At 44.8% G+C, this 129682-nt stretch overlaps 3 protein-coding genes and 2 long non-coding RNA genes across 9 annotated transcripts; 3 read left to right on the top strand and 2 right to left on the bottom strand.

Annotated features, from left to right (window-relative positions):
• Positions 1 to 17700: 17700 nt before the first annotated feature.
• USF2 (upstream transcription factor 2, c-fos interacting) lies at positions 17701 to 40788 on the bottom strand. Of its 2 annotated transcripts, none has more exons than XM_028742545.2 (10): positions 40404 to 40788; positions 31236 to 31282; positions 29379 to 29551; positions 27944 to 28063; positions 25272 to 25425; positions 23068 to 23155; positions 22391 to 22449; positions 20884 to 20978; positions 20502 to 20630; positions 17701 to 19462 (listed from the first exon to the last, which is right to left on the bottom strand). In XM_028742545.2, exons 1-10 carry the CDS (start codon positions 40454 to 40456, stop codon positions 19373 to 19375), a joined length of 1008 nt encoding a protein of 335 aa, XP_028598378.1. In that variant the 5' UTR covers positions 40457 to 40788; the 3' UTR covers positions 17701 to 19372. The 2 variants fall into 2 exon arrangements, with proteins under 2 accessions (XP_028598378.1, XP_028598380.1); XM_028742547.2 differs by having other exon boundaries at positions 29436 to 29551.
• Positions 40779 to 61519, top strand: LOC144328477 (uncharacterized). Its single transcript, XR_013393752.1, has 4 exons — positions 40779 to 40864; positions 58718 to 58823; positions 60619 to 60645; positions 61462 to 61519. It is a non-coding gene; the product is annotated as an uncharacterized LOC144328477 (long non-coding RNA).
• On the bottom strand, positions 48018 to 51546 carry C7H8orf90 (chromosome 7 C8orf90 homolog). The gene is made up of 2 exons (XM_077930919.1): positions 51534 to 51546; positions 48018 to 49099 (listed from the first exon to the last, which is right to left on the bottom strand). Exons 1-2 carry the CDS (start codon positions 51544 to 51546, stop codon positions 48264 to 48266), a joined length of 849 nt encoding a protein of 282 aa, XP_077787045.1. The 3' UTR covers positions 48018 to 48263.
• A 511-nt stretch (positions 61520 to 62030) lies between the features above and the next one.
• Positions 62031 to 96756, top strand: LOC114603506 (uncharacterized). Of its 4 annotated transcripts, none has more exons than XM_077932134.1 (40): positions 62031 to 62097; positions 62662 to 62709; positions 64526 to 64573; positions 65596 to 65628; positions 67281 to 67358; positions 68141 to 68170; positions 68478 to 68504; positions 69674 to 69697; positions 70145 to 70174; positions 71270 to 71302; positions 72266 to 72292; positions 73886 to 73903; positions 76692 to 76718; positions 78073 to 78093; positions 79941 to 79964; positions 81331 to 81354; positions 82362 to 82391; positions 84281 to 84307; positions 84849 to 84875; positions 85592 to 85642; positions 85728 to 85766; positions 85845 to 85877; positions 86141 to 86173; positions 86259 to 86288; positions 86943 to 86975; positions 88419 to 88451; positions 88714 to 88746; positions 88832 to 88864; positions 89974 to 90006; positions 90304 to 90336; positions 90592 to 90621; positions 90713 to 90748; positions 90834 to 90866; positions 91771 to 91803; positions 91889 to 91918; positions 92003 to 92032; positions 92118 to 92147; positions 92232 to 92264; positions 94241 to 94281; positions 96511 to 96756. In XM_077932134.1, exons 15-39 carry the CDS (start codon positions 79941 to 79943, stop codon positions 94247 to 94249), a joined length of 780 nt encoding a protein of 259 aa, XP_077788260.1. In that variant the 5' UTR covers positions 62031 to 62097; positions 62662 to 62709; positions 64526 to 64573; positions 65596 to 65628; positions 67281 to 67358; positions 68141 to 68170; positions 68478 to 68504; positions 69674 to 69697; positions 70145 to 70174; positions 71270 to 71302; positions 72266 to 72292; positions 73886 to 73903; positions 76692 to 76718; positions 78073 to 78093; the 3' UTR covers positions 94250 to 94281; positions 96511 to 96756. The 4 variants fall into 4 exon arrangements, with proteins under 4 accessions (XP_077788260.1, XP_077788259.1, XP_077788261.1 ...); XM_077932133.1 differs by having other exon boundaries at positions 67278 to 67358; XM_077932135.1 differs by lacking the exon at positions 73886 to 73903 and having other exon boundaries at positions 67278 to 67358.
• Positions 96757 to 97792: 1036 nt separating this feature from the next.
• LOC144328476 (uncharacterized) lies at positions 97793 to 113928 on the top strand. Its single transcript, XR_013393751.1, has 5 exons — positions 97793 to 98327; positions 100216 to 100271; positions 111216 to 111227; positions 112773 to 112790; positions 113910 to 113928. It is a non-coding gene; the product is annotated as an uncharacterized LOC144328476 (long non-coding RNA).
• Positions 113929 to 129682: the final 15754 nt, after the last annotated feature.

The following is a 129682-nucleotide window of genomic DNA, read 5'->3' as shown; positions in this document are numbered from 1 at the left end:
AGGGATGGGGTGATATTCACGCATCAAAGCTATAACACGAGGTCCCATCATGCGGGACACCATTTTCTGCATCATATTTTGCAAGCATTGCACCAAGCAAGGAATACAGAAGCAAAGGAGAAGCAAGATGAGCAAAGGTCCCATAAACATAGCAAAAAGTCCCCGGAGCCAACCTGTTGGGAGAAAGTTGTTTAACCAAGACATATCCCAACCTTCCCAAGTCTGTACAGGAATGTGGGCTACTTTTTCAATGCTGGCTGCCAGGTTGCGGATAGCTTCACCATGATCTGAAATATTGAAGCAGCATGCTCCACCAGTTAGGTTGAGGGCAGCACAAAATCCTCCTTGTTTGGCCAGAATAAAGTCTAGCCCCAATCGCAACTGGAGGACAGCAATGCGAGTTTCATCTAGCTGGGTGGCTATGAGACGGAGAGTGGTGGCCGTGGCATTAGCCACAATTCCCACCACTGCCTGGAGTCGAATGATTCGATTAAGGTTGTAAATTGGCTCCCTGGCCCCTGCTACAAGCTCATCAGGGTTCCAAGAGGCCGGGTCATAATAGGCTATTATCCGCTCAGGTGGCCATTCGTTTTCTCCCCACTTCTGGCTGCTCCCCCCTGCCACAGAAGAAATGACCCCAGTGCTCCTTCGCCTACGCGTAAGGCATCCAAACGTAGAAGGTCTGGGTAGAATCCACATTGGTGGAAGCAAATAGGCCGGGAAACATACCCCGAACCCCCCCCCCCCCGGGAGCTCATGATAGGCTCGAGTCCCACAGACCCAGTACATGTCCCGTTTTGATAGGGTGACCATGTGGCCAACACTGGAGGTCTTCCGGATGGTTCTGCGGCGAAGGAGATGGAGATCACGACAGACACCATTACACCCTGAGTTGTCATGCGGGGCACAAATACAATCACAAGAGGATCGTCCAACATAATGAGTGGCGTTGACGTATGTGTTTTGCATTTGGGCTAGGGATGCAGCCCTGGTCTGGTTGATGCAAAGCCAACCCTTAATTCTGTACACACGAAGGGGAATGGAGGTGTTCCACCATGGGGGCCACAATTGTGCATCCGTGGCATTGGCTGTTTGCTGAATTGTGGTTGCGTTAAGGGGGAGGGGTAATAGGGGAATTCCCCCTGCAGCATCCGTTGGTCCCAAAGTGCAAACGGAGCAATTAGTTTCGTTTGCGGCATGGGCTACCATTTCTGCCAGTTGTAACCACCTATTGTAGGGGTTATGAGCTCCCCATGTAGAATCATAGAACCATAGAGTTGGAAGAGACCACAAGGGCCATCGAGTCCAACCCCCTGCCAAGCAGGAAACACCATCAGAGCACTCCTGACATATGGTTGTCAAGCCTCTGCTTAAAGACCTCCAAAGAAGGAGACTCCACCACACTCCTTGGCAGCAAATTCCACTGTCAAACAGCTCTTACTGTCAGGAAGTTCTTCCTAATGTTTAGGTGGAATCTTCTTTCTTGTAGTTTGGATCCATTGCTCCGTGTCCGCTTCTCTGGAGCAGCAGAAAACAACTTTTCTCACTCCTCTATGTGACATCCTTTTATATATTTGAACATGGCTATCATATCACCCCTCAACCTCCTCTTCTCCAGGCTAAACATGCCCAGCTCCCTTAGCCGTTCCTCATAAGGCATCGTTTCCAGGCCTTTGACCATTTTGGTTGTCCTTCTCTGGACACGTTCCAGTTTGTCAGTGTCCTTCTTGAACTGTGGTGCCCAGAACTGGACACAGTACTCCAGGTGAGGTCTGACCAGAGCAGAATACAGTGGCACTATTACTTCCCTTGATCTAGATGCTATACTCCTATTGATGCAGCCCAGAATTGCATTGGCTTTTTTAGCTGCCGCGTCACACTGTTGGCTCATGTCAAGTTTGTGGTCAACCAAGACTCCTAGATCCTTTTCACATGTACTGCTCTCAAGCCAGGTGTCCCCCATCTTGTATTTGTGCCTCTCATTTTTTTTGCCCAAGTGCAATACTTTACATTTCTCCCTGTTAAAATTCATCTTGTTTGTTTTTGCCCAGTTCTCTAATCTGTCAAGGTCGTTTTGAAGTGTGATCCTGTCCTCTGGGGTGTTAGCCACCCCTCCCAGTTTGGTGTCATCTGCAAATTTGATCAGGATGCCCTTGAGTCCATCATCCAAGTCGTTGATAAAGATGTTGAATAAGACCGGGCCCAAGACAGAACCCTGTGGCACCCCACTAGTCTCTCTTCTCCAGGATGAAGAGGAACCATTGATGAGCACCCTTTGGGTTCGGTCAGCCAGCCAGTTACAAATCCACTGAGTGGTAGCATAGTCAAGACCGCATTTTACCAGCTTCTTTACAAGAATATCATGGGGCACCTTGTCAAATGCCTTGCTGAAATCAAGGTAGGCTACATCCCCTGCATTCCCTTCATCTACCAGGCTTGTAATTCTGTCAAAAAACGAGATCAGGTTAGTCTGACATGACTTATTTTTCAGAAATCCATGCTGACTATTGGTGATCACAGCATTCCTTTCTAGGTGCTCACAGACTGTTTGCTTAATGATCTGCTCCAGAATCTTCCCTGGTATTGATGTCAGACTGACTGGGCGGTAATTATTTGGGTCCTCTCTTTTCCCCTTTTTGAAAATAGGGACAACATTTGCCCTCCTCCAGTCTGCCGGGACTTCGCCTGTTCTCCAGGAATTCTCAAAGAAGACTGCCAGTGGTTCTGAGATCACATCTGCCAGTTCTTTTAATACTCTTGGATGCAGTTCATCTGGCCCTGGAGACTTGAATACATCTAAACTAGCCAAGTATTCATGTACTATCTCCTTAGTTATTCTGGGCTGTGTTTCCTTTGCTGAATCATTTGCTCCAAATTCTTCAGGTCGGGCATTGTTTTCTTTATCGGAGAAGACTGAGGCAAAGAAGGCATTGAGGAGTTCAGCCCTTTCTGTGTCCCCTGTTTGCATTTCACCATCTTCTCCTCTGAGTGACCCCACTGTTTCTTTGTTCTTCCTTTTGCTACGAACATACCCATAAAAGCCTTTTTTGTTGCTTTTAACCTCTCTAGCAAGCCTGAGTTCATTCTGTGCTTTAGCTTTTCTGACTTTGTGTCTACACGTGCTGGCTATTTGTTTGAATTCCTCTTTGGTGGTTTCCCCCCTTTTCCATTTTTTGTACACATCCTTTTTTAATCTTAACTCAGTTAAAAGTTCTTTAGATAGCCACCCTGGCTTCTTTAGGCACCTTCCATGTTTCCGTCTCATTGGTATTGCCTGACGTTGTGCTTTTACTATCTCCCTCTTAACAAACTCCCAGCCATCATGAACTCCCTTTCCTTTTAGTATTACTGTCCATGGGATCTCACCCAGCACTTCCCTAAGTTTTATGAAGTCGGCTTTCTTAAAGTCAAGAAATTGAGTCCTAGTATGCTTGGCTGCTCCTTTCCGCTGTATAGTAAACTTCAGAAGAGCATGATCACTCGCGCCTAATGATCCTTCCACTTCTACCCCACTAACCAGGTCATCAACATTGGTTAGGACCAGATCTAAAATGGCTGTTCCTCTTGTTGCTTCTCCCACTTTCTGGACAATGAAGTTGTCTGCAAGGCCAGTGAGGAATCTGTTTGACCTTATGCTCTTGGCTGAGTTTGACATCCAACAAATATCTGGGTAATTGAAGTCCCCCATTACTACTATCTCCCTTCCTTTTGCATGCTTGGCCATCTGTTCCAGGAAGGCATCATCTATGTCCTCCGTTTGGCTTGGGGATCTATAGTAAACTCCCACAATGAGGTCACTGTTATTCTTCTCTCCCTTAATTTTGACCCAAATGCTCTCACTTTGGCTTTGAGGTTCTAAATATTGGATCTCTTCACAGGTATACACATCCCTGACATATAACGCCACTCCTCCTCCTTTCTTGTCTGGTCTGTTTCTCTGAAATAGATTGTATCCCTCCATTATTACATTCCAATCGTGGGACTTATCCCACCAGGTTTCAGTGATGCCTATTATGTCATATTTAGTTTGCTGTACCAAGAGCTCAAGCTCATCTTGTTTATTTCCCATGCTTTGCGCATTAGTGTACAGAAATGTGACCATGAGGCGGGTAGCATTATTCAGGGAGTTTAGATTCATGGGCAACTGCAGGGTGTAGGGGATCAAAAACAACAATGAGATCAAGTTGGGGTCGAGCATATACATTATGACCCCAAAAGAGTGCTCTGTGGTGGTAACAAGAGATTACCAAACCCAGGACAATACCCAAAATAGCCAATAGAAGGACCCACCAAGAGAAAAACATCGAATCCCCAAACCTTAAAAGGGTGGCCTAGCCTGGGGCACTGAGCGGGGTATCTGAGGGGTGCGGGACAACCCTGCAGAGGGGTACAAAACACAAAATCGAGAAGGGGGATCTCGGGAACGAATGAGGGATCCTGAGAGGGTGCGCTGATCTATAGAAAACGTGCCACACAAATATCCTCTCGGGGCAATGTGAGGTTCCAAAGGGACCCAGCGTATAGAAATGTTAGGCACTGGTGTAAGACTCCCTCCCATTGACCTATATTGTCTCTCCCTGTTACAGATGTTAGGATGATCCTGATGGCTTCTTCAGCCGTGCGTAGAGGTGTCAGCTTCTGGAGTGACACCAGCGGGGCGGTCGTCTACTGGACGCCTGGAGATGGTCAGCCGGAGAGGGTCTTGAGGGTTAGGAGACACAGTCCAGTCAGATGCTGCCCTTTTCACGCGAGTGTGGTGGACCCAAGGGGTGATGCCAGCAACCTTCACAGCGGTGGGTGTGGAGAGAAGCACAGTATAGGGTCCCTTCCAGCAGGGCTTTAGCGGAGTCTGGGCCCAGTCTTTCACCCACACCTCATCACCTGGTTTGAAACGGTGCAGGGGCTTGACCAAGATGCAAGGGGTTCGAGCCTGGGTCCACCTGTTAAGAGAAAGGAGAACTCGGGAGAGTGACTGTACATAATTATCCATCTCAACATCCTGGACAGGGGTAGGGGAAATCATGCGTACATATGGGACAGGTCTCCCAAACATTAATTCAAAAGGAGAAAAGTGAGTTCGTTTGGATGGAAGACTGCGGACCCGGAGCAGGGCAAGGGGTAACATAGCTACCCAATTGGATCCAGTCTCTTGAGTTAGTTTAGCCAATTGATTCTTCAAGGTCCTATTCATGCGCTCCACCTTTCCAGAGCTCTGGGGCCGATAGGCCGTGTGTAGTTTCCAATTTATTTGCAACACCTTTGCCAGTTCTTGTAGAATTTTGTGCACAAATTTTGAGCGGGGCAAGCCATAGCGGGGAATGATTTCCCGCAGCAGGCATCTAGTAACTTCAGATGACCGCTCAGTCCTGGTGGGCCATGCCTCAACCCATCCCGTGTAGGTACATACAGCCACGAGGAGGTAGCGGTACAGTCCACAACGGGACAATTCGGTGAAGTCCACAACGAGGTCTTCCATGGGCGCCATTCCGCAATGTTGGACACCGGGAGGGGGCAGCGGGCCAGTTCTGGGGTTATTTTTCTGGCAGAGGATGCACCTCCTGGAGGCTTGCGCAGCCAGTTGATAAAGGTTGGCGATGTAAAAGCACCTTTCAAGTTGCTTGGCAGTAGCATCTGGTCCCACATGTGAAGAATCGTGATATCGCTGAATAACCTGCCGGGACAAAGATTCTGGTATCCAGACTCGATCATCAGGGGTGAGGTACCATCCTTTCTTGGAGATGTCCAGCCCTTCGGCTTCCGCTGTCGATGTTTCCTGAGCAGTATACTGTGGTTTTAGGCCAGGGTCCAGGATTTGCTCAGGCACCAAGGATCTAATGAGAGGCACCGAGGCCGGTTTCCGGGCTGCTTCTCTCGCTATTCTATCAGCTAGGCGGTTTCCCCGGGCCTCCTCGCTGGGTCCCGTCCGATGTCCATAGCAATGTACCACAGCCACTTGGTTCGGTGCCCATACTGCATCCAGAAGATCCATAAGTGCCTGAGGGTGTGCTACTTGGCCTCCCTTTGAGGTAAGCAATCCACGTTTTTTCCAAAGGGCCCCATGGGCATGCAAATTGAGAAAGGCATACTTAGAGTCAGTATAGATGTTAATATTCCCCCCCTCAGCTAAGCACAAGGCACGGGTCAGTGCAGTTATTTCTGCCAGCTGGGCTGAGGTCCCAGGTGGGAGTGGGCGGGCCTCGATTACTTCCTCTTCAAGAGCCACAATTGCATATCCTGCTCTCCGCTGCTTTCAGCAAATGGAGAGTGACATCTAACTGCTTTTCATAGGGCTTCACATACTCCTTCACTCTCCTCCTCTGTTTTTCTGTCCACAATTTACCCTTGGTAGTCAGGGCAGCCAGTCCCCTTCGGAAGCCCTCATCATCTTCCTCCCCTGACGCATCATCTTTAGAGGGTCCCGGGATACTAGAGTCTAGAGCAGGATCAAGATTAGCTGGTGGCAGGGTGGGTTGTCCCGGGACTGGATCAGCCGGATCCGGTGGTGGCGGGGCTGGTGCCATTGGTGGGGCATATGGTGGAGGCGGTCTTATAATGCCCCCTCCTCTTCTTCTGGGTCTGGTACTACTGGTTGAGCGGCCTGACACCAGACACTACACAATTTTACTTGGGGTGGAACTGTCCGGCATGCTCTCAGCCAAGGGGGATTTTTATCCACATTCGTTTTCCAAGTAGAAATATATGGCACTTGGTCAGGATGATTCTTGACTATATTCTGCCACAAAGGATTTATTAACTGTTCGTCAAAAGTCCCTTCGGAGGGCCCTGGGTTGGCCAATCCACTTCACAAAGGATCCTTAATCTTTCTTTCTTCAATTTGAAGCCCCAATCGTCATCCTTTGTGACGGCTTTCCAGTTGTTTAAGAATCATTGCAACGGGGTGCATTTGCTGCTACCCGTTCCCATATCGCCAAGATACTCCGCTCCTAGTCCAATAAACACACACTCTCCAACCTTCGCACCCTGTCAGTGGCCCGGACGAGCTCGCGCTGCCGAGAACCGCACTTCAAGGGTCGCACGTGGCTTGGCCGGAAAATTAGAAAATACAATTTAATAAATAAGACTTACTGTTTATAATGAAAAGTAAAGGGCAACTTTGCCGTTCTCTTTTGCACTAAACAAAAAAAATCAAGATATAGAGAAGCATGCACTTAATTTGCAACTCCAAATAATCAACTACAGCTTCAGTTGGCTAATAATATTGTTAATTATTTTCACCATATACAGCACAATTCATTCTGAAATCTTGTCTAGCATTCATAAATTCTGACTGTTCGTTTTAGTGTCACAACTCTGCTGAGTTCTTTTGCAAGACTGATGGCAAAGATTGTCCTTAGAACTGATTTGACTTCAGTCACTGAATATTTCTTGTGTTGTTTTTTTAATCCATACCAAAATCAGTGCAGGTAGTTGTAGTTATTTTTATTCTCTATTTTAAGTTTCTAAATAATAGTAGAAGCAGAAATGAATCAAGTTGTGCTGAGCTCAGGCAAGATTTTATGGATTTAGTAAATTATATAAATGAAGTTTTCAATTTGTTTGGGTCCCAGAACAAAATGCTGAAGCAATAATTATTTAGATAACACACAACTAAATTTATTAGTACTCATTTATTTTGGTGTTGTAAATATGCTGATCATAAGTTTAAGTTGTTCCATGTTCATTCCCAGAATCTTTTTATACAAAATTTTCCATTACTTCTGGGGTTTTTTTTTTCTGAATGAGATTTGTTACTTTTAAAAATCATTATCCCCGAATCTGTCTGGATAGCTGAGATGCAGATAATTCAATTCCTAATGGCCATAGATTTGGAATACTTTTTGCTCTCCTTGCCAGTCTCACTTACATCCAGAGAAGAATAATTTTTTTTATTATTTCTCTGTGCCTTAGGCCGTCATCCTATAATACGTCTACCTGCAAGCAAGCCTTATTTAACAGAACGGAACTGACTTCTGGTGAGCATGTATAGGATTGTGTGGTTACAGCAAAACGTTGGAACTCAGCCAGTATCCTTAGAAATTATTTAGTTTGCACTTTAGGAATATTTAAATTTATCTCAGTCCGGATTTGGGCGTATGTCACGAGGAACCTAAGTTAACAGAACTTACAACTAATAGCAGTCTGAGGTTGTTGTCATTTGTGTAGGTGGGCTTGTTAAAAAAAAAAAGAGAGGCTATAAATCCATAAGTATATATATTTTAATTGTCTATCATTCATTCGTATATAAATCTAGAACACAGTAGTATAATACTGTAGAGTGGTATCTTGGTTCTCAAACGCCTTGGTACTCAAACAACTTAGAACCCAAACACTGCAAACCCAGAAGTAAGTGTTCTGGTTTGCAAACTTTTTTCAGAAGCTGAACGTGCTCCGTTTTGAGTGTTACACTGAGGTCTGTCTGTTTTTGCTATTTATTTTGAGTTTTTGCAGCTCTTTTTTTATGACTGTGCGGAACCCAGTTCAGCTACTGATTGATTGATTGATTGTGTGACTGCAGTACATTGTTTATTGCTTTCATTTTATGGATCAATGGTCTCGTTAGATAGTAAAATTCATGTTTAATTGCTGTTTTAGGTGTTGTTTTTAAAAGTCTGGAACGGATTAATCCATTTTGCATGACTTTCTATGGGAGAGCGCGCCTTGGTTTTGGAATGCTTTGGTTTTGGAACGGACTTCCGGAACAGATAAAGTTTGAGAACCAAGGTACCGCTGTATATGAAATTTTTGATTTCTGTTTGCCTCTTGACCTGTTACTATTTTTGTAAGATGTCTGAATAGCATTATGATGATACGCTTCACTGGTTGCTAATAATAATAATAATAATTTATTATTTGTACCCCGCCCATCTGGCTGGGTTTCCCCAGCCACTCTGGGCGGCTTCCATAAAAACCAAAGATACAGTAAAATATCACAGATTAAAAACTTCCCTGAACAGGGCTGCCTTAAGATGCCTTCTGATGCCTTGCTAGGTTCATAGTTGACAGATATTAAAAATCATGGATTTCTTTCTTTCTTTTTCTTTCTTTCTTTCTTTCTTTCTTTCTTTCTTTCTTTCTTTCTTTCTTTCGAAAATGAAGCCAAATTAAACAGATACAAAAGGTGAGTTATTAATATAGCAGGCTTAGAGCAGCTCAATAACACACACACACACACAGAGAGAGAGAGAGAGAGAGAGAGAGAGAGAGAGATGAATTGCAGAGCTGGAATATGTATTTAATAGGGTTTCCGTATTATGTTTATCTTTATAAGATTTTCAATCAATATAAAGGGGGGGGGGAAATCCTGATAAAAATAATGTAATGAAATAACTTTTTTTAAAATAGTAAAGGCGGAGCAACACAAACTATGGGGACCTGTCATAAGTTGTGCCTGCCAGATATATGCTAGTTTAAAATACACTCTATCCAAATCCTCTCCAGCCTGTTGTTTCTGGGATTTGGATTTTAAAAAGTATAGGTTCTCAGGAGGTTAGTGAAAGCAACTGAACTGCATTCCTTTCTTATGTATTGATTTAAATAGAAAAGAAAGGGATATTAGATACTTTTATTTAAGGAATACAAAGGCTGAATTAGTATTTAAATTATAATAAAATATTTGTGTCCCTTCCAATATTCATCCTAGACCCATTGAAAATAATGGACGTGTCTAACCTGGGTCAATTCACTTCACTGTTTCTGCTCTGGGTGTAGCTTGGTTGGATACAACCCTTAGCTATTACAAGATTTTCATGTAAATGATAAAATGTGGATCAAGTTTAGCTACCATTAATTTATTATATGAACTCAAATACGAATCTGATTATATTTTTGCAAAGGACACAACTTATATCCGTGCCATTTCTGAATGTGCTGGTTGTTGCAAATTGTTTATTAACTATGTCCTTTATTGACTGAGGCTGTACTGACTTACACACAGAATTCAGAAGGAGCTATTTCTGCAAAGACATGCATTGGATTGTACTATTAGAACTGTTGCTGCTGTTGTTTAATTAGTGCTTTAAAAAAAAACAACTCTTAGGAGATGGAATCGGTGCATTTAGAATTTATTTGCTGCATTAATCAATATGGCAAAACCTCCCAAATTCCATCAATTTCAGAAGGATATAAAAATAATAATAGAGAAGCATTCTTTATTAAATTATTTTTCAAGAAGCTATCATAGAAATTGAATTAATCGATTTATTCAGTTAGGCTTTGTAAATGATTAAAACAATAATTAGATAAGGCATAACTATATGTTTAATTGGCATCTCCTGATTTACCCATTTATTTTTGGTGTTATCAATATGCTGATCATGTTTAAGTTTTCTCAAATTCATTCTCAGTTTTTTATATGTAATATTTTCATAAACACCCCACCCCCATTTTAATTGCCCTGGAAGCTACATTTTAACATTCTTCAAAAATAAATCAGCCAATTTGCATCTTAGAGCAATTAGTTAAATTGTGCACAAAGATAAACAGATAAACTGATTTGAGCCTGTGATGGGATTATTGTCAAATGCACTTCATTTATGTGTTTAAAAACACAAATCTGAAAAGCTCCATATGAGTAACATCAATATATTAGAAAAGCAGAATCGTAACTAAAAATACTTCCATCTAGCAATTCAGCAACTTCCATTTAGGATTTGAGAATGTAAATCCAGGGCACTTTGATGAGCTTTCAATGGAATTTAATTCAGGCTAGTTTGTAACAATGCTAATGCTGTTGTTGTTGTTGTTGTTATGCTTTAATATTTGATCTGGATTTTCTGCTAAATGCAAATTGCCTTGAATATCATTTGAATGAAAGACAGGATGCAAAACTTTGAAATGAAGAGAAAATCCAGCCAAAATTAAACATTTATAAATCCATTTGATTTCAATGGGGAAACTAAGCATTTATTTAAGACTGCAGTCCAAAACCCAGTGAATGAGGAGTAATGCCATTCCCAGGCCAAGTCATGTATATAAAAATGCAGATATTAGGCAAAAAATTGTCCAAACAGGCACATGTATATTGCTAAAAATGATATACAAAAAGGCCATATATTAGGTAAGTTTGCTATGCAAAAATGTGCATATTAGGCAAAACGGCATACTAAAATACTTATGTTTAGGATAAATTCGATGAACTGTCACGCGAACTTTGAAAAATTGCAAACAGATGTGAAAATACGGGGAGCTGAACTTAAGACTGGAAATTTGAAATTGACAGATTCACCTGTTGACGTTTTTCAGCTACAGAAAAATCCATACACGGATGAGTTTGCTGTTAGTGTGCAGAATGACAAGCTCCGATGTACTATCTGCATGTGTGTTAACAGGGGAAAAATCTCCCCCTGGCCCCGGTGCTCTGAGTTCAGTGACAGACGTTCCCCTTCCAGGCAGAGAGAGGGGTCTGCCTTGAGCCGAGATGCCACCCTCTTGGCTGAACGTGTTTGCTCAGAGCCCAGAGGAGACAAGTTTGTTTGCCATTTCTCCACTTTGCTTGCATCCCTAGCGGGATTTGGCCGGGCTCCAGCCGACCTGGCTCCTCTGCGTCGGCCAAGTGCAGACCCAAAGGCGCCAGGCAGCACACCTTCCTTTCCACGCAGTCTGCCCAGGACCAGCGGCCTTGGGGAAATCGCTTCCCAGCAGCCCTCTCTGAGCTGAGGACAAGGGAAAGGGCCACAGTCAGAGCGCAGGAGATGCACAATGAGAGAGAATATGGTGCCATTATTGGCATAAGCCCTGTTTATGCCCTTGAGCTCCTGGGAGCAAGGGGGGGGGAGGATAAAAATGAAATGTGCATCCCATCTACTAATATATACCCTCCAACATTTCTCTGATGAAAATAGGGACGTCCCATTCAATATATATATAAAATATAGATTACTATTTATACCCCACCCATCTGTATAAATCTGTATTTATACCCCACCTATTTATACCCCACCCATTATATAAATATATATATAAATTACTATTTATACCCCACCCATCTGACTGGGTTGCCACTCGGGGCAGCTTCCAACATACATACCTTGGTTCTCAAACGCCTTGGTACTCAAACAACTTGGAACCCAAACACTGCAAACCCGGAAGTGTTCCAGTTTGGGAACTTTTTTGGGAAGCTGAACTTGCTCCGTTTTGAGTGTTACGCTTCCGATTTAGTGTTACACTGAGGTCTGTCTGTTTTTGCTATTTATTTTGCATTTTTGTTTTTGCGGCTCTTTTTGTTTTGTTTTTGTGACTGTGCAGAACCCAGTTCAGCTACTGATCGACTGATTGTGTGACTGAAGTACATTGTTCATTGCTTTCATTTTAAGGAGCAATGGTCTCATTAGAGAGTAAAATTCTTGTTAAATTGCTGTTTTAGCGGTTGTTTTTAAAAGTCTGGAACAGGCTAATCCATTTTGCATTACTTTCTATGGGAAAGCGCACCTTGGTTTTGGAATGCTTTGGTTTTGGAGCGGACTTCCGGAACAGATTAAGTTTGAGAACCAAGGTAACACTGTATATAAAAACATGATAAAACATTAAACATTAAAAACTTCCCTATAGAGGGCTGCCTTCAGATAACTCAGGGTCGGATAATTCCATACCCTCCAGCGTTTCACTGATGAAAATAGGGATGTCCTAAGGAAAAGCAGGACATTCTAGTATCAAACCAGAAACTGGGACGGCTTCTGTAAATCTGGGGCATCTCTGGAAAATAGGGACCTTTGGAGGGTCTGCTAATATCCAACATATTATCAGAGCGTGCATCCTGTAGCCAAAAATGACACACCCTGTGCATAAGAGTAGAGTTTAGGGATCTGCATAAAGTTTTGAAGAGGTGCCATTGTTTTGGAGAAAAGAACCCACTAAGTTGGTGGCAGGACTCTAAAACAGCCCAGTGAGGACTGAGCATGCTCAGTGACCACAGATGATGAATGTGATGTCCACTACTATGTGCAAATGTTGTCAACAAGGGACCTGCCATCAGGCTTCCACCCTAACTCCATCCTAACAAAAACAAGCCTGTGATGGGTGTCCTGTTCATAACCTAATTTATTAATTGTGGCAATCTATGCATTCCTACTCAGAACTGAGTCCCAGTTGAGCCCAATGGTACTTACTTCCAGGGGGTGGCTGAATATGCTGATGTCAGTTTTTCTCAGTTTCTAATTTTCCTAATCTTAAATTGGTTCTCTGGATTTCTACAAGGCTTTGCAATTTTCTTTTTTAAGTCCTGAAATTTCATCAGCGTTTAGTGTGAATTTATCACAAAAGGAAAGCAGTGCCTAACTTGGCGGTAACAGAATAAACGATACAAGGAGGGAACTGAAGCTAAAGATAGGAAGAGAGGTGGTAAGGAAATGCCTGGATACTTAAAAGGAATTGAAATCTACAGGACCTGATGCGCTGCACCCAAGAGCACTAAAGGAGCTTGCAAATGTGATCTCAGAGCCTCTGTCTATATATTCTTTGAGACTTTGTGGAGAACAGGCACAATACTAAGTTGGATGGATCAACGGTAAGACTCCTTGAAGTCAGGGGGGCAGCCCCTTGTGTCCAAATTTCCCTCCCCCAATCTAGAGCCAGAAAGCAAAATTGCCTTGCCTTCAGATCACACGGCTGTGAAGGATGTGGGAGGAAACTGGCTATTCTTATTTGGTGCACTTGCTCTTCTTTCACTGTCATTTCCCCCAATTTCTGCAAACCCCAAGTCTCAACATAAGCAATGCTTTCCTTTCCTTCCCTTCTTAGGGGTCATCAGTTATGTGCACCATTCCCTCCAGACTGTCAGCATGTTTTGCAGGTGCGATTCAAAGCACATACATGGAAATTCTGTCTGCAAACACACCATGCGTTTATAAAGTGTGCCCTCTCCCAAATAATCCCGGGAGCTGTAGTTTATTGTTGGAAGCTTCCTAGAATGCCTGGGGCAACTCAGTCAGCTGGGCGGGGTACAAATATTATTACCATTATTGAAATGATAGCTCTGCAAGGGGTAAGCTACAGCTCCCAGGATTCTGGAGGCATGTATGTGTGTGCTTTAACTGTGTGATGTGAACACAACCTTGAGCCTGTGCAATCAAAGCAGATTAAAGAGTGCTGCCACTCAAGCACAATAAATCCACTTTTTTTAAAAAAAAGGGTTTTTGACAGCTAGGAAAGAGATGGAAAAATGCACTGAATAACGTGGAATGAATGAATGATTGACAAGAAGATATATAATTACCCTGCAAGGAAATCAGGATGGATTCTCAATGTCATATGACCTCCCTGCAAACCAATGTGTAGGGAGTTGTAGTTGTTAGCATGTTGGCCTAAGTTGAAATCTCCACTAGGCCAGGGAGCTCACTGGTGACCTAGTCCCTTCCTCTTAAGCCTAACCAACTTCACAGGGGATGGAATGCCATATATCCCACCCTTGAGGTCCCTGGAGGAAAAGGTGAGTTATAAATGCAAAGGACAGATAAAGCAAATAAAATCAGAACAAATGCCCAAGACAGACCAGATATAACCTGATCTCTACGAAAGCTTTGTGTCAGCAAATGAGGATGATGCTCAGTAAATAAATGGGTCATGTGGAGGAGCCTTTAGATTTTGTTTTTTGGGGTGTGTGTGTTGTGGGTAGGGGTGAGGCTGTACCGTATTTACTCGAGCCTGATGCGCCATCGAATCTAATGCACGCCTCAATTTTCAGAACTTCGAAACCCAAAGAAGCATTTGCTGGCGAGTGTGCCATCGAATCTAATGCACACCTTAATTTTTGCAATGTAATTTGGTCAAAAAAAGGTAAGCATTAGGTTCGAGGAGATACGGCAATTCCTGGATTCAGCAATGGTTCGGTTGTTGGAATAGCCAGGCCAGTGTCTTGGTAATGGCCTAAGTTGTTAGGGTAACAAAGGAAGTGGCTATGTGCCAGATGGCAAACAATTGGTGCAGTCTCCCTCAACTGGCTGGTAGTCTGGAGGAGAAATGCAAGAGTTGAGAGCTGTGCGTGAGCTGAGCTTGGAGCAGGCTGCAGGCAGAAGCCTGAGACATGCTTGAATCCAAGGCTGTGGCTATGGGAGAGGCAAGACCTTTCTGGGGTGCTCGAGCTGTGAGCCCCTTTGTGGGCTCAGGTTGTACATATGTATAAACAAGCTATATATCTTAAAGTCTCCGCTGTCCCTCACCCTGAGGAAACTGAACCCTGGGGAAGTACTCTCGCAGACTGTTTATTCCAAACCCTGCGGGCTGACAGGACTCTTTTCGCCTCTCACTCTTTAGCCATCTCGGGGAGACTTGCCCTAGGTACCCCATGTTCCCTGCACTGTGGGATCCTTTGGAGAATCTTCTCTCTAGGGACCCAGATCTAAAACCATTTGCCAAACTGCAGGTCAGAGGACACCACTGCATGATGCTCAATCTGCAAACAAGCCAGAGAGCGTTGCAACATAACCCTGTTTGCCCTCCTGGCATCGCCCTCTCCCCCCTCCCGCTCCTAAATTCTGGGACACGGACAGCAACAGCAAGATCACAGGTTACGAGTGGCGACAGGCACAGAAACGGACAGGCGACAGGCAGGCTGGCCAAGCGGCTTGCAAGCTCCACCATTCCCCTGGGCAAGCTGTCCTGCTGCGCCCTACGCAGGGCAGGGATGTCAACAAACTTGTTGTCAGAGCAGCTCAAGGCTGCTGCTACTACAGGCCGGGGCTGGCGTCCAGGAAGGAGGGGGGTCTACGAGGGAGGGCAAATGCAAAGGGATTTGAGGAAAACAGAAGTCCACCTCCACCCAATTTCACGGGAACTCTTTGAGGGTGAAGGTTTTTAAATAAATAAAACAATACTAAAGTGTCTCAAGGAAGCGCTAATGTGGTTCTGAGCCAAAACACTCCTTTGCAGAAGACCTCAATGGTCCACTCTATGACCAACCATCCCTGTTGAGGGTTGGTCTTCAGCACACACTGGGCTGGTGGCTTTTCAGTAGCCTGAAGTGCTTTTAACATCCAGATAAGCCACTGGACCCATGGATTGTTGGGGGACTTAACCAGGTTGGAATGCCACCATCTTCAGTACGAATGCACCAATGCAAGATTCTACATTTCCACTGCATAGCTAGGTAATTTAGACTAGAGACATGGAAACTGTGGTCCTCCTGATGTTGTGGCACTCCATCTACCATATTGGCTTAACATTGGCTGCGTTGGGTGGGGTCGAGGGGTGATGTTCTCCAAGGAATGCTAGACTGGAAGAGCCTGAGGTCCTTTCCAAGTTAAGAGGATTCTAGTTCTGTATTAAGAGGGAGACATGCTATGTTTATCCAGCTGTTCTAGGGAAGATTGAGCAGCCTGATGCCCTCTAGACATTGTCGGACTCCCACAGTACCATCCGCTCAAACCAGAGGATGCCCAGAAACCAGGGATTCTACGACTTGTGATCCAACAGCAATTGGAGGGACACAGGTTCCCCAACCTTATCTAGGAGCAAAGAGGCTTGTGGTAGTGAGTACAGATCTACACAGACTGGATTGGGTCCCAAGCTAGATCACACGGGCCATGCACAGCCCTAATCTATGTTCCAGCCTATGGGAACCTGTGGTCCTTTAGCTATTTTTGGACTCAAAGGACTCCCATCAAGCCCAGCCAGAATGGTCAGGGGTCCTGTGCGCCCCAGGAACGGGATGTGTGGAGGATGCCAGCTCTCCCCCCTTGCTGGGGCTTCTTGCAGAAGTGCCATGCAACAAGCACTCCCCTACTCAAGAGCGGCACCATTTAGCAGGATACAACTTTGCATCTTCTACCCAATGCACAGGGTCGATGCCATGTTTGCCTTCGTAACAGAGGCGCAAATCTCTCAAACTTCTGAACTTACACAGCGGCAGTGCTTCTGAATGCCAGTTCCTGGAAACCACAGAAGAGGAGACCATGCTTGTGCTCTTAAATTCTGCTTGTTGGGTTTCTCGCAGGAACCTTGGCTGGTCAACTAGGAGAGAAGGATGCTGACCCATATGGGCCACTGGCCTGACCCAGCAGGCTGTTCGTAAGGTAATTTCCTGCTGGAGATACAGGGCAGAACTCTGGACAGGAAGCTGTGGGGATTTGTCTCAATGAACCTGCAGCTGGAAAAGGCCTAATGGACCAAAGCTATAACCGTTAGGCAGGTCTAGGGGGCACTAGTAGACCGAGTGTATCTTTCGCCAACTGCTCACAATGATTATGTGGCATAGAGGCACTAGGACTGTGGGAAGCCATCTCATTTAGTAGGTGACCCTGGGCCAGCTGCCATCTCTCGGCTTAACCTATCGCACAGAGTTCTTGTGGCAGAAGGCGATGCCATCCCCACAGAGATTCTTGGGAGGAAGCCTTGGGATTAGGAGAAAGTGTGGTGTAGTGGTTAGTGTTTTAGGCCGAGACCTGGGAGATCGGAGTTCCAGTCCCAACTCGGCCACGAAGTCCACAGGGTGACACTGGGCCGGTCCCTCTCTCACGGGGTTGTTGTGAGGATGGAAGAGGGAGAGACAGAACTATGTAAAGCACCTTGCACTTCCCCTGGAAGAAAGGAGGGATATAAATGCAACAAATAAACAACATATTAAGATCTGGGGAGCCCCCCACTCCACCCCACGGTTGCTACTGCAACTGAGCAGAAAACCCCTGGTTGTCAAACTGGGGTCTTTGGGTGCAAGACAAACAATTTCGTTCTGTCCCCGCACGTAGCCACAAACACCGTCAAACCACAAAATGATTTGATACAATATTATTTCTGTGCAGGTTTTTTCTTTTTTCCTTTTATATATAAACAGAATTTCTTCCTACTTTCCAACGATCAAACTCTGCAAGCCAACATTTTTTTCCTTTTTTGATATACCATTTGTTTCTCCCAACCCCCTCGATTTAACCTCTCTTCATCTCTTCCTCCTCACATTCATAGAGGGTTGGAGCAAGACTGATATTTGGGTACAAACATTACCACAAATCCAGTTACAATCCTGGATATATGTATTTTTTTTCTCCAGGAGGGCTGGTATATAGAGATTATAAAATGAAACAAAACAAAAAAAAAATCAAACCTAAGGAACTTGCTATTACAATAATAATATTTTATAATTTTTAGGAACCATTTATCTTCTTTTCTTAAAAAAAATTCTGTGTGAAAGCAGGGTAGGGCGGGGTAGGAAACCCAAAATATAGGAGATTGCTTCTTTTCTTAAAAAAAAAAAATCCATCTCCTGATTATTATTATTTTCTTAACCTGAAATCTAAAACACTGCTGAAGTTTAATTAAAAAATTATATAATATCAAAAAACACACACAAAAGCAACCCTGTTGTCAAGTCAATCCACCACTAAAAAAACCTCTTTCTAATGGCCTGGGTTTCAGCTATCATACAAACACCGTACCTCTATACAAACGCGCTTGGGAACTAATAAAATAAGAGATTACTTACAAGAAAGAAAGAAAGAAGGAAGGAAAGAAAGAGAAGGAAGGAAGGAAATAAAGGGAGGGAAGGAAGGAAGGAGACAGTAGTAAGATTTAGGACTGAACTCCGCTGTGCCTTAATCATAATTATTTTACAAGTTTTGGAGTGGTGGGAAAACAGAGGGGTAGAGTTAGTGGACACGGCCGGAGAGGCAAAACCGAACTGCAACCTCCCCCTGATTCATGGCACAAAGCTCCCTCCATAAAATAACCCATTGGCCTGATCGTAAGTCCAATTCCAACTAACCTGCTACTGAGTTTCACCTGAAGAGCTTTCATTTCAGGGCGCCTCAAAGGCAGGGGTGGGGTGTCTACTTAACCTGCGGATCGTGTCCAAACCGCGTGGTGGGGGGGGGGGGGTCAACCTCACCCACTCTTGGGCTAGCAGCCAAACCTGAGAAACCCAAACCCCTACTCCTTTTCTCCCCCCATGGCCAAATCAACACGGTGGGTTTGCCCTTGGAGAGGCTTTGAACTGGCAAGACGGTGAGAAGAAAGAATCCAATAGCTTTTGAAACAGCCCATCTCAGAGGAGGGGGAAATGTCCCCACCCCACAGATCCAGCGGGGAAAAGGGGAGGCAAGTGGAAACTGGCTAACCTGTGTTAAAAACCTACTATAAAAAAATGCATCTTTTGTCTGTTTAATCTTAACGTATCCTAAGGAGAGGAAGGAAGTCAGGAGGGGAAGACAACAGGAAGTGAGGTTGGGGGGAGAAGGCTGGCCTGGCTGGGCTGACGAGCCCCTTGATCAGGCTCTTCCACCCCCACTCCCCGGGTTTTTTGCCGCTCCCCTCGGTTTACCCCCAACGCGACGGGAAGGGAGGCAACGTTCGTTCAGAGCAGAGGGGGTTCTCTGTACAAAAGGATGAGTAGAACTGGAGGCTGAGATCCTGTGTAAAGAGGCAGTGGCAAAGTGGGCAGCTGGGGAGGGGGCTACTGCCCAGGGGCATCTCCCACAATCTCGATCCCATGTTGCTGCAGCTGTGCTCTGAGAAGGGCGTTTTCATTCTTCAGCTCCTCGATCTGTGGGGCGGGGGGAAGAGATAAGAGAGGTAATTGTTGTTGTTTTTTTAAAAAATTGTTTATACAGTGGTACCTTGGTTCTCAGGGATGCAGGTGGCGCTGTGGGTTAAACCACTTGCCGATCAGAAGGTTGGTGGTTCAAATCCCCACAACGGGGTGAGCTCCCGTTGCTCGGTCCCTGCTCCTGCCAACCTAGCAGTTCGAAAGCAGGTCAAAGTGCAAGTAGATAAATAGGTACCGTTCCGGCAGGAAGGTAAATGGCATTTCTGTGCCCTGCTCTGGTTCACCAGAAGCGGCTTAGTCATGCTGGCCACATGACCCGGAAGCTGTACGCCGGCTCCCTCGGCCAATAAAGCAAGAGTCAGTCACGACTGGACCTAAGGGTCAGGGGTCCCTTTACCTCTACCTTTACCTTGGTTCTCAAATGCCTTGGTACTCAAACAACTTGGAACCCAAGCACTGCAAACCAGGAAGTAAGTGTTCTGGTTTGCAAACTTTCTTCGGAAGCCGAACATGCTCCGTTTTGAGTGTTGCGCTTCTGATCTGAGTGCCACACTTCCGTTTTGAGTGTTACGCTGAGGTTGGTCTGTTTCTGCTATTTATTTAGTGTTTTTGCTGCTCTTTTTGTTTTGTTTTTGTGTGGAACCCAGTTCAGCTGATTGACGGATTGTGTGACTGCAGTACATTGTTTATTGCTTTCATTTTATGGATCGATGGTCTCAATAGATAGTAAAATTCCTGTTAAGTTGCTGTTTTAGGGGTTGTCTTTAAAAGTCTGGAAGGGATTAATCCATTTTGCATGACTTTCTATGGGAGAGCGCACCTTGGTTTTGGAACGCTTTGGTTTTCGAACCGACTTTCAGAAGAGATTAAGTTTGAGAACCACTGTATATCACTTTCCCCCTCCAAGGAGGTCATGTCAAGGTGGTGCGCATCGCGCTCCCCATTTTATCATCACAACAACCCTGTGAGCTAGGCTAGGCCATCTCAGCAATGAGTCCTTGTTACTGGGGAGGGCAGGTTTGGAGGGCTCAGGTACCTGTTGCCGTAACAAGTCGTTGTCCATCTGCAGCCGCTCAGCTTCTTTGAAAGTCTCTTGCATGTGCTGGTTCGTCTGGCGCAGTTCACGGATGTAGTCGCAGGCTTTAGACAGAATGCCTCCTTTGCTCTGTGGGGCACACAGAACACATTTCCTAAATGCCCTGCCATGCTCAGAACAGGTAAAATTGCCCACAGCAATAGAATCTGACAGCCGGGGGGTGGGGTGGGGGACAGAGGGCATTACACCCCCTTGAACAGCCTGTCCCAATATAAACTGTCCCAAGAAGAATAAGCCTGTCACCCGCAGCAGTAGCCAGTGACTCCTCCCAAACCAACAACACCCCCCCGTCATGCATGTCCTGCCCAGAGGTTGCCCTCACCGCCCCCGTCTTGCTGTTGTCTGTATTGCAGTCTGGAATGATTTTCGACAGCTGGACAATCCAGTTGTTGATTTTGTCCCGCCTCCTTCGTTCAACTAGACAGGGGGAGGCAAAGAGAAAACAGAGAACTGATTAGACAAGGGAATTTTTCTAAAAAAAAGCAAACAGTGGTACCTTGGCTCTCAAATGCCTTGGTTCTCAAACAACCTGGCACCCAAACACTGCAAACCCGGAAGTGTCCCGGTTTGCAAACTTTCTTCGGAAGCCGAACGTGCTCCGTTTTGAGTGTTACGCTTCCATTTTGAGTGTTACGCTGAGATCTGTTTGCTTTTGCTATTTATTTTGCTTTTTTTGGTGACTGTGTGGAACCCATTTCAGCTACTGATTGATCGATTGTGTGACTGCAGTACATTGTTTATTGCTTTCATTTTATGGATCAATGGTCTCGTTAGATAGTAAACTTCATGTTCAATTGCTGCTTTAGGGGTTGTTTTTTAAAAAGTCTGGAACGGATTAACCCATTTTGCACTACTTTCTATGGGAAAGCGCGCCTTGGTTTTGGAACGCTTTGGTTTTGGAACAGACTACCGGAATGGATTGAGTTTGAGAACCAAGGTACTACTGTACCTTTCTGGAATCATTGCCACCCCCTTCCCCCCCCCAAAAAAAACAGGGGCCACAGCAAATCACCCAACCCAATCTGCTCGTTCAAAGGAGAAGAGAGCTTTGGAAGGGCACCTCTGGGCAGCTGAAATCCAACCTTACAACACATCCAAAATTATTATAATTATTAAGCCACAAGCCACAGCTGGGCTGCAGGCTACAAGGTTCCCCACCGCCAGGTGAAATCCCGTGAGTTGGGGATGATGCTGGTCTACTGTGTCCATCATTCCTGACCCTTGGGCCATATTGATAGGGGCTGGTGAAAGTTGTAGACCGAAGCCTATGGAGGGTACCAGCTTGGTTGGGGTGTTTGGGTGGAAATGGCACCTCCATGAAGAACTGAGCTAACTGAAATCCGCCACAGTTATTAGCGGGTGCTTGTGAAGAGCATCAGGCCCTGGTAATTAAGGAAGCGTGGGTGAGGAGAGGCACAGCTTTGATGGGAAGTAAGAAAAACAGGGAACCGCCCCCCTTAAAAGCACCCTGCTACAAAAAATTAAGCTTTAAACGTTCCGGGGGAGGCTGCTGGCAGGGTGGCTGTCCCTGCAAGAACAAAACAGAGGCTTATTTGACTTGGAGGGTGCAAGAGCAGCTGACTTCATGCTGGCAGGGCGCCATTTTATTCATCTTGAGAGACCACCTTCACACCCCCACCCCCACCCAATAAACAGGTACGGAGCAGCAGTAGCATTGCAGTTAGAAAAGTGGAGGGAGAGGAGAGTGAAAACCCTCTCCTCAGGTTCTATGGCCCAAGAGGGCAAGAAATCCCAGAACGATCTGAATGTGGTGTTTGATTTTGATTTTTTTAAAGGGATGGTTCGGGCTGTTCGACTGTTCTGCGCACCTTCGTTGTGCTGGGCTCGTCTCCTCTCGTCCCGCGGCGTCCGCGTCCCGTCCATTTTCCTAGGTTTTCAAAGCAAAGGCATGGGAGGGGGGAAATCAGGAAGGGGGCACAGAACCTGCTCACGTCTCGGAAGCAGAGGTGCCAGGATGCGAATATGAAAGGGGAAAGGAAAACGCTCCAAATCTCCCCTCCCATCAGCAGAGCGTGGGCCATGGGAACAATGCACCGCCCCCTGCCCTTTAAAAGGGGTGCAAACATTCTTTCTGGGGTCCGTTAAGTAGAGCTGCATCCCAAAGTCCCAGCTTCAGTCCTTAGAATCTCCAGTTAAGACTGGGAGAGACTCTTGCCCCAAACCTGACAGCAGTGCTTCTCAAACTTGGGTCCCCGGCTGCTGGCGGACTACAACTCCCATCATTCCCTGCTCGCTGGGGATGATGGGAGTTGTAGTCCAGGAACAGCGGGATTACAGTTTGAGAAGCACTGCCTGCCCAGTGCAGGCAGTACTGTACTGGATGGACTGACTCAGCGTGACACAGCTTCCAATTCTCTTAGTTTGGCTTCCTGGCTCCCTGCTTCCTTGGCCCTTCGGGAACAGCCATCATTAGGGGTCAGGGAGCTAGACAGCCGTACTCCTGACTCATCAACCCTCTTTGTTCCCTTCCCTGAGCCATACATACGGGGAATAGGGGTGGGTTCGGGGGGCGATGGTACGTTGCGTCCCTGTCTGCAGCACGTCCTGCGGGGTCATCATCACGTAGAATTGGCCTACGGGGAGCAACACAGAAGAGAAATTAAGCTTGCTAGTTTGAAAGGAACAGCAAGAGGAAGGGAGAGACAGCTGGCTGCGTAGAAACCCTGGCCACCCTTTGATTTTAGGACTGGGATGAGCCAGGATCAACTCTCCACTCACATATACGTGAACCGCGCTGGATGCCTTTGGGCCACTCACTCCCCTGACCTACCTTACAGGGCTGTTGTGAGGAGAAAACAGGAGCAGGGGAAGAGCACCCAGTATATGCTGCCTTGAGCTCAATGAAAGGAAGGTGTAGTGGTTCAGTGTTGGACTAGGGCCTGGGGGATCTGGGTTCGAATCCCCACTCAGCCATGAAGCTCACTTAGGCCAGTCACATTCTCTCGGCCTAACCTTCCTCACGTGGTCAAAGAATCGGAGAGTTGGAAGGGATCCTGAGGGTCCTTTATTCCAACCCCCCCGAGGGTCCTTTATTCCAATTCAATGCAGGAATTGAAATGGAATTGAAATTGAAATACTTTATTGTCACTTGTACATGTATACAGTGAGATTACATGAGCACCCCCCACTCAGCTCTCTTAGTCTTAATTCCCCTCGTTGACTGACGCACACCCACCAAACCCGAAAGTCAGTTGCCCTGTTGTTATCTTTTCATTCAGCAGCCTAACAGCTCATGGATAGAAGCTGTTCTTTACCCTGTTGGTGCGACTAATCATGCTTCTATATCTTGGTGCGACTAATCATGCTTCTCTATCTTCTGCCTGAGGGAAGATCAAGAAAGTGCCGGCCAGGGTGTGAATCATCCCTGAAAATTTTCCTCACTCTCCTGAGGCAACCTTCTTCCGCTATTTCATCCAGCGGATTCACGGGACAGCCCGTAATATCTTGCGCTGTATTCACCACCCTCTGTAGGCACTTCCTATCAGTTGATGTCAAACCAGCGTACCACACCGGGATGCAGTAGGAAGGGACACTTTCTATTGTGGACCGGTAGAAGGAGATCATCAAATGTTGATTGACATCGTTCTTCCGCAATATTCTGAGGAGATGGAGTCTCTGTTGGGCTTTCTTAACCACCTGGGTTGTATTTATTTTCCAAGTAAGGTCTTCACTGAGATAAATTCCGAGGAATTTAAAGGAAGAGACTCTCTCCACACAGCCCTCCCTGATGTACAGCAGGGCTAGTTCTCCTCTCTTCCTCCAAAAAGTCCAACACCATCTCCTTTGTCTTGCTGATATTAAGGTGCAAGTTGTTCCCTAGGCGCCATGTAGATATTATGTTGTGTTGTGATGATGTGTTGTGATGTGATTATATATAGAAGAAGAGTTTGGATTTGATATCCCGCCTCACTCCCTTTAAGGAGTCTCAAAGCGGCTAACAATCTCCGTTCCCTTCCTCCCCCACAACAAACACTCTGTGAGGTGAGTGGGGCTGAGAGACTTCAAAGAAGTGTGACTGGCCCAAGGTCACCCAGCAGCTGCATGTGGAGGAGCGGAGACGCGAACCCGGTTCCCCAGATTACGAGTCTACCGCTCTTAACCACTACACTACACTGGCTCTCACCACACAGGCTCTCAACTAAAGCATCCTTGACAAAGGACCACCCAACCTCTGTTTAAAATGCCCCCACTGTCGAACAGCTCTTCCTGTGTTTAGTTGGAATCGCCCTTCTTGTAACATGAAGCCATTGGTTCAGACCCTGCCCTCCTCCAGAGAAGAAAACAAGCTTGCTCCATCTCCCATGTGAAAGCCCTTCGAGATATTTGAAGACGGCTTCAAATATAGTCACGGCAAGGATAAAGTGACCACCTCGAAAGGTGTTGGGAGTTGTAGGGTGACTCCTATTCTCCTCAGAGCTACATTCCCTGGAATGTGAAACTCTGGGAATTCTAGCTCTGGGGGGAATAGGGGTCCTCCTAAAACCTTCTCTGCACCGTTCACAAACCAGAGTCTTTGTGGGAAGCCACGGCTGTTAAAAGTGGTACAATCCTGCTTTAAATGGATGGTGCGGATGAGTCCTTGGTCTGTGGAGATGGCCCCTGTGCAAATTGCCCCTTGTGGACCAGACTTCAGGATCCCGCTCTGGAAAGAAGAGGGGAGAGGTGGCGCAGCCCTTCTCACTTCCCTACCTCCGGCCTGCGTCAGCGACTGATCTGTCGTCTGCACCGACACCGCTGTGGCGTCCCCCACCGTGGAGGCAGGGAAGTACGCAAACCGGGCCTCGCCGCTGACGGCATCCGTGGCCGGGCTCCCGCCATTGCTGAAGGGGTTCTGGATCACAGCCTGGAAAGAAGAGACAGAAGAAAGCTAAAACCATTCATCCGAAGATCTTGGGGTAGGCCGCAGGGAAAAAAACCCACCAGCCATGCAGGTAATAAAAGCAAGAACATGAACTAAACACCCACCGTTCTCACAACACATTTAACAGGGCCTTGGATGTCAATCAGGCAAAGGCCTGGTTACAGAGAAACTGTTTCACCTGGTGCCTACAGGTGTATAAGGAAGTCACCAAGTGAATCTCCCTGGGGAGAGCGTTCCACAAACAGGGAGCCACCACAGAAAAGGCCCATTCTCATGTTGCCACCCTCTAGACCTCACGTGGAGGAGGTGCACAAAGAAGGGCCTCAAAAGATGATCTCAGGGTCTGGGTCAGTTCATATGGAGAGAGGCAGTCCTTGAGTTAGCGGAGTTTGTAACCTGAAGCGTCTGTAACCTGAGGTACCACGGTATACCTGATGGAGCGTCTCCACCCCCATCATTCAGCCTGGACACTGAGGTCCAGCTCCGAGGGCCTTCTGGCAGTTCCCTCACTGCGAGAAGTGAGATTACAGGGAATCAGGCAGAGGGCCTTCTTGGTAGTGGTGCCCGCCCTGTGGAACACCCTCCCATCAGATGTCAAGGAAATAAACAACTATCTGACTTTTAGAAGACATCTGAAGGCAGCCCTGTTTAGGCAAGTTTTAAATGTTTGATGTTTTATTGTGCTTTTAATATTCTGTTGGGAGCCGCCCAGAGTGGCTGGGGAGGCCTGGCCAGAAGAGCGGAGTACAAGTAATAAAATTATTACTTATTTTGGTCTCTCTCAGCCCAACCTGGAGATGCCGAGGATTGAACCAGGAAAGCAAAGCAGATGTTCTACCACTAAGCCCTGCTAACAATTTCTAGTTGCACTGTTTTAAAGTGCTGATGAGCCACTGAGTACATTCCTTGGGATAATGGGCCAAGGCAGGTGGCTACAGATTTCCGTATAAAAACACGGGCGTGCAGGAAAGGTTTTTTGTTTTTTTTTTTTGTTTGACGCACCCGTAGCTGCGTCCTGCCACCAGTTGCCGAACTCTAGCCTAATGCAAATGGGCAGCATGCATGGTCCTCTAGGGACAGAGTTGGTGCGTCAACCAAAACGTCTCAACGCCAGAGTGCGATTTGAGAAAGTCAGAAAGCCGCAGAACGAGGATTCACTGGGATGCTCCAGATTCGCACTGCCCTCTTGTGGTCAGTGAGTGGAAAATCCTTCCAAAATAATAAAAAGTAGGCCAGTGCTGGAGAAGTTAAAAGGAATTTCGATTATTTGAGGCAAGTGATAAGGGCTGTCACGTTAAATCTTCACCCAGGAAAGCTAAACACAGAACATACAGAGTCAAGCGGCTGAGGAGGAGGGAGCTGGAAACGTTGGAGAAGCAGAAGGAAGATTGGGGGGGGGGTGGGAGGGTGAGAAGGAGAAGTATCATGCGAGAGATCAGTTCAGCTCTCTGGAGAGGAGAGATCTACAGTGGTACCTCAGGTTAAGAACTTAATTCGTTCTGGAGGTCCATTCTTAACCTGAAACTGGTCTTAACCTGAGGTACCACTTTAGCTAATGGGGCCTCCCGCTGCCGCCGTGCCGCCACCGTGCAATTTCTGTTCTCATCCTGAAGCAAAGTTCTTAACCCGAGGTACTATTTCTGGGTTAGTGGAGTCTGTAACCTGAAGCATCCGTAACCCGAGGTACCACTGTATTCCTCCCCCAGGAACCCACTGCACAGGGAGGAAAAGGGGGAAAGACTTGCTCACTTTGGTCTCCGCCCCCCCCCCCCGTTCAAACGGAACCTTCAACAAATTCCCCCAAGAAATATGGACCTCAACAGACATCAGTTATCCTTATGTAGCCAAAAAGGAGGCATGGAGTCACCAGGTTATCAGCCGGCAGGTGAGGAACCCACTGTTTTCAGAAGAACAGCAACGTAATAAAGCACTCCTATCTGTTAATAAAAGGGACGTGGGTGGCGCTGTGGGTAAAACCTCAGTGCCTAGGACTTGCCGATCGCATGGTCGGCGGTTCGAATCCCCTCGGCGGGGTGAGCTCCCGTCTTTCGGTCCCAGCTCCTGCCCACCTAGCAGTTCGAAAGCACCCCTAAGTGCAAGTAGATAAATAGGTACCGCTTTATAGCGGGAAGGTAAACGGCGTTTCCGTGTGCTGCGCTGGTGCTGGCTCGCCAGAGCAGCTTTGTCACGCTGGCCACGTGACCCGGAAGTGTCTCCGGACAGCGCTGGCCCCCGTCCTCTTAAGTGAGATGGGCGCACAACCCTAGAGTCGGACACGACTGGCCCGTACGGGCAGGGGTACCTTTACCTTTATCTGTTAATAAGAGATCATCTGTGTCCTATGTTAATGAGCTATCTGACGCAGGCAGTTCTTATTGTGCAGTCTGCTGATTAGAGCAACAACTTGATTGATGGACTAAACTGGATGGAAGGAGTACGCATCACTAAAAAGCAAGGCGTCTGGTGCTGCCTTTGGGCCCCAATAAAGTTTCTCTCTCACCTGAGCAACAGCTTGCTGGCCACTGGTGAAAGCTGCCGTCGAGACCACGCTGACTGCCCCCGTCGCATCTGTCTGTCCATCCAGCTGACTGTCCGTCACCTGAACGACTCTATATGTCACCTGGCAGCGAGGAAGCAAAATAAGAAGTCAGCCTTTCGGCAGAATTCGACAAGGGGGAAGACAGTCCCACAGAGAAGTCAAATCAAAGCATGCCTGTATTGAGACCATTCCTGGTGTGAAACGAGGGTCCTCAGCTGGAGAAACAGTAAGATGGAGAACGGTACCGAATATAGCATCCTAGAGTATTTCAGTGGTCGATATCCAACTAACAAATCCTGCCAGCGCAAGGATTTACACTTGTGCAACAGAGCATCCTCCCTGCTTCCGCCACCTTGCCCCCTAAGTCTGTTCTGGGTTTTCTCCAGCCCTCCCGAGTAGACCTAAGGAGGGTGTGGCAGGTGAGGTGGGGTGGAAGTTCTGCTGTTCCAGTGGAAATCCTCGCGCTGTTGGGACACGTAAGTTAGACACTGGCCAAACTAAACAGCAGCAAAAAAACAACAACACACAAATACAATTTTCTAGTTCTTAAGGTTATGGCAACATCTGCTAAAATCTCTGGAAGCCAGAGGAGATTTACTCAAGAGGAGAGAAGAAACACACTGCTAGAAGCCCTTCAGGGATTCTCCTGGGTGATAATAAATGAAGAAGACCAACCGTTTCCTCACGTGAAAGCAAGCACACAATTCTGCATACAGAAAGTTAGTATGTCAGGGAAAGTGGAACCATTGCTGGAGAGCTACCAGGGGTGTGTGGGGGGGTGTCCCCACCTTTTGTGATGCGGGTTTGTCCCCCATCTTTCGCAATGGTTCTTCTTGGAATGTTACTGAGGCATATAACCGAGACACTTTCATTTCCCAAAATGTGAGAGGCAACAAGGGGATCATCTGTCTTGGGCCTGGTCCTCACCAACAGGGAGGAACTGACTAGCGAATTTGGAAGTACTGGGAACCTTGGGAGGAAGTGATCATGTCCTTCTGGTCCTCACGATACAGAGGCAAGGGGTGTCTGTCTGTCATGGATGCTTTAGTTGAGATTCCTGCATTGCATGGGGTTGGACTGTCGGGGTTCCTCCAAACTCTGCAATTTTACGAGTCTGTGATTTGGCTAAACTGGAGTGGAGGGGTTGAGAATAAATGGTTGGAGCTTGCGGGTTTTATAGGGACCACCCCACCCCACTCCAATAATGTGGGCAATGCTGCGACTAGACATTTAGGGAATATAGTCAATCATGCAATGACACGCACAAACACCCCCGATAATGAAATGGTGCGGTCCCACGAGCGCCACACCACGTGACTCTTCGGAATGTGACGACTGGCCAGTCGGCAGCGGGAAGCCGCCCAGGGGCCAATGCCCTTGCGCCTGAAGCTCTTACCCCTTCCGCCGTACCCACGCAGTTAAAAGCCAAGCTCCCTGACGAGGGTTCTGCTACCTGTCCTCCATTGTTCTCTGTGCGGAACTGGTACTGGATATTATGGTCTGTGAAGGCTGCTTGCTGGACGCTGGCGATGGCCACTGCAGTCTGCTCATCCGCATTTGTGCCGTCTCCTGGGAGAGAGAGAAAGGAAATTGATTACTGCCAGCTTTAGGGCACACCAGCCTCATTGGCACAGGTGTTGTCGTTGCTGCTGCAGGAGTTTGCCAGCCTTTTGGGGGCTAACAGGCACATTTGTGACCTGGAATGGGCCTTCTCAGTGGTGGCTCCCCAACTGCGGAATGCCACTCCCCTGGCGACATCAGGATTAACCTTTAAGTGACAAAGGTGTTCCTGTTTACCCAAACATAATTGGGGTCACAGGGTATGATTATATCCCAGCCTGCATCAGTGCTCATCATTTAGTAGGGTGGGTCCTTTTTATGCTATTGAGAGATAAGCACTTTCAGTTCGTTCAGTTAAGGTTCTTTTTATTTTTCTGGTGCAGTTTAAATCTTCTATAGTGTACGATTTTGTACTCATCGCTTCGAGACATTTTTGTGGTAAGAAACAAATCAATCACAGTTTTGGATGGGACCACAAGGGTCATTTAGTCCAACCCATGAATCTTTTTCCCAATGTGGGGCTCAAACTCCCAACCTTGAGATTAAGAGTCTTATGCTCTACTGACTGAGCTATCCCAGACTTCCTGATAATAATGATATTAATAACATCAGCTGTTGTGGGCATCAACCCTCACGCCACAGCCTATTCTCTTGCCTATAATCAAATGCCTTTTTTGAACCAAATTCGGTGGAGGTGTCACTCTGGCGACTGCGGCTCTGCTTGGTTACTGGGGTGTCCTCCCGCAGGGGAACCCATCAGATTTGGGAGAGGGGGGGGTGCAACAGTCCAGGCCACACAACACACTCTTGATCTCAGTCATGTAGTGGGTTTATTTATACAACCTGCCACTCCAGAATTTAAAACCCTGAACTAGTTTCAACCTCCCTTTCATTTACGCCGTTCTAGAAACCTACATCCTGTCCGCAAAATGTGCCTTAGTGCAGGCTGCTACTTAGCACACAGTCACTACCTTGTGGGAAGGAAAGCTATTTTGATAACATTAAATATCCACCAAAGGCCGAGGAGTCTAAACTGTGGAGAATATGAAGGAGCAAAGAGTATGTTCAGGCTGGGCTCATATAACTTCTATGAAGTGACCTCAGACCACCCACCCTCTCAGCTGAACCTACCTCACAGGGTTGTTGTGATGACAAAAGTGTGTTTGTCTGTGCAAGAGAGAGGGGGGGGGAGAGGAATCTCTGTGTATGCTTCCCTGAACATCTTGAAGGAAAAGGAGGAGAGAAATAACAACAGCAAGGGGGTGGTCGACTGAAACCTCTCTGGGGCAGGGACCTTTATTTCTTGCTAGCAAAACTCTGTGAAGTGCAAATGCACTAGGACGAACCCTGATGTACGAATGGCAGGAAAGGGTTTGCTTCCCTCCTCTTTCACTCATCTCACATCTTGTGCATGATGCGTCTGAGTGAAGGACAAGATGCTAGAGGGGCTCTAGGGCTGTGTGGGTCTGCAGGGGGTCGGGGAGATTTGGGCTTCCAGCTGCCAACACACTGCCCCCGTGGGATCCAGACAGGAGGAGGCCAGAGATTCAGCTTTGTTCACAGACAGACATTTCGTACGCCTTACTTATCGGGCGGTGCCCTGGCGGTAGAAATCCCTCCCCGAGCAGGGGCTACAACTTGCTCACGCAGGTTGGCTGGGCATTTTCTGGGCCAGCCCAGGACCCCTCCTCACCTTCCTGCAGCTCGACTCCCTCTTCACCTTCTTGACCTTTCTCGTGGCTGTAACACAAAGGGAGGGTGGGGGAGAGAGAGAGAAGAAAAAGAACTGTCAGCCGAGATAGAATCTAAGCCTGCAGAGGTCAGCTCTGGGCCTTGTTCCCTTCCGAAAGCTCATTCAGAAGAACGGTAGTCCACATTCATACCATTCCTTTATAGTACTATGATAGTACTTTGAACAGTCATGGCTTTCCCCAGAGAAATACGGGGAGCATAGTTTATTAGGGGTGTTTTAAGGAGACCCCTAATCCCTTCGCAGAGCTACCTGTCCCAGAGTAGTTGAAAAATCAACCCCTCTTTGCGGGAAGCTCTGAGAATCTTAGCTCTGTGGTTGGGGGATGCATGATACCTCCTTATGATTCTTTGGAGATAGTTGTGACTGTTTAAAGTTGCATGATGCTGCTTTAAATGTCCAGCGCAGATGGGACCAGAGGGAAAAGTAGGAGCAAGAATTGTGCTTTTACTCCTGCAAGATTGAATATAATGCCTTTGGCTGTACGTGGGGGACGATTCCAAAAAATTCTCTGTTACGTCCCTGTGGAGATAGCAGTACTTAATCAGTGGTGCATGTCCTTCTGGCCTGCACTCTTTATAAAGATTTGAGGAGTGAGGTTATCACCCCTCTATTATTGTCCACTCCGGGTCGCCCAACCACTGTTACAGTGTCCTTTCTCTTGGCAGATAAAGATGAGCAGGTGCAGCAAAGGTTGGAAGGTTTTTAGCCAGGGCAATTAAAATAAGATCCATTATTTCTCTATTGACCCAAACCCCCAAAATGCATTTTATATACAGTGGTACCTCGGGTTAAGTACTTAATTCGTTCCGGAGGTCCGTTCTTAACCTGAAACTGTTCTTAACCTGAAGCACCACTTTAGCTAATGGGGCCTCCTGCTGCTGCTGCGCCGCCGGACCACGATTTCTGTTCTCATCCTGAAGCAAAGTTCTTAACCCAAGGTACTATTTCTGGGTTAGCGTAGTCTGTAACCTGAAGCGTATGTAACCTGAAACGTATGTAACCCGAGGTACCATTGTAATTGACTTTTTACCTTTATCCTCTGTACACCACATTTTGATTATTGCTATGGCTGGTGGCTGATGCAAATAAAGATTCATTCATTCATTCCCAATTGCAGAATAGAATTGCATAAAATAAGAGGAATTCTGTGCAGACGAGACCAACTTTCATTAGCACAAGACGCTCCAGAATTCCACTGCCCTCCATGCAGAATTTTAACACTGCCTGGGCAACAGAATGCCCCTAAAACATCCTCTGCCAAGCTCTTCTCCCACTGATTTAACAGCCCCTGCAAATCTCTCACTGTGCAGAGCCTAGAAACCCAGCCCCGTTCCCTGGAGTGGGCAGCAACGCAGCCTCACTTCCTGCTCGCTATCGGTGACAAGGAAGCTTGATATTCAGCCCGCGCATTCCTGAAAGCCAGAGATCCCTGCGCTGATGTCTGCCACAAGGGTTCGGTGTTAATATCCTCTTTTTGCTTTGACGGAGACAGGATAAAGGAAGGCACACACCGCCCGGCCTTGCAGCTACGGAGGCATTTGGCTATCTTAATTCTTCGCGCTGGCAGAGGGAGATAAGGCTCGTATCTCGGCAGGACGTTGGCGCAGAGCAGGAATGGCACTGAGACGCCAAGGGGAGGTGCCCAATGCAGAGGAGAAAGGCTGGGTTAAAGAGCTCAAAAGCTACCTCCATATCCTTCTTAAGGGTTAGGGTTCAGGGTTGTGTTGTAGGTATACCATGGACGTGGTCCAGGGAGGTGCTTAGGGGCCAGTGACTCCTAGACCATGGTGTTGTTTTTCCTAGACTCCACCTCCCATCAGTCCCCATCAGCATGGCCAACGCTCACTGGAATTTGGAAAGTCAACGAGTGAAACGAAAAGGGTCTACATTGCAGCAGACTCGAGATGGAAGTGTGCGGTGAGCCTCCCTATGAAGGGAGTGCGAAAACAGTAGTAGGGAACCTGCGACCCTCCAGATCCCATCATCCCCAACCACAGAGATGATCATGACCGTCAGGATCTTGCTGGGATGCCAGAGAGGGCAGAGTCTAGGCCAGGACTAGCCAACAGGGCGCCCTTCAGACACCAACTTCCATCAGCAGTGAAGGACAATGGAGTTGAAGACCAATGACATCTGGAGGGCCAAGCTTGCAGGACCCAAGCTAGCAGGACCAGTGGTCAGGAATAATGGGAACTGTAGTCCCAAAACAGCTGGAGATCCAAGTTTGGGAAACTCTGCTCTAAAGCCTGGGTGAAATGTGGTACCTTCCAGATGTTGTGGACTACAGCTCCCATCATCCCTGGCCACTGGCCAGGCTGGCTGGGGCAGATGGGAGTTGGATCCTGCAATGCCTGGAAGCCACCATGGTAGCTAGTCCCAGCCCAGACTCTGCCATGGAGAAGGTCCTTTCTGGCAGCCCAGGAATGCAGCTCAGATGGAAAACCCAGGAGATTCTCAAGTAACAGATCTGGCTTTCCTTACTCTCAGATCCCAATATGCTCTTAGAATGATAGAATTGTGGGGTTGGAAGGGACCCGAGGGTCACCAATATGACTCCCCGTAATGCAGGAATTCCGCCTACAACCATCCCATGGTGGGCTCAAACCATCAACCTTCTGGTTAACAGCCAAACACATTGACCCATTGCACCACAGAGGGGGCACAGAGCTGGGCAAGGGGAACAGTTAAATCCCCTTCTTCCATAATCACCAGGCACCCAGCTATTGTAAGCTGCTTGTAGAAAGCCTAATACCCGAGGCAAAATGGCTGGAGATATTTTCTCCACTTGTTTGGTGAGAAACTAGCCTAGCTCACGCCTTTCAGCGTTTCTAGCCAATGAACAAAGCCACACCAATGACTGACATTTTATGAAAAGACCTAGACCAGCGGTTCTCAACCTGTGGGTCCCCAGATGTTGTTGGACTACAACTTCCATCATCCCTGAGCTCTGGCCTTGCTAGCTAGGGGTGATGGGAGTTGTAGTTCAACAACATCTAGGTACCCACAGGTTGAGAAAGGCTGATCTAGACAATAAAGAGGAGTGACACATCCACTGCCCAAATACGGAACTCCTTGATTCATTCAAAAACCTTTTATTTTGGTTCTTCGCCACTGGAGAAGTGATTTGCTGCTAACCGTCTCCCTGCCGCCCCAAAACTCCAACTATTATGATATCCAGGAATTCAGTGTCGGTGTTGCAGTGTACCCACATAAACACACTGAGTAGCAGGAAAGGCAGGAGTTCTTTTTAATTCTAATTTCCCCACCTTAGCAGGATGATGGACCATTCGCCTGATCCAGCAGGCTCTTTGCCTGTCCCCCAATTTGAATCCCTCCAGATGTTGCTGGACCATAACTCCCATCACCCCTGATCACGCCTGAAAGAACTGTTGGGAACTGAGAGTTCAAAATGTTTGGCAGCCACCATCCTGGAGAAGCTGTCCTGCATTGCAGGGGTTGGACTAGATGACCCCTGGAGACCCTCTTCCAACTCTACAATTCTGTGATTCTATGAGTCATTTGAGCTTCATTGAGACATCATGGCACCTGGGCCTCTATTCCGTCACCCACCCCTACCCCTGGGGGACCCTGCCTTTCCACTTCTCCCCACCCCCAATATACTCAGCTGAAAGCATGTAGGACACATTAGACACAAGGGTGGTTTTTTAAATAATAAAAAAGGGATTCCACAATGACTAGAAAAGACAGAAAATAGATGGAGCCCTTCGTTTTATTACTGTCTGGTACACAACAGGGTCCTAATTATTCTCACCTCCTGTGGGGATAGCAGCTGAGTTTGGGGAGGTGGCCGGGTTGGGGGTGGGGTGGGAGAAGAAGCAATGTCTGTGGATAAGATGTGGGAACTCGAGTACAGAAGAGAAAAAGGCACTTCCAGTTTACGGGAGGTCTCAATAAAATTGGGTTTATGTGACTGGCACGCACTTCTGGGAAGACCTTTGATGCAGAGCTGACAATGATGTCAAGGTCATCTTGACTAGCCATGGAAACTCAGAGACCAGATGTTGGGGGCAAACCACAGGGATTGTTCTCTTTCTGCCCTGCATCAGGACTGACCCTCTAGATGCCCCTGGACTGCAGCTTGAGGCTGCCTGGTGCTGTCCAGGGCCGTAGCTAGGAGGTGGTGAGGTGGGGCCCCGCTAGGGACGCAGGTGATGGGGGCGCCCCCCAAAAATTGGCTAAAAATATGTCCATAAATATAAATATTATTGCCTCATAAGAAATGATTTTAAACAGAGGAGGAATTGAATGGGTGGAGGGGCGGGGGTTGGAGGAGAGACGGAAAGAAGAGCTAATTTGTCCATGGCTAGGCGGGCGCAATCTCGACCGTTCTCCCAGGGACGCAAGATCACCTAGCTACGGCTCTGGCATTGTCTAGAGTGCCACAGCCAGGTACGCTCGCCTGGGCCTACAAAGGGGTCCATCAGGTTTTTGCCCAGAGGGGCCCCCCCAACCTGGCCAACCCCTCCCCAATATGCTGAGCGCTAGAACTTGCAAGACTCTTCATCCCCACCTCCCTTTACTGCCTCCTTGATCTCGTAAGCACAGTCCCTCTCCTTGCTTTCACGGCCTTTTCTGGGAAAGGGACAGCCCTGGGGTAAGGTCACAGGTCAGTTGGAGAGCACATATTCTCCATGCAAACGGTCCCAAGCTCAATCCCTGGCCTCCCCAGATACTTTTAAGGGGAGAGAACGCCTGCCTAAAACCAGAGAGAGCTGCTGCCAGTCAGTGTGGAGCAGATATGCTTCTCAGATGCATTCCACTCTCTATGTGCCATCCCACTGGATCCCAAGGACCCATTCCAGCCAGGTAAGAACACCCACGGAGGGTGCAAAGTAGGGCTCGTGAGAAGGGTGGCGTTCTGGGGAGAATCCCGAAGAGGGCTGGAAGGAGGCAGTTTCCCTCCCCACCCCTGACACTACATAAGCCGCTTCCAATGGTTCTCCTGGCATCACCAACAATCACATGAGATAACTCTGGCATCTCCCGTCAAGTCATGCTCCTCTCTGTTCACAACAGAGCCCACCCCTGCTTAGGAGCTTTCTCTCTCCTTATTTAAACCCCGGTAAATGCCCCCAATCAATTCCGGAAGTTTAAGAAATGTACCAGCAAAGATGGGAAGGGGAAGAAGAAGAATCTGGGGTAGCAACCCCTATTACGTTTTCTCTTATATTTCACCAACAGGGCTAGGCCTCACCTCTGTTGACGGCATCTAAGAGATGCCTGCCTGTCTGTTCACCTTCTACCGCTGCCAGGAGCTGAGGAAGCACAGAGGTGGCTAACCTGGGTCCCTCCAGGTAACGGTGGGAGTCTCAAATCCCAGCAGCCTCAGCCAACATGACTAGCGGTCAAGGGTGATGGGAGCTGGGCCTGAGCAACATCTGCACAAATCTGCCCACACTCTGGTCTAGGAGTGGCTAACAGTGTGATTTTTGAGCCTGAAAGTCAGTATGCATTTACGCATACCACCAGCCTTGTAAATGACACCACAAAAATGACAAATCTGCAAATACACATGCACACCTGACATGGGAGCAAGAAGCACCTTGATCCTCTTTCTGCAGCCCAACTATTCACTTGCATGAAGTTCCATGGATCACCCTCTTATCTTCTTCACCATGCCTTGGGGTAGACTGAGTAGACCAAAAGGGACTGGCCCAAAGGTCACTCAGTGAATTTCATGACTGAGCGATGATCTGAGCCCAGGTGTCTCTCCAGGCCCAGTCTAACGTCCTGAACAACAAACTCAGAAAAGCCGCTTTTCCTCAAGGAAGCTGTTATCCTGCCAGCCTCTGTGCATCTTTCCCCCGGTGGTCCCCCCACCCCGACGCAATAATGTCTGAACGCACATGATGCAGCAAATATTGCTGAAAGCCTGTGCTTGGATGGGCGAAAGGTCCAGGAAACTCTATACATACAAAGTGTGTGTGTGTGTGTGTGTGTGTGTGTGTGTGTGTTCTACTGAAGGGAAGCTCTCTGGGAAGAAGTCATGGGTGATATCAGGCGAATCAACACATTACATCAGGAATAGGGAGGTGAAGAACAGCAACCAGTCTATAAGGTAAAGAACCCCTAACCATTAGGTCCAGTCGTGACCGACTCTGGGGTTGCGGCGCTCATCTCGCTTTATTGGCTGAGGGAGCCGGCGTACAGCTTCTGGGTCATGTGGCCAGCATGACTAAACTGCTTCTGGCGAACCAGAGCAGTGCACGGAAACGCCATTTACCTTCCTGCCGGAGCGGTACCTCGTTATCTACTTGCACTTGATGTGCTTTCAAACTGCTAGGTTGGCAGGAGCAGGGACCGAGCAATGGGAGCTCACCCCGTCACAGGGATTTGAACTGCCGACCTTCTGATCAGCAAGTCCTAGGCTCAGTGGTTTAACCCGCAGCGCCACCCGCGTCCCAACCAATCTATACAGGTCCATTTTAAAACAAGTTGTTGAGTATTCTGGGGGGAGCATCTCCCCCACCCAAAAAATGTTTTGGTGCTTTTCTTGGATTTACTAAGCATTAAAAAATACTAATACAGTGGACGTTCGGGTTGCGAACGTGATCCATGCGGGATGCGTGTCTGCAACCTGCAGCGTTTGCAACCCGCAGCAGCACGTCTGCGCACACACGCGTTGCGATTTGGCGTTTCTGCGCATGCACGACCCCCAAAACCCAGAAGTAACCTGTTCCAGTACTTCCGGGTTTTGGCGGGTCTGTAACCTGAAAAAACGCAACCTGAAGCATCTGTAACCTGAGGTATGACTGTAATAATCGCCCTACCTGCCATACACCCGGGTTTTTCTGGACATGTTGCCATTTCAGCAAAAATCCACCCAGAATCAGTGGTACTCAACTTGTGGGTCCCCAGATGTTGTTGGACTACAACTCCCATCATCCCTGAGCTCTGGCCTTGCTAGCTAGGGGTGATGGGAGCTGTAGTTCAACAACATCTGGGGACCCACAGGTTGAGAAAGGCTGGCCCAGGTGCCATTCTGCAGCCCGATTCCCAGATGTGTCCAGAAAAACCTGGATGTATGATGGCAGCCCTAGATAAGGCTGATTTGCATGTGCAGTAGATCAGCAAAGATTTCCAACTCCCAATGGTTTAATAATAGCAACAACAACAAACTAGGCAGATGAAATGAAGAGAGCTTGGATTCCCAGGGTTCATTCGGCGGACCACTCCTTTCCATATGAACCCTCTGCTCACACAGTCCCAACAATCATCTAGGGACTCTACCTTTTTACCCTCCCAAATGTGTTCACCCAGGAGGCAAATTCCAGGATGCTAATGTAACCGCCCTTGCTTCTCTGTGAAAACAACTCAGTCCTGCAAATCGATTCACAAATATTACTGCCTACAGTAGCTCTTACAGCCTCACACATAGCTCATGTTAGTCATTTGTGGTTAAGCCCATGGTTAAGCCCCCTCTCTTCTAAATTATGGAACTTTCACTGCCTGGTCACCCAGAATCCAGTTTTGCTCACCATAGGCGAGCAGAGTCATGGGAGGGGAGTGTCAAGGCACAGCACAATTCTGCACTGGCTGTTCTGCCCAACTGCCACAGGGTAGACGGCTCTCCTTGAAGCAGCACTGCAACCCGGAAGGAAACAAAGACTATTCCTAGGGTGGCTGTCCTCAACCTGGTGCCCCTCCAGATGTTTAGGACTACAACTCCCATCAGCACCAGGCAGCATGGTCAATGATCACGGAGGATGGCAGCTGCAGTCCCACAAGCACAGGAGGTCACCAGGTTGGGGAAGGCTGTCCTAATACAGACCGCAATGCACTGCAGTATTTTTGGATTTCCCACCAGGTGTGTATCTTTCTCAAGGAAACGCAGCAGCCAATCCCAGTTCTCCAATAATGTATGCACCATGCACAGTGGTCACGACCGCATGTCGTAGGTGCTCACTTGATGAACATTAGGTGTCCACACAACACCCCCAGAAACAGCAGCGGGTGAACTGGTGATTGGTCCTCTGTTCGCAGTGAAGGAACCATGTTGCCAAGCCCACCAGGCCTTTTTCTTACTTTGTTCCACCTTTCTACTGAGGCAAGGCTGGGGAACATCTGACCCCTGGGCTGCTGTGATGGAGGACTCCCAACACCCCTCTCTCCAGCAGCCACAGTCCCAGTAGCCCTCGCTGGGGATGGTGGCTGCTGAAGCCCAAAGCAAGGCTACACATTGCCCATGCCTGCACTAAGGAGCTTGGGGAGGAGAATGAGGAACGCAATGTGCACTCCTCCCCCCCCCCCGTTTTAACCCTAACAAACCAGTGGTGTAGGGTTAGGCAGCGAGAGCATGCCTGGGGGTGTCACTCCAGAACATTCAGGGCAAGGTAGGGATTGAACCCCGAGTCTCTAACCACTACAACACGCTGCTGGACTCTCAGCTTAACACCATCTCCTCACCCCCATCACTCCCTCTCCTTTGGAGCCCCACAATCGCACCCCCACTTTTTCTGATCACCCTGGCAGCCTCCTCCCTGTTCAGAGTCACTTACCCCCGTTCCCAGCCCTTACCTGCCAATCAGTGTTTTGTGTCCTCCCTCCCCCCACCAAAACACTGAATGCTTTCCCCACCCCCACCCCTCTCCAAATGCACATAAACCCAAGATTTATCTTCCCCTTCCCTCTTGACAATGCATTTCAGATCTTGGACGGTGCGTGTGCGATTGTGGGGTTGTGTGGGTTTTTTTTGGGGGGGGGGGTGTCCCGTTGCTTCTCACCCTACAATGGCACGGAGTCCTCCTGATCACAACCTCTCCTTTCTCTCTCCACACACACACACACTTTCCCTTTTATTCCAGACACCCAGTTCTCAGCCCCAGGTCACGTCCCCTGGAATTGCCGTGTCCCCCCCACCCTCGTCCCACTTCCCCCGTCCCGGAGAGCCTAAGCTCTGCCTCGTCCTCCATTTTGTTCTCCCCCACTCTCTCTGCGCCGCTGCTGCCGCCGCCGCAGGAGGATCATGGCTGGTTCCCTCTCCCCTCCCCCACCCTCGCTAGGCCCGAGAAGAGAGGGAAGGCTGGGTGCCGTAGCCCCCCCCCCCGCCCTGCTAAATGGGGGTGTCGTGGGATCTTCCCCCCTTACCTGGATGCAGCGGAGGCGGTGGCTGTGTCCAGGCCGGGATCCAGCATGTCCATGGGGGGAGAAGGGAAGGGGGGGAAAGGGAGGGGGGAGGGAGAGGGGGTGGGGGAAAGACCCCCGCAGCACCAGGGGGAGAAGGGGGCGGGAGGGGAGGAGGGAGGGGACGAAGTTTAAATCTCACGCCGGATGGAGGTAGAGGGGACGCGGAGGAGACACGGGAGCCGAGGCGCTGATCACGGGGACAAACACTCGGGTCATGTGAGGAGGAAAGAGAGCGAGAGATTCTCTCTCTCTCCCCTCCTTCCCCAGCTGGGAGCCCGGGACACGTGAGGGGGGAAGAGACGGGAGAGCGTGGGAGCCGGAGGATGCGGATTGAAAGAAAGGGCGGAAAAGGATCCGAGGAGCTGCTGCTGCTGCTGCTGCTGCCGATCGAACGTCCGCGGCCTGCTTTGGAACGTCGGCGAGCAAGCAGCGGATGGAACGTTGCAACAATCCGGAGAGGGAGAGGGAGGAGGGGGAGGGGATTGAACGCTGCGACGATCCGGGGCGGGGGAAGAAAGAGGCGGCGGCGGCAGCGGTGGAGGAGGGGTGGAATAGAACGTTGCAAACGAGCCGCCGCGGCGGATAGAACGTTGCGGGGTTCGATCGAACGTTGCGGCAGCGTGGGAAGGCGGTGGGGTGTGTGGGGAAGCGTTCTTTGTTGCTTTAGAACGTTGGGCGATTGCGGGGGAATGTTGCAACGGCGGAGCTGCAAGAAAGGGATCGCGCGCGGGGGGTGGGGGGAATAAGACGGTATCTACGCGCGATCGGATACTTTTAAGATCGTAACCCCCCAGCTATTGCGGTCCCCAGGGCGCATGCGTACATGCTAGAGGCAGCTGGGGTGTGCTTGGGACGGGAGCTGTGACAGCTCAAACGGTAGAAGGAGCCCCCTGAATACTACTTGACTGGCGGGGCGGATGTGGAGCTGGAGAGAGAGCAGATAGGAGCCCGGTTCGGTGAACCGCTTAGCTCGGCGCAACGACTCGAAGCTGCGCCTGCAAGACTGCCATCTCAAGCGCGGTTTGCTAAAAATCAAGGGCCATTGTACTCGATAAGACTTAAGGAGTAAACAAGCGAAGGCTCCGGCTGTGCTGCGTTTCGCCTCCCACTCTTTCCTGCTGCCACTGAGCATGCTCTACGGAGAATATTTGCTCGAGCTGCCAGCCTGTGGACGCTTAATCTGGGCGCGGGCCACGCTGGACAGAATCGCAGTTGCTTCCGAGTTAGCAGCCGTGGGGTGGCGGACGCTGTGCGTGTATACTCGGAAAGCAGCGTCCACTGCGCTAGGTGCGGGCTTGCTAGCTCCCGGGATCTGGTACCCAGACGCTGTCTTAGTCTACTAAAATGGAATTATCAGCGCAAAAGCCGTGTCTTGACCTACTTTCCACAAATTAATCCGCTGTTACGTTGCGTGAGCAAAACTCTTTTGTCCCAGACCGGAGCGGGGAGGGGTCTCCCCAGAGACTCCTGAATGGCTGCAGGTTCCCCGTCCCTAATTTAAGGCGAGCGAGCACGATCCCATTCCGCTAAAAAGCGCGCGGGGTGTGTGTGTGTGTGTTAACGACGCAGAGAGGCGAGACTTGCTGCTTCTATTTTGCATGTTTACTTGGCAGTCGAGTCTGTTAAATTGTAATAAGCCCCTTTCCTAAGGAAGCGGGCGGGCGTGCCTGCCTTTTTAGGATTGCAGCTTTCCTTCCAGCGATCTCAGGCGGCTCAGATAGGAGATCCTGTAGCTTGACATCCAGCGAGCCTGGCGATTCAGTTGTCAAAGGGCTACAAAACAACCAGCGGGGTGGGGGTGGGGGTGGGAGGCCTCTCTTGAGCTGTGGTAGGCCAGAAGAAGTCACGCGATTAAGATGCATTTACCAATGAAGGCTCCCGGGGGCGGGCTTACTCTCTTTGAGTGGCAGGAGGAAGGGAATTCTTGTTTGCTTGTTTTCAGGCACGGTGAGAGCCAAATTGTGAGCTGAGGGAAACTCCATGCAAAATTGCATGTCAATCATGCGGGGCGGCGACGGAAATTTGCAAACGGCCAACAGCCCTGCTAACAGGAGATTGATGGAAGGGCTGGGGCCACCCTGTGGATGTTGTGCTTAGCTGTGCCAATCCATGATGCCAGAGTGAAACCTCCTAATAGCTTGCTGCAAAATAGACTAAAAGCAGTGCACAGTTAAATTATGGCATTTGCTCCCTCAGGAGGCAGTGACGGTCACAAACTTGGACTGCTTTAAAAGAGGACTGGGCAAATTGCATAGGGTGGATGGTTGTTAAGTGCATTAACCACTCAGCTGACACTATTATTTATTTCTTTATTTTTACCCCAGAGAGAGCGAGTCTGGGGAGGGAGTTCCAGAGTCTGGGAGCAGCCACTGATTACCCCATATATATGTGTGTGTGTGTTTGTTTGTGTGTGTGTGTGTACACATTACTTTTCTTCAATGGAACTTGGGACAAGGTATCGTATTTTTCGCTCTATAAGACGTTCCAGACCACAAGACGCACCTAGTTTTTGGAGGATGAAAACAAGAAAAAAATATATTCTGAATCTCAGAAGCCAGAACAACAAGAGGAATCGCTGTGCAGTGATAACAGCGATCCCTCTTGCTGTTCTGGCTTCTGGGATAGCTGCGCAGCCTGCATTCGCTCCATAAGACGCACACACATTTCCCCTTACTTTTTCGGAGGGAAAAAGTGAGTCTTATAGAGCAAAAAATACTGTACATAGAAGATGCAGGTACAGTGGTACCTCGGGTTAAGTACTTAATTCGTTCCGGAGGTCCGTTCTTAACCTGAAACTGTTCTTAACCTGAAGCACCACTTTAGCTAATGGGGCCTCCCGCTGCCGCCACGCTGCCTCTGCGCGATTTCTGTTCTCATCCTGAAGCAAAGTTCTTAACCCGAGGTACTATTTCTGGGTTAGCGGAATCTATAACCTGCAGCGTATGTAACCTGAAGCGTATGTAACCTGAGGTACCACTGTATTTTTCTTCCAGGCACAAACCCAGCTCCGGCCTTTCTTAGCTTAAGCAACTTTAGTGTAGGATTGGAGTGGGGAACATTAGGCCAGTGGGGGGTGGGACATAGCTGTCAACTTTCAGATTTGAAAATAAGGGATCAGCAGCCTCACTTGTCCCGGGGACAGTCTACGGGATATCTAACAATCCGGGATAGCAGCGGGAAACGGCGCTGGAATAAGGGAATTTCCCTCCAAAAAAAGGGAAGGTTGACAGCTATGGGGTGGGGTGGGAGGGAAATGTGACCTTCCAGGTCTCCTATCTGACTCAAGCTAAGAGTTAACGATTGGGGGAGCTTCTTAATTATTTTTCTCTGTTATTACGTGGTTATTATGGGAAGCTGTCTTACCGAGTCCGACCGTTAGTCCCTTCTGACCCCTGGTCCTTCTGACCCCATTAGTCCCTTCTGACCCCTAGGGATGATGGGAGTTGTAGTCCAACAAAAGTCAAACAAGTTTTGAGAAACACTGCTCTAGGTCAATATTGTCCACACTGATTGGCAGTAGCTCTTTGAGGACATTCACACCTTTACCTGGAGATGCCAGGGATTGAACCTGGGACCTTCAAGATGCTCTACCACTAAGCTACAGGCTTTCCCCGAGTGGGTCTCTCTTCCCTGCAGTTCAAGACTGACAGCCTTGTGACATCACCTGCTCTTTTTGGCCTGGATCCCTTCCAGTCGGGATTCAGGCCTCATCATGGGACTGAAACTGCCTTGGTCGCACTGGTTGATGATCTCCGGTGGGCTAGGGACAAAGGTGAGAGCTGTTTCCTAGTTCTGCTGGATCTCTCAGTGGCCTTTGACACCATCGACCATAACATCCTTCTGGACCGTCTTGAGGGGCTGGGAGCTGGGGGCACTGTCATACAGTGGTTCCGCTCCTTCCTCCTGGGCCGTGTTCAGAAAGTGGTGGTGGGGGATGAGTGTTCAGACCCCTGGGCTCTCACTTGTGGGGTGCCTTAGGGTTCTGTCCTCTCCCCCATGCTTTTCAACATCTACAGGCAGCCGCTGGGAGAGATCATCAAGGGGTTTGGGCTGGGTGTTCATCAGTATGCAGATGATACCCAGCTCTACCTCTCTTTCAAATCAGAACCAGTGAAGGCAGTGAAGGTCCTGTGTGAGTGGCTGGAGGCGGTTGGAGGTTGGATGGCGGCTAACAGATTGAGGTTGAATCCTGACAAGACAGAAGTACTGTTTTTGGGGGACAGGAGGCTGGCAGGTGTGGAGGATTCCCTGGTTCTGAATGGGGTAACGGTGCCCCTGAAGGACCAGGTGCGCAGCCTGGGAGTCATTTTGGACTCACAGCTGTCCATGGAGGCACAGGTCAAATCCGTGTCCAGGGCAGCTATTTACCAGCTCCATCTGGTACCTAGGCTGAGACCCTATCCGCCTGCGGACTGCCTCGCCAGAGTGGTGCATGCTCTGGTTATCTCCCGCTTGGACTACTGCAATGCGCTCTACGTGGGGCTACCTTTGAAGGTGACCCGGAAACTACAACTAATCCAGAACGCGGCAGCCAGATTGGTGACTGGGAGCGGCCGCTGAGACCATATAACACCGGTCTTGAAAGACCTACATTGGCTCCCAGTACGTTTCCGAGCACAATTCAAAGTGTTGGTGCTGACCTTTAAAGCCCTAAACGGCCTCGGTCCAGTATCATTCTACCCGGACGCTGAGGTCCAGCACCGAGGGCCTTCTGGCGGTTCCCTCACTGCGAGAAGCCAAGTTACAGGGAACCAGGCAGAGGTCCTTCCTGGTAGTGGCGCCCTCCCTGTGGAACGCCCTCCCACCAGATGTCAAAGAGAACAACAACTACCAGACTTTTAGAAGACATCTGAAGGCAGCCCTGTTTAGGGGAGCTTTTAATGTTTGATGTATTACAGTATTTTAATATTTTTTTGGAAAGGAGTGGCTTTCCAAAAGAGTGGCTGGGGAAGCCCAGCCAGATGGGCGGGGTATAAATAAATTATTATTATTATTATAGTAGATTTGCATATCCTAATCTGCTCATGTGACTTCATGTTTCCTTGGTTCCATAGCAGTTCTGAGTTTCAGGTCCCTCATGAGAGCAGCTCCAAAGTGATTGCTTTGAATAATGTTTAGATCAGGGATGGAGAACATGTAGCTTTCCAGGTGTTGAACTGCAGCTCCATTCATCCCTGACCGTTGGCTAAGCTTTGGGAGGTGATGGGAGTTGTAGTTCCAAAGTCTGGGTGGGTACCAGGCTGCGGAAGGCAGCCGTACATTGTAGAAACAATTGCAGCAAAGTAAAATCACTTCCCTTTCCATCACTCTGTCGTCCTGTCAGGAGTGAGCCAGCAGTAAATCACACTGGCAAGTGGGAGTTAACTCTTTATTAGCAGAAACATGATCTGCACAGGAGTGTCAGGCCTAATGAGCACAGCAACTCATCTCCTGCAGGTCTTGCTCCCCATGAAGCTGTTGCTGAGACTCAAAGTGACCACCTTCCCACAGGTGCTTAAGTCCCCCTCCTCTCTTCCCCAAGCAATTGGAGACTATGTATGCGTGTCACCAGTATCTCCTCTGCCCTTTTCACGCCTCTTCTGGTTCTGGGAGACCAAAGGAGAGGGAAGCTTGTTGAAGCAGACCCTACACTGGCTCCCAGTATGTTTCTGAGCACAATTCAAAGTGTTGGTGCTGACCTTTAAAGCTCTAAACAGCCTCAGTCCAGTATACCTGAAGGAGCGTCTCCACCTCCCCATCGTTCTGCCCAGACACTGAGGTCCAGTGCCGAGGGCCTTCTGGCGGTTCCCTCATTGTGAGAAGCCAAGTTACAGGGAACCAGGCAGAGGGCCTTCTCGGTAGTGGCACCCGCCCTGTGGAACGCCCTCCCACCAGATGTCAAAGAGAAAAATAACTACTAAACTTTTAGAAGACATCTGAAGACAGCCCTGTTTAGGGAAGATTTTAATGTTTAATAGGTTAATGTATTTTAGTGTTTTGTTGGAAGCTGCCCAGAGTAGTTGGGGAAACCCAGCCAGATGGGCGGGGTATAAATAATAAATTATTATTATTATTATTATTATTATTATTATTATTATTATTATTATCTCTGCCTCTTGGCCTCTCTCCTGCCTCCTCACCGGCTTCAGCTTCTGCCTCTGATTCTGGACCGCTCTCTGCCACAGACTCTTCCTGCTCACTAAGCCCTGTTCCCCTTCAGCTTCCGACACCACCACTTCCCAGTCTTCTCTCTCTCCTTCCTCTGACCACTCATCACTGTCCCACCACCGCTCCCCGGGCTCTGAGCCTTCTTGCCTTGGTGGTTCTCCAGCCGGTTCCTCCCACCGATCCTTGGCATCCAGTCAGTCTTTGACACCATCCAGTTTTCCCCAGCAGAGCTGTAACAGCTTATTCCAAAGGCGAAAGCATCCTCCGCAGCTCATGCTGACCACACTGCCAAACATTGTGGGGATCAGATCACTCCCATCTGCTACCGCTTGGAATCCACAGTGCGAATCTAGAAGGGATGTCCAACTTTGGTGGATACATTTAATCAGTTGTGTGACGATGAGGACAGAAGAACAAAGAGGATCTACTTTCCTGCCCACCCTCCCCCCCAGCACTTCTGAATTTTTAAATTTATTTTAAATGTTTCTTGCTTTTCTACAAAGCACTCTTGGTGGTGTGCAACAAAGCTAAACTAAAATGACTAACGAAAGAAATAGAAAACCATTTACAAAAAACAAAATCCAGCACAGCAAGAAAATTATTGGTAAGAGCTAGAGCAAAAAAAAACCCCAAACACAAATCAGCAGATACTTTGTCTGTGGAGGGGTTGGAAAACAGGTTTGTCTTCATTTTCTGGTAAAACATGAATAGTTAAGAGAGTAAAGAATCTTCTCTGGGAAGATTCTTCCACAATATACTGTAGGTTCTACCACTGAGAAGACCCTTCACCATTCAGTGAAGCCACACACCTTCCTAAAGGATGTTGCAGTCGCTGAGGTTTCATAGAATTGTAGAGTTTGAGGGGACTCGAAGGGTCATCTAGGTGACCAGACCATCCAAGCTCTGCTTAAAAGCCTCAAATGAAGGAGAGTCCATAATCTCCCAAGGGAGACTCTTCCACTGTCCCTGGACCTGAGAGCAAGGGTTGGAAGAAGTGGGAGGATGTTCTCCCCAAGGCATGCTAGGCTCAAGACTGCTCAGGGTTTAAAGGTAATTGCAACCACCTTGAATTGGGTCCAGTAGCTTGGTGGCATCCTGGACAGCTGTGGCAATACAAACACCTTCTTTTTGTGGCCTTTTCTGTTGGAAGAATCGGGCCACAAAATTCTATACCAGCTGCCCATCTTCAAGGGCAGCCCCTGCATAGAGCACATTGTAGTAGTCCAATCTACAGATTGGTGTATAGGTATTTTTACATAAAAAGCAAGTGACTATTGGACAGCGCCTGCCCCCATCCCAATGATCTCAACACCAAAGCTCTACGGAGTGGAAGACAGAAAGCTTTTTTTATTAATGTCCTCTCTAGGGAGCCAGACTTGGGTTGCAAGGTGGACATCTATAGCCGTACGCAAAGTGTTTAGTAGCTCAGCTGCTAGCCTCAGTTAGATGTTCAGAGCACCAATGCTGGGATGAAGGTGTTGGGTCTTTAAAAAAGTCTTAAAAATACGTCCTGCTTCGGGACTATTGCTAACATCTGGAAGAGTGGTGGCCAACATGATGCCCTGCAGATGTTTCCATCACCTCTGACTAATATCCAAGCTGCAAGGGCTGATGGGAGCTCAATACCTGGAGAGCATCAGGTTGCCTTCCTTTGATCTAGAATGTCCAAGAGGACTAAAACTGCCCATGGTGCGTGGGGCTCATGAACTGGAGGTTGATGGACTGCATTGGTGCTGAGCTTGGGATAGCTATTGGGGCAGGTTGGATGTTCCTGTGGCCTTTGCCGTCTTGCAGGAGGAAAGGCGGCTCGCCGGGAGCCGCCGCGGCAGCCACGCAGGGCACGCTGGTGATGACCATGATGTCCGGCCGCAAGGTGGGACTCGTTTCTTGCGGCGTAGGCAGCCCAGGAGCACCGGCGAGGGATGCTTTGCTGGCGTAACTGAGAGCCAGTTGCTCCAGACGCCTCTTCTTGAAGAATGCCTGGGTGGTGGCATGCAGCGGCTGGAGGAGGTGAGGGACCGGTTGCCCTGGGTGCAGGAAGAAATCGAAGCCGGAGCAGTCCGAGGGGTCGTACGCCAGCTGACGGGACGCCTCCCCCTTGCTGGGCCAGGCGAAAGGGAACGGGAGGGTGAAATCTTCAGTGAGCACCCGGATCGCAAAGTCATCCTCCTTGCCAAACTCTTTGTAGGCTCTCTGGATGCTGCGGAAATGGTCCTCCCACCTTTTCATGTCTCCGTCGTAGATATCTGGGAAGGAGCCCGGGAGAGTTTGGACCAGCCTCGGGGGTGATGAGGTGGTTGCTGCGGTGGAGCCCGGCAGGCTGTAGACAACTCCGGGAGAGGTGTTGTGTGGAGCCGCCTGGCTAAAGAGATGGGGCGACGGCAGAAGAGGTGGAGGAAGCAGGAAGTCTTGCGAGGGGTTCCCTCCCCCAGGCTTGGTACCACTTCCTGCAATGGGGAGGGGCTTGCCCTGTTGCAGCGGGGCAGGGAGACCTGGGATGCCTTCATCACCTGTGAGTGTACAACCCAAAGGGTCAGGATCGAACGGCAGCAAATCCACTCATTCGCTTGCTGGAGACAAGTTGCTCTGAGTCTCTGGTGAGCAGGATGCCCGAGATACTACAGATAATCACCCCATAATCTCATTGGTGCTGTGATTTGGAGTAGGTAAGAAACAGCAGAGATCCCCCTTTGAACTGTGGGAGAGATTCTCACTTTTGATTTCTCCGTACCCTAGCACAAATGAGATAAGACACCCCCCCCCCGGCAACTCTCTCACAAAGAGGAACACAGTGATGACCCAAGAGAATGACTGGCACAATGGAACACCTTGACGAGTGCCAGAGCCGTTTACCTTCCCACCACAGCGGTACCTATTTATCTACTTGCACTGGTGTGCTTTCGAACTTCTAGATTGGCAGGAGCTGGGGCAGAGCAACAGAAGCTCACTCCATCGCGGGGATTCGTACCACTAAGCTTCCGATCGGCAAGCCCAATCGACTCTAGTCTAGACTAACTAGTAAGCTAAACTGACTATCTGTAGACCTCCAACTAGATTTGACAGTAGTTTTGCAAAAGAGAAAAAGGAAGATCCACACAAAGGTTTTTCAATAGTGACACCTATTCTACCCAACAGTTATTACTCCCCACCCCTTTCCAATAAAATTTACTGATAGGTCCAAGATCTTTTCATTTACCAAGGCCTTTTAAAGGTGAACTGGATGAATGATGGGCTTTTTCTTACTGCTTTTCTTCTTGTGCTTTATCCTTGAATTATTTGGGGTGTGTTTTTTATTTTTATGGCAGGGTGACATTTTTGGGAGGGCTGCATTGGTGTGTATAAGCTGGGGTCAGTCCTGTTGGGCATAGCAGCTCTCTAAGGATACTAATATCCCAGCCAATATGCTAGTTTCATTCAACTGTGACCTCAAGAGAGTCAGGATGTGGAAGCATGGAAGTGTATTTGGCAAATGAAAGTGGGGGGAAAGATGATGACTGTCGAAAATAAAGGGATGGGTGGATAAAGGAACTGAGAGAATGTGACAGATGGAGAGTGGCTGATAGGCAGTGAAGAAGCTGATGAGAAAGGTGAATAACTTTTACAGTCTACATGGGTCCAGTTTTCTTATGAGTGGCATTGATTTGTGGAGTCTATCAGCCTTTGCAGGCCTGGACCATTCCAGATGTTTTGGGCTGCCACTGGAGCTGCTGGGAGTTGTTGACCAAACCATCTGCAAAGCTCCAGGTTGGCAAAAGCGGGTCTCCATCATTCCTCTATACTTCATTTCAGCTACTAGTTCTCCTTGAAGATCACATAATGTTCAGCCAAGCCCCTTCTCAAAGAGCTCCACCAAGGGCTTCCATTTTGAGAGCCACCACACCTTCCTCTGGGTTGTCCGTTTAGGGTCAGCCAGCACAATTTAGGAGGCTGAATTGGGCCATGGAACTCCTGGTTCCCAGTCTCAATTCTGCACCCTTCTGTTTTGTTTTTCCTACAACTAGTTTCCCTCTCAGACCCTGCAATGTTCTTCCCAGATCCATCACCTGAAGGCCGAGGTGGGTTATCCAAAGTCTCTGGAACTAAGGAAGCCATTGTAACTCATGAGAGGTGGATACGGAAACGGGTTGGGGGAACAATTGTTGACTATAGTCGCCTAGGAAACTACAATGGCTCTATGATGACATCACAACAGATGAATGGGGACGAAGGGGGCAGCATAGTGATGCAAACAATGAGTGCTGAATGGGGGGAAATGGCTCTTTGTTTTATTCTGGTGGTGGGGAAATAAAAAATATTGAGGGCTGTTGATGCATGGGGGTGGGCGGGTGGAGGAATTAACCAAGGGGCACACGCAAGCGTTAATTTTATTATATTATTTAATTTATAACAATATTTATTAACCACCAACTCATAAAAAGAAAACATGGCTGGGCACCATGAAACCACTACGACGTCTTAAAATAAAGAACAAATGACCAACACTGAACTGGATTTAGTATCTTAATTGTATATATAAACAATAATGAATATTATCCCTGCAGTCTTCCTGAACCTAGTACCCTCAAGATGTTTGGACTAGAACTCCCAGCACCCTAGACTGTGGGCACCAGCATGAGAATCTGGGGCATATTCTAATTTTCTCTAGCTGGAGGGGAAGAAAAGGGTGGAGGAGGAAGTAGAATAAGATAAAGGATATTTCCAAGTCCTTCTCAATACCCTGCAGTCAACTAAAGACAGCCAAACATGTCCTGTCCCTCGCACCAACCTCCCTCACTGCCAAGGGAAAATAAAAAATGAATAGAAAGAGAACCTACCCAAGTGATGCTGACACAAAAACCTCCCACACACACTAAGTAAAATAATACAAGTTTACTACCCCCCTCTCCCTCTTCTCTCCCCCCACCTCTCTTCTCCCCAATACTGTACACAACATTGAAATCTCACCTGGCATCACCATGACCTGTGCCTGACAGCATAAGCCCTGGATGGTTAAGTCAAGTCAAAGGTGGCTATGGGGTTGCAGCGCTCATCTCGCTTTCAGGCCAAGAGAGCCAGCTTTTGTCCACAGACAGCTTTCTGTGTTGAGGCCAGCATGACTAAACTGCTTCTGGTGCAACGGGACACTGATGGAAACCAGAGCACACAGAAAGGTCGTTTACCTTCCTGCCGCAGCGGCACCTATTTATCTACTTGCATTGGTGTGCTTTCGAACTGCTAGGTTGGCAGGAGCTGGGGCAGAGCAACAGGAGCTCACCCCATCACAGGGATTTGAACCGCTGACCTTCCAGTCGGCAAGCCCAAGAGGCTCAGTGGTTTAGACCGCAGTGCCACCCGCATACCAGTTGCTTTTCATGGAGATTGAGTTAAACTGATCCTGTAGAACAGAGAGACTTTTCTGACTCAGGCATCACCTTTAGTTCCATCATTTGACATGGGACCCAGCTTTTTTTTAAAAAAATGTGTGCCTTTTCTCTCTTGTTTTTCTCCCTTTAGGGGAGGGGCCATACCTAGGATGTAGAGCATCTGCTTTGCATGCTAAAGAGCCCAGGTAAAACCTCTGGCATCTCCAACCTCTGGAAAGAGTTTTATCCAAAACCTTTTAAAGTTGCTGGTTGGGCCAGTGGTCCAACTCAGTTTATGCCAGCTTCTTAGATTCCCTTCCTCGCCAGCTGTGGACACTGCACAAGGACGTTGCTGTGCTGTTATAGACCCTTCCCCCCTGAAATATTCATGCCTCCTTTTCTTGATTACATCTCTGAACCATCAAAAAATAAATAAAACGTCAATGACTTACAAGAACAAGTAGCAGCTTGCGATTCTATCCACTAGGTGGAAGTCATAGACCTCTATTTTGCCTCTCCTTTGAGAGTCCTCGATTTATAAAGTGAGACTGACAGCTCCATTGTGCAAATATAAGACATGTATTTAAATTTGCTCTGTTAACCAAGCAAAAAGGTGTTGTAAAGAAAACTGTTCCTTCTCTTCTAAATCAGGCTTTTATTTCTGGGGGGAGGGGGGAGTCGTTTTTTTAAAAATCCCATTTAATACAAATTTAAGCACACCCTGTTGTTTGACTCACACTGGGGTAGCATGTGGCCAAGAGTGACTTACAGGAGATGATGAGATGAGGCTGGGATGGTGGTTTTCAGCAACTCTGAGATGCCCAGGGTGGCTTGAGTAACAGAGCTGCAGGTGTTGTGGCGGCTCAGTTACTCTGCTGTGTCCTGCTGCTGCCTGGCTGTGGTTTAGATCAGCAGTTGCTAAAGGGGGTAGTACCACGCCCTGCGAGTACACTAAAAGGACAAGGGGTGGAAATCTTGAGAGAACAGCTGCTGCCAGCAGGGTTCTCAAAATTTAGCAGGCAGAGGAGTGGTGCTGTGGTAAACCACTGAGCCTCTTGGACTTGCCAGTCAGGTCAGCGGTTCAAATCCCTGTGACCGGGTGAGCTCCCGTTGCTCTGTCCCAGCTCCTGCCAACCTAGCAGCTCAAAAGCATGTCAGTGCAAGTAGATAAATAGGTACCACTGCAGCGGGAAGGTAAATGGCGTTTCTGTGCGCCACTGGGATGAGAGAGTTTGGAATTGGCGGGTTCTTGGTTGGGCGTTTCTGGCTGAGCCAGAGATCTGCTGGCATCACTCCTACATCCTGGATTAGAACAGAAGCCGGTATAAGTCCCCAAAGGGGGCCACCCTGGCATGTGTGGTGGAGGTGGCCCAAGGACAGGAGAACCTGTTCCAACCCTACCAGCTTGATTATGTGACCTGCCAAACCAGAGAAATGAAGCAGGTGAAAAGGGCAGTGTAAATCAAGCTCCTCGTGAACGGAGTTTGGAAGTGGAGTTAAGTTAACCCGACACTACACAGCAGCAGCAAAAGTTGTGCCAGCTTTCTATTGTTAGGATTGTTCTGTGAATATTTAAAGGAATGTATTTGGCCTGGCTTTTTGCTGATGGTGGCATTGTGTGAACACTGCGGGGGGTGGGTGGGACCTGTGTACATGAGTACAGTCGTACCTTGGTTCACAAATGCCTTGCGACTCAAACGTTTTGGCTCCCTAACGCCGCAAACCCGGAATTGAGTGTTCCGGTTTGCGAACATTCTTTGGAACCCGAATGTCTGACGCAGCAGAAGCTCCTGCAGCCAATCGGAAGCTGCACCTTGGTTTTCGAACGTTTTTGGAAGTCAAACGGATTTCCGGAACGGATTCCATTTGAGAACCAAGGTATGGCTGCAGTGGGAATTCCACAATCAAATCACACCTGGAAGCACCCTTAGTCTTCAAGAAACCACAAGACCCCATTGCACCAACTTCCAGATGATGGACTTTAGCTTTTAATTAAACTAACTAGCTAACTAACTAAATAGATACTGCAAATCTTAAAGTCGCTCATCCCTGGATTAGATTAGACTAGGCCTGTGAGCTATTTTGTTAGCTTATAAATGAGCACGGTTGTGCAGGCATGTGTGCAAAAAATTTGGCCGATGCTGTAGTTCTTTTGAATGGGTCCAATATAAAGAGTTTCCAATCTGGAACCAATCCCAGGCGGTGTCCTTTTAAAAGAAGGTTGGTTTTCAATTCTTAGTGGGTGATAAGGTCTAGTTTCATTCCAGGAAGAAAAGTCACTGCTGATTTCTGCAGATGACACCTCTGATAAGCACATACGAGGTCAGTTACCCAGATTCCACCCCTGCTCAGTTGGCACGGCTACCCAGAGTCCACTGAAGCCATCAGCATTCAGTGGAACAGGCCCTGTTACAGGTGTCACATAATACTTTCCCCGCTTTTGTAAAGAAATAATAGAATCATAGAATTGTAGAGTTGGAAGGGACCCTGAGGGTCATTTAGTCCAACCCCCTGTAATGCGGGTGCCGCTGTGGTCTAAACCAATGAGCCTCTTGGGCTTGCCGATCCGAAGGTCAGCAGTTCGAATTCCCGCGACGGATTCAGCTCCCGTTGCTCAGTCCCAACTCCTGTTAACCTAGCATTTCGAAAGCACACCAGTGCAAGTAGGTAAATAGGTACCGCTGCGGCAGGAAGGTAAACGGTGTTTCCATGCACTCTGGTTTCCATCACATTGTTCCGTTGTGCCAGAGGCGATTTAGTCATGCTGGCCACATGTCTGCAGACAAATGCTGGCTCCCTCGGCCTGAAAGCGAGATGAGCGCCCAACCCCAGTCACCTTTGACTGGACTTAACCGTCCAGGGGTCCTTTACCTTTCTTACCTATGTAGCAATGCAGAAATATGCAGCTGTCTCATATGGGGATCAAACCTGGAACTGATCTTTCCATGTGGCAGCACCTAATTCATACTATGATAATCATAGAATCATAGAGTTGGACTGGACCAAGTGGATCAACTAGACCAAACCCCTGCAATGTAGGAGTTTTTGCCCAATGTGGGGCTCAAACCCACAACCTTGAGATTAAGAGCCTCATGCTCTACCAAAACAATACAAGACATTCTTTGAAACTCACTCTTACCTGAATAAACTCATGTGGAGCGTGGAATCTCAGCCAGCTTGGATTAATCTCAAATTTCTTGGTAGAGAACCAAATTTCTAACAGAAATTATTTTCTGTTATTTGTTTGTTTGGTTGTATGTTTGTTTACTTGTATGTACGTCTGTTTTCTCATAAATGTATTTATTTTAAATTAATAAAGATATATTTTTTAAAAAGAACCAAATTCTGTTAGTTATGTATGCAGTTGGCTTTTCTTCTTTTCTTTGTCTTCAGACTGCCAGTCTTTGTGCAATAGGGATTCCAGGGCATACCAGAAAGTTACTTTTGCACAATTAAAGTGCATTACAGCACTCTCTTACCCTAGCACAAGAAATCCACTTCAAAACAAAACAAAAACCCAGTCATTTTATGGTAAGGAAAGCGAGAAGTGTGAACTAAACAAAGGATTTGCAGGAAGATGTATAAACTCCACACAAGCAAATTATTGTAGTATCGCCCCACAGACAAATGAGAATGAATGCTCAAGGAAGACCAGACATAAAAGGCACGGCATATCCTGTTTCACCACTTGATTTTTTTTAAAAAAAGATATTTAATGAAATTTTGAACAATAAAACTAACTTCACAATCAAAATGAAAAAAGAAAGAAAAAACATTATCACAGTCAAATAAAAGCAGAAAAATACAATACAAAACATAAAAAGTAGAAGAAAAAAGACATAAAAAAGACATAAAAATCCAGTTTCTTACTTATTGTTTTCATAACCCTCCTTCCTGACTTCCTCACATCTCCCTTTTCTGTGTTCCCTTTTACACAATCGTATTCAGCAGTACCTTACCCTCTTTCAAATCTTATTCTATGTTATACATTTCAACTATTATGTCTCCAATTTTTCCCTTTATATCATTTTGTTTAAATTTGACATAATGTTATTCTAGCTTTTTCACCCTTATTCTTATAAAACATTTTTTACATATTCCTTTCAACTATGTCACTAATGCCATATTGTCTTTATATCCTGGATCATTTTAGCATTCAAACATTTTGCAATGTTTTTGCAAATAGTCTTTAAATTTCTTCCAATCCTCTTCTACTAACTCTTCTCCCAGGTCTCGGATTCTGCCAGTCATTTCTGCCAATTCCATGTAGTCTATCACTTGCATCTGCCATTCTTCCAGAGTGGGCAAATCTTGTGTCTTCCAGTGTTTTGCGATGAGTATTCTTGCTGCTGTTGTTGCATACATAAAAAAAGTTCTGTCCTTCTTTGGCACCATCTGGCCGACAATGCCCAAAAGGAAGGCCTCTGGTTTCTTAGGGAAGGTATATTTAAATACCTTTTTCAATTCAGTATAGATCATTTCCCAGAAAGCCTTGACCTTTGGGCACGTCCACCAAAGGTGAAAGAATGTTCCCTCAGTTTCTTTACATTTCCAACATTTATTATCAGGCAAATGATATACTTTTGCAAGCTTGACTGGGGTCATGTACCACCTATATATCATTTTCATAATATTTTCTTTTAAGGCATTACATGCCGTGAATTTCACACCAGTGGTCCATAACCGTTCCCAGTCAGCAAACATAATATTATGACCAATGTCTTGCGCCCACTTAATCATAGCTGATTTGACCGTTTCATCCTGAGTGTTCCATTTTAACAGCAAGTTATACATTCTTGAAAGTACCTTAGTTTTAGGTTCTAACAATTCTGTTTCTACTTTCGATTTTTCCACCTGGAAGCCTATTTTTTTATCCATATTAAAAACCTCTCTAATTTGAGAATAATGTAGCCAATCTCGCACTTTATCTTTTAGTTTCTCAAAACTCTGCAATCTCAATGTGTCTCCATTTTGTTCTAATATCTCCCAATATTTCAGCCACTTGGCCTCCATATTGAGTCTTTTCAGAGCCTTAGCTTCCATGGGTGACAGCCACCTTGGGGTCTTGTTTTCTAATAGATCTTTATATCTTGTCCAGACATTAAACACTGCTTTCCTGACAATGTGGTTCTTGAATGCTTTATGAGCTTTGACCTTGTCGTACCACAGATATGCATGCCACCCAAACGCATTATTAAACCCTTCCAAATCCAAAATGTCAGTGTTCTCAAGAAGTAGCCAGTCTTTCAACCAGCAGAATGCTGCTGATTCATAGTACAACTTCATGTCTGGCAGGGCAAACCCCCCTCTTTCTTTAGCATCAGTCAATATTTTAAATTTTATTCTGGGCTTTTTGCCCTGCCAGACAAATTTAGAAATCTCTCTCTGCCACCCCTTGAAACAGTCCATCCTGTCCACAATCTGCAAAGTTTGAAACAAAAACAACATTTTTGGCAATACATTCATCTTTATGGCAGCAATTCGACCCAACAAGGAAAGCTTCAATTTTGACCAAATTTCTAAATCTTTTTTAACCTCTGACCAACATTTTTCATAATTATCTTTAAATAAATTCAGATTTTTGGCCGTCATATTTATCCCTAGGTATTTCACTTTCTTCACCACATTCAAAACTGTCTCCTTCTGAAACCTTTCTTTTTCCACTGTTTCACCACTTGAGATGGAACAGGAAGTGCCATCCTAGCCTGCTGCCATCGCACTTCCTGTGCCACCGCCTCCACCGCTGTTGAAGTGGTGTCGGCACTGGTGCCGATTTCCAGTGAGATCTCGCAAAATCTCATGAGACCTTGCCAAACTCTCATGAGATATTGTGGAGTACATGAGATCTCATGAGATCTTGGTGAGATCTTGCTGGAAATCAGTGTGGCTTTCCTGCAAGTGGTAGAGGAGGCAGGGTGTGTTGTGCCTTGGGGGCCCTGCTTTGGGGGGCTTCCAATGCCCATAGCAGCTGCTTCACCCCATTTCATGGGTGGGCCAGCCCCGTGACATAGTGTAAGCTTTGTGCAAGTTTCCATACAGAATTCAAAGTGCTGGTTATGACCTATAAATCCCTATATGGCTTGGGCCCAGGCTGCCGAAAAGAATCCTAAATTCTGAGTGCAATGTCAATAATAAAGGGTTTCCAATAACCCTTAAAGTTTCTTTCTGGGGTTTTCAGTAAACTAACAACTTCACCAAACTAAGTCGTTTATCTTGCTAATCATAAGCTTGGTCGAGTTTGCAGTTTTTATGTCATTGCAAGTATTAGGTAAGGTAAAAGTAAATGACCCCTGGATGGTTAAGTCCAGTCAAAGGCGACTATGGGGTACAGCGCCCACCTCGCTTCAGGCCAAGGGAGCCGGCGTTTGTCCACAGACAGCTTTCTGGGTCATGTGGCCAGCATGACTAAGCCGCTTCTGGCTCAACGGAACACCGTGACGGAAACCAGAGTGCATGGAAACGCTGTTTTCCTTCCCACCACAGTGGTACCTATTTATCTACTTGCACTGGCATGCTTTTGAACTGCTAGATTGGTAGGAGCTGGGACAGAACAACGGCAGTTCACCCCCTCTCAGGGATTTGAACCACCGACCTTCTGATTGGCAAGCCCAAGGGGCTCTGTGGTTTACACCACAATGCCGCCTGCATCCCTTTTGCTATGCTATGGTTAAAATGCATTAAACATGATCTTGAAAATCAACAAAATGTATCTGTCCCACATAATGAAGTCAAAATATTAAGGGATCCAAATGTGGTTGTTGAAGAGATATTAATATTCCATTACAGGGGCATTTAAGAGTCCACGTAGCAGTTGGCTCTGGAAGCAGAGTGTCCTTTCTGCAAGAGTGTCCTTGTGATGAATCAGTTCCTCTGACCTTTCCTTCCAGATAAGGTAATTTGGCGACACTCTCAATGGGCGCTTTAAGTTTGGGCAGTGTGGCTTGTGGTGATGGGTCAATAAATAGCAGCTTCCGAGCCACAGTTCACACCTTTGAACCATTTCGCACCCGGGACGGAAGCCTGATCCTGGGCTAAAATGAAGCTCCCGGTTGTAGCTGCCGTTCTTTTAATCTCTGCACTTTGTGCAAGAGAAACGGATGCACAGGTGAGATGGAAACGGACTTCTAGGAAAATGCAGCACCAGCTGTTAATTGGATGCTAGTGGGGGGTGGGGGGGTGGGGGGACCTAAACCAATGTGAATCAAAAGTGTCATGTTATTTATTGACCAGAAGCCCCAAACCCAGCATTGCTCGGGAATTATCGAAAACAAAAACAAAATAAAAAATAAAAATTGGAACTAGTGGTTAAAATCCGGACAGTTTTTAAAGGTTCAGTTTGCCCTCTTGATTCAAAATGTCATCTGGTCCAAACATAGATGAAAACCTGCTCCTTAATCTCAGGAACCATCATGCAAGATTTAGTTATGGTAGCTTAAGAAGTGTCCAAATGCATAGCGAACAAACAGCTTGCCAAAATAATTAATAGATACCTGTGCCTTCCTTCAGTGATGGAAGTCAAGGCACTGTTTATAAAAACCAGAGAGTTTTGAGAGGGCATCTCGCTTGTAAGAAGAAGCAGTGGGGGGCCAGTGTGGTAACTGTGTTAGTTGACTTATCTCAGTTTCTCATTCCTCTTTAGCTCTGCTCTCCAAGTAGATTGCATTTAAGAAAAAGTAATTCTGAAAATTCATCAGCATTTCATTACGAATTTCTCCTAAATTTTACATGTTTGCATGCAATTTCCCCTAATACAGTGGTGCCTCGCAAGACGAAATTAATTCGTTCTGCGAGTTTTTTCGTCTTGCAAATTTTTCGTCTTGCGAAGCACGGTGTCGGGAAAGTTTTGGAAAAGCTTCAAAAATCACCAGAGTCTTTAAAAACCTCAAAAAAGGCTACCACACTGCGTTCTATGAGTTGCTCCTCGAAGTCAAGTCACAACTGTATTAAAGGTTTTAAGAAAAAGGAAACAAACTTGCAAGACGTTTCTGTCTTGTGAAGCAAGCCCATAGGGAAATTCGTCTTGCGAAGCAACTCAAAAAACCAAAAACCCTTTCGTCTTGCGAGTTTTTCGTCTTGCGAGGCATTCGTCTTGCGAGGTACCATTGTATACACATTTCTGCAAGGCAGTACCCCTTAATGTAATACATTTTGTATGCTGTTTTCACTAATGCTCACACTTTACCCTGGTATTGTGCATGCATGTTTGTACACATTACCTGGCTGGTAATTTGGAACGGTGACTGCATTTCAGTTTGCGCATTGTTTCAGAAAGGGCAGATAAGGATGGTTCGCTTTTAAATACAACCGAGTTGAATTTCTTCCCCACTCCTTCTTGCAACATGGAAGGTAACTGACTGACGTGGGGAGCTTAGGGTTAAAACCTTGTTTTCCCGTTTGTTAATGTCTCCCAATTGCGGACAGGGCTTGAGTCCACATACAGTGCTTCCAGAGAACGCAACAAACCCTTTCGTACTCGGATATAAAGAGAGTAACTAAGGCAGAACTCCTATGCACACTTACCAGGGCGTAAGTCCCATTGAACTCAATGGAAGTTACTTTTGACTCCGAATAGGAATGAATAGGATCGTACTGTGAATCCAGCTTGCAAATAATGGCTTATGTCGCAGAGTCTATTTCAAATTAAATTCATGGAAACTAACAGCATCGTTTCAATTGTTTTGTTATAGCAGTGGAATCCTGGTTTTGGTGCCTCCGTAAGTACGACACATTTTGTCCATCTGCTTTTGTTATGCTTTCTCTCAAAAAGGATGCTACGCGAGTAGGATCTGCGACAAAACACCCTCACTTGTTTAACAGGACCAGTCCTGTTCTGGGCTAGAATTAGCCATCTTCTTCCAGGGTCCTACTTGATCAGACCAAAGACCCATCTAGTCCAGCATTCTGCTCTCACAGTGGCAGATCAGATGTCTTTGAGAAGCCCCAAAGCAGCGCATGAGTACAACAGCAACTCTCCACACTTGTGATGCCCAACAACTGAAGGCAGTACACAGCCCTTGTGGCTAGTAGTAGCAGAAGCCTTAGCCCTCCACGAATTTAAAGCCATCCAAGCTTCCAGCTAGCACTAAATCCTGTGCTAGCAAATTCCATGCTTCAGCTATGCACAGGGTGAAGCATCCTCATGCTGGGGAGAAGAGTGGGCTGGAAAGGTTGCACTCATGCTCCTCTTGTGGGTTTTCATGAAAAATAAAATTCATTTTATATTTTTATTTTAAAAGAAGACATTCCGCCTCTTCTCACCCTGGGCTGGGCTGGTCAGCTTACAGGATCCTATCAAAAGCACTGGACCTGCCTAAGCTGTTATTTTCCTCCTGGAAAGGGCTTTCCCTGGAACGATCAGTTTATGTGCAAATAAATTTCCACGTGGAGGCAGCCAAGGGCTATAGATAGGGATGGAATTTCCTGCAAATCTCAGCAGCAAGCTTATCCACACTGATTTTTGGTTTCGTTGTGGGGATGTAAGGCGGGCAAGGAAAAGGACTGAACCACCTTTGTCTCTTGATCTTTTACAGCTTGGTTATTCAGGCCCAAATGTGCCTCCTCCACCTCCGCCTCAGCCTCCCCCTCCAGTAAGTATAAGAAAGTTTTCTTTGGGTCATTGTGACTCTGTGCTATGAGGTATGAAGCTACATAGCTCATTATATCAATTGGTAGTACCTTATTCAGGGGAGGGTGTTTATCAGAGGCTGCACCTGGAGCAAGGTCTGAGATGGTCGCTGTCTTCATTCTGCTCTTTGTTCTTTTAGGTTACTTATACACCATGCATATAAAGCAAATTTAAAGCTCACACAACCCCCAAATCTTGGGAATTGAAGTATGTTATGGGTTCTGGGAATTGTAGCTCTGTGAAGGGTAAATTACAGTGCCCAGGGTTCTTGGGTGGTGTTGGGGATGTACGTTTATGCAGCCTTAATTTTTTAATGTTGAGGATGTACGTTTATGCAACAATTTTTTTTGAATAATATTTGAACAGGGAGGGCATTCTGGGACAGGGAGCCACCACTGAAAAGGCTCTCTCTCTCTCTCTCTCTGGTCTTCACTTGGTGGTTCTGCTTGGCATCACTGTAATTTCATTGTGAAGATGTGAGTGTGACAAATAAGCTGTGCATCTCGATCTTTTTCAGGGTCCTTACGACGGCCAAAATTCGGTAAGTATGAGAAACGCTTCCTTGGACACTTCAGAGTATGGGGTATCAGACAATTTCGCTCAACTTATACACCCTCAGATAGCTACTGAAAAGGTTTTCTCTCTGACCTCCAGCCACCACACTGCAGATGGAGGGGGAATCTGGAGAACGACCTTTTCCAAGGCTGATTTGATTCCCCACCTCGTTCCCAATCTTTACTCCCCTCTTGTTCCTGATGTAGATCTTTATTTCTCCCTTGCTTGTCATGTTGCTCTTCACCCACCCCTTCTTCCCTGGCAGGGCAGGTGGGCCATTTTGTGGTTTGGCTCTGGTGGCAAAATGTCTTGGGCCGACCCTGGCTCCAGAGCACACATCATGCTGAATTATAGCTGTTTGTGGCTCCCTGCCATTGCATGGATGCGCCAACCACTGACAGTGGCTGGCCCCAGTTTTTTAAGGACCTGGACTTGGCTCGTCAATACGTGCTGTGGTTCTGCTTGGTTTCATTGTGCTTCTGTAGTGGTGGTGTCTGGTGGGCAAGAGACAGAAGGGAACAACTTGCTTACGTATCTTGGTCTTTTTCAGGCCTATCTCGGTGTTCAGGCCCAACCTTGGCAGCCTCAACCTGCCCCAGTAAGTATGAGAAACTTTTCTTTGGAAGATTCTAGGTTCTTTGATATGGGGCGTTAGACTATGCGGCTTGGTTTAGATATCACTTAGTAGTACATGGCTCAGAAACTGAGCATTGAGAAATCAGCTGGAGCGGACTCTGAGGCAGCCTTCACTTGTATCCCTCTCTTCGCTCTCTTAGTTCTTCAGAGTTTTTGGTAATAATGGTAATGAAGGCACCAGGAGGGCTTCCCTGGAGAAGGCAGGGAGTCACCATCAAAAAGGTTCTCTCTCTGGTCTGCACCCACCACACTTCAGATGGAGGGGTTGTCCGGAGAAATGCCTAAGGTGACAATCTCAGTTGATATAAGAAAAGGCAGGCAAGCAGGTATTTGGGTTAGTGCTTCTAAGGATAAGAGAAGCACTTTGAATTAAGCTTGGAAACTCATTTTAAATGGAGCGGAACTATGTAAGGATGCTTAAAACAGAGTTCACAGACCTTTTTGCGTGTGAGGGCCACATTCCCTGTTCATCAGCCCTCTGAGGACCGCATGCCAGTGGTGGGCATGGCCAAAACGAAACCCACACAGGTGCTCCAGGTTTCCCTGCTTATTTGGTTTATTTATAATGTATCCAAGGCACTGATACCCCCAGCTTTAAGTCAAAAAGAGTGACATGCAGAAATCTCCTTCAAAGGCAATCCTTGCCCCCAGACTCACAATCTAAAAAGACATGGCAATCTAAAGACAATCTAAAAAGACCAGAGATTTACAGAAGATTGGAAGAAGTAGATGAATTATTTGAAGAACAACTGTAATCAACAAATTACGCTAGTAGGACTACAAGAAGTTTTGTAAGGAGAAATATACGAAGTGTTACAAAGTAGAAAAAGATAGAGATATTGGTTATGAGTTTGAAATGTAACAGGGAAAATAAGAAATGCATACTAAGAGATTAGATTGGAAAATTTTCAGACAGGACTGATGGAAGTCAAAAAAAATTGAATAAGATGTAAAAGTATGTTTAATTACTGTTGAAAATGATATGTTAAAAAACCAATAACATTTATATATAAAAAAATAAAAAGACATGGCACATGAGGAAAGAGGACTGGGGAGGGAGGAAGGAAAAGCAAGCTCAAGCACAAGTTCTTCAAGTTACAGTTCCTATAGTTCTGCCCATGATGTTATCTCAGATGCACCAGTAAAGACAGATGTCACATTTCCTCCGTATAGTGTTGTTTCATTTATTTAACAACCAGAGGATGGTTATAATGTTTATTTAAACACGGCCCTGTTCTGTGCTAGCTGCCTCACGCATAACTCACACATGCAGTCTGCCACTAGCTGAGCAACAGCCTCCTGCATAAACTGCACGGCAGGCTTTCATTTGAAATATAATAAACCTCTTAAAGGACTAACACCACACTCCCTAGGCGCAGAGTCTATCTGTCTAGAAGAGCACCAATTCCTCTCCAAGGTCCCTAACAAGAAGACCCTGGGAAGAGCTTGCTGGATCAGGCCCCTCTACTCCAGCATCCTGTTCTCACCAGATGCCTGTGGGAAACCTACAAGCAAGATCTGAGCTCAAGAGCCCTCTTCCCTCCCATAGTTTCCAGCAACTGGTATTCAGGAGCAGTTTATGGAGATGTGTGTCAGGCCAGAACTGTGCGTCTTGATCTTTTCCAGAATTATGGCGGTGGCCCAAAGGGTTGCCATCTTGTGGTTTGGCTCAGGTGGCGAAATGTCTTGGGCCGACCCTGGCTCCAGAGCACACTTCATGCTCTGGTGGGCAAGAGACAGAACGGAGCAACTTGCTTACGTATCTTGGTCTTTTTCAGGCCTATCTCGGTGTTCAGGCCCAACCTTGGCAGCCTCAACCTGCCCCAGTAAGTATGAGAAACTCTTCTAAGTTCTTTGATATGGGCCATCAGATTACGTGGCCCAGTTTAGTAGTTCATGGTGGTCAGGAAGTGCAGCTGCAGCAGACTTGCGAGGTGGTCTTCCCCTCTCTTTGCTATTAGTTCTCAAATGTCACCTGTGTGATATTAATGACAGTGCCAGGGGAGCCTCCCTTTTAAAATGTGTCAGGGAGGGGAGATTATTGGGTTGTTCTTGTTTTTATTTTGATTATGTGTTTTTATACAGTGGCACCTCTGGATGCTAACAGGATCCGTTCTGGAGCCCAGTTCACATCCTTAGCAGAACGCAACCCACCTTTGCGCGTCTGCGCGTGCGTGGGTCGCGATTTGTCACTTCTGCGCATGTGCATGACGTCATTTTGAGTGTCTGCAGATGCGCGAGCGGCGAAACCCGGAAGTAACGCATTCCGTTACTTCAGGGTCGCCACAGAGTGTAACCTGAAAACGCTCAACCTGAAGCGACTTTAACCGGACGTATGACTGTATTGTGATTTTATGTTGAGAACTGCCCTGAGACTTGCAAGCATAGGGTGGCATTACAAATTTAATAAATAATAATAATAATGGCATTCCAAGGTGAGGAGCTGCCACTGAGGTCTCCAGTAACAGTATTGGATCCAGGTGTACTCTAAGTCCACGAGACTGTTCTTCCAAGGGAGTACAAGCCTACAGGGCCTCCATCTTCTCAGGATTCAGCTTCACCCTATTGCTTGTCATCTAGACGAAACTAAACCAGGGACACCAGTCCAGGGTTTGACCTGTGGACCCTGAAACCCGCCCCCCATGGGAATAATTGGCCCCCTGTGGTGATAAGTTCCTCATCCCTACCATTTTTATTTATTTTTATTTCACAACGTTTATAGGACTCTTCTGATTGTCATAAAACCTCTAGGCAGCTTGCAAGCCTTAGGGAAGGCTTGTCCATATATTCAGTTCTGATTGCTGTGGGAGAAAGCAGGATCAGTGAATTTATCTTTTAATTTTCATAGCAGGTGGGCTTGTACGTTGGCTCCCCTGGCCCAGTGAGTATGACCACTTCTTTGACCTCCTTGTGTAATATCCCCATTTTAACTTATTTCTGCTGGGTGGATACACTCACGAGCTCTTGCTCGATTTTCTTGCAAGTTGGAGCTTTCTGACTGGCATTAACAATTTCCCTTTCCCCCCCAAGTCCAGAAGAATCTGCTTGAGACTATATTCCTTGTGCAGGAATGAAATTTGTGTAGCAGGAATCAGTGTGCTCTGAGCTGACCCGATGCCTCCATTGAAATGCATAGATTAGTGAAAACACCACACAAAATACGTTCTGTTAAGCAAAATTGTACGCAAACATGTACATTTGGAGGACTAGCACTAAAATACTGATTCATTTCCACGAGGACTTTTTCGAAAATTGCAAATGCGAAGTTTCAAAATTGCAAATGCGAAAATTGCAAATGCGAAGTTTCAAAAAATGACAAGCTGATATTGACAGATTTGCCTATCCCGAACTACAAAGCCTCCCAAACAGGAATAGGGACTGGGTTATTTATTTACCATCCAAAACATTTATAACCTGCTTTTCCTGACCAGATTAACTCAAAAGCTGGGCTTGTTGGAACAGGGATGGGGCAAGGGAAATGTGTTGGCAACGTCAGGGGACGTTTGGGTTGGCCATGGTCAACGGCAAAGCCAGGCGTCTCCCAGCCGTGCTGCCTTGCCTCGTCTCGCCTCACCCAACAAGCACAGTACTGCCACTGCCTTCACCCCACCACTCACAAGCTACTTCTGCATGCTGGCTTGGGCTGATGGGAGTTGAAGTCAAACAACATCCGGAGGTCGTAGGTTCCCCATCCCCACTGGGCCCCCTTTGCTGTAATAAAGGTAAAGGTACCCCTGCCCATACGGGCCAGTCTTGACAGACTCTAGGGTTGCGCGCTCATCTCACTCTAGAGACTGGGAGCCAGCGCTGTCCGCAGACACTTCCGGGTCACGTGGCCAGCGTGACGAAGCTGCTCTGGCGATCTGGCACCAGCGCAGCACACGGAAACACCGTTTACCTTCCCGCTATAAAGCGGTACCTATTTATCTACTTGCACTTAAGGGTGCTTTCGAAATGCTAGGTGGGCAGGAGCAGGGACCGAACAACAGGAGCTCACCCCGCCGCGGGGATTCGAACCGCCGACCATGCGATCGGCAAGTCCTAGGCGCTGAGGTTTTACCCACAGCGCCACCCGCGTCCCATCTTTGCTGTAATAGTTTGGTAATAAACCAATTTCTTTGGAGAATCTGTGGTCACCCACATGTTGCCCACTGTAAGCACCATCATCCTGAATGGGGCTGCCAGAAGTGAGAGGCCAACAAAATTTGGAGGACCACAGCTTCCCTATCCTTGGCACAGGTGGAAGCACACCTGTTCACCAATGATTGAGTGTCATGGGACACCTGCAACAACTTGGGTTTCTGTGAACAGGCTTCTTTTTAGTATGAAAAGGGAAAGAGTATAAATTACAATTAGAGGGAGGAAGATGCGTTTCTCTCATCCATCCAAACACGTTTTATAAATATGCGTGTGTGTGTGTACACACACCCCATCACTGATATTTTAAAAGCTGGGAAGAGGAGGTGCCATTTGTTTTCTAAAAAGAAGTTTGTGGAAACAAAACCAACAATTCTTTCTTTCTTTCTGTAGCAGGGCTCTGGCTACTCTGGCAGTCCAGGGGTTCGTCCTTACCCTCCTCCTCCTCCTCCCCCAAACGGCTACCCTGGCTCGGTGAGTATGAGAAGTCCTTTTCTGTCTTCCCTATCTTTTCATAGAAACCATGTGAGCTGTCTGATCCTAGTCCTACCGATTTCCATGTCATCCCTCTGTCCAAACAAGTGCTGCCTAGGACCCCAGCTCAAAGCTTTGGGCAAGGGTCAATTATATAGGCTCACCAATCAGCGATCCACTGGGTTGCCAGGCCAGAGGTATCCCAGACCCTGAGACTTCAGGCCCCAAACCTGAAATCTAGGGATGGTGAAATATTGCTTGAGGGATTCCATGTCAGCTACAACTCCTAAACAGATCTACCTGAAACCAACAAGCATGTTTAACACTGAGGTCCAGCACTGAGGGCCTTCTGGCGGTTCCCTCACTGTGAGAAGCCGTTACAGGGAACCAGGCAGAGGGCCTTCTCGGTAGTGGCACCTTCCCTGTGGAACACCCTCCCACCAGATGTCAAAGAGAACAACAACTACCAGACTTTTAGAAGACATCTGAAGGCAGCCCTGTTTAGGGAAGCTTTTAATGTTTGATGTATTACAGTATTTTAATATTTTTTTGGAAGCTGCTCAGAGCGGCTGGTGAAGCCCAGCCAGATGGGCGGGGTATAAATAATAAATTATTATTATTATTATTATTATTATTATTATTATTATTATTATTATTACTATATGCATAGGGATTGCTTCCAAGAATAAGACTGTGTTTAAGGTTCAGGGCACCTAAGCAGTTTCATTTCTGATGCGGAAACAAACAAGACCAGATGACATTTTGTATTTGTATTTTTCTAGGATGACGGTGGACAGAGTGTTGACGCATGGGTAAAATTACCTTTATTTACATGAAGTTGCGAATTCTCCTTGCGCCGGGTCTCAAACGGATGTTTAGGTCTGTGCACCAGCCACAGCTGAGTCCTGAACCAATTCAAGGGGAACTGGGAGTTGCTTGAGTTGGGCTGAGATAGGCCTGGACGACTGTGGACCTGTCTGGGTAGCTCAAAGCAATCTGGGGTTGTCAGGGGGAAGGGCATCAAGTGGGAAGCAGATGCAAGCACTGGGCAGGGAACTGGCTGGATTTTCCTGGGAGAAGGTAGCCTCTTTGAGTAACCGGTGTCTCTTTCCTTTCTAGTGGGAAGAGCTCATCAACACTGTAGAAGTAAGTATTGAGAAGGGTCTTCTTTCTCTGGCTTTTTCATACAATCTCAGTGCTGAGAAAGAGGCTAGCTAAACAAAGAGAAGGGAAGTTGGCTATTGGGTTAGATTGTGTGTTTATTTGAGCCACTCCCATCTAGCAGGTAGCATGCCAATACTTGTATCAAGATTACCTGGGTCCAAATCTCAGCTAGGAAATTCCCTGTGTGACCTCTTGCGCAGCCAGGTCTACCTCACAGGGTTGACATGATGATTAATAGGGAGGATTAGTTAGTCTGTCCTGAGCTTTTCGAAGGAAGGCAGGATGAAATGGAACCACCTTCTTCTTCTTCTCTTTCTCCTTCTCCTTCTCTTTCTTCTTCTGCAATCACTTGTAGCCGAGTAAGATTGTCTTCCATAAACACGGTTTTAAAAGTGAGTCCGTAAGTGACTGTGGAGGCCAATCCTGGATCTACACGTCCTTTCAGAGTAAGGAGACAGTGGTACCTCAGGTTACATACGCTTCAGGTTACATACACTTCAGTTTACAGACTCCGCCAACCCAGAAATAGTGCTTCAGGTTAAGAACTTTGCTTCCGATGAGAACAGAAATCGTGCTCCGGCGGTGCGGCGGCAGCAAGAGGCCCCATTAGCTAAAGTGGTGCTTCAGGTTAAGAACAGTTTCAGGTTAAGAACGGACCTCCGGAAAGAATTAAGTTCTTAACCTGAGGTACCTCTGTATAGGTTTCCGGATGGGAGTTGATCATGGTGAAGGTTTGACAAGCGTGCCTTCCTCTTAGCACGTTTCTCCCTTTCGTCCTGTGTTTGAGTGTCTTCAGAACTCATGGCACCTTTGGTAAAGGCTGTTCTCCAATTGGAGCGCTCACAGGCCAGTGTTTCCCAGTTGAAATAGTATATAAGTGAATGGAAACCATCCCTTTTTAGCACTGCTGTTCAGGATTTTCTGGAACTGTTATTTACATAAGAAAAGACCATGGGCTTCAAGTGAATTTGTGCAATGAGTATTTTGTCCAGCCTCTGGCCAAGACCCTTAGATTCTGCAAGCAATTCTTTCTGGGGGTTTGTGCTTATGAGCCTGAGCTTCTCGTTTCTCTTGTGAAGCCAACAGAAACAAATGATGAATTTTTACATGACTACTATTACTACTAATAATAATACTGCTATTATTTGTAGAACGAGTTCAGCGGCAAAAGACAAGTGAGTATAAATCTCATTTCTCCAAGCTGTAACTTGGGGAGGAAAATTGTCCATATAAGTAAAACGTCTTAAGACTTTATCAGGCTGGTAAGGGACTAAACATTAAATGAAAAATAATGGAATGGGAATCTTGATGTGGCTGGAGGACTTGCAGCCTTCCTTAGATTTGGATGCTACTCCTGGAGCTGTGTGCAAATGGAATTTTCTTGGGGGGTGGCTGACACTTTTTTCAAGGGGGAGAAAATAATGCACCTCAGACATATTTTCAGAAAATGCATCTTCTGATACATTCTGTCCCAGTTCTATGGCCTAAACTTGAAACTAAAAAGCCCATTGTGTGCTTAAGAATCTGTGTGTGCTAAGGGGTCTGGGTGCCTAGGCAGGTTCTTTTCTCATACTGAAACAAACAAGATCAAATAACATTTGCATTTTTTCTCCTTTTTGTAGAGTTCTTCGAAGCAGTCAAGCCCAGGACTGGTAAAATGCATTTTGTTCAATTAAGGTTGTCATTTCTGTATCAAGCTGGCACTAAGATTGTGGTCCCCTTGATTCTAATTCAACTCCCACGCTTAGAATTGTGCTCTAACAATGCAGTCCTATGCATAACCTCAGAAGCAAGGCTGTCTGCACACTGTACCTTTAAAGCCCATCCAAAGCACCTTCTTTTCCTCAAGGAATTCTGAGCACTGTACTTTGTTAAGGCCTTGCTGGGAATTGCATTTCTGTGAACGGCAAACTACGGTGCGTTGAGTGTGCTTTAAAGGTATAGTTTGCACACAGCTTAAGTCCCATTGTTTTCAGTGGAGCTTATACTCAGGTCAGTGTCCATAGGATTCTAGGCTAAACATACGTCCCAATGCACAATCCTGCGCATGCCTATTCAGATGTAAGACCCGTTGAATTCAATGGACCTTGTTCCCAGGAACAGGATATCACCCACAGAGCATCAAAGGAAAGCCGCGAGAGGGAAGTATGAGGACTAGTGGTCTATTGTGGGGGAAGAGATGGAGTAGGTACACACATAAAAGACCCATGGGTACAACCCAACAAGAATTTGTGATGAATCCCCATTGAAAAAGCTCTGTATACGAATAGCTAAGAGTCCTTTGGTTTCAATGGTCTTAGTTGTGACTTCCTTTTTGCTGGGCTGTGGCATTAACTGTTTTAATGGTCGTCACAGTTTTGTGCTATTGTTCTTGCAAGGGTGCGATTTTGGGAAGGGTTGCTGGGACAAACATGAAGAAATGCTTTTACATCTGGGATCTACCTGACCCCAGGACCCTTCCGCTGACATTCTAGATGGGGCAACTGACCCCCTGCCCTCGCCTCTGCCATGCAGCTTGCTAGGTGAATGTGGAACCATGTGATATTCATGTGGAAATTGGTGCTGTGAACCAACGCTGTCTGGCCAGTTCAGGTGTTGGATTTGTACACATACAGTGCTCACGAGATCTCTGACCATTGAGCCAACTGGCTCCTTTCAGGAGGAGCCTGAATTCAGCTTCTTCTTTTGCTGGAGCCGGACAAGAAGATCCAGTCTCTTTGAATAACTGATGTCCCTTTCCCTTCTAGCTTGCAGGAATATTTGGAGGCAGCAGAAAACAAGTAAGTATATGGAAGCAGCTTTTTACTCTCTTTGGCTATCTTGTATAAGTGAAACAGGGGTTAGCTGAAGATGGAACATAAGTGTACACAAACCATTGCTTTTTACTCGGGGCCTGCTTAAACATTCAGCGGGATCAAGGCCACGGACATTAATTGCATTTGTGCAATTAATATCATGTCTTAGAATCATAGAATTGTGGAGCTAGAAGAGACCCCTAGGATCATCCAGTCCCCTGAAATGCTGTCCCATACGGGGATCAAACTTGCAACCTTGGCACTTTCAGCACCACGCTCTAACCAGTTCAGCTATCCAGTCTTGTTTGGGGCTACGTCTCTCAGATGCTCAGGCAATTCTTGCTGGGGATATGTGTTTATGAGCCTGAGATTCCGTGCCATTTATCATACAGAAGCCAACAGGAATGAATAATGTCTATTTTATTTTGTTTTCGGCCCTGACCACGGGTGATGATGAGCGACAGAAGTCTTATTTCTCTCAATTGTGAAAGGTGTGATTTTTGAAGGGGGAAGTGTGCATATAAACATGTTGAAATGTATAAAGATTACATCGGGCTAATAAGGGCTAAACATTTAAATGAAGCATAATGGGATAGGACTTTTGGCTTGAACTGACTATATGTAGCCTTTGTTAGAAGTGCAGGCTGCTACTAGACTGTGTGAAGATGCCAACTTGATATAGAGTAGGGAGACAAATTTACAAAGTGGACTTCTTTTTCAAGGAGGAAATGATAAATTTCAAAAAAAAATAAATCATGATAATCTCCCCCCCCCCCCCGAAGGAACTCTGTCTCAGCTCTGTGACCTAAACAGGTTTACTTGGAAGTAATAAGCCCATTTGGTTACAAAAAATAGATGTGTGCTTAAGAGTCTGTGCACCTATGCAATTTATTTTCCCATGTGGACACAAACCAGATCAAATAATATTTTTATTTTTATTTTTTGTAGAGTTCGTCAAACAGAAACCAAGGATGGGTAAAATAACTTTTGTTTTCCTGAGGCTGTGATTTCTGCATCAAAATGCCACTGAGATCCTAGTTCCCTTGATTCCGATGCAGCTCCGAAGGCATGTGTGCTTAGAACCATGCTCTAACAATGCTATCCCATGCATATCTCCTTGGAATTAAGTCCTACTGTTTTTCAGCAGGGCTTATTCCCAGGTAAGCATCTATAGGATTGCATCCTTAATATATGAATTGCTGCACAATCCTATGCATGGGTGCCTACACAGACAAAAGGCTACGTACACACCATATATTTAAAGCACATTCAAACCACTTCTTTCCCTGTCAAAGAATCCTGGGGATTGTAGAATTAAGTTTTACGGGGAATTGTAGCTATGTGCGGAGTAAAGGTTTGTTCCCTGGACTCTTTGGTCGGGAACGTGTGCTTTAAATGTATGGTGTTCAATGGGACAGCAAACTGGGGTATAGAATTTCACCCCCAGAGCATCAATGGAAAACCTCAAGAGAAAAACGTAAAGGCTAGTGGTCTGTAGAGGGGAAGAGATGTGATAGGGACAGGCAGGAAAGACCCAGAGTGCACATACATAATGAGAAGTAGTGGATACAACGCATCACAAGAAATAAAAGGTACAATGCTTCATGAAGAGCTCCCCTTGTAAAAAAAGCAAAATGTGAGCTTCCTATCTCTTAAGATCTAAACTGATTTCCATGGGACTTAGCTATGACTTCTTTCTGATGGATTTAACTTGCCTTAACTCCTTTGATGATTGCTGCAGTATTAGGTGTTCCACCCGTCCTATAAGACTTCCCCTCTTTGCCCAATGGTAGGGCTGACCCTGGCTATTATGTGGTGTAGTGGTTAAGAGTGGTAGACTCGTAATCTGGTGAAGCGGGTTCGTGTCTCCGCTCCTCCACATGCAGCTGCTGGGTGACCTTGGGCTAGTCACACTTCTTTGACGTCTCTCAGCCCCACTCACCTCACAGAGTGTTTGTTGTGGGGGAGGAAGGGAATGGAGAATGTTAGCCGCTTTGAGACTCCTTCGGGTAGTGATAAAGCGGGATATCACATCCAAACTCCTCCTCCTCCTCTTCTATTGAATACAAAGTGGGAAAGCTGCACAGATTAAGGCAGGATGAGGGGGGCAGGGGCGCCAACTTGAATAAAATATTGTGGGGGGGGGGGGCAGGTAAACCCCGCCCCACATTATCAAATGATGCAGTGCACACAAATCATTTGAATGGGAATGCCCATCAACTTTGTAGGGCCCTGGCCCCTTCAAATATTTTATGGTGGGGGACGAAGTCCCCACAGCCCCTAGGAGTTGGCTCCTAGGGTGTGGGTGTTTTCCTGCCCAAGTGGTTCAGGATATAGGAAACCCCAAAGCGAGAAAGGCAGGGGTAGGGGAGTTGCAAGGAAAAATGAGGGCAGCAAATAGATGAGAACCCCTCTTTTCTTTGGAAGAAGTTGCCATAGAGGTTCCAATATGCATGGTTGTGTGAGGCATTCCCCATCTATATGCCACAAATAAATTGTGAAGCGCTTTACGAAAACACACACAAAAAAGCCTTTTTGAATAATCTATGTTTCCCCTCCCCCTTCTAGTGGCAAGATTTTACACCAGTAAGTATACAGAAGGGTCTTTTTTCTCTGGGTGTTTCCTATCACCTCGATATCTAATACTGAAACGGATTAGCTGAATGGAAAGGTGAAGTTGAGTATTGGGCCAAATTACTAGCATGTCACAACTTGAAGCAAGAAACTGCAAAACATGTCACATGTAAGCTGTTCTGGTTAGAAGATGATGATGAACTTTACTAAATGCATTGCCAGCCATCTCCAGCCAGTCCCCAAATTTAAAATTCATAACTTAAAAGCAATTAAGCTACAGTATAGAATGAGTCCTGAAAGCATACATCTCTTTTTTTAAAAAAAATTTATTCAGAATTTTCAAAACATTTATCCACCAACACATAATCCCCTCCCCAACAATACAATAAACAACCAAAAAAGAAAAAAACAAAGAAAAACATACAGAAGAAAAAAGAAAAAGTTATTACATCATCATTAAATTCTTATTTTCATCACTCTTGGACTTCCTCTCGTCTTTCGTTCCTGCTTTCCAAATTCATAAGATTCTAGTCAGCAAATTATCACCTTGTTTCAATTCCTTAGTTATATTTTTCCCATCTTATGTCTTCCGGTTTTAAGTTTATTTTCCAAAATCTTAAATACTTAAATAGGCATAATATTAACAAATAAATTAACTTTTTCTCAAATCTCATCTATTCTCAAACTCTTATCAACTAACTTACTGATGCCACATTTATTCTTACTCTTACATCATCTTAACATTCATACAGTTTACAGTGTTTTGGTAGGTAGTCCTTGAATTTCTTCCAATCCTCTTCCACCACTTCTTCTCCCAGGTCACGGATTCTGCCAGTCATTTCTGCTAATTCCATATAGTCTATCAGTTGCATCTGCCACTCTTCCAGCGTGGGCAAGTCTTGAGTTTTCAAATGTTTAGCTATGAGTATTCTTGCTGCTGTTGTTGCATACATAAAAAATGTATAATAAAGCATACATCTCAAGGGTCAAAGGCCGAGACGAAGGGATGCATGATTAATCTTAACATATGTGAACATTAAGAGGAAAGCTTTGTCCCCATTTAGCTTTGGAATAGGACATTCCTGGACCAAATCAGACTGGGATACTTTTTTCTCCTTGGTTGGTTGAAGGTGAAGAGAGAAGAAAACTATGTTCTTTGCTCTTCAATTAGGATGTTGTTCATCACACCAAAAGCTGTAATATAAAATCAGCATCATAAATGAATTAGGCAGGATTCTTTGAGAAACAGAGAGTTAAATTGGAATGATCCTCTAACTTGGGAATTGGCAGACTTTAGGCCAGGCTTCCTCAACCTCAATGTTTTGAGACTACAATTCCCATCATCCCTGACCACTGGTCCTGCTAGCTAGGGATCTTGGGAGTTGTAGGCCAAAAACATCTGGAGGGCTGAGGTTGAGGAAGCCTAGTTTAGGCTGTTGGGATCTACTTTGTTTTTACTAGAATCGCAGGAGCCACCAAAAAGAACCAAGCACCAAAGGCAGGCACTTAGAAATAAATACAGTCGTACCTTGGAAGTCAAACAGTTTAGTTCCCAAACGTTTTGGCTCCCAAAATGTCGCAAACCCGGAAGTGACTGTTCCGGTTTGCGAACTATTTTGGGAAGCCGAATGTCCGATGGGGCTTCCGATTGGCTGCAGGAGCTTCCTACAGCCAATCAGAAGCCACACTTCGGTTTCCGAATGTTTTGAAAGTCGAACAGACTTCCAAGGTACAACTGTAATTCCACATCTCAGAATTTGTTCTGAGCAGTAGTGGTCTGTGCAGAGAGGCAAGGGTACCGTATTTTTTTGCTCTATAAGACGCACCAGACCACAAGACACACCTAGTTTTTGGAGGAGGAAAACAAAAAAAAAAAAAATATTCCGAATCTCAGAAGCCAGAGTAGCAAGAGGGATCGCTGCGCAGTGAAAGCAGCAATCCCTCTTGCTGTTCTGGCTTCTGGGATAGCTGCACAGCCTGCATTCGCTCCATAAGACGCACACACATTTCCCCTTACTTTTTAGGAGGGAAAAAGTGAGTCTTATTGTTGAATAGTGGGTAGACATGGCAGACGACACAGCAATTTCTCCAAAGCAGCTCTTTATTTTGTAAGCTGGAACAGAACTGAACAGCAAACAGCTCAGCTGGCCTGCTTTTATAGGCAGCCGGCTGTCAACATTGTAGCAACAACAACCCAGTGTTTCCCGCCTAAAATAACTGACGTGGACCTGAGTGAAAACTATCTACAGTATCCCCCTGCTGGCCCAGGGTGAGAACTTCAGTACATAACACTTAAGGAGCAAAAAATATGGAACTTACCTGACCTCTTATTGCCAGTGTACTTGCACCTTACTTGGAGACTGCAAGGGAGAGGGGAGAACTGTGTGATGCAAACAAACCAGCTGAGCAAACCTGGAGCTCCTGCCAACCTCCCTGCCACCTCAACCCTTTCCCTCTGGTAAGACACAGCAATGCCATTGGCAGGAGGTCTGGCAAGCACTGTTCTGCCTCCACTTCTGGCTCCTCCCAGTTCTGAGTATAACTGTGCTCACCATCCTTCCACTCACAAATCCATCCCTGCCTCCCACGCCCCCACAGCTTCAGGTTTCTTCATTTCAGCAGTTTATGCCAAGTGACTGTGATAAGTCTCGTTTTTTTCTGGTTGTGAAACTGTATGTTTTGGAGGAGAAAGTGTGCACATGCAGGGGGAAATGTGCAAAGGTTGTATCAGTTTAATTTCTCATGCGGAAGCCAATAGGAAAAAAATAACATCTATTTCCCCCCCCCTTCCTTCTTGTAGCTTGGTTGGTTCGGCAGAAGGAAACAGGTATGACAGGTTTCGTTTCTTTGATTGTAATCTCTTCTCCTTGTCCTTTCTTTGGACCAGCACCTTGAATATGTGAGCTTATGATCCATCCCTTTCATATTCATGCACATGGACACACAGAGAGAATTATTGTGTCCTTTCTTTCCCTCTTCAGTTATTGGATCTAAGTTAAGCATGTATAATCCTGGGTACAATGCCTTCTGCTAAGGTTGCTACTTACATATCACACAAAAAGATGATACAGACCTGCATAATTTATTTGTAGAGTTGGAAATTAGAGATCATTTCTCTAATTTATTTGTAGAGATCATTTATTTGTAGAGTTGGAAATTAGAGATCACAATCTTGGGGAAGATTGTGACCAGGTGGCCTGTGTGTCTGCTCAGTCTGATGTCTGTGGGCTACTTCAAAATATCTGCTTTCCCTTTTAACAGTACTTTTCCTTTAAACTGGACTGGACTGGTTTGAGAGTCCCTCAAACAGAAGATTGAAAGGCAACAACACAACAAAAATACAAATTCTGTAGTTTTAAAAGACACTGTATGCAACATATTGCCACTACACTGGTACCTCGGGTTACATATGCTTCAGGTTACACACGCTTCAGGTTACAGACTCTGCTAACCCTGAAATAGTGCTTCAGGTTAAGAACTTTGCTTCCGGATGAGAACAGAAATTGTGCTCTGGCGGCGTGGCGGCAGTGGGAGGCCCCATTAGCTAAAGTGGTGCTTCAAATTAAGAACAGTTTCAGGTTAAGTACGGACCTTCTGAACGAATTAAGTACTTAACCTGAGGTACCACTGTAAATAGGTCGAGTTAATTGTGCCCCCCCTTTTAAAAACAAACCCCCCCTGAAACTGTAATTTTGGAAGTTAAAAGAGCACATACTAAAGAGAATATGCAAAGATTGTATCAGGCTAGTAACAGGCGAAACAACAAAATAAATACAATAGGATGAGATTGAAGTTAATGGACTTACTTTTGTAGGCCTTCCTTAGATGGTAAGCTAGAGTTGTGTGCAGATGGCCTCTTAACACTTGATAAAGTGTGTGCAGAAAATTCTGCAAAATGGCCTACTCTTTCTGAGCTTGGGTGGGTGAGAAAAAAATAAATCTCAAAAATGTTCTTGGAAAAAGAACCTTCTGAAGAATTCTGGCTCAGCTCTATGACCAAAACATAATAAGCTCTTTTAATTTTATTGGGGGTTGCTTCCAATAACTAAGAGTGTGCTCAAAGATCTGTACACTTAAACAGTTTCATCTTTGATGTGGAGAGCAATAATATCAATTAACTTCTCCTTTCTTTCTTTCTTTCTTTCTTTCTTTCTTTCTTTCTTTCTTTCCTTTTTTTGTAGACTGACGACAGCCCAAATTGGGTAAGATGCTTTTTTAAAAAAATGTACCTGACATTGTGATTTCTGCGTTAAGTTGACACTTATATCCCAGTCCCCTTGATCTCAATACAGCTCCCAAGTTATATGTGCTTATAGGTAAAAGGTAAAGTTAAAGGATCCCTGGACAATTAGATCCAGTCAAAGGCAACTATGGGGTTGCGGCGCTCATCTCGCTTTCAGGCCGAAAGACCTGGCGTTTGTCCACAGACAGTTTTCCAGGTCATGTGGCCAGCATGACTAAACCGTTTCTGGTGCAACGGAACACCGTGATGGAAACCAGAGCGCATGGAAACACCACTTACTTTCCTGCCACAGCAGTACCTATTTATCTACTCGCACTGACGTGCTTTCGAACTGCTAGGTTGGCAGGAGCTGGGACAGAGCAACGGGAGCTCACTCCATTGCGGAGATTCGAACCCATTGCACTCTAACAATGGAATCCTACGTATTCCCCCTCAGGATGCAAATGCAATAAATAGATAAATAAAGTAAGCCCCACTGAGTTCAATGTAACTTAGTCCAAAAAGACATTGGGCGTAGAATTTTACCTTTGGAGCGTCCCAGAAGAAAATTTTCTAGGCTAGTGGTCTGTTGGCAGATGAGATAGGAACAGAATATGCACCTATACCTTAAGAAAGAGTGGGCACAACACAATGATGTGTGGCAAATTCCCATTTAAAAAGCCGTAAGAGAGAAACCTGGGCTGTGTACACAGTGCCATTTACTCTGGCTTGATTGCACCCCCGCTGCTGTTTTGACCTTAGCCACATCCCCATATCTGTCCTGTAGCTTCTTGAGACATACTGCCATTTGACGCACCTCCTCTCAAACCATCTTCAATCTGATTTGAAAATGACAGCCACATGCCCTTTGCACCTAAGCTGGGCTGTTTAGATTTTGGGGCAGCTGTTGTGAATGCACAGGTGACAGCTTAGTGAATAGGAGTGAGGTAGTGGGCTTAAAGCAGCAGGGATGCCAAACAAAGAATGCGCATTGGGTGAAGACATCCTGGCCTCTTTAGCGTGTACAGCAATGTGCTAATGTGATTTGAAACACAGTGGGTGGGTGGGAATAACCTCACTGTTAAGTCGCTAACATGTACAAAGCAGAAGTTGTTACTTCCTTCTCTGGTGGGTCATGGTGCTATTTGTTTTCACAATTGCCACAGTTTTAAGCTCATTGGTATTCTTGTAGGGCTGCTTGGGGAGAGTTGTTGAGACAAACATGGGGTCTACCTGACGCCCAACACCCTTCTGCTGAAATTCTAAATGGAGGAACTGACCCCTGCCTTCCTCCAGGGATGTCCTAGGAGGGGCATCTTGCTAGCTCAGTGTGTGTAAGCATGCAATACTTACGTGGTGCTGTGCACAACGTACACGTCTGATTCCACACATGTAGCGTCCTTGAGATATTTATCCTTAGAGCCAACTGGCAGCTTTGGAGATGGAGAGGCTACACTGAGGTTCTCCTTTCTCATATTGTCGAAGATCCCACCTGGCTTTCAGGTGTGCATCGCAGCCCTTGCTGTACGAGTTGCTGGATCGGGGCCTTAGGCAGGGCTTGCTATAGACATTTTCCTGGCTGAGGCAGAGCACCAGGTGTGTGTCTCTCCCTCCTCTACCAACAATTTCTACCTTTTTGTGACACCCAAGACCTGACGTCTGAAGTGGCTACCTCACTTTGCCTAAAGTTATGAATGGCCTGGCTGTAGAACGCAGAGTATGGGCAGGTCCCCATGCTGCATTTTTGGTTCTGGATGTGAGTTTACCATCTTAACCCCATGTCTGGCATCTCTCCTCTTTGAATAACCTACATTCTTTCCCCTCCAGATGAAAAGATTATTCGAGATGCCGGTAAGTAAATGGAAAGGATTTTCTTCTCTGGTTGTTTCATATAATCTTAGTGCCCAATACTGAGACGTGTTAAGCGGAATGAAAAGTTGTAAAGACAGCTACTAGGGCTAAGATATATATATACTGTATATATTTAAAGTCTGGAATACCAGGCAGCATGTCAAGACCTGAAGTGAGATGACCAGGATCCAAATCTGAGCCACAGTACTCCCTACATGACTTCTCTCTTAGCCTGGTCTACCTTAGAGGGTTGAAGCAACGAACCCTCTTCATTGAAGAAAAGTGAGATAAAAATGTAATATGAGTGGATATAAACCATGTGGCGATCACACAGGGTCCCCGGACGTTTCACCATCTATTGATCCCTGTGCCACCACTTTATTTCTCACTGCCACCACCCAGGCCCTACCTGGTACAATACTGAGTCCAGTCAGGGTTAAATTGGAACATAAACTTCTGTTTATTTATTGCAGTTTAACAAGTGTGTGGTTTCATAAATGGTATCAGTCAATTACAATCATAGGGTGCCTATCCAGACCTATAACTTCCGCTACCTGCTCTCACTCACTTAACCACCTCTCAGATATTTACTTGTCTTCCTAGCTCCTAACAGTTCCTGACTCAGCCTATTTCGCTACACTAACTCAATTTACCCACAGGCTCTATCCCAATTCACTCCCACTCCAACCAACCACCCAATTCCCAACAAACTCCCCTTTCGCCCCTCCCAGAGCTGGTTTTATAGTCCCTCTGACTCCACACACACACACCCCGGGTTCTGATTGGGTAACTTGTTTGACTATTTCACCTCCAGCACTCTCATATGATCACGTCATAAGCCACCCCTTAACTCTCTTCCCACCGCCGTCCCTGGGGCAGTTTATACATTCAGTGGAATCAAATAGGGCTGTACCACTTCAGGCTACAAGTGGTGGGTGGAGTTTACATCTGAATGCTCCTCTAACTCAGACATGGCTTTGCTTCTGCTAGAATCCCAAGACCCACCAAATAGAACTAGGTGCAAAAGACACAGGCTTAGAGTTAAGTAATTGCAAACCCAGCAATTTGTTCTGAGAAGTAGGGCTCAGCTATTGTACATAGATGTTAAAAAACTTGGAGACCACTGTGAAATCCTGAAATGTCCCATTATATAATGGAATTCCTCAGTAATTCCTCAGTGTTGCCTTCTGGGATATGTTACCTACGTTGGAGTAGGATGGCTGAAATACAGTACCCCTAATCCCCAAAGACCTAGAAGGTAACCATATTTAGTGATAACAAAACCCACCAAGAGATCCAGAAGGATGTCTTGTTTGCACTTACGAAGTTAAGAAACTCTGAATAATGTATTCCTTTTTCCTTATAGATGGAGCTCGTAGAAAGAGTGAAAGTAAGTGCAGTATATGGAAAATGCTTTCTATATTAACAGATTCATATAATTTCAGTGTCTCATCCTGAGCCAAGGGTTTGAGTAACGGTGTGTGTGTGTGTGTGTGTGTGTGTGTGTGTGTGTGTAAAGATTGGTACTGGACTGGATTTGAGCCAGTGTGATATATAGAATGACAGAACTGGAGTAGTGAAACCTTGATTTAAATCTCTGATTAGCCATGTATGTACCCATGTAAACTTTTGGGTCAAAGATAAAATACTCAGAAATACCGGTAACCTATTTTCGGCATTGCATTTGTCCTATAACACAGCTGATCAAAAACCACAACAAAAACTAACAATGGCAGACACAAATCATGCAAGCATAGATACGTCAAATTATTTATGCATTTTGTAACTTAAAATTAATGCTAAGATCCACTGAGTTCAATGAGACTGATTCTCAGGTTTGCATGTATAAAATATTTAGCTAAATCTGTAAAAGTTAAGAATTTCTAGCAACCTACTGAAATTAAACAGTCATTCCAATACATAAATATAGCTGTGCTGGCTGAGGCTGATGGGAGTTGTAGTTCAACAGGTCTTAATGTTACCACAGTGGGAAAGGGGTAGCACACAAGACCCCATGTCTCCAACACAGCCAGACAGATGTTTCCTGCCTAAGCAAAATTCCTGGGTAGAGTTATTCAACCATGGGTGGTGTTTGTTCTCAGAAAATATGACAGGTCTATTTCTTGTCATTGAGGGCCCATCCACAGTTTCATTTGTCCCATGATTTCAAGTGATTTCAAGTCACAAATTCGAGACGTGGCTGTTTGTTGTTGCTGTTTGTTGTTTTTGTTCCGCCGCTTTCCCTGGGGAAACCTCCTGCTGAATCGGAAGAAACAGAATCCACAGAAAACCCAATGGGCCCTGAGATAATGGGCACCTTTCTGCTACCTTAGGAATCATTTTAATGAAGTGCTACTTAAAGTAACTCCTACTGCCCCCCCCCCTTTTATTTTATAGGAAGCGTTTTCTAGAAAGAATTCTCAAAATGTAAGTACTGCCGGGGGGGGGGGGGTGTTCACAATTTTGCTATTCCAAAGGCAAGCAAGGTTTGGCATGAATGTGAAGAGCCTTCCAGTTATCTTCTTAAGTTTGCAGCTAGAGCAATTCCACAGCTTTTTGTCCCAGAGAATGAAAAGGTCACATACCGCCACGGTCACCGGATGTGTTGGATTTGTCAGGTTGACTTTGATACTCCTGGGCATGGTCAATGAATTGGCTGTGGGCAAAGGAATTGGGCATTTGCGTCTTTCTAAAAGAACAGAGGGAATCGGTTTGCCAAAGATGCTGTGGTTGAAACATTCAAACACACACCGGGGATCAAAAATCTGTTTGATTTTAGTTCACGGTAATTGGAAATGTACATGCAGCTCTCGAATCAAATTCTTTGAGAAAAGGTATTGGATCTCACATAACAAGTGGGCAGAAGGTACACAGTTTTTCCAGCCATCCTCTGGAAAAGCTGCCAGACTTGTTTAGATGTTATAGTGTTTATGTTGCAGTACAATCTTTGTATAAAAGACTGGTGATTGCTGACAAGGTACTGTATATGGCAACATTGGCGCATTTCCCCCTAGAATAATAGGTGCTGGTACTCACTGCAAAGCTGTTACGGTATGTGTCACACTTTTTAACAACAACAAAAAGAGGTACCATTGAGTACCCCCTGAAAAAAAGGCACTGGGCAAAATGATAGCAAGAGGAGGCAAGGTACTATACCAGTCTGTGATACAAATATTGTACTGCAGCAATACTGTCTGAACCCAAATAAATCACAATCAATGAGTATTTTTAAAAATATAGGAAGGCAATATGCGGTTAAAATGTTTGCGACCAGTATTGTTTGGATTTTGCAGAGTATCTGAGAGAACAAATGATACCAATTCAGGGGGGAAATGGCTATAAAAGCGTTGGTGAGGAACTCAGGTTTACCAGTGCACAATGGGTAAAATAACCCCATTTAATGAAAGCAACGATGAAGAAAATTATTTAAATTATTTATTACCTGCCCTCCAACCCAAGGTCCTAGGGCAGGTCCCAGCAATTGGAAAAAAATGTTAAAAACCATTTAAAACAAATTACAATCATAATGATAGAGTGGGTCCCAAAAATATAGATCTCAAGTGTCCAAGACAAGGGTAGAATGAAGTGTCTCCAGGATTCTTCAAGAACTGCTTAGTGAAGGCACCAGATGCACCTCTGTGAGGAGGGAATTTCAGAACTTAGGGGCTGCCATGGTCTGAGAATGCCTTTTCTCGCCCACCACCACTGAGCTTCTGAAGGTGATGAAACTACCAAGAGGTCTCTCTTTGCAGAACTTAATACTTGAGAGGGACTGTAAGGAAGAAGGTGTTCTTTCAGATATTTGGGGCCCAAGTTCTTTTGAGCATTAAACACTAGTGTGAGCATCTTCGTTTGGGGCTGGGAACAAACTGGCAACCAATGCCGATGTTGTACAACAGGGCTCATATCTAAATGAAACCCCAGCCAGCAATTTGGCTTCATTTTGAACCAATTGAAGTCATCTTCAAAGGCAGCCCCACCTAGAGTACATCACAACAGTCCAGCCTGGAAGTTAACAGAGTACATAGCACAGTGGGCCAAATGGGGCCAGAGCTGGGGAACCAGCTGAAACTGGAGAAGGCAATCCTAGCCAATGAGGCCACCTGAGCCTCCGGTGAGAGCATTGGATACAGGAGAACCTCCAAGCTATGGACTTGTTGCTTCTAGGAGAGTGCAACCTTGTCCAGAACAGCCCATCTCTCCACCTCCTGGATTTGAGAACTCAGGACACAGAATACCTCCATCTTTTCATAATAGCTCTCTTAAGGAACTGAAGTAATTAACTCTTCATTTGTTTCTTATCTTTTTCTTTCAAGAATAACCGCTATCAATGGCCGTTCCAGGTGGGTAGCTTCTTTGTTTATTACTTTTCTTATGACCAATTCACATGTACTATATGTACACTGTTAGGGACAAAATGTTGGAGTTCTTTTTTTAAAAAAAATATATCCTATGCATGAGAAGATCATTCAAGAGGTCACCACTGCCATATACTGAGTCAGATCATGTGCACCTACAATATGCCTGCAAATTCCATCTGCTGCCTTGAAAAGGGGTGAAAATACAAACATAGCTGTTTTTAGATTCCCCTATTATAGTGCCTATTATAGTGAATTATAGCAGCTATTATAGCACCTATTATAGTGAATGGGGAAAAGTTGGGCCTTGCTTTTAACAGACTGTATTTGGTCCTGATCCCAAGTTGAATTATAAAGACGCTGAAACAGATCAAGCTGCTTCCCAAAGATACAAGGCATATCTTGTGGCTGACACACGTGCCTAATGCCTATATAAGGCTAGACTTCTGCCATGCTTTTTTTAAAAAAAATCAAACAAACGTTTATTAGAAAACTAACAAAACTTTTTAAATTACTGTTTCTGTAGAGTAATGCTGGTTCTTACCAACAACAGGTGAGTATGACAAATTTGGTTTGCCTCCTTGTTTCATATCCTGTGGTAGCTAAGTGAGCTACCATATATATAAGTCATAGAGCCATAGAGCTGCACATGATCCAAAGAGTTGAAAAGCTATTTCCATGTGCCTAAGAGGCCTTTGGACTTGTTAGGCAGCAATCCATCACTTCCTCATGCCTCAGGATATTTCATTTTTGGAGTAAAAACTGTGTTATATGGCAAAGGAATCCAGCCTTGAAGCGGGGGGAATCCAAATTTCTTTGGGTGCTTATATTTAGACTGGGCTTGCCTAAAGTATTTATTTGGAATAACATGCTCCAATTGACTCTATTAAGCAGGTATGCCCCCTACTTTCTGGTTCATGTCACTGGCAACCCCTCACTTTACAAACTCTTGCATGATACCCGTGTTCTTCACAGAACTCATCATTAAAAAAGCGGTTGTTGCATCATTTTTTTTAAATCAAGACTTTATTATGAAGCTAAAATAACAATGCAGTAAGGAATATGAAATAAAGGAAAATGAAAAAGTACAAAAAACAGGGTTCACAGAGACTACACAGTGAATCTGAAATAGTACAAAACAAATGTCATGAACACCAAGTATAGCCGTATTTCTTTGGGACTTGCCTTCCGCATGTTTGGCCTATTATGTAAGTAACAATTTCTCAGAAATAAAAATAATGCAAACAGTTTCTTCCTTTTCTTCTTCAGCCTCCCCAACAACCTCAGCAGAATCCAGGAGCAGCCGTATATTTATATGCTGTGAGTATTAATTTACTACCAACAGGATTTCACATCATTTGGGTTGTTTTTGAAATGTAAGCATTTCCTTCCCTTTCTCATTTAGCCCGCTCCTCCACCACCAAATCAAGGAAATGGACAGTCTGTGAGTATTAGTTTCTTAGAACAAAATTTTAAGTCTTTTTATTTTATATTCAAGCATTTACTTTCCTTTCTCTTTCAGGGTCCTCAGCCATATCCAGGATATGGACCGCCTGTGAGTATTAGGCCACTTCGAGGCTGATGCTATTTTTGGATGGGGCTCACTCACAAACTAGCAAATTCAGGTTGCACAGTTAAAGCTGATTTGAAGCCCTTGTACAACATTCCTTCCTCCACCCCTCTGCAAATTGGACTGTTTGCAATAAGGAAAGTAACAGGAAAAGTGTGGGATGACACTACCTTGACGCACTATTTTATAACCTCCCAGCAAACAAACCATAACAAATGCCCAACAAACATTCCTTCCTTCTCTTTCAGCCTCCACCACCATATGGACCATATGGACCACCTGTGAGTATCAGTTTCCTAGAAACAAGATTCTGCATGATTTGCATGGTTTTTGAAATGGAATCATTTTCTTCCTTTTCTCTTCCAGCTTCCTCCACCCAGTGGAAATGATCAACCTGTGAGTATTAATTTCCTAAAAGCAGGATTCTTTATATTTTGCCCTCTGTTGCTATAGCACAACAAATCCACTTTATAAAAGAATTTGAGGCTATGTCCATGCTTCCATTGATCATACATTCACTGCATTTCCAGTACTGGTTTTTTTAAATTCTATATTCACATGACAATATATTAAATGCATGGGCACCCTGCAATTTGTTGTGAAATATTACCGTTTGATGCATTGTTTCTCAAATGAGTTTCAGGACGATTGGATTAAGCCATTCCTGTGACACTAAGCTGTGCTCATGTAAACAGCTAAATGGAAAGTGCTTTGAAATGCTTTAAGGTGGTAATGTGAACACACCCTGACTCTTTGCAGTTTGGAAAGTGAAATGCAAGGAAGAAATGATTAATGGGAAGATGAAGGGAGGGGGGAGCAAACCAGGATAAATGCAGAATGAATGCTCATTATCGTTTAACTGCCCTACGGACAAATCAGAACAAATGCTCAATAAAGGCCAGGCACCGTTTGCAAAAGCTTTGAAGAAGCAAATCAGGATGAACACTCAATAAACAAGTAATCTGGAGAAGCACTTGATTTCCTACAAAAAGTATTTTATATTTGTGTATAGGTTTAGAATGCAAATGTTTTCTTCCTTCTTTCTTTCAGTCTTCCGTATCATTTGGAATATATGGACAACCTGTGAGTATTATTTACCTTTGTTTAGTCGTTTAGTCGTGTCCAACTCTTCGTGACCCCATGGACCAGAGCACGCCAGGCACTTCTGTCTTCCACTGTCTCCTGCAGTTTGGTCAGACTCATGTTTGTAGCTTCGAGAACACTGTCCAACCATCTCGTCCTCTGTCGTCCCCTTCTCCTTGTGCCCTCAATCTTTCCCAACATCAGGGTCTTTTCCAGGGAGTCTTCTCTTCTCATGAGGTGGCCAAAGTATTGGAGGCTCAGCTTCATGATCTGTCCTTCCAGTGAGCACTCAGGGCTGATTTCCTTAAGAATGGATACGTTTGATCTTCTTGCAGTCCATGGGACTCTCAAGAGTCTCCTCCAGCACCATAATTCAAAAGCATCAATTCTTCGGCGATCAGCCTTCTTGATGGTCCAGCTCTCACTTCCATACATCACTACTGGGAAAACCATAGCTTTTACTATACGGACCTTTGTTGATAAGGTGATGTCTCTACTTTTTAAGATGTTGTCTAGATTTGCCATCACCTTTCTCCCAAGGAGCAGGCGTCTTTTAATTTTGTGACTGCTGTCACCATCTGCAGTGATCATGGAGCCCAAGAAAGTAAAATCTCTCACTGCCTCCATTTCTTCCCCTTATATTTGCCAGGATGTGATGGGACCAGTGGCCATGATCTTCGTTTTTTTGATGTTGAGCTTCAGAACATATTTTGCGCTCTCCTCTTTCACCCTCATTAAAAGGTTCTTTAATTCCTTCTCACTTTCTGCCATCAAGGTCATCTGCATATCTGAGAATCACAGAATCATAGAGTTGGAATAGACCACAAGGGCCATCGAGTCCAACCCCCTGCCAAGCAGGAAACACCATCAGAGCACTCCTGACATATGGTTGTCAAGCCTCTGCTTAAAGACCTCCAAAGAAGGAGACTCCACCACACTCCTTGGCAGCAAATTCTACTGTCGAACAGCTCTTACTGTCAGGAAGTTCTTCCTAATGTTTAGGTGGAATCTTCTTTCTTGTAGTTTGGATCCATTGCTCCGTGTCCGCTTCTCTGGAGCAGCAGAAAACAACCTTTCTCCCTCCTCTATATGACATCCTTTTATATATTTGAGGTTGTTGATATTTCTTGCGGCGATCTTAATTCCGGCTTGGGATTCATCCAGCCCAGCCTTTCGCATGATGAATTCTGCGTATAAGTTAAATAAGCAGGGGGACAATATACAGCCTTGCCGTACTCCTTTTCCGATTTTGAACCAAATTATTTACCTACCAACATGCATTGTTTTTGAAATAGAAACATTTCCTCCCCTTTCTCTTTTAGCCTCCTCCCCCACCAAATCAAGGAAATGGACAGCCTGTGAATATTAGTTTCTTAGAAAAAGATTTTAAGGTTTTTTTTAATTGTATTGGAATGCAAGCATTTTCTTCCCTTTCTCTTTCAGGGTCCTCAGCCATATCCAGCATATGGACAGCCTGTAAGTATTAGGCCACTTCCAAACTGATGCTATTTTTGAATTGGGTTCAGTAACATACCGACAAGTTCAGGATGAACAATTAAATTGATTTGATGCCCTTGCACAACATTCCTTCCTCCACCCCTTTGCAAATTCGACTCTTTGCAATAAGGAAAGTAACAGGGAAAGTGTGGGATGACACTAGCTTGACACACTATTTTATAACCTCCCAGCAAACAAACCACAATGAATGCCCAGCAAATATTCCTTCCTTCTCTTTCAGCCTCCGCCACCATATGGACAATATGGACCACCTGTGAGTATCAATTTCCTAGAAACAAGATTCTGCATCATTTGAATTGTGTTTGAAATGGAAGCATTTTCTTCTTTTTCTCTTCCAGCCTCCTCCTCCACCCAGTGGAAATGATCAACCTGTGAGTATTAATTTCCTATAAGCAGGAGTCTACATGTTTTGCCCAATAAACAACTGATGTTGTTTTCCAACCTCCCCACGAATTTTCTGCAAATGGTTCAGGCTGAATGTTAAATAAGGAGGCTGGATGCAACCTTAACGTCTTACAAATCAGTTTTGCAATCATTCCCATCCCCTTCTCTTTCTCTTCTTCTGTATTAGGGTGCCTCTGGAGTGTCAGTATGTGCAGGAGGGATTCAGGCACATAGCAGAACTTTAGTTTAGAGCAATTAAAGTAGATTAAAGGCATCTATTGCTATAGCACAGCAAATCCACTTTATAAAAGAATTTGAGGCTGTGGTCACACTTTTGTTTATCATACATTCACTTCATTTCCAGTGCTGGTTTTTTATTGCATATTCACATGACATTATATTAAATGCATGGGCACCCTGTAATTTGAAATGTGAAATACAGTGGAACCTTGGGTGTTGAATGTAATCCATTCTGGAAGACCATTTGACTTCCGAAATATTCGACAACTGAGGCACAATGGGCGGTCTGCAATTTCAATGGAGAAAATTGAGAACGCACCTCGGAAGCCATTTGATAACGGAAGCAATTACTTCCGGGTTTTCAGTGTTCGAAAACCGAAACATTTGGCTTCAGAGACACTTAAAAACTGAGGTTCCTCTGTATTACCATTTGATGTATACCAGTTTCAGGACAATTGGATTAAGCCATTCCTATGACACTAAGCTATGCTCATGTCATCAGCTAGATGGAAAGTGCTGTGAAATGCTTTCAGGTGGTAATGTGAACACACCCTGATTCTTTGTGGTTTGGAAAGTGAAATGCAATGAAAAAATTATTAATGGGAAGATGGGGGGGGGCAAGCAAATTGGGATGAATGCAGGACAAATGCTCATTATCATTTAATTGCCCTACAGACAAATCAGAACAAATGCTCAATAAAGGCCAGACACAGTTCGCAAAAGCTTTGAAGAAGCAAATAAGGATGAACATTCAATAAATAAGTCATCTGGAGGAGTACTTGATTTCCAACAAAAAATATTTTGTATTTGTGTATTGTTTTGGAATGTAAACGTTTCCTTCCTTCCTTTGTTTCAGTCTTCCGCATCAGTAGGAATATATGGACCACAAGTGAGTATTATTTTCCTACCAGTGTGATTCTACATCATTTGCATGTGGTACTCTGGTTATGAACTTAATTCATTCCGGAGGTCCGTTCTTAAGCTGAAACCGTTCTTATCCTGAGGTGCGCTTTTGCTAATGGGGTCTCCCGCTGCATGTGCACCTCTGGCGCGTGATTTCCGTTTGCATCCTGGGGCAAAGTTCACAACCAGGAGCAGCTACTTCTGGGTTAGCGGCCTTCGTAACCCAAAGCGTTCGTAACCAGAGGTACCACTGTACAAGAATTTCCTTTCCCTTCTCTTTCAGGATCCTCAGCCATATCCAGGATACGGACAGCCTGTAAGTATTAGGCTACTTCCAGACCAATGCTAAATGGGGTTCACTCACATACTGACAAGTTCAGGTGGCACAAATTGATTTGATGCCCTTGCAGAGGAATCTTTCCCCCACTGATGTGCAAACTGGACTTTTTGCAATAAGGAAAGTAACAGGAAAAGTGTGGGGTGACACTTGCTTGACCCAATGTTTTATTACCTATCCGAAAACAAATCAGAATGAATGCCCTATAAATATTTCTTTCCCTTTATTTTTCAGCCTTCACCAGCTGGTGAAAATCAGCAACCTGTGAGTATTAATTTCCCTACAAACAGGAATTTACGGCTTCTGTATTGTTCTGAAAGACAAATATTTCCTCCCCCCCCCCCCCCTCTTTCAGCCTCCCTCGCCATATGGAGAATATGGACCACCACCTGTGAGTATCAATTTCCTAGAAACAGGATTCTGTATGATTTGCATTGTTTTTGAAATGGAATCATTTTCTTCATTTCCTCTTCCAGCCTCCTCCTCCACCCAGTGGAAATGATCAACCTGTGAGTATTCATTTCCTACAAGTAGGATTCTACATGTTTTGCCCAATAAGCAACTGATGTTGTTTTCCAACCTCCCCATGACTTTTCTGCAAATGGTTCAGGTTGAATGCCAAATAAGGAGGCTGGCTGCAACCTTAACTTCTTACAAAGCAGATTTGCAAGCATTCCCATTCCCTTCTCTTTCACCTCTTGTGAAAGGTGCCTCTGGACTGTCAGTATTTTACAGGAGGGGAGGGATTCAGGCATGTAGTGGAATTTTAGCTCAGAGTAATTAATGTACATTAAAGGCCTCTTTTTCTATAGCACAACAAATCCACTTTATGAAAGAATTTGAGGCTGTGTCCACACTTCCTTTTATCATACATACATTCACTTCATTCCCAGTGCTGGTTTTTTTAATTCCACATTCACATGACATTATATTAAATGCATGGGCACCCTGTAATTTGTTGTGAAATATTGCCGTTTGATGCAATGTTTCTCAATTGAGTTTCAGGATCATTGGATTAAGCCATTCCTATGAAACTAAACCATGCTCATGTCAACAGCTAGATGGAAAGTGCTATGAAATGCTTTAAGGTGCTAATGTGAACACACCCTGGCTCTTTGTGGTTTGGAAAGTGAAATGCAAGGAAGAAATGATAAATGGGAAGATGAAGGGAGGGGGAAGCAAACCAGGATAAATGCAAGATGAATGCTCATTATCATTTAACTGCCCTACGGACAAATCAGAACAAATGCTCAATAAAGGCCAGGCACCGTTCGCAAAAGCTTTGAAGAAGCAAATCAGGATGAACACTCAATAAACAAGTAATCTGAAGAAGCACTTGATTTCCTACAACAAGTATTTTATATTTGTGTATTGTTTTGGAATGCAAACGTTCCCTCCCTTCCTTTATTTCAGACTTCGGTTTCAGCTGGAATAAATGCACCACCTGTGAGTATCAATTTCCTAGAAACAGGATTTTACATCATTCAACTTGTTTTTTAAATAAAAGCATTTCCTTCCTTTTCTCTTTCAGCCTCCACCACCTCCTGGTGGAAGTCAACCTGTGAGTATCAATTTCTTACAAACAGTATTCTAAATATTTTGCAGTGTTTTGAAACAGAAGCATTTCCTTCCTTTTCCCTTTCAGCCTCCACCACCACCTGGCGGAAGTCAACCTGTGAGTATCAATTTCCTACAAACAGGATTTTTGCATCTCTTGCATTGCTTTGAAATAGAAACATTTCTTTCCTTTTTCCTTTCAGCCTCCTCCACCACCTGCCGGAAGTCCATCTGTGAGTATTAATTTCCTACAAACAGGATCCTACATCTCTTGTATTGCATTGAAATAGAACCATTTCCTTCCTTTTCTCTTTCAGCCTCCTCCACCACCTTTTGAAAGTCAGGAACCTGTGAGTATGAATTTCCTAGAAGCAGTATTTTGCATCCTGGTTGAGCAGTCCAATGAGGAAGGGGGAATCTGTGCTGGTAGTACCAGCAAATCCTGAGCCCTCCAGTCTTGCCCCAGTCAGCACAGCTAGAGCTCAGAACAATTTCTGTTATTAGGCACTGTACTAAAATGTACATAAGTTCATTTAATCATTTTTATACTTCTTATTGGCTACCACTTATATATTTAATTTTTAAATTCCTGCATATATAGGTGAAAGAAATATATCATGTTCAGACTTCAATCGTTTTTTGCATTTAGTGATTGGTCAGGAATTATATCCTCTATGTTTGGTCTTCTTACTCAGGAAAAGAAGTATACCAACTCTAGGGTTGTGTTATGTCTTGCCTCTTTCAGAGTTCTTCAGGGTCTCTGTTCCCCCCATAGAACATTCTTAGTAATACAATGCAATGCTTCTTCTCAGTTTTAAGAATGCCTCCTATGAATAAGCAATGGCAGAAATGAAGCAGAATCGTTTTAATTAATTTCAACCATTAATTCATGTGTTTTCATTGCTTTCACTTAGAAACAAGTTAGACATAAACGGGAGTGCATTCTTTTCATTATTCATCATTTCCGAAATGAAAGCACACTTGTTTGGTTTTCTTTTCCTTCACCCTCTTATGTAGCGTTGAAGTACAGTAATACAGGGAAAAGCTCAGTACAATGCACTTTTATAGCTTTCAGCGAACAGCCATTGTAACTTTCCAGAGAACACAAAGTTAAATTTCAGAAGTACAAATTCAGGTTTTTACTGGGAGAGAAACTTTCCTTTCCAACTGCAAGGAATGTGCAGCCAACAAAGAGATACAAGTGATTTGGATGTGGCTCAGTTACCCCTTAGGTGAGCTGGCAGGTGCAGCTATTAACAGCATAAGCTGGAAGACTGGATGCTCATGGTTCAAGTAGCCCTGTGAATATGAGCATAATAACATCAACTTGGGATAGTAGTAGTTTATTGAGATTAATTGTGGCGCACTGGTTAGAGTCACTCCACTTTAGCAAATGCAGCCCCCTTGATATTTGTTTGAGGGGGCCCAGCACGTGTGTGGGTGTGTGGCAGCTTCAGTGCTCAGCTCCTCCAGACGTCACACATGTGATGCACCCCAGACCCCCCTAAAACTTGGGGACAACCTGGCGCCTCTGTTATCTTCAGTTGGCAGTTACATATGTGGCAATAAGGGGAAGGGGATATGGGAAATATAGCCACATGACAATGAAATGCAAAAAAAGAACAGTCTGCAATGATTCAGTATAAAACCTGATGAACAAAATGGTCATTCACAGCAGCTGTAATTGTGAACACAATCACCCCTGCTCTGCTGTGGGGCAGGAAGTTATTAATATTACATCTGCAGTGGTTACGGAAAAGAAGTGTTTTGGAGTACAAAATAAGGTTTTGTGTTTTGAAAGACCCCTCTGTTTCAAGCTCTCTTTAAATCTTTATGAATTAAAGCTTGAAATAGATGGATATTTCGAAATGATCTTGTAATCTACCCAAATACTTTGACTTCTTAAAAGCAAACTTCCCCTTCAAACTGAAGCACTCGGTGAAAGATTCCTGACACCCACTCAAAAAAGAAACAGCAGATTCTCCTCAGATCTAGTTGTTTCTTATTATAATGTGTACTTTCCCTGTTTTACAACATGCTTATATGTCCATGCCCTTATTGCCCTATCCATTCCTCCTCAAAAGCCTAGCTTGAGTATTTCCTGTACCTTTTCAGGATGCAATCATTTGTAGGATCCACTTCATGTCCTCAGTAGCCTCTTACTTAATCTTTTCAAGTGCATTCTAAAATAGTGACTTAATGATGCACCCTCACCCACTCCTTCTAGCAATTACATGGTGATTTCCCCCCCGTGAGTTCAAGCGCATCAACATTCTTATTGTTTTGCACTTGGTCTGAGATGGTTGCCTGCATTTTGTTTTTCCAGGCACCATAAACCTGACCATTCAACCTGGGAAATACACTCAGGTGAGTACAGAGGATGCTGCCTTTGCACCAAGAGAGACTAAACTATGCTAGTTTGTCCAAAGACGTTCGTATATGGGTTAGCTTGGGGTGTGGGTATATAGGACTATGGGCAATGATTGTAAGAAGTGGAATACAAAATGTGAAATTCCAGCTGCTTAATATAGATGGCTATTTGCAATATGCATGTTTCAAAACTTGAGTTGAAGAATAATCTTTTTTCCCCCCAAATAAATTTTTATTAATTTTCCAACACAATTATACAATTTTATCCAAATTTTAACAAATTATCTCTTTTTGGACTTCCTTCAGCTTCTCTGGCAATCATTCATATTTCTCTCTTCAGTACACATTCCCTTCATTTGTATTGCCATTTGTCTTCCCTCCCCCTCCAATTTTTTTTAACAATACATCTCAACTTTTACAGTGCTTCTTGAAACTCCACTAGCGTTGTTTGCACATCACATACACTTTTCAGATACTCTACAAACTCCCCAGTCTTTGATGAACTTTTGGTCTCGCACATATCTAATTTTCCCAGTTAGTTTATCCAATTCCGCATAACCTGTCAGTTTCATTCTCTATTCTTCTATCGTCGGTATTTCCTCGTTTCCATTTCTGGGCCAATAAAATTCTTGCTGCTGTAACTGCATACTGAAAAAGTTTACAATCCTTTCTTCTTATTTCCTTTCCTGTAATCCCTAAAAGAAAAGCTTCTGGTATATTTTAACATCTTTTTCAATTCATTGTATATCGCTTCCCAAAAACTTTTCACTTTCTTACATTCCCACCACATATGATAAAACGTTCCTTCTTTTTCTTTACATTTCCAACACTTATTACATGTCTTATACATTTTTGCTAATTTTACCGGTGTAATGTACCATCATACAACATTTTCATAACATTTTCCTTCGAGTTGAAGAATAATCTTTTAGTTCAGAGCATCAGTTCTCGGTCCCATTTTAAGGTGATCCCATATTTCAGATAGCTGTAGCTCCAAAGAACAAATAAAAACCATAGATTTGTTGTTAGCCATACTTTGTTCTCTGTACCAGAAGTTTCTATCAAGCATTTAGGTGTGAATCCTAAATGCTACCTGGAGGGTGTCAGGGTGGGTTATACTGTTGTGAACCTAATAAGAAAACCTCCACCTATAGTACCATATTCTCTTGTCTGTATTTCCTTGTAACTTTTTAAATATTGTATTTTTTGTTGTGGTAACCCACCCAGGGACTTCATGGTGAAGGGTGGGCAAGAAATTAATGGAAATAATATTATTACACATATCCATCTCCTCTTGGGTCAGGTTTGATGTCAAGATGACAGCCTGCTGATCCTGAATTTTTACTGCATGTCCATAGGTGCTGTGGGGCTTAAACATTGTGCAGAGCAATGTTTTAACACACAGAGGGAAATATTTATACGTATAAGAGTAACACTAGTTAATTTCCCCCCACAAACCTGAATAGATAATGATATAAAAAGCATAAGCAAAGTTATATTTCTGAATCTTGTCAAGACACAATGTATATCTGATTCCCAGCTACTGACTTCCACAGGAATTATTGACAAAGAAGAAGTCTTCATTTGGGGATCATTTGTTTTATCCATTAATTTTTTTTAAAAAATAACAAGTTCTGGCCCCAGAGACCAGAATTAGGGAGAGGGAAACACTAGGATGATTTTTCTACCTAAGGTGGGTATCGTTGGGTACTTTAAACCTTGAATTGGGGAGCAATTCCATTTACTTCTCTGCCTCAGGCAACAAAAAATGTATGCACAAAACCAGCCTGCTATTCCTGCTATGTCCAGCCTCCCTAAATATTTATATGCATCTTACAACACATATGCCCATGTCTCTTCAGATATGTGAAAAAATGTAACTTGGAAATGTAGATAAGTCTGTTTCAAAAGAAGAGCCATGCAGGTAAAGTGCAGTGCAATCCTGTATCTTGTTTCCTCAGAAGAAATTCCTGCCATGTTCATCGAGTCCCATTCCCTAGTCAGGATGTTGAGGAATTACCGTAAGCCTGAGTCTCTGTGAAAGAAAAGCATCTTATTCATCCCGTAGGCTCCAAATGTTTAGTGCAGCTGCCTCACCTGTTATGTTAACACTTGATGTGGTGTTCTTGTGCTGGCGTCATTAACTAGCAAACAAGGTGAAATTTATGTATGCACGTGTAGGAAATACCCAACCCTTTTTCACTCGTTTTTTATTACTGTTTTCAGATTGACAAGCTGGATCCGCTGAGAACAATCTTCAGTGCCTGCCGCTACGCTTTCCTTCTACAAATTTCACAACTTTATTACCAATCAGGTTTCATAATGTGAACCGCAACTTCCTTTTAACCGGGGTCTGCTAACTGTAGTTCTTTCTGTTGATTTTGGGTGCCTTTACTGTAACCCAGGGTAAGGGAGGACTCGTGAACACTGGTTGCTTTGCCGTAAAATAAAAAATATGTTATTACATCACAACACTTTGCCTTTTTAATTGTATTGCTGCAAAATTAATTGATTCACAAGTTGAAGACATTGTGTACCCCGTTCTAATGCTGTGGCCTTTGTGTCAGGTAGAAACTCACCACTCTGAAAAAAAAGCCATATATATTTTGAAGCGCTTACTCCCACCATCCTTTCCCCCCAGGTCTCTTGTTATTATTTTTTAGAAAAAAATATAAGCAATCATTACACATGACACAATACCATTAGCTTAAGGAAATAACAACAAATCACAATTGAATCCCATGTGGCTTCCCTCAGATCTTACATCAAATTGCCAAAATGTCTACAAGGCCTTCTCTCTATATTCTGTGCAGCATAAGCCCATTTATTCTATATTCAACTATATTCTGTGCAGCATAAGCCCATTTAAATTGGTCTGACTTTGAATACAACCCTTGATTTCTTTCCACAAATGTTTTGAATGCAGCAATCTTTAATATTATTATTATTAATAATTGTATACTGCCCTACACCTGCAGGCCTCACAACATAAAATCACAATATAAAAACAGAAAATACATAATAAAAATAAACAAGAAAAACCCAATAATCCTCCCTTCTGTCACACATTTTTATCGGGTATCAGATATCAATCAGCCAATCGGGCCTGGTTAAAGAAGATTTTTGACCGGCGTCAAAATATATAATGAAGGCACCAGCCTGGAGAGAGCATTCCATGTTACTTATTAACAAAAAAAATCCTAGTCTTTATTTATTTACTATATTTCTATACTGCATTCACCAGAAATGGTCTCAGAGTGATGGACAACAAAATAAGGCGATATATACAAGCGAACATAACATAAGGAAGAAACATTCTCACGAATTACGCAAATGATGTTGCATTGTTTTACAGTCAAGTGACTCAAAACGGCTCACATGGTAAAAACAAAATAACAAATAACACAATTAACAGTGGTGAAGGTCAAATATGTCTTCACCTTTCGACCCCCCCCAAAAAAAACCTGACAGAAAAGGTGTTGTTTTTAAATCTGATGTCTCAATGAAGTGAGGGAGAGGTGTGCTTCTATATTAAGACACGAACCACTAGCCCAAGCCTCGGCCGTTGAGCTTAATTTTGTTGATAATAATTTTATTTCATGGATTTATTTCACACTTCTCATCTGAAGTAGTCAAAAGAGCTTGTGATTAAAATTGACAAAAAATGCTCATGTGGCTCAGCCGCTTGTGAGGGGCCTGGTGCAACTGCAGAAGAGGGCTGAGGGAAGGCTTCTCCCTCAGAAGATTTTGGAGGGAATCCTGAGGAGATTCTGAGGAGACTTGAAGGCCCAAGAGAGAGGAGGGAGCCTGAGGAGATTCGAGAGAGGGAAGGAAGGGAAATGAAATGTCTACGGAGGGCTATGGAGGAGAGAGTAGCCTCCATCCTCTGCCCTGTCTCCCTCAGCGGCCAAGGAGTGCAACAGAGCTTGGGGTTGAGACTGTGTGGAGCCAGAAACAAGTCTGAGAGAGACTTTTAATGGCTCACGTTTGACTTAGCTACATTATTGCAGTCCGTCCACATCTGTTGCTTCGAGACTTCCCAGGTTTGGGGGGGACCGGGGGAATGTTTTTTACATTTTACATGAAATGTCCAGGTTTTTGTGGTTGGTTGATTTTATTATTATTATTTACATTTTGAGGCTGTGCCAAAGTGGAAGGGTGGGCTGGATCCTTTTGGGTAAGGGATCAGGCAGACAGTGAACAGCAATCGCGCCCCCCCCCCCCAAAGCTCCACAACCTTTTGTGTCTGGATTATTTATACTTCTTGAAATATGGCAACCCTATATTAAATAGGGTTGCCATATTTCAAGAAGTATAAATAATCCAGACACAAAAGGTTGTGGAGCAAAAATAACACATCCCTCTTGCTTCCTATCCTCTTTTTCCCTTCCCCAATTGAATAAATCCTGGTTCACATCTCCCTCTGAAGGGTTTTGCATACCCTGTTAGGTTGGAAGCAAAGCTCTGTTGAGGAAGAGAAGTAGAATTTGTTGCCCTCTCTTCTCCCCTTTAATGTTTGTTTGTTTGAAATCATTTCTGCACCAGGTAAAGTAATTTTAAGCCCTCAATCACCCCCCTCACCAACCTGTCCTTTATTTTGCCTGCCAAATAAAGCACTAAAAGGCAAAACAGATATTTAGAGCTCTGTGGATTACTGTTGCCTAGTGTCCAAAATAAACACTCATCAGTAGCACCTCTGAATTCACTCATTGGTTAAAGACAGTGAAAGGCAAGGTGAAGCAAGGCTGCGTCCTGGCTCCCCCTTTTAAAAACTTTTATAGTAATGATTTGGTAGTGGCGCCCTCCCTGTGGAGTGCCCTCCCATCAGATGTCAGGGAAATAAACAACTGACCTTTAAAAGACATCTGAAGACGGTCCTGTTCAGGGAGGTTTTTAATGTTTGATGTTTCATCGCTTTTTTATCATTATTATTAATATTCTGTTGGGAGCTGCCCAGAGTGGCTGGGGAAACCCAGCCAGATAGGCAAGGTATTAATAAACGAAGATGATGGTGATGATGATGAAGAAGAAAATTTCACCTCTCCAGTAATTAGGAATAGAAAGATCAAAGTCTTGATGTAGACAGATGAGTTAGTGCTCCTCTCCCTTTCCCGGCTGGACCTCAAAAAACTCTTGGAAGTGATCAGCACATACTGTAAACAGGAAAAGGTATCTATAACTTACTCTAAGACCAAGATTATGATTTTTAGCAAACACAGCCCTAGATTTAAATGGTGCAAGCTATAGGACAAACTTGCTCACTTAGATATCTGGGTGTACTCTAGTGAAACCCTTGCTTGGAATTGTCATATTTAGGCAATGAAAGTCAAAGCACATAAAACTATAGGGGCACTGAGGAAGTTCTATTACAGGGCGCCAGAAGGCTAAAAGGGGAAAAACCGAGCCAACGCTCAGCAGCAGCGGCACACGAACCCTCGCTTGACGCAGTGGCGCATGCACCCAGGCGCCTGGCTTTGCTCAGTTGCTGCCTCATGCTCTGTTCTGCTGTGAAGCGGCTGGCCCTATGTGAAGAGGGAGGCAGGCAATGGCAAAGAAGAGAGGCGCCCCCCAATTTGCCCACTTTCTTCCTCCTCTACCTGGGCTGCAAAGGTTTTTGAGATCAATGCAAGCTAAAAAGCATTGCAGGGGGTTGGGCTGGATGACCCACAGGGTCCCTTCCAATTCTACGTTTTTCTGAAAAACACACACGCAAAACCCAACTATGGTCCCTCTGCAGTCCTCACCCCAAGCAACTGTGTGTGAGACATGCTCCCCAGAAAGTGTGCCTTGTCTTGCTACCTGTGGTTTTGGTCTCCTGTCCGCCTCCTCCCCCCAATCTATTCATATTCCTTTCTCCCTAATCTCCAATATTACATTTTCCTCTGGCTGAGACTTAAAACAGAAAGCCCTAATTCCCAACTGTGCTTGCAGTCCTACTGTCTATGCAGAAGTAAGGTCCTATTAGATTCAGCACGGCTTACTCTTAGGTAAGTGCAGTCAGGGCTGCAGCCTTTGTGACTGAAGTTTTGGGTCCTTTTTAGGTTCAGGATGTCACTGCTTTACACCCACACCCACCCCACTCCCCACAATATTTGAAAACGTCAGCTTTGTACTTAAACACAAATTGGCCGGGAACTTCATTGTCTGTGTCTTTATTAATTTATTTAAAGAACAACAAACTGGTGATCGCTTTAACTTTTTGATATGTGGTGATTTGAATCATGAGGATGAATTAGAAGAATTGGTGAGTCTTGAGTGAGTCTTGCTTTGGAATTGAGGACTTTATTAGATTTTCTTCTGCCTTTTCATTTTATTTTGTTCTAAGGGCTTCAGAGATGATGTGTAAGCGTGGTGTTAGCTCCCTAAGAAAAAGGTCAACAACTCTGGGGAATCTTCCTAAAAAAGGTTGGAGGGATCTTTTGCACCACGGTGCCTGATATGCTTAAGACGGCCCTGCTCAGGAGCCCAGCTTGTCACCCCTTGCCTGCAGAGCTAGTAGCTTCTCACCCTTTTTCAAACACCCTCCCCTGTGAAGTCTTCCCTCAGACTCCTCTCTTCTCCCCTCTCTTTTGGAGTCCTCGGTGAAGCCGCTGCTGCCCCCCTGCCCCAAAGAGAGGTGCCCCCTCACACTGCCCCACAGGAACCTGAGAAACACCCCCTGGGCTGCCCCAGAGGCACCATTCGCCTGGGGAGCTTGTAGCCAGGGCTGCTGCAACAAACAGCTGCCAAGCCTTTGGAGGTACACAGACGCGAGAGGGCATCAGAGGAGGGAGGAAAGGAAGAGGGATAGAGGCCAGGGTTGCCCACAGCACCCCTGACCATCATTCAAGGCACCCCAGGGTGCCATGGCACACTGGTTGAAAACCACTGCTCTATGGTGTTGAAATCTGGGGCTATGATTCGAACTCCATTAAAGTTACAGGACTTTGAAGGTGCCACACCATTCAATTCTCATGCAGTTCCACCTCAGTTTAGTAATCTCAGCTTCTACTGTGTGGCATATAATGCAAGAAATTACTGCCCAAGTACTTTCATTGATGTTTGTGCTATAATTACAGGCTTGCTTATGCAAAACCATGTTTTTCTTTAAAGAGAGATACTGCCCAGGTGCTTTTCTACTACTATCAGTATGCATAGTTTTGTTTATTTATTATTTACAGAATGTGGAGCCCAACCCCTGTCACTAATTATCTCTGTGCACAACACAACAATTTAAACTGCCATTACCAATGAAGACCAAAAGTAAAATTCAGCTAAGATAATGCTCACCAATCTATCTGTTAAATATTTTAAAGAGCATGGCTACATTGTCCCATGCATAACATACGTATGCACAACCAATTCAGAAGACATGGCAGAAAGTTGCAAGAGGACAACCCCAAGGGGTATGCACATTATGGTTCTTGCCAGCTCTTGTTGCAAATCTTCTCCTTCACCATGAAAGTACCCAGCTGCATAGATACAACTGCACATTTCAAAATTAAACAATCCTAAAAGATGTTTATGGGGTAGAAGGACTATTTCATTTGAGAGGTAGGAAGTGAAATGAATATATTAGTGGAACAGCTGGATGCTTGAGAGAATTTCATTGTCAGTTGAATTCCTTGGCAGACACGGTACTGAGGCAGCAGTGACCCCTGCCACCTCATTTAGCTCATGTATGTTCACACCAAAAACTTTGCTTTAATTTTAAAATTTGTCCAGTTATGTAAGGCCAATAATCTCTGGTTAAGATAAGCCACTATTGCCTCTTCAAAGTATAATGAAAGATGTGTTGGGCAGAGATCCAATCATGTTCACTTTACAAAGATGATTTAAAAAAAACCAAACATTTTCTGTCCTAGGCTTTTAGGATATTGTACCTGACAGATATATAATGGTGTGGCTGTAAATATGGCAACCACATGGAGACATTTTCAGAGTAGGGAGGTTTGGAGTTGCAAGGAAACCAACCTTGTAAAGTGTAAAAAGTGCTCCACCCACTGGTGTGAACAGACAGCATTCAATGTGGAAACGTATAAAAGTGTACCAATGTATATAATATGGAGCAATTTTTATTGTGCTGTGGGGTGTGTGTGTGTGTATGTCTGTGTGTGAGACCTTGCAACATTTCAAGTGTACGAAACCACTGTCTTTTAACCTAAACAACCTCACAGGGTTGTTTGTGGATAAAATGGGAAGAGGGGAGAACCATGTACGGCAGCTTGAGTTACTTAGGGGGAAATGGGATATAAATGTAATAATAAATAAATAATAAAATAGCTAGCCAATACAACAAAAATGCCAGTTGAAGCCGTAGAAGTATAGATTGACAAGAAAATATGGACTGTAGAAACATACAGATACATTTTTACAATACGGTGTGGTAGCATGAATGAAAGAATCAAAAGAGATTCACTTGAGGAGAAAGACATTGTAGCATAACTCAGGCCCCTTTTCAGATGTTCACAGGAGCACAATGAACACATGATAGGCTGCCTTCAGAGTTTATAATGAATACATGTAGGGTAGGACAGAGGTCCTTCACCCCCCAAAACCCTCACATGATAAAGAAAAAGAAGGTGGAACAGCTTGAGTGCCTACTTAAGGCAACTTACCAGCTTTAGAAATGCTTAGCATGAGAAAATGAAAGACAAAGGAAAACAGCCATCTTATATCAAGACAGGAAAATGGAATGAAAGAAAGATCTGTAACTGAGAGGCAGAGAGGTATAAATCACATGCGTAAAAGTGAGACGTTATCTTAAATAAATGAACCGCTGTAGCTAAAGCGGAAAGATAAGCAGAGACAAACCTGGCATAGCCAACTGCAATATTATTCTTACCTGTACTGGCACTGGTGTGTAAAAAGTGGGCACCCATGCCAGATCAATTGCACACAGAGTGACAGAGAAGAAGTGGCTGAATGCCACTCTCAAAAATGACCTTGATTATCATTTTCAATATCACACACCATTGCATGGCAAGATTTAGCATTAAATTCAGGTAAATTGTTGCAGCTCTGAAAGTAACGGACTGATTATGCATCGCAATGAACGTGGGGAGATGGGCTACCAAGCATAAGCAGAGTCTGCTGGAGCAGCCCAATGGCCCACCAAGTCCAGCATCCTGTTCTCATCAGATGCCCGTGGGAAGGCCGCAAGCAGGACCTACAAGTGCACTATCCCCTTCTGTGGCTTCCAACAACCAACATATGGAAGCATGCAGCCTCTGAACGTGGAAGCAGACCTGTCATGGCCAGTAGTCTTTCATAGAATTTAACTCCATTAATTCCTCTAATCCTCTTTTGAAGCCATCCAGGTTGATGACCTTCCCTGTCTCCTGTACGAGTAAATTCCATAGTTTAACCACAGAGTTAAACTGGGAAAATTGACAGAGGAACACTACTTGTGGTAGGTGATCAAATTTAGGCATTTCATGCAGCACATTATGAGTTAGCTGCCAAATAGATAATAGGCTAAAGGTAGCTGTATAGGTTGTTAAAAATTGTTCTGCAGGCCAAAGCCATGTTTTTGCATTATATCTGCAGCTTTCATCTCCAGTCAGTCATTAAAAACTGAATTCCATTAATACATTTGGGAGCATACCCCTTTACTGTGACTTTGGTGAATGGTATGTCCAGATTAGTCTATTCTTTTCAGAGCTGTGACAATTCCCCTAAAAGTAGCCAAAAGACCTACAACCAACCAGCTCTCCTTTGCCACCCTGTTCACTATTGATCTGACATAGATTCCTGATTCAGCACACCATCAGTAACTCATTTTTAAAAGCACTTTTTGGATGCTGGCTAGCCTACTGTTAGGATCATAGAATCATAGAGGTCGAAGGGACCCAAGGGTCATCTAGTCCAGCCCCCTGCAATGCAGGAATCTCAGCTAAAGCATCCATGACAGTTGGCCATCTAACCTCTGTTTTAAAACCTCCAAGAAAGGAAAGTCCACCACCATTGTAGGAGTCTGTTCCACTGCTGAACAGCTGTTACTGTCAGAAAGTTTTTTCCAAATGTTTAGTCGGAATCTCCCTTTTTGCAACTTGTAGCCATTGGTTCAAGTCCTACCCTTCAGAGCAGGAGAAAACAAGCATGCTCCCTCTTCCATGTGACAGTCTTTAGATATTTGAAGATGGCTATCATATCTCATATCAGTCTTCTCTTTTCCAGGCTAAACATATCCAGCTCCTTCCAGTGCTCCTCATAAGGCTTGGTTTCCAGACCCTTGATCATCTTGGTTGCCCTTCTCTGCACATATTCCAGCTTGTCAACATCCTTCTTAAATTGTGGTGCCCAAAATTGGACACAGTATTCCAAGTGTGGTCTGACTAAGGCAGAATAAAAGGTAAAGGTACCCCTGGCCGTTCAGGCCAGTCTTGCCAGACTCTAGGGTTTTGCGCTCATCTCACTCTATAGGCCGGGAACCAGCGCTGTCTGCAGACACTTCCGGGTCACGTGGCCAGTGTGACAAGCTGCATCTGGCGAGCCAGCGCAGCACACGGAATGCCGTTTACCTTCCCGCTAGTAAGCGGTCCCTATTTATCTACTTGCACCCGGAGGTGTTTTTGAACTGCTAGGTTGGCAGGCGCTGGGACCGAACGACGGGAGCGCACCCCGCCACGGGGATTCGAACCGCCGACCATGCGATCGGCAAGTCCTAGGCGCTGAGGTTTTACCCACAGCGCCACCCGCGTCCCTAAGGCAGAATAGAGTGGAACTATTACTTCCCTTGATCTGGACACTATACTATTATACCAATAATAACCCCATCATTCAATAATGTATTCAATAATAGCCTCATTATAACAATACCAATTTATAATATAATTATTAATACCAATCATTCAAATACCGAATTATATAATTTAGTTAAGTTGGCCTCCCACATGCTAGATTTGATGATTTGATGTTTTTCTTTATTTCTGGGTTCCAAAATCTTATTAGTTTCAATTACATTCTGGTCATCATAATAATCCCTTATACAACAACTGCAATATTAATAACTTCTATTTGTGTTGACAATTAAATGATTTATAAAACTACAAGTGAGGAACTCAAACCATATCCTTGTTCTTCCTTTGTGTGACAATTATTCTGTCCATGGTGTTTCTTCCTGTCCTTGTAGGATGTTATGTTTTTCTTTCACCAATTATTGCTGTTATCCATTATGCCTTGGGTGGAGCTGATATCCCATTGTTGTTCCAGAAATTTCTCCATTGCTCCATCCCATGCTTCGTTTTTTTTTGCACCGAGAACTTTAACAACAGTTGCAAAAGTGGCTCTGTCCCAGTAAATAGACTTGTCACCATTTCCCCCTCTGCCTGGGAAGAAGAGTTGTCCATCAAACTGCAGATGACTCAATAAAGAACCTTATCATTTCCTTCACAGACTCCTTTCACCCTTCCTTCCAGCTGAAGATATATGGCCAATTATCCTTCCAATTAAATTGAATTCCAAATCCTCTTAGCATTATTCAGTTCACTTCATACATAATAAAGGATGGGGTAGAGTCAGTTCTAAGTTTCCATCGTAAACATTTTGCAAAATTGAGCTTCTCTCCCTTTTTCGTTTTTAGACACACAGTTCTGTTTGACGTTATATTCCATATTTATAATCCAAGTTCTTCCCTCCTCACTTGTACAAATTTAATTTCAACTAACATTCAGAGGAGGGTTGCTGAATCATAAATATAGAGAAGAAAACTTTAAATAAAGAAACCGTAGGCTCCCCTCCACCCCACTGTCTTTTGCACCGAATGAAGTCTTATCCCAAATTCAGACCTTAAAGTCCTTGCAGGTGATTTGTTCTGCAGTTTGTGATCTCATCCCTTCTAGCATGCACCTGTACTTTAGTCCAATTAAGCTCTAATTAACAGGAGAACTTCTGCTTCTTAATGGCAGCATAGGAGGGTTTTCACCAGGTGAGGTGCTTTTGCACTCAGTGCCTCCCTACCACCTGCATTCCATGCCAGAGCAAGAGCCAGGTATTGAGACGAACTGCGAGTGAAGCCCATTCCCCCCATCCTTGGGGGAAATTTGCAATGTTGATTTACCTTCAATCTTCCTTGTTTTTCCTTCGCCTACGATCTCCCACTGTTGTGGGGGTTGCCTCCATTAAGGCAGAGTGAAATGGAATGGATGCCAACATGTTAGAATGTTTTAGGAATAAAAGAGGCGGTTAGAATTCTTTAAAAAATGTTTGGTTTTCAAAAGAATATAACAGAAAAAAAGAAAAGAAAAGAAAGAGAAAAAAGATAATATATATACATCCAAAAGAACATCAAATCCAAAAATTGAGATTCTATGAATCCTGCTACTTCCCCCCATCTTGTCCCTGGTTACTTCAGACTTTCTTTTCAACTGCATATCAATACTATTCCAGTTTTTCACATCCCATATTACCTATAAATCCTCCTTAAATTACAAGTGTTCCTAAAATCCTACCAATGTTTTCACCTGTTTACAATAATTTTGTAAATACATAATAAACATTTCCCATTCTTTTTTATATTTGTTGAAAGTATTGCAACCAATCTGATACTTGTTCTTTCACCTCTTCAAATTCCTTTAATTTTACCTGATTTTCTACTTCTGTTAGCAGCTCTATATGTTGGCAAATTACTCCTCATATTTACTTTCTTCAATGAAATTACTTCTAGTGGCGAAAGTCACCATGGTGTTTTTTGTTCTAACATATCTTTATATTTTTCCCAGACGTTAATTATGGATTTTCTTATAATATGATTCTGAAACCCCTGTTTACTTTGATTTTATCGTACCATAAATACACATGCCATCCAAATCTATTATCATGTCCCTCTAGATCTAACAGGTCTGTATTTTTTAATGCCACCCACTCCTGGATTCAACAGATGCAAGATGCCTCATAATATAGTCTTAAATCCGGTAGAGAAAAACCTCCTCTTTTGGAAATAGGGAACCGGAAGCCAACATTTTAGAATGTTTTAGGAATAAAAGAGGTGGTTGGAATTTTGAGTGGGCCATTAGAATGTATCCAATTTCACTTTGCACCTCTTAGGTATGTGACAAGGCAGTCAGGTGGATAATAAGTGAATCAGTTTGAACACAAAGCTTCAGTAGGAACATGAGAAGTTGTATTGCATTGGGACAGACCATTGGTCTATCTAGCTCAATACCGTATATTCTGGTTGATGGTAGCTCTTTGGGGTTTCATATGGGAGTTTTCCCCAGCATTACGTGGAGATGCTGGAAACTGAATTTAGGACCTGAATGCAAAGTGTGTGCTACTTTCTGTAGCCTATAGGTATGAGCTGGAGGACTTATGGATACTTGTTGAAAGTGTCTGTCATGCAGGGAGCACAGGCACATGAACTGCAGGGGCAGGGGAACCCTGTCATTGGCACATAGCCTTCTTTGATCATGAAAGAAGGCATTCTCAGGTGATGTCGGGCCAACTTGTTCTGACATTCAAATGCTAATCTGCAATGTGCCTTGGTTGTGTAGGTCAAGTGTTTTGTTTTTGTTTATAGAAAAAAGAACATACTTCCATTTCTCAGGAGCCAGAAGCTGGATCAAAGGCCTGTTATCAGTTGCAATAAATGCTGTTAAAACTTATTGCTGAAGCAGAAGAATGGGATCTACTGAGACACCAAGTTCCTGGAAAGATTGTTCTATCATAGGCAACAGCAGATAGCCAAAAATAACCCAGGCAACTGATAAAAAACTGACAATATCCAGATTGTCACATTTACTTGCCCTTTGCCGTTCTGGCAGGTTATGTTCTGATTAGTATGCTTAAACATATGTAGAAAGGTCAGGTAAAGGACAAGCATAAGATGGTCAATGGCTGGTTTGCAGGTGATGGGTAGATCTGTGATGTAAAATCATCGGAAAGTTGCAACATACTGACCTATGACTCTAGAACAGACCTAGAACAAAAAAATAGTATCTATCCCATGCTACGTCCAGAACACAAGTTACCAGCTGTTTTGTTTTTCTAGTGTAGCAAGACCCCTGCCACCAACACTATCATATCCCAGACTGTGAAGCTCAAATAGGGTCCTAACTGGGTAGCAAAGTGTGAATGCATGAAACAGAATCACTATATTGTGGCTATAAATTTTTGAGAATCACTATAATGTGGTCTAATCTTTTAGGAGAGTTACATCTAGTGGAGATTACACTTCATACTTCAGTTTTTACTCATTGATGAAACTCGTTGCTTTTGTTGAAAGGAAACTGACGGCACAAGGGATAGAAAAAGGATGGAAAAGAATATTGTTACTACAGTTTATACTTGGGGGGGAAGGGTAATTGCCATCTATGTTTTACTCAGAGTAGACCCATTTAAATGAATTGACCTAAATTATCCATGTCAGTTAATTTCAGTGGGTCTACTCTGAGTATGACTAATATTGGCCACAACACATAATTTTTTTTGGGTTTTTTTAGTGGTGGTTTGTAAATGGACTGATAAAACACTGCACAAATAAATAATGAAGTTATGTGTATCACATCAAAATTGCTTTTGCAGCAGTGTTTTAACAATATCAACTTGTGGAATTGACACATACAATAGTAAGTGGGCTACAACTCTACTCTCTTGCAAGTCTGATCTGAAACATTCTTAATTATTTGAACTCAACTTCCCCAAATTCAGTGTGGGTATACATGCAGCTAAGGCAATGACTAGGGACCACCATTCCTGCTAGCCAACTCTAATGGATGACAGCACCCTAGCTCCAAGCATTGAATCAGTGCTATTCATCAATGTTTAAAAGGGAAAAAATAGCAGGATAGAAGTCATTTGAAGCGGATGTCAAGTGGACGATGCTACTTAAGTGGGAATGTAAATAGCATCAAATACACATTCAACTCAACTGCAGACATCCCCCATTTATGCTGAAAGATCCTTAGGATAAATAAAACCAGTCCTTGACTCGCTGATATTATGTGCAGGTTAGGATAGGAACCAAAAACTCTGACTCAGCCCCACTGGGTTACACTTTGAAATTCATGACCTTGTTTCGGATTAGGATTTAACGTAGTAAATTTCAAACATTTGCACATACTAAATACTGGAATTGTAAAGGTAGTAATATCTAAGCAACTTGCTGAACTCTGTGGGACAGGCTCATCAGAGCTCGTCTAAAACCCGGGGCGGGAGTCCTTGGTTGTCTGGGAGGAACAAGGTGTTATTGGCATGACAGCGTCAGTCTGGCAGGCCCAGGGCAAGTGTACCAGGCTGCCCCACTGCTTTGTAGACCACCTTATTCTTTGAATTTGCTTAAGAATTGCCACCTCAGAAATTCATTCCATCTTCGTAAGGGTCTCCTCAATTATACTCAGAAATGTAGGCATTATCCATGTCACAAAGAAGTTCTGGCACATCCCTCATTGCACATAGTTAGAAAAGGTCAATTTGGGCCATTTTAACACCCAAGTTAGGAAGAATAATGCCGCCTATTCTTTGTTGCCAAGTTGGCCCCTGGTGTTTGGAACCAACCACTACTTTCCATGTGATGATAGCTATGATGAATTGACCTTTCCTTATTGACAAAAGTCATAGGTTCCCTTGACAATAGAGGTATTACATTTGGTCAACCAGGCTTGAAAATTGAGGACAGAATTATAGTATAAATACAGCAGGTAAAACTGCTCATTCTTCACCTTGGTGACTTCACTCCTGAAAGACACCACCCCAAAGCCAAGATGCATCTCCAGGTTGTGACCACTGCTCTTCTTGTCTTTCTCCTTTGTCCAGATGGAAGCATCTCGGTAAGTCTGTTTTTAAACTTAAGGGAGCCATGTAGAATATTTCAATACTGCTTAGCTAGATATTCAGTGAGCTGCAAGTGAATGTTTTTGTAGGACATAAACGCTCCTTGAAGCACGATCGTATGAAAACTCCATGCGTTTAGGGGCTATTCTACACATGGGATCTAAAACCTACAATTCAACTTACGGGATCAATTTAATTGTAAATGTTTTCCATTTGGGTAAAAATGAGGGAAATTCACTTCCTTTTAGGATTCTACACCATGGAAAAATAGAAGGAGCTGGCATAGAAACTATAGCTTCCTGAATCCAAAGGATAACAATGGCAGCACAAGACTGTTTTGTTTTGTTTAATAGGAAGTAAGTCCCATTAGGTTTAAGAGGACGTATTATCATGTAGTATGCATGGGATTGCATCCATAGTGACAAAATGTGTTTTTCACACATAAGGAACTTTATTCAGAGAAGTTTAGCCTCCAAGTCTAGTGTTTCATCCTTCTTTGTGCTAACAAAATAGAGAAACTGAATTCATATAGCAAAATGTTTCAAGCCTCCTGAAGGCAGAAGCTGAAATGTTCTGCATATATGAATTCAATATCTCGGTTTTGTTTGATGCACATACTCACACACATGAGCTGGGAAAATTTCCTGTTTGAAACCCTGGAGAGCTGCGACCAGTCAGTGTAGACAATACTGAGATGTATGGGGCAGTGATATGGCTCAGTATAAGGCAGCTTCCTATGATCCAATGGCTCTAAGATCAGTCTCAGAGGCCTTCTCATTGGCTTGACCTTGAGAATGAATAGGTTGGTGGGTTCTAGGCACATAGCTTTCTTGGTGGTGGAACTTCCTCCCAACAGAACATTTTTTTGGCTTTCTGAGTTCAGATCTTTAAGTGAGCCCCAGAGATCTCTCCATTTTGCAATGCTTTTGAGTGAACTGTTGCTGGCTTCAATCTTTTTTATATATTGCTGCTGCTTCTAATAATTTCTTTTATGGATTTGCTGTATTCCTTGTTTAAAAGAAGGTAAAAATTATTTTGTCCCAGAAATTCAATCAGACCAGCTGAGCCACCACTTGAATCAGCTTTTGTTGAAGGGGTGGAGGGGGGCTGATGGTATTTTATTTGTCTTAAGAGGCTTGCAGACCAATCAATCTAATTGCTGTTTTTGTTTTTAAACTTAGGCCCCTCAGCTTGTAAGTATTACAAATCTTTTATGCTTTGAGAGAACTGAATGACTGGGGGGGGGGGGAAATCCCCTTTAGCTAAAAATGGATGTCATTTTCATGTTTCCAGTGGATAAATAAAAGGGTTTCCAAGATTCCTGCATGCTTGGGAACATCTGAATGCTGGCTAGGATCCATGTTGGTTCAACACACACCCTCTAATATCCAAAATTGTTTTCAGGTCTAATAAAGTGATTAAAAGAAAAAATAGAATAAAATGAGAATTTGCATACGTGCCCATAAATGGATTTCTGCAGTTTTAAAATGTTCTACAGTAAGGATGAGGGGCGTGGGTGACGCTGTGGTCCAAACCACAGAGCCTAGGGCTTGCTGATCGGAAGGTTGGCGGTTCAAATCCCCGCGAGGGGGTGAGCTCCCGTTACTCAGTCCCTGCTCCTGCCAACCTAGCAGTTCGAAAGCACGTCAAAGTGCAAGTAAATAGGTACTGCTCCGGTGGGAAGGTAAATGGCGTTTCAGTGTGCTGCTCTGGCCAGTAAAGTGAGATGAGCACCGCAACCCCAGAATCGTCTGCGACTGGACCTAATGTTCAGGGGTCCCTTTACCTTTACCTTTACAGTAAGGATGAGGGGCCATACTGAGAGGTGACCAAGCATTTGACTTTCAAGATCATAAGGATTATAAGAACACAAAAATATCAGGCCAGCATTATGGTCTCATAGTGGCCAACCAGATCCACATAGGAACCCTGCAAGCCAAACCTAAAATATAGTGTGGTGGTGGTTTGCAAATCTTCTCTGTATTGTCTGAATGGTCTGTAGTTTCTTCCCATGAGGCACCCTTGTCTTTTATTGCCTGGTTTTGCACATTAGTTTGTAGAAAATCCACACAGAAGTGACAGACGAGAGCCACAGAGAAGTACTCAGGATTTTGAAAATTCGTTCATTGACGTGTCCCTCAGTATTGGGTGATTAGATCCCTCCCACAATACTGCTGTGTAGTTGAAATGGTTAAACTCATTAAAGCACCTTTGCTGCATGACATGGCCCTAATACTTACAAAAACAAATACTTTACACAAAGTATAAGAAGTTTTGATTTCTGGAATTTTAAAATGTCTTTTTGATAGGTCTAAGATTTAAAGGCTGGGCAAATTTTAAGGACTGTAATGGGACGTTTAGGGTTGACCTGGCTGAAGCCGCAGAGAGGTTGACTGTTCTTCTTGGCTGTACCCTTATGCCTTTTCTGCTGGGGCAACTTTCACTGAGACTACAGTGTAGGGAAAAGAACAACTGTTTTCCCCTGAATACCATGGTTGTAGTACTTGAAGGTATTTGAAACATATATTTGATTTAGATGATATAGGGCATTGCAACCATTTTCCTGTTATGGCCTTTTACTAAAAGAGTTGCGGGAACACTCCTGAGAAGGAGATGTTTATGCCAGAAATGTGCCCAATTTTCTATACTCCCACAAGGGTATTAAAGGTTGTTAACTAATGATAAATTGTTTAAAAGAGATGATTGTAGCAAAATCAATTTCCTCCTTTCTGTTTCAGCTTGGTGGTTTATTAGGCGTAAGTATTGCACATCACTTTTAACGGGAATATCATTAATTATTTTTTTAAAAAACAACAATATTGAGCAATCAAATCAACTGCATGTCATAATTGCCCACAACTGTTTATCCCAGATGCCAGTTGCCTCTCGTTTCTGTCAATCACAATCTGTCTTTTAGGATCAGGCAGTCTTGCAGAGGCCACAGGCAAAAGTGATATGAGTTAGATAAGGATCGCTGGGATGATGCATCAAGGAGGATGGTGCCACTGACAATATGGGGGGGGGGGGAGAACTTGCCAATATTTTTTCTGTTCATGTTCAGAAAACATGTGTGCCTGACTTTGTATACTCCCAAAAGGGTATTAAAGGTTTTTAACTAAGGAAACATTGCTTAAAAGAAATGTTGGTTGTAGAAATATTGATTTCATCCTTTCTGTTTCAGTGGTGGTTTTCTAAGTGTGAATTTAGTATATTAGTGATTTTATATCTTTAATCTTTGAAGGTATTTAACAATATATCTTCATTCTTTGAAGGTATTTAACACACACACACACACACACACACACACACACACAGATGGGGGGGGGGAGAGAGATTAAATGTGACTGTGGCTTTAACATAAGGAGTAGTTTGTCCTGGAGCAGCATCAGAACAGGTGAAGGGTGAGTTGCAATGGCTGCAAAATGCAAAGCAGTCCCAAAGGTACAAGTTGCAAAGTTGCTTTGAGAAATGTTGTTGACTGCAAAGTTCTTCATCAGTTCCAACAAGATTCAACAGCTCTAGGAGTTATTTGGTAGGTTTTGTCGGAAAAATGCCCGGGAAGGCCGCCACCTTCATCCTTAAACGTTCTGTATGCTAATAAAGTGATGCCAAGGTTTACAGCAGATAAAGGATCTTTTATACAGCCTACTTGCTCCCTTGCATACATATAAGAGTACCATGGTTGTGATCCTTGAAGGTAGTTAAAACACACACAACCCACAAACACACAAAGATAGATGAAATGTGCCTGTGGCTTTAACATAAGAAGTAGGTTGCCCTGGACTAGTTTGGCAGTGTGAAATAATCAAAAAGTTCACTATGTTTATCATGTTCATGAAACATGAAGGAATAACATATTTCTTTATCTTGTTTAGGGCGGTGGTAGCAGACGTGTGAGTATTGGAAATCCTCTATGTAATGCCTAATGATCCACAGCATCCTTCACTGGGGGAGGGGCCTTGTCCTTACTGCAAGATATTGCTGATTAGTTCATGGAAGTGTCCCTCAATATTGGCTGATGAGATTCGTGCCACAATACTGCTGCATGATTGAAATGGCAAAAGCATGCTGGCTGCATGACATGGCCCTTATACTTGCAAAAACAAATACGTAAACAAAAGTGTTGTGTGAAGGCATATTACGTTATACAAAAAAAGGGGGGGCAGCCTGTTAGGTATCTTATTTTTGATCACCTAGTTAGTGAGTCCTGGGTCTAAAAATGGTTGAAGATACCTGATGTAGTTATGAATGCCAATGCAGCACTTTCCCTATTATGGCTATTCACTGCACAAACTACCCAAACACTTCTGGGAAAGAGATGTTTATGCCAGAAGTGTGCCTGATTTTCTATACTCCCACAAAGGTATTAAAGGGCATTAAAACTAAGGAAACATTGCTTAAAAGAGATGTTGATTGTTTTCCTCCTTTTTGATTGAATTGCTCCTTTTTATTTCAGGGTGGTGGTTTACTAAGCGTGAGTATTGCATGTTACTTTTAATTGGACCATCATTGATTGTCATCGGGGCTCAACAGGGGAGGAGTTTACAGTGATGCCTAGGTTTACACCACATGAAGTATCAAAAGGGCCACAAAGAATAACATATTGCATCATCTGGGGCTTCTGTTGTTGTCTCTCCAGCAACAGGATACCATTTCTTTTTCCTTTTTAACTAGAAGAGAAAAACACCACTGCTTGGCTCTTCCTTTTAGAAGTATGAAAATTTGGTTCAGGGCCCTAATCTTTGCAACTAAGTTTAAAAAAGCAAATATATACAGTAATATTTTATATTTTAATTAGGGTTGTACAGTCAGATAGTGTCTCTTATTTCCTAGAGGTGTCCCACAGAAGTAGCTGTTGTGATTTAATTGCCTGTGAAGACCCCCAAAACCACCCCCAAAATAATGTCACAATTGACACAGAATTTAGTTTAAGGTTTTTTGGCATTAATTTTGGCCACAACTTTATTGATTACATCGTGTGAGTTGTTGCTTAGGCATTGGTTCCAGACTACCTGAACCTGCACAGTGGCAGGAACAGGACTGACACTGGGCATTACCATGTCAGTAAGGGAAAGCATCCTAGTGGAGCGAGAAGCTGGCTTCGATCTCATAGCTCACCCCAGATGCTCCCAGTAGGACATGTGGAGTTTGGAACTGACAGGGTTAAAACTCACTGGTGTCCTGTATCTGGATCTGGGAGGAGCTGGGAGGAGCTTGATGCAGAGAAGTGCGTCACAGGATGTTGTTCTGATGCTCTTCAGATCTGTCTCTGCAACGGACAGAGAAGCAGCTCAGCTTAGAAGCTGCTGTGAGAGTGCTTTTGGAAAGCACAGAGAAATGGCCGAAGTTTCCGATGGAGTCTGATGGATTTATTACTCTGTAAATAAAGCTACTAGAGATAAGAACGAACTGTCTCTGGACGTGATTTATCCCTATTCTCACACGGAAGCAGGACTGTTGCTGCTACTCTGATATCCTGCCAGGTCATTTTTCCCAGCAGAGTCCACACAGGGAAGAGTGACTGGACGGCAATTTATTTTCACCTGAAGGGGTTATGGAGGTTCCGCGTCTCCTGACAAGTGTGAGAAGGGAGGAAGGCTGCCAGCTTTGAGTTGCTGTGATCTCCTGCCAGGAAGGGCAGTGAGGAATGCTGGTGATCGGAGCCAAGAGCCAAGAGAGACGGCTGCTTCGGAAGTCCAGCTGCTGGCAAACTTGTGAGTACGTTTGAAGCCCCGGGGGGGGGGGGGGAGGAAGATGGCTGCTGCACAGCAAGGCCATGAGAGCTACCCGGATGAAAGATTAAATGGAGCCAATTGGGAGGCCTGGAGCACACGCATGTGCTGTTGGCTGGAAGAAAAGCAGCTGTGGGAATACACCCAAGCTGATCCAGTCCTTGCCCAGCCCAGTGAGAAGTCTGCAGGAGCAGTGCAAGCTTGTGAAGCAGATGTGGCTGACGCTCTAGAGAGAGAGCAAAGGGTGCTAGCCATTCTAAGGGCCAGCGTTGATGCTTGGCTGTTGCCAAAGCTCCAAGGGAGGAAGCCCTGGGTCGCGTGGCAGGCACTGAAGATGGCATGTCAGGCCGAAGTAGCACCCAGACCAGAGGGGGCTGGAAGCCCAGAAGGGGCTGTGGGACGCCCAGAAAGCCCAGAGGGGGTTAGAAGATGCTCAGAGAGAGCACCAAGCCCAGAAGAGGCTGAGACAGTTTTGGGAAGCCATGCTTCAACACATCTGTGTGATGGACTGTGTGCTGGAGAGAGGCTGAGAGCTGAAAAGAGGAAGGCAGTGGCAGGCTGTGGCAAACAGGCACCCAGAAGAGGGGGTGCAGGCCAGGCAAGCCGTTCCAAGAGCTCTGAGAAAGCCAAAGTCTCCAAGAGTTGTTTGTGCTCTGAGGCGACGTCCAACAGCGCTGGGAAGCATCCGCTAGAGGCCCAGGCTGCCAAGGACACCGGCCGGTGTGGAATGTCAACAAAGCAGGTTCCCAGAGCCAGACGTGGGAAAGCTGCAGGCCAGGAGAAAAACAAAGACAATGCGTCTTTTCACCTCACAGCTGCGATGGTGTCTCTGGGAAAAGACAAGAGTCTCAGTCGAGGGGAGGCTGCAACCATGGCAACCAGGGACATGGACTTTTGCAGAGGCCCCGGTGGGGGTGCGAGCAACGCCATGGCAACTTTGGAAGACAGCCAAAGAGACACTTTATCTTTCGTGGTGGACTCAGGTGCTACTCACAATCTCGTGAATTCACGGGAGCTCCTGAGAAACTGCAAGACAGTTAAAACTGGACGTTATGTTATTTTAGCAGATGGGACGAAAAGACCACTGACTGAATCTGGGTTTTTATATTGTTCTTTTATAGATTGTGAGGTGCAAGCCTTTTATGTTCCAGAGCTTGCACATTCTCTTTTGAGTGTGTCAGCATTAATGGCTATTGGGTTCAATGTTTTGTTCTCTAACAATTTGTGCTCTTTTTACAGGGATGGGAAGAAGATCTACAGTGTTGAGAGGAAAGACAGGCTCTTTCTGGTGGAGCTGCCTATTGAAAATGGGGTTGGTGGAAAAATGGGACTGGTGGAAAATGGGGCTAGTGGAGAGTCCATTGAAGACGCGCAAGTGCAGTGTGCTAATGTCCCACCACACAATGATTGTATTCATATGTGGCACCGAAAATTCGGGCACGCAGCGTGGTCGTATGTGCGAAAAGCCGCAGAGAACACAATTGGGTGTAGGTTCAAGGCATGTGGCAGATACCTTGATTGTCAAGCCTGTAAGCAATCGAAGGTCACAACATGCTCATACCCCAGGTCAGAGAGGAGAACCAGCAAACCCTTTGAATTTGTGCATGCAGATTTGTCAGGTCCCATGCCAACACCTTCTTTAGCTGGGTCGAAATGGATTTTGGTTCTGATTGATGATTTTTCGAGGTTTTCTTGGGTTTTTGCGCTTAAATGTAAGTCAGAAGCAGCTGCACTGATCAGAGATTGGATCACGGCGGTAGAGCTCCGGTTCTCTACCAGGGTGATTTCCTTTCAATCTGATCGCGGGGGGGGGGGGGGAGTTCACAGGTTCTGCGCTGCAATCGTTTTTCAGGCAGAAGGGTATCACTCATCGATTGTCGGCCCCCTACTCTCCGCAACAGAACGGGGTTGCAGAGAGAAAGTTTCGCACACTACAGGAATCAGCAAACGCTATGTTGGCAGACTTGGGGTTGCCAAAGCGCTTTTGGGCTGAAAGTTATAAGACAGCATGCTTTCTGCAGAATCGGGTGTACAATTCCAGTGTAGGCAACACACCGTTTTTCTTGTTGCATCAGAAGAAGCCGAAGGTGCACTACTTTCACGTTTTTGGATGTGAGGCTTGGGTTCTGGTTCCAAAGGCCATGCGCAGAAAGGGTGAGCCAAGGTCCAGGAAGATGATCTTTGTAGGCTATGAGCCGGGTGCAAAGGCGTGGCGTTTCGCATACCCTACTGGCAACCAGTCTAAGCTGCTCATTAGCGGCAGTGCTGAGTTTTGCGAGCAGAGTGGGTGGAAACGTCTTCACGGGAACCCAGATTTTCTGTTAGACTCAGGTGAGGAAGAGGAGGAGGAAGAGGCTGAACCTGTTGCTGAGATGCAGGGTCCACAGCCACAGAGTCCAGAGTCGGGTTCTCCAAGGGAGAGGCTTCGTATCTCTCCAAAAGGGAGTCCCAGGACCCCTCCACAGGTTTCTGTCAAGTCTGAGCCAAGGAGTGAGCCATCCCTGCCTGCAGAGCCAGTTGTGAGGCCAAAAAGGCGCGGCAGGTCAGAGGGGGAGGTTTCTGACACAGGGGATGGTGGGGTTGATCCAGCTGAATCAGGCGCAGTTCCCGAATTCACGCTGAGGAGGTCAGCAAGATCAACAAAAGGAAACCCACCTGAAAGGTATGAAGCCACTAGTGTTTGGGTTTGTGTGGCTAGGTGTGAACCTGAATCCTTTGAGGATGTTCAGAAGTTGCCTCAGGAAGAAGCTAGCAAATGGCATGAGGCGATGCAGAAGGAGATGAACTCAATGGAGTCTCTTGGAGTGTTCTCACTCACACAGCTGCCGGCTGACCAGAGAGCTGTTAGTTGCAGATGGGTTTACCGTTTGAAACCCACAGAAACGGGAGAACCACAGTATAGGGCGAGATTAGTGGCCCGAGGATTCACACAGAAAAAGGGTGTCCACTTCACGGAGGTCTATTCGCCGACCTCGAGAGCAGAGACTCTGAGAACGTTTTTGGCGATAGCAGCACAGAGAGGTTGGAAGGTGAACCATTTTGATGTAGATGTCGCCTGCCTGAATTCAGATCTCCAGGAGGAGTTGTACATGCTTCCTCCTCCAGGGTTTGAAGTCAGTGAGCCAGGCGTCGTGTGGCGGTTGCACAAATCCATCTATGGATTACGCCAATCTGCCAGGAATTGGAATATGTGTCTACATGAAGCCTTAGAAGAGCTAGGTTTTAAGAGATCTCTTGCAGACAGTTGTCTTTACATTAGAGATTCAGGCTTGAAACAGCAAGCGGTGCAGGTGTTTGTTGATGATATCTTGACAATGGCACAGACAGGTGAATAGGTGGAGAAGTTTGCTAAGGAGCTTGGAAAGCGGTTCAAGCTGAAGCAGCTTGGAGATGTCAAGTCTTACCTAGGCGTCCAGATAGTGAGGACTGAGGATGATAGCTTTTTGCTTTGCCAGAAAGGTAAGATTGAACAGTTGCTTGAGAAGTTCAGGATGAGTGATTGTGCAGGAGTGAGAAGTCCTATGGAGACTAGTTTTGTGAAAGATAGCCAGCAAGTAGAACGCACTGCGTTCGAAAATACTGAGGTGTTTCAGTCAGCACTAGGGAGTTTGTTGTATTTGTCCCAGTGGAGCAGACCAGACATAGCATTTGCTGTCAATCTGCTCAGTAGAGAGGCTTCAAGTCCTAGTGTACAAGCCTGGAATGGCATCAAGAGAGTTCTGAGGTATTTGCAGGAAACCAAAGACTTTTGTCTTAGGTTGCCAGCTCAAGGAGAAGTCAAACTGACTTGCTTTGTGGATTCGGATTGGGCTAACTCTGAGGACCGCAAATCAGTGTCAGGTCTGGTGGTGAAGTTTGGGGACTCAGTGATTGGGTGGAGGTCCCGGAAGCAAAGTCTCATAGCGCTTTCATCTACTGAAGCTGAGTTCAGTGCGCTATCAGATGCTTGCAGAGAGCTGGAGTTCTATGTGTGTTTGGTCAAGGAAATCTGTGGAGAGAATTGTCTGCCTGTTGTGGTGCATGAAGACAATCAACCGTGCCTTAAATTAGCTGAGACGGGGCAATTCAAGGCGAGGACCAAACATTTGGACATACGTTTCCAGAATGTATGTCAGAGCGTTCGTGAGGGGCTAGTTGCTCTGAAATACTGTCCCTCAACCAAGAACCTCACTGATGGTTTCACAAAACCATTAACCTTCCAGAAGCATGAGGAGTTCTGTGAGGGTCTGTGTATGGGGAAAGCAATGTTGGCTGTTGTTTCCAGATGCAGGACAAGAGGGGGTGTGGAGTTTGGAACTGACAGGGTTAAAACTCACTGGTGTCCTGTATCTGGATCTGGGAGGAGCTGGGAGGAGCTTGATGCAGAGAAGTGCGTCACAGGATGTTGTTCTGACGCTCTTCAGATCTGTCTCTGCAACGGACAGAGAAGCAGCTCAGCTTAGAAGCTGCTGTGAGAGTGCTTTTGGAAAGCACAGAGAAATGGCCGAAGTTTCCGATGGAGTCTGATGGATTTATTACTCTGTAAATAAAGCTACTAGAGATAAGAACGAACTGTCTCTGGACGTGATTTATCCCTATTCTCACACGGAAGCAGGACCGTTGCTGCTACTCTGCTATCCTGCCAGGTCATTTTTCCCAGCAGAGTCCACACAGGGAAGAGTGACTGGACGGCAATTTATTTTCACCCGAAGAGGACATCCTGTCAATGATGCCTTCTATTGTGGAAATTTGACATAAGCGAGACCTTTATAGAACAGGCAGCAAGTCTACATTTGCCAGTGTGAAATCATCAAAATGTTCACTATATTTATCATTTTCATAAAACATGGACTAACTTATTTCTTTATCTTCTTTAGGGCCTTACTGAGGGACTTACTGGCGGAAATGTGAGTATTGGAAATCCTCTATGTAATGCCTTAATGATCCACAACATCTTTCACTCAGGGAGAGGCTTGTGTTTCCTGCAAGATTTTGCAGATTAGTTCATTGAAGTGTCCCTCACTATTGGCTGATGAGATTTGGGCCACATTACTGCTGTGTGATTGAAATGGTTAAGGCATACTGGCTGCATGACATGGCCCTTATAATTTGCAAAAACAAATATGGAGACCAAAGTATTGTGTGAAGGCATATTACATTATACCAAAAAAGGGGAAAAAACCAACCTGTTAGGTATCTTATTTTTGATCACTTAGTTAGTGATTCCTGGGTCTAAAAAAGGTTGAAGATACCTGATGTAGGTTATGAATGCCAATGCTGCGTTTTCCCTGTTATGGCCATTCACTGCACAAACAACCCAAATATTTCTGGGAAAGAGGTGTTTATGCCAGAAGTGTGCCTGATTTTCTATACTCCCACAAAGATATTAAAGGGCGTTAAAACTAAGGAAACATTGCTTAAAAGAGATGTTGATTGTTTTCATCCTTTTTGATTGAATTGCTCCTTTTTATTTCAGGGTGGTGGTTTACTAGGCGTGAGTATTGCATGTTACTTTTAATTGGACCATCATTGTCTGTTAGTATTAGACATTGCTTACCTTTAGTCTTTTTTAACCTTAGCGATATCCAAAAAGTTTCTTTTTCCTTTTTAACTAGAAGAGAAAAACACCACTGCTTGGCTCTTCCTTTTAGAAGTATGAAAATTTGGTTCAGGGCCCTAATCTTTGCAACTAAGTTTAAAAAAGCAAATATATACAGTAATATTTTATATTTTAATTAGGGTTGTACAGTCAGATAGTGTCTCTTATTTCCTAGAGGTGTCCCACAGAAGTAGCTGTTGTGATTTAATTGCCTGTGAAGACCCCCAAAACCACCCCCAAAATAATGTCACAATTGACACAGAATTTAGTTTAAGGTTTTTTGGCATTAATTTTGGCCACAACTTTATTGATTACATCATGTGAGTTGTTGCTTAGGCATTGGTTCCAGACTACCTGAACCTGCACAGTGGCAGGAACAGGACTGACACTGGGCACCACCATGTCAGTAAGGGAAAGCATCCTAGTGGAGCGAGAAGCTGGCTTCGATCTCATAGCTCACCCCAGATGCTCCCAGTAGGACATCCTGTCAATGATGCCTTCTATTGTGGAAATTTGACATAAGCGAGACCTTTATAGAACAGGCAGCAAGTCTACATTTGCCAGTGTGAAATCATCAAAATGTTCACTATATTTATCATTTTCATAAAACATGGACTAACTTATTTCTTTATCTTCTTTAGGGCCTTACTGAGGGACTTACTGGCGGAACTGTGAGTATTGGAAATCCTCTATGTAATGCCTTAATGATCCACAACATCCTTCACTGGGGGAGGGGCTTGTGTTTCCTGCAAGATTTTGCAGATTAGTTCATTGAAGTGTCCCTCACTATTGGCTGATGAGATTTGGGCCACATTACTGCTGTGTGATTGAAATGGTTAAGGCATACTGGCTGCATGACATGGCCCTTATAATTTGCAAAAACAAATATGGAGACCAAAGTATTGTGTGAAGGCATATTACATTATACCAAAAAAAGGGGGGGGGAAACAACCTGTTAGGTATCTTATTTTTGATCACCTAGTTAGTGATTCCTGGGTCTAAAAAAGGTTGAAGATACCTGATGTAGGTTATGAATGCCAATGCTGCGTTTTCCCTTTTATGGCCATTCACTGCACAAACAACCCAAATATTTCTGGGAAAGAGATGTTTATGCCAGAAGTGTGCCTGATTTTCTATACTCCCACAAAGATATTAAAGGGTGTTAAAACTAAGGAAACATTGCTTAAAAGAGATGTTGATTGTTTTCATCCTTTTTGATTGAATTGCTCCTTTTTATTTCAGGGTGGTGGTTTACTAGGCGTGAGTATTGCATGTTACTTTTAATTGGACCATCATTGATTGTCACCGGGGGTCAACAGGGGAGGAGTTTACAGTGATGCCTATGTTTACACCACATGAAGTATCAAAAGGGCCACAAAGAATAACATATTGCATCATCTGGGGCTTCTGTTGTTGTCTCTCCAGCAACAGGCCACCATTTGAAGAGTTTCAAATCCAGGCAATGATGCTTTCTAAATAGGGAAGAGATTCAATGTAGGCGAGACATATGTAGAACAGACAGTAAAGCCCTATTACTTTGCATAAAAACAAAAAACAAAAATTATGTTTGTTATATTTGGTCACTTCGTTAAGAAGTGTCCCTCAGGTCCTAGATGCTTTTTAATGTAACTGAGATCCACTGAGCCATACTAGGGTTCCATTCAAGTAGATGATAATTATTTGCTGTGTGAGTAGTAGAAATCTAGCCTCTCCGGGCAGACTTTGATGTGTTCAACTATTCATAAGTTGCGTGTCGAGGTCCCCAGGTCCACCCCAATAACTCACACATCACACAGAAATTTTTGTTTAAGATTTTTGGCATAATTTTGGCCACAACTTTATTAAAATACAAATTTGTGAGTGGTTGCGTAGGCATTGGTTGCGACTATCTGACCCCACCATGGGGGACAGACTGACATTCCGCACGATGCGAAAGTCAGAATGGGGGAATACACTTGGGGGTTACGCGGAGCAGGGAACCTGCCCTCACCCCAAATGCAACCAGGAGCTCATTGCTATGGCCCGAGCCCCCTTGACAGAGTGGACAAGCAATAGTTAGCTCCCAATTCCTTTAACGCAATCCCTTGCAGCAGCAGCATTAGAGGGGCAGGCACAGCCAATCCATGCCCCTCAACCAACCAAACCATAAACCAATGCCTAACCGCGAACCTTACAAGTTGTGACGATTTGCTACGCAGTAGGCAAAAACCAAATGGCCCCAGCCAATGAGCCAGATGGACAAAATTCCTACCAGGCCCCCGCTCCAAAGCAGACGACCCCATGACAGGCATAGCAAGGTCGAAGCGAACAACCCTATTCTGGGGAGGGAGGGACGGGCAATCCGATGCACGTGCGAAAAGAGGAAGCCCTAGCCTCATGCAAGGAGTTTTACTATTTCTGGCTGTCAATCAATAAATGGCAACATTAACTTCTTCCCAACAACAAGGGAAGCCCCAATCACATCAGTGGCCAACGATCAATTAGCCCGCCTCCCAACTTTGGAGTGTCCTGGCAGCCCCCACCGCAACACGTGCTCTCCATGAAGGAGAACACGCTTTGTGATAGAGACCTTATTTAGGGCCTTCTTGGTGGAAATGTGAGTACTGAAAATCCTATGTAATGCCTTAATGATCCACAACATCCTTCACTGGGGGAGGGGCTTGTGTTTCCTGCAAGATTTTGCAGATTAGTTCATTGAAGTGTCCCTCACTATTGGCTGATGAGATTTGGGCCACATTACTGCTGTGTGATTGAAATGGTTAAGGCATACTGGCTGCATGACATGGCCCTTATAATTTGCAAAAACAAATACGTAAACCAAAGTATTATGTGAAGGTATATAATATCATACAAAATCAAAACAAAAACAAAAACCTGTTAGGTATCTTATTTTTGATCACCTAGTTAGTGAGTCCTGGATCTAAAAAAGGTTGAAGGTTTTATGTTTTCATTGTGCATTTTATTGTATTTTGTATATTTTTATGATAACACTGTATGCCACACTAGATACTTTTACTAAAAGAAGGGGGATGTGTGTTTTTGTGTGTGTTTATTTATTAATTATACTGATTATGTTATATTGATTATGTTAAAATGGATTCTTGCTTTCTATTTTAGAATGGCCTGCCAGTGTCTGTTAGTATTAGACATTACTTACCTTTAGTCTTTTTTAACCTTAGCGATATCCAAAAAGTTTCTTTTTCCTTTTTAACAAGAAGAGAAAAACACCACTGCTTGGCTCTTCCTTTTAGAAGTATGAAAATTTGGTTCAGGGCCCTAATCTTTGCAACTAAGTTTAAAAAAGCAAATATATACAGTAATATTTTATATTTTAATTAGGGTTGTACAGTCAGATAGTGTCTCTTATTTCCTAGAGGTGTCCCACAGAAGTAGCTGTTGTGATTTAATTGCCTGTGAAGACCCCCAAAACCACCCCCAAAATAATGTCACAATTGACACAGAATTTAGTTTAAGGTTTTTTGGCATTAATTTTGGCCACAACTTTATTGATTACATCATGTGAGTTGTTGCTTAGGCATTGGTTCCAGACTACCTGAACCTGCACAGTGGCAGGAACAGGACTGACACTGGGCACCACCATGTCAGTAAGGGAAAGCATCCTAGTGGAGCGAGAAGCTGGCTTCGATCTCATAGCTCACCCCAGATGCTCCCAGTAGGACATCCTGTCAATGATGCCTTCTATTGTGGAAATTTGACATAAGCGAGACCTTTATAGAACAGGCAGCAAGTCTACATTTGCCAGTGTGAAATCATCAAAATGTTCACTATATTTATCATTTTCATAAAACATGGACTAACTTATTTCTTTATCTTCTTTAGGGCCTTACTGAGGGACTTACTGGCGGAACTGTGAGTATTGGAAATCCTCTATGTAATGCCTTAATGATCCACAACATCTTTCACTCAGGGAGAGGCTTGTGTTTCCTGCAAGATTTTGCAGATTAGTTCATTGAAGTGTCCCTCACTATTGGCTGATGAGATTTGGGCCACATTACTGCTGTGTGATTGAAATGGTTAAGGCATACTGGCTGCATGACATGGCCCTTATAATTTGCAAAAACAAATATGGAGACCAAAGTATTGTGTGAAGGCATATTACATTATACCAAAAAAGGGGAAAAAACCAACCTGTTAGGTATCTTATTTTTGATCACCTAGTTAGTGATTCCTGGGTCTAAAAAAGGTTGAAGATACCTGATGTAGGTTATGAATGCCAATGCTGCGTTTTCCCTGTTATGGCCATTCACTGCACAAACAACCCAAATATTTCTGGGAAAGAGGTGTTTATGCCAGAAGTGTGCCTGATTTTCTATACTCCCACAAAGATATTAAAGGGCGTTAAAACTAAGGAAACATTGCTTAAAAGAGATGTTGATTGTTTTCATCCTTTTTGATTGAATTGCTCCTTTTTATTTCAGGGTGGTGGTTTACTAGGCGTGAGTATTGCATGTTACTTTTAATTGGACCATCATTGTCTGTTAGTATTAGACATTGCTTACCTTTAGTCTTTTTTAACCTTAGCGATATCCAAAAAGTTTCTTTTTCCTTTTTAACTAGAAGAGAAAAACACCACTGCTTGGCTCTTCCTTTTAGAAGTATGAAAATTTGGTTCAGGGCCCTAATCTTTGCAACTAAGTTTAAAAAAGCAAATATATACAGTAATATTTTATATTTTAATTAGGGTTGTACAGTCAGATAGTGTCTCTTATTTCCTAGAGGTGTCCCACAGAAGTAGCTGTTGTGATTTAATTGCCTGTGAAGACCCCCAAAACCACCCCCAAAATAATGTCACAATTGACACAGAATTTAGTTTAAGGTTTTTTGGCATTAATTTTGGCCACAACTTTATTGATTACATCATGTGAGTTGTTGCTTAGGCATTGGTTCCAGACTACCTGAACCTGCACAGTGGCAGGAACAGGACTGACACTGGGCACCACCATGTCAGTAAGGGAAAGCATCCTAGTGGAGCGAGAAGCTGGCTTCGATCTCATAGCTCACCCCAGATGCTCCCAGTAGGACATCCTGTCAATGATGCCTTCTATTGTGGAAATTTGACATAAGCGAGACCTTTATAGAACAGGCAGCAAGTCTACATTTGCCAGTGTGAAATCATCAAAATGTTCACTATATTTATCATTTTCATAAAACATGGACTAACTTATTTCTTTATCTTCTTTAGGGCCTTACTGAGGGACTTACTGGCGGAACTGTGAGTATTGGAAATCCTCTATGTAATGCCTTAATGATCCACAACATCCTTCACTGGGGGAGGGGCTTGTGTTTCCTGCAAGATTTTGCAGATTAGTTCATTGAAGTGTCCCTCACTATTGGCTGATGAGATTTGGGCCACATTACTGCTGTGTGATTGAAATGGTTAAGGCATACTGGCTGCATGACATGGCCCTTATAATTTGCAAAAACAAATATGGAGACCAAAGTATTGTGTGAAGGCATATTACATTATACCAAAAAAAGGGGGGGAAAACAACCTGTTAGGTATCTTATTTTTGATCACCTAGTTAGTGATTCCTGGGTCTAAAAAAGGTTGAAGATACCTGATGTAGGTTATGAATGCCAATGCTGCGTTTTCCCTTTTATGGCCATTCACTGCACAAACAACCCAAATATTTCTGGGAAAGAGATGTTTATGCCAGAAGTGTGCCTGATTTTCTATACTCCCACAAAGATATTAAAGGGTGTTAAAACTAAGGAAACATTGCTTAAAAGAGATGTTGATTGTTTTCATCCTTTTTGATTGAATTGCTCCTTTTTATTTCAGGGTGGTGGTTTACTAGGCGTGAGTATTGCATGTTACTTTTAATTGGACCATCATTGATTGTCACCGGGGGTCAACAGGGGAGGAGTTTACAGTGATGCCTATGTTTACACCACATGAAGTATCAAAAGGGCCACAAAGAATAACATATTGCATCATCTGGGGCTTCTGTTGTCTCTCCAGCAACAGGCCACCATTTGAAGAGTTTCAAATCCAGGCAATGATGCTTTCTAAATAGGGAAGAGATTCAATGTAGGCGAGACATATGTAGAACAGACAGTAAAGCCCTATTACTTTGCATAAAAACAAAAAACAAAAATTATGTTTGTTATATTTGGTCACTTCGTTAAGAAGTGTCCCTCAGGTCCTAGATGCTTTTTAATGTAACTGAGATCCACTGAGCCATACTAGGGTTCCATTCAAGTAGATGATAATTATTTGCTGTGTGAGTAGTAGAAATCTAGCCTCTCCAGGCAGACTTTGATGTGTTCAACTATTCATAAGTTGCGTGTCGAGGTCCCCAGGTCCACCCCAATAACTCACACATCACACAGAAATTTTTGTTTAAGATTTTTGGCATAATTTTGGCCACAACTTTATTAAAATACAAATTTGTGAGTGGTTGCGTAGGCATTGGTTGCGACTATCTGACCCCACCATGGGGGACAGACTGACATTCCGCACGATGCGAAAGTCAGAATGGGGGAATACACTTGGGGGTTACGCGGAGCAGGGAACCTGCCCTCACCCCAAATGCAACCAGGAGCTCATTGCTATGGCCCGAGCCCCCTTGACAGAGTGGACAAGCAATAGTTAGCTCCCAATTCCTTTAACGCAATCCCTTGCAGCAGCAGCATTAGAGGGGCAGGCACAGCCAATCCATGCCCCTCAACCAACCAAACCATAAACCAATGCCTAACCGCGAACCTTACAAGTTGTGACGATTTGCTACGCAGTAGGCAAAAACCAAATGGCCCCAGCCAATGAGCCAGATGGACAAAATTCCTACCAGGCCCCCGCTCCAAAGCAGACGACCCCATGACAGGCATAGCAAGGTCGAAGCGAACAACCCTATTCTGGGGAGGGAGGGACGGGCAATCCGATGCACGTGCGAAAAGAGGAAGCCCTAGCCTCATGCAAGGAGTTTTACTATTTCTGGCTGTCAATCAATAAATGGCAACATTAACTTCTTCCCAACAACAAGGGAAGCCCCAATCACATCAGTGGCCAACGATCAATTAGCCCGCCTCCCAACTTTGGAGTGTCCTGGCGGCCCCCACCGCAACACGTGCTCTCCATGAAGGAGAACACGCTTTGTGATAGAGACCTTATTTAGGGCCTTCTTGGTGGAAATGTGAGTACTGAAAATCCTATGTAATGCCTTAATGATCCACAACATCCTTCACTGGGGGAGGGGCTTGTGTTTCCTGCAAGATTTTGCAGATTAGTTCATTGAAGTGTCCCTCACTATTGGCTGATGAGATTTGGGCCACATTACTGCTGTGTGATTGAAATGGTTAAGGCATACTGGCTGCATGACATGGCCCTTATAATTTGCAAAAACAAATATGGAGACCAAAGTATTGTGTGAAGGCATATTACATTATACCAAAAAAAGGGGGGGAAAACAACCTGTTAGGTATCTTATTTTTGATCACTTAGTTAGTGATTCCTGGGTCTAAAAAAGGTTGAACATACCTGATGTAGGTTATGAATGCCAATGCTGCGTTTTCCCTGTTATGGCCATTCACTGCACAAACAACCCAAATATTTCTGGGAAAGAGGTGTTTATGCCAGAAGTGTGCCTGATTTTCTATACTCCCACAAAGATATTAAAGGGTGTTAAAACTAAGGAAACATTGCTTAAAAGAGATGTTGATTGTTTTCATCCTTTTTGATTGAATTGCTCCTTTTTATTTCAGGGTGGTGGTTTACTAGGCGTGAGTATTGCATGTTACTTTTAATTAGACCATCATTGATTGTCACCGGGGGTCAACAGGGGAGGAGTTTACAGTGATGCCTAGGTTTACACCAGATGAAGTATCAAAAGGGCCACAAAGAATAACATATTGCATCATCTGGGGCTTCTGTTGTTGTCTCTCCAGCAACAGGCCACCATTTGAGAAGGGGGATGTGTGTTTTTGTGTGTGTTTATTTATTAAGTATACTGATTATGTTATATTGATTATGTTAAAATGGATTCTTGCTTTCTATTTTAGAATGGCCTGCCAGTGTCTGTTAGTATTAGACATTACTTACCTTTAGTCTTTTTTAACCTTAGCGATATCCAAAAAGTTTCTTTTTCCTTTTTAACAAGAAGAGAAAACCCCACTGCTTGGCTCTTCCTTTTAGAAGTATGAAAATTTGGTTCAGGGCCCTAATCTTTGCAACTAAGTTTAAAAAAGCAAATATATACAGTAATATTTTATATTTTAATTAGGGTTGTACAGTCAGATAGTGTCTCTTATTTCCTAGAGGTGTCCCACAGAAGTAGCTGTTGTGATTTAATTGCCTGTGAAGACCCCCAAAACCACCCCC

Source organism: Podarcis muralis, chromosome 7 (assembly GCF_964188315.1).
Source record: "Podarcis muralis chromosome 7, rPodMur119.hap1.1, whole genome shotgun sequence".
Lineage (NCBI taxonomy): Eukaryota > Metazoa > Chordata > Lepidosauria > Squamata > Lacertidae > Podarcis > Podarcis muralis.
The sequence above is the reverse complement of the archived record's forward strand: the minus strand, read 5'-3'. Positions and strand labels throughout refer to the sequence as shown.

What these genes read in the sequence shown, in the direction of transcription:
- USF2 (XM_028742545.2), bottom strand. Translation starts at nt 40,456, where the DNA reads ATGGACATGCTGGATCCCGGCCTGGACACAGCCACCGCCTCCGCTGCA. An exon ending in ACCGCCTCCGCTGCATCCAG is followed by an intron (nt 31,283 to 40,403) that starts GTAAGGGGGGAA and finishes TTTGTGTTACAG; the next exon opens with CCACGAGAAAGGTCAAGAAG. An exon ending in ACAACAGCAAGACGGGGGCG is followed by an intron (nt 20,631 to 20,883) that starts GTGAGGGCAACC and finishes TGTGCCCCACAG; the next exon opens with AGCAAAGGAGGCATTCTGTC.
- LOC114603506 (XM_077932134.1), top strand. Translation starts at nt 79,941, where the DNA reads ATGAAAAGATTATTCGAGATGCCG. An exon ending in GCTATCAATGGCCGTTCCAG is followed by an intron (nt 84,308 to 84,848) that starts GTGGGTAGCTTC and finishes CTGTTTCTGTAG; the next exon opens with AGTAATGCTGGTTCTTACCA. An exon ending in ATCAAGGAAATGGACAGTCT is followed by an intron (nt 85,767 to 85,844) that starts GTGAGTATTAGT and finishes TTTCTCTTTCAG; the next exon opens with GGTCCTCAGCCATATCCAGG.